Source organism: Dendrobates tinctorius, unplaced genomic scaffold (genome assembly GCF_039654945.1).
Source record: "Dendrobates tinctorius isolate UK_male_01 unplaced genomic scaffold, ASM3965494v1 ptg000245l, whole genome shotgun sequence".
NCBI lineage: Eukaryota > Metazoa > Chordata > Amphibia > Anura > Dendrobatidae > Dendrobates > Dendrobates tinctorius.
Window position 1 is genome coordinate 10115606 of NW_027361912.1, and position 144179 is coordinate 10259784.

Consider the following 144179-nt stretch of genomic DNA (forward strand, 5'->3'; position numbering starts at 1 on the left):
AAGTCACAGAAAAAGGGTGACATCAAAGTTGCAGAACTAGCTCTATTGTTCAGCGCAAATTCGGCCAAGGGCAAAAATGAGACCCAATCATCTTGATCAGCAGATATAAAACATCTTAAATAAGACTCCAGGGTCTGGTTTGTTCTCTCAGTCTGCCCATTGGTCTGGGGATGAAACGCGGAGGAGAAGGATAACTGAATTCCCAGATTGGAACAAAAAGCTTTCCAAAATCTGGAAACAAACTGGACCCCTCTATCGGACACAATGTTCTCAGGAATACCGTGTAACCGAACCACCTGTTGTAACAACAAGGGTACCAACTCAGCGTAAGATGGCAACTTTGGGAGTGGTACAAGATGGACCATCTTCGAAAATCTATCACAAATTACCCAGATAACAGTCATTCTCTGAGAGACAGGAAGATCAGAAATAAAATCCATTGAGATATGGGTCCATGGCCTCTTGGGTACCGGCAGGGGCATCAGCAACCCACTAGAACGAGAACAGGGTTTAGACCGAGAACATGTCCCACAGGACTGTACAAAATTCCTGACATCACGAGATAAGGCAGGCCACCAAAACAACCGACTCACCAAATCTCTGGTACCAAAAATACCTGGATGACCAGCCAATGCGGAGCAATGGACTTCAGACATCACTCTCTTTCTCCACTGGTCAGGAACATACAATCTTCCCATAGGGCAACGCTCAGGTTTATCCTCCTGAAATTCCTCCAGGGCGTGTCTCAAATCGGGCGAAATGGCAGAAAGAACTACCCCCTCACCTAGGATAGTAGTAGGCTCAGTCACATTAAGAGAATCAGCAAAGAAACTCCTAGAAAGGGTGTCTGCCTTAACATTCTTAGTGCCCGGAAGAAAAGAGACCACAAAAATAAAATGCGTGAAAAACAAGGCCCATCTAGCCCGTCTAGGATTCAAGCGTTTGGCCGACTCCAGATAAGTCAGATTCTTGTGATCGGTGAGGACCACAAATTGATGTCTAGCTCCCTCCAACCAATGTCTCTACTCCTCAAATGCCCATTTCATGGCCAACAATTCCCGATTCCCCACGTCATAGTTGCGTTCAGATGGGGAGAACTTTCGAGAAAAGAAGTCACAGGGATTCATCTTAGAAATCACAGGGTCTTTTTGGGACAAAACAGCTCCTGCACCAATCTCAGAAGCGTCTACCTCCACTTGAAATGGAAGTGAGACATCAGGTTGCCGTAAAACTGGAGCTGAAGTAAATCTCCGCTTAAGCTCCTGAAATGCTGAGACAGCCTCAGGAGACCAATTCAGCACATCAGCGCCCTTCTTGGTCAGATCAGTCAGTGGTTTGCCAATACTAGATAAATTACCTATAAATTTACGATAGAAATTAGCAAAACCCAAAAACTTCTGAAGAGCCTTCAAAGAAGTAGGCTGAACCCAATCATAAATGGCCTGTACCTTAGCCGGGTCCATTTCAATAGTCGATGGAGATAAGATAAATCCCAAAAATGAAATCCTCTGTACACCAAAGAGACATTTCGATCCCTTAACAAACAGGGAATTCTCCCTCAAAATGCGGAACACAGTCAGGACATGTTCCACATGGGAATCCCAATCACTAGAAAAGATCAAATTATCATCCAGATAGATGATCAAAAACTTATCCACAAAGTCTCGGAAAATATCATTCATAAAGGACTGGAAGGGGCATTAGAGAGCCCAAAAGGGATCACCAGGTACTCAAAATGTCCCTCCGGAGTATTAAACGGCGTCTTCCATTTGTTGATTCTGCTGCACTAGGGTGTGGCCCGTCTTAATTGTCTGTGGCCAAATTGGATCTTTGGTAGAGATTTTAAGTGCACGGAGAAAAGAATACACAAGACAAGGTGTATTGTGTCAGTATGATTCTTCTCTGTCTTTAATTCAGAGTACGCAGCTTTTATAACAGAAATTATGCTATCTCATTGTGTTACATCAACAGTGCATTTCCAAGGTACTGTTTACTGTTCCCATATCGGTACACAATCACTATGTACATCTCTAAGTTACCGTTTACTGTTCCCATGTGTTACACAAATCACCGTGTACATAAGTATTGTTCTTTAGCCCGATCCACCCTAGTCCACCCAGTATTGTGGTTTTACATGAAGCCTAGGTGGGTCATACACAGAAATAATTCAGCAGAGAATCAGAAGTATCTTAAAGCTACATGATCCTAATATTCAGCAAATCGTCTATATAGTGGTACAGTTTTGATTCTTGTATACAGTATATTCATGTGCCATATATTCTCCCCTTAACAGTCCCTCCTTTGGAGATATGCAAAATCAAAATCCTAATCTCGTCGAACCTATCGATCTGTCCTCCCGGCCTACCTATCTCAACAATGCCGTAACCTAGCTAACTAATCTTCACTGTATATTCGAGACGACCCATCTCTAGTAGATGGACCCCCTCCTAACAGACTTTGCACAGGAGGAAGTCAGATCCTGGACTTTCCCTCGTTGGTTTGCTTCAAGCAGGCATATTCTGGAGGTGGTGCTTGCATGTTTTCATTGGGACATCTTTCATACAGGGGATCTTCAAAATCGGCATGCATGGTCATCACTGTAGTTTCCATAGTTTTCATCATCATTTTCTTAAGGCATGGAGCTATGCAGCATAGAATTAAAGAAGATATGATCAAAGAACATAAAATAACTTTTGCAAACTTAATGGGTCAATAATTGCCTTTATGGCATCCCCAGTGTATTTTATAAACCATTGTTGATTATTGTATAAATAGTTTATCCGCTTTGCATTCTTATTTACGGTGATGGTACATTTAAACACAACTATTGTCTCGTTCTTGACTCTGAATTTGTCAAGTGCTCCCTGTGTGCCCCCACTGGTATCTATACTTCTTAGCCAAAATTTACCTTTTGTGTCACCATTTTCCCTCCCAAGTTTAGTACTTGAGCCTAGTACATATAACCCTTGCTCATTCTCTGAAGGGTTGTCAATAGTAAGGTACAGAACTATGCATCCCTCCTTGGGGCAGTGAGCAGCAGTGACGGGGAGTATTGAATCTGGAAGGCCACTCTGACCCTTAAAATGGGCTTTGGACAGGGTCATGCGACTTAATAGGCTTATTCCCCATTTGTCCCTTCGCTGCAGGGCCTGGACATTCTTATTGTGAGACAGTAGTCAAATTGATATGTTACTCTTGGGGTGGAGACATTATACCAGAAAGTCAGTATGCCCTTCTCATGAGTGACTACCCCTTGGTGACTGACTACCCCTTGAGCTAGGAAAAGGATAAGTGCCAGATGGATGAAGAGTGGCAGCCGCTACTGGACTCTGGATCCGGCATCTCCTTGCAGTGGGAAGCGAGGACCCATGGACTGCTGCGATAGTTGACAGGACTTGGAACAGGCTGTCATCTCTAGGTTCAAGGGTACGTCTGTTGAACCTCTTGGTGATGAGGACTCAGTCACCGGGCAGGATCTGGTGGGCTCCTATGTCCTCAGGATCTGGGATGGATGAAAAGACTCGAAAATGCATTTTAGTCACATGTTTTTAAACTTAGTCTACATATAGGCAATTATACTTGTGCGTGTATGTGACCCAAGGGAAAGACTAAACTCTTATGCTATGACTTCCCTGTTTCCTGTATAGCATCAAGTATGTAGAGTTTTGTTCGAGGCCTTAAATTTTCCTTGTTCATCCTTAGGCGTATTTCATCCTGTATAACTTCATCTTAGGTCCATTTCTTCTTCTCTTCCTTGGATACTTGTTTCTGGAGTGTTATTCCTTTTCCTCTGTTTCCGTGTCAACCGGTATTATTGCTGCTTCTTTTGCTGTTACTTCAGCTAGCCTGTTGCCCACTGCTTCCCTTGAAGTGTCTCCAGTGTGTGTGCTTTTACTTTTACCACCGCAACTCTTCCTGGCATCAACAAGGACTCCATTAATTCTTGTATGGCTTTGTGGTGTCTGACCGGCGTTCTGTTAGCCGTGATGAAGTCTCTTTCCCTCCAGATTGATCTTGATAGCTTCATGTTGAGTGGACCTCTCGTATGCTTCTGTCAAGGCCCGCAGTCCTGCCTTTGGATGTAGGCAGTGGTTTTGCTGGCAGCAAGTTACTTCTGTGGCTACTGCTATACCAGTGTGCGAACGGCCTTCTTGGTCTGCATACCTTGGTCTATCCACAAAGAGCATCAGGTCAGGATCTTCCAGGTGTTCTCTTGCCTCATGACAGCAAGACAATCGCGTTCAGCCATTTCAGAGTCGACTACCTCTTCCACTAATGTGTCAGAGATGTGGTTTCCATCCTCCATCTTCCTCCCCCCTTTGGCAGAGGTAGAAGAGTAGCTGGATTATGGACAGCACATCTGGAGATGGTGACGTTGTCCGGGAGCAGAGTAGGGCATTGCAGACAGGTGCTTTGGGCCAGGATCTTCAACTGGTGACCCATAAAAATATCAGAAGCTTTGTCCAGCACAGGTGGGTTGCAAACACGGTTCTCATGCAGGTTTGGACTTCACGAGTCACTTGGTCAAGTCTTGGAGAGGAGAAGCCAGGAGGGCATTGTCTTCCTCCGTGAAGCTGTGTTAGGACTCCATTTACATGGTCAGGCATCTTCATGACAAACAGACAAAACAGTTCGGTATAGCCTGGCAGTCCTAGTGCTGTGAAAATGTGATTGCAATTTAGCATATAAAACGCATTGATGCCTTCTTTGGTTAACCTTAAAATAGTTATAAAAAGGTTGCATGTGTAGAAGAACAGTATTGTCTTGGCTGTCATCAGTCAGGGTCAGAGGTCATCCATATGTATTGTAAAACGAAGTGGCTGTGGGATGTATCCTCTTCCAGGGCTCCAGGACCGTGGTCATGGCTCGGGTGAACATAGAGAGGCTATACTGTGCCCCTTGAGGCATCATAGTCCAAATATATTGCTGGCCCTCGTGTGAAAACAAACAGGTACTGGCTTGCAGCATGTAGAAATAAACTGAAGAAAGCATTGGCCAGGTCAATCACCGTAAACCATAGAAACATAAATAGAATTGATTAAAAAAAAAACATAGTGTGTGGGTTTGGTACCATAGATGTGTTCAGTACTATAACTTCATTGACAGCACACAAATCATGTATCATCCATAACTTCATAGAAATAATTGCAGATTGTGAAATGGAGGGTGAATATTGCAATTTCCTTGGTAGCAGGGCTACTGGCTTTGGCCCCACCTTTACAAACTGGATTTTCAGCCTGCCAATATTGAGTCTGGGATCAGTGCCATTAGTTCAACGCCCACATGATCTACAGATGTGTCCTGTAAAAAAGAAAAGACTACATACTTCTTCAGCAAGTAGATCAATATCCCTGATTACTCTTCTGATTGCATCGGGACCCACCAGGAATTTGAGAGGAGTATCCTCAACCTCTGTCTGCGTGAGAGATGTTGTTTCTCTATTGTATTTTTGTGGGGGGGGGGGCAACTGTTAAGAGTATATGTACTTTCATGGGTTGTGGAATCAGTATGCCAATACCCTATTAAAATCTGGAGCTCGATGTTGGTGGGTGTCAAGCTTCTTCCAACAGGGAACTAATTTGCATTTCAAATCTGAGATCCAGAAACTTTTTGTTACATCGGTGGAAGAAATTATCCACAGGTTCTCCTTTTCCCTGCATGACATCCTGGAGAATGGGGGTCTGGCAAGCTGCTTACTAGAGTATCTGTCTCCTGGTATTTCCAGGAGTCCTTGCGTGGAGTAGATTGTGTACAAAAGTATGAGCTTTGAGGCTTAAAAGATGATGATGATAATTATGTCCCCTCACCATATAACGATAAATACTGTAGATTATCAGTCTGAGCTATTTATTTCCTGTCTCTTCCTGTTCTGTTTAATTATATACCTCCATGTCATATTCATCTTTTTCTTCATTATTCTTTTCATAAACTACATTAATTAATAAAACTATAATGGATGCTGGACAGGATGTAGCACAAGGCGTGCCGTCTATATAAATAGTTGGACAGAGGATAAGACTACTTGGATTGGTCATCTGACAGTCAGAACAAGTTTCACGATATTCTGCATTCTGTGTTTGACGGCTGGCACACGTCCAGTCATCGGGAATGTATATAGAAGTATAAATGAATGTAATGCAGATATTGCAACTGACATCTTCCTGTGTAAATATTTGCACAAAATTCAGCAATCTTGTTATATTCCTCTCCTCATCCCTTTTTTCCTAACTTCCTCTGCCATCTTATAAAATGCTTCAGGGTCCTGTAACACCTCATAATACCTGAGGCTGGGACGCTGCTCTCCACTCATTAACACATTCTTCCATCCCTTCTTATCTAATGCTCCTCCCCTCGTGATCGGAGGGTTTCTTAACGTACATTTTCTTCCTCACTCCACTATGGGTCATATCTGTCTTATAGATATTGACTGACTGCTCCCACCCATTCTATCATCTGAATTCTGAGTATATCTGAAAAACATATGTATGTGTGCGTCTTGAAACAAATTCTCACGGGGTTATGAACAGTGGGATATGTGACTGTAAAAGCTGTATGTACTCCTTATGTCCGAGTAAAGGGGTCTTCAGTGAACATAGTGATGTCTAGCTATCTTGAACACAGTAATATAGGGAATTAACCAACAACTAACACCAGAGTATTTCACAAATCTCGTGTATCCAGAAACTGCGTAGTATAAAAATACCTTATAAATTGTTAAAATTTCTGTTTCCTCAAAACTTTCGCTCTAAAACATTGCAAAGAAAACCATCACACAGAGAAATGTAGTGACCTCAGTAAACAATAACTAAAAAGTAACAATAGACCTCGGATCTCACAGAGATATCTGTACAAATCAAGCAATTACCATTCAAGTAATTCTCTTTCTACCTGAAACAACTAACCTTATAATTATAGTATGCAGAACAAAACCAGTTTATCCAATTATCTAATTTCACAACATATATATATGTATACACACATAGAATGCATTCAAAAATTTTAACCACATGCTAGTACGCCTCCTGCCGGCAAATCATACACACTACAAAAGACAAAAGGCAATGAATTTAAAACTGGTACTGACATCAAATACTGCGAATCCTTGACACCAAAACAATTCGCAATTTACCTATCCATATGCCAGCCTGATTTGTAGAGGTGAAAAATCTACACCTGGGCAAACCATACTTTTCAGGGAGAGAGCAATCACTCAGTCACATCAACACGGTAATTGAAATTACCCTTCCACCCATATAACTTATGAACCTATGCTGCAGCTAAAGCACCATCACCTTAGCCAGGTGATGTCCGGTGGGAACCCCGCAAGAAGTCATCAACCACTTAGAGGTTGGAAAATCACTCAGAGTAATCAAGCACCTACTCCCACTTGCCCACTGGGAGAGACACAGTTCAGACTTCTGCGATCATCGGTCAAGCCGAGAGCAGGACCGGAACCAGAGTGACAGTGAATTTGCTCAGTACGTCTCCCTATCTATATTTTTTCCTTTTCAGGCTGGCTGAGGTAACAATCACGTATGCAAACAACCAAAACAGCAAAGCAGAGAGGCAAAGCAGATAAGGCAGACAATTAAGGAAATCGTGACCAGGGTGGGTTTTTGGTGCCAGGACTTGTAGTAAATAGTGGTAATCACCTCTAAATAGGTGGTTGATATTTCAGCAGAGGGGGAAAAATAGTAATCACCTCTTTCCTTAAAAATATATATATATGCCGTGTCATTCACGTCACCGGACCCAGTTTATACCGTGGGCGTATGGCCGGACGTGAGCACCTATATGTGTATATATATAATATATATATATAACTTCTTCGACCGTCTAAGGTCGGAACCAGGGTGATAACCCAGTGGAAACATCCCCTTTGTACTCTGCTCTGTATGCTTCTAGTAGCCCTAGTGCAGTATGAAATAGTTTTTAACAGATACTTGACAGATTCTAGATACACCCTCTGAATTGGTTAGACCGGACAATACACACAGACAATTAAGGAATTATATACCTGACCGGGTCCGTAGGCTCAGGACTTTCAAACGTGGTCAGTTTAAGGGTTCAGAGAAGACAGCCAACTATCTCCTCCCAGCCGGACGTGAATACAGAAGGGTAGGTAAGATGATATATTTTCTCACCTGGTCTCGAGCTGCAGCCTCGTCCTGCTGGAAAGACGTCCGTCCTGGGGGAGATTTTGTTGCGGCTGTGATCGTCTGGTATCGTCCTGAGCCCCACTGTTTGAGCGCCAACTGTTGATTCTGCCGCACTAGGGTGTAGCCCGTCTTAATTGTCTGTGGCCAAATTGGATCTTCTCATTGTGTTACATCAACAGTGCATTTCCAAGGTACTGTTTACTGTTCCCATATCGGTACACAATCACTATGTACATCTCTAAGTTACCGTTTACTGTTCCCATGTGTTACACAATCACCGTGTACATAAGTATTGTTCTTTAGCCCGATCCACCCTAGTCCACCCAGTATTGCGGTTTTACATGAAGCCTAGGTGGGTCATACACAGAAATAATTCAGCAGAGAATCAGAAGTATCTTAAAGCAACATGATCCTAATATTCAGCAAATCGTCTATATAGTGGTACAGTTTTGATTCTTGTATATATTCATGTGCCATATATTCTCCCCTTAACACATTCATCTCTGATGCGAATAAGATTATACGCCCCCCTGAGGTCAAGTTTAGTAAACCAGCAGGCACTCTTAACTCTGGAGAATAAATCAGACATCAGAGGTAACGGGTACTGATATTTAACCATCATCTTGTTAAGGGAATGATAATCAATACACGGTCTTAATGAACCATCTTTCTTGGCCTCAAAAAAAAAAACAGCACCTAAAGGTGACGAGTAGAGTTGAGCAAAACGGGTCGAAAAATTGAAAAGTCGCCGACTTTCGCCAAAGTCAGGTTTCATGAAAGGAAACCCGACATAAGCGTGAGGTCGGCCACGAGGTCGGCGACTTTAGCGTCCAAGTTGCGTTTCAAAAGATGCTTGAGCGCCCTTTTTGCAGCTAATCAGGAAGAACGGACACTGTGGGCAACGTGATGACATAGGTAGCGGTCACCACCATCTTGGAGAAGGGCATGCAAGTGATTTGCTTGCTTTGTGGGGCGTCACAGAATCTCAGAATAGGGAGAGCTGCTGCTGACTCTGTAGGGAGTGTGTTAGGCAGGGAAGAAGATACCAAAAACTGATTCTGCTGCTAGCGATTTTGCCTGTACAACACACCAGTCACTGTGCAGTGCAAGGGGAGGCTATAGTTTGGTGCATCTGCTCTGTTGGTTATTAGGCTGCCTTTTAAGGCTACCTGGTAGCTGCATTGCTGTGTGCCCACTGCTGAGCAAACTGCTTTTTTCAAAGCAATCCAGATTTTATTGTTTTGTCCTTGTGAGATACTGAGCGTTCATTTTTCACACACCGTGCAGTGGTGTATGCTCCTCTCTCAGTACCGTGTAATGGCTGTTATCACGGCCACAGTGAAGCTGTGTGTGACTCTGTAAGGATAAGTCGAGGAGTTGTTCCGTTCTTACAGACCTCCACCTTATAGTTTTGTCTGGTTTTCAAACAGTTTAGTATATTTGCTGTTTGATTACATTCAAAACTATAGAGAGACAGCGTGTGTCAGTCTTTATACTAAAACACGGAGCTTGACAATTTTACATACACTGGACAGCAGTGTTCATGCACGCTCCTCTCTCAGTACCGTGTAACGGCTGTTATCACGGTCAAAGTGAAGCTATCTGTGTGTGACTCTGTAAGGATAAGTCGAGGAGTTGTTCCATTCTTACAGACCTCCACCTTATAGTTTTGTCTGGTTTTCAAACAGTTTAGTATATTTGCTGTTTGATTACATTCAAAACTATAGAGAGACAGCGTGTGTCAGTCCGTATACTAAAACATGGAGCTTGACAATTTTACATACACTGGACAGCGGTGTACGTGCACGCTCCTCTCTCAGTACCGTGTAATGGCTGTTATCACGGCCACAGTGAAGCTATCTGTGTGTGACTCTGTAAGGATAAGTCGAGGAGTTTTTCCGTTCTTACAGACCTACACTGTAAGGAGATTCCAATTCTGTCCAATTCTATATACACCTTGTAGTTTGTCATACACTAGGCAATTTCTGCCGGTCACATTGCGGTGTTAAATAAACAGGGCCTGACTGAATCCCACAGTGTCCTGAAGTGTAGAGACATTCCTATTCTCCACAGTCCTCTATACACCCTTCTAACAACATAGAGAATCTGCCTGTCATATTACGGTGTTAAATAAACAGGGCCTGACTGAATCCTATAGTGTCCTGAAGTGTAGAGACATTCCAATTCTCCACAGTCCTCTATACACCCTTGTAACAGCATAGAGAATCTGCCTGTCATATTGCGGTGTTAAATTATCAGGGCCTGACTGAATCCCACAGTGTCCTGAAGTGTAGAGACATTCCAATTCTACACAGTCCTCTATATACCCTTCTAACAGCATAGAGAATCTGCCTGTCATATTGCGGTGTTAAATAAACAGGGCCTTCTGAATCCCACAGTGTCCTGAAGTGTAGAGACATTCCAATTCTACACAGTCCTCTATACACCCTTCTAACAGCATAGAGAATCTGCCTGTCATATTGCGGTGTTAAATAAACAGGGCCTGACTGAATCCCACAGTGTCCTGAAGTGTAGAGACATTCCAATTCTGCACAGTCCTCTATACACCCTTCTAACAGCATAGAGAATCTGCCTGTCATATTGCGGTGTTAAATAAACAGGGCCTGACTGAATCCCACAGTGTCCTGAAGTGTAGAGACATTCCATTTCTCCACAGTCCTCTATACACCCTTCTAACAGCATAGACAATCTGCCTGTCATACTGCGGTGTTAAATAAACAGGGCCTGACTGAATCCCACAGTGTCCTGAAGTGTAGAGACATTCCAATTCTACACAGTCCTCTATACACCCTTCTAACAGCATAGAGAATCTGCCTGTCATATTGCGGTGTTAAATAAACAGGGCCTGACTGAATCCCACAGTGTCCTGAAGAGTAAAGACATTCCAATTCTCCCCAGTACTATATACACCTTGTACCTTGTTTTACAGTACCAGAGAGTTGGTGTACATTTGGGTAAATTTTCATAAAAAATGTGGAAGTTGGTGGAAGAGTCCGTGGAAGTGGGCGGGGGTTGGCAGCAGGTAATGATGGTGTTGGTGTTGGTGGTGGATCTGCTGATAGTGGCAAAAGCAAAATAGCACCTAATACTGGAGGTGTTGAGGCTGCGTCATCGTCTGGCTCCACAAGGCCTCGAAGGCTCCCTTTTCTGGGAGTAGGTAAACCGCTTCTAAAGCCGGAGCTTCAAGAATAAGTTTTGGCTTACATTGCTGACTCAGACTCCAGCTCTATCGCCTCCTCCTCTGAAGTTTTAAAAAATAAAAGCACTGAGTCGTCATTGGAGGCTCATGGTCATGAAACACACCTTTCCTTGTGTCCTTCACCCCTACCAAAATTGAAGGATGCGGTAGGCCACACTACAGATTACTCCATGGAGCTGTTTTCACATACCATGCCTGAGTTATCAAATCAAATTGTGAATTACCCAGGCCAAGATGAATCTGACATGGAGTGCACTGATGCACAGCCACTGCTAGATTTATCTGCTGGTACATTCACTCAGAGCACTACATTGTCCTCGCAGTTTACTGAGCCAGAATCTGACCCTGATGAAACTCAGTTGCCCCCTACCGCATACTATACCACCATACACGGTGACACAGAGGAAGGTGCACATGACATTGAAGAGGAGGTGATGGATGACCCAGTTGTTGACCCAGATTGGCATCCATTGGGGGTAGAGTGTGCCGCTGCCAATAGCTCAGAAGAGGAGGAGGAGCATCCGCAGCAGGCATCGACATTCGATCTGTTCTATCTCTCTCATGCAATCTGTTGTCTCCAGTCTATGTCTCTTTCTCCTTCTCTTCCTTCCCTGAGGAGCTCGTTCCACTAAGACCAGTCCTCAGCCTCTCTTTACTGACTGCCTTCCTCCGCCTTGAGCTCCTCTCAGGCTGACTTGCTGTGCTGTCAGCCTGCTCTCTTCTCTGGGTCTCTCCCCCAGACTGACCTTCTGTCAGACTGACCTCTTCTGTGTCTCCCCCCAGACTGACTTGAAATTCTACACTTTCCCTCTCTTTTGTATCATCTCACTCCACCCGCCTCCCAGCACATCTCGTGTTACGAAGCAGGGTTCCATGAAGGGTGCTCTACTAACCCCCAGCCTGAAGATGTTAGGTGGCCCCACTGAACTCTCCTGTGTGTGGAATGCAGGTGTGGAGCATGGTCAGGAGTTCCCACCTTACCTGGATGGAGGGGCACTACACCTTAGGAGAAGGTGCAGTACCTCTGTGGCGACTGAAGCCTCAGGGGCACCACATACCCCCCGTTAAACACAGCACGTCCGCAGGCTGCAAGACAACAAAAGGTACAATACAGGAACACACAAAAAAAGTATTTAATGCTATTTAACAATACTTATCTAATCTTCCTAGTATAGGAGGCACATTTCTTAAACGTTACAAACAGGCTAACTTCCTATCTTAATATCAAAAAGTTACTTAAGTGCAATTCTCAATTCAAAGTGCTATACTCAACACATTCTCTTTATTACATTTTCTATCAATTATTCTCTTTTTCTTTCTCTCTACTACTACTGCTACTTCTGGACGCAAGACACTGACCATCTACTCTTGGCCTGTCACTTGCAATTCTTCAATCTTTATTCAACTCTCACATTCTATCTCAAAACTTCCTAAGTCTCTGTATCAAAATATTCTATAAAAGACATTTACTTTTCATAAGGCATAACATTATCAAATATGTTATCAATAAAACATTCAAAATTCTTGTAAGGTGCTGAACACTGCTCCCAGCCAGGATTTCTTGCAGTGTCCCTTGAGGTAGACATCATTCCTTATCTTCGCAAAGAGTCTTTGTGTAACCATTATCTTCACAAAGAGGCTGCATATGTAAAACCAAGAAAGGGGCACCTAAAGAGGTGCAAACTATTTACAAGTACAGTTCTGGATCATACAGCGTTCATGATCTCTACAGTTCTATTTTAAAAACAATGCTGCCAATTAAAAACAGGGCAACAAAAGTGCTACCGAAAAAACATGATAGCAAAATAGAAAGGCACAACTGGTGTGAACAAGACCCTCCTGGGTAACAAGAAATTTTGTAAATTGTTCTTTAGTGCTGATCCCCTCCTGGGGTTCGGGTAGCTGCACTGGAATTGTTACCTGATGTGGTATCCTCCTCAATAGGTGGTTCCACTGTTCTGGTACGCGGTCTAGCTCCTAGGGCCTCTGCAGTGTGCTGGTGCTGATGAGCAACTGCCTGGGGATTTAGCAGTGAAGGGATCCCAAAACGATCCAGATCCCCTTCTGGTCTGTAGCTGTCGGATCGGGCGCGCCGGCTCCAACCGTACCCCCACCAGCAGGGTCCTTCGCTTCATCAATCCATTAGGAAGGCCGGAATATATACCCGGGAGTTCCCAGGGGTGCAACCTCTGCTCCGGTGTAGACATGGTGGTGGCGGGTGACGGCAGTGTAGTCCATGACAACTCCGGTTCCACGGGAGTCGCCGGCGAGACCAGCGCAGCCATGCCAGGTCCGGAAAGGAGCTCCCCTTCTTCTGCTTCGGCTCCCTCGGCTGCATACAACTCCTCTGGTTTCAGCGGCAAAGAAGGGATAGTATACACTGCCGGTAGAGTTGAGCGAAACGGGTCGAAAAAATTCAAAAGTCGCCGACTTTTGGCAAAGTCGGGTTTCATGAAACGAAACCCGACCCTAGGATGAGGTCGGCCACGAGGTCGGCGACTTACGCGCCAAAGTCGCATTTCAAAAGTTTGTTTTGCGCTCTTTTTCAGCCAATCAGGATCCACGGACACTGTGGGCAACGTGATGACCTAGGCACGGGTCACCACCATCTTTCAGAAGGGCATGCAAGTGATTGGCTTGCTTTGGTGGGCGTCACAGGGGGTATAAAAGGGCGTGCACGCCGACCGCCATCTTACTTCTGCCGATCTTAGCATAGGGAGAGGTTGCTGCTGATTCTGTAGGGAGAGCGTTAGGCAGGGAAGAAGACAAAAAAACTGCTTCTGCTGCTAGCGATTTCGCCTGCACAACAAACAAGTCACTGTGTGTGCAGTGCAAGGGGAGGCTATATTGTGGTGTATCAGTGGTGGTGGTTGTTGGGCTGCCTTTTAAGACTTCCTGACACGCTGGCATTGCTGTTTACCCACTGCTCCGCAAACTGCTTTTTTAAAAGCAATCCAATCTCCCTTATCCTCTCGTCACTTTGGTCACAGGCAGCTGTGCCATCGAGCGTGTCACATAGCGCTCAGATATCAGTGGGCCGCACACAATCCACAAGTGTCCACTGTCCACAAGTGTACGCAGAGATTCAAAATCTCCATTATCCTCTTGTCACTTTGGTCACAGGCAGCTGTGCCATCGAGCGTGTCACATAGCGCTCAGATATCAGTGGGCCGCACACAATCCACAAGTGTCCACTGTCCACAAGTGTACGCAGAGATTCAAAATCTCCATTATCCTCTCGTCACTTTGGTCACAGGCAGCTGTGCCATCGAGCGTGTCACATAGCGCTCAGATATCAGTGGGCGCACACAATCCACAAGTGTCCACTGTCCACAAGTGTACGCAGAGATTCAAAATCTCCATTATCCTCTCGTCACTTTGGTCACAGGCAGCTGTGCCATCGAGCGTGTCACATAGCGCTCAGATATCAGTGGGCCGCACACAATCCACAAGTGTCCACTGTCCACAAGTGTACGCAGAGATTCAAAATCTCCATTATCCTCTCGTCACTTTGGTCACAGGCAGCTGTGCCATCGAGCGTGTCACATAGCGCTCAGATATCAGTGGGCCGCACACAATCCACAAGTGTCCAGTGTCCAAAAGTGTACGCAGAGATTCAAAATCTCCATTATCCTCTCGTCACTTTGGTCACAGGCAGCTGTGCCATCGAGCGTGTCACATAGCGCTCAGATATCAGTAGGCCGCACACAATCCACAAGTGTCCACTGTCCACAAGTGTACGCAGAGATTCAAAATCTCCATTATCCTCTCGTCACTTTGGTCACAGGCAGCTGTGCCATCGAGCGTGTCACATAGCGCTCAGATATCAGTGAGCCGCACACAATCCACAAGTGTCCACTGTCCAAAAGTGTACGCAGAGATTCAAAATCTCCATTATCCTCTCGTCACTTTGGTCACAGGCAGCTGTGCCATCGAGCGTGTCACATAGCGCTCAGATATCAGTGGGCCGCACACAATCCACAAGTGTCCAGTGTCCAAAAGTGTACGCAGAGATTCAAAATCTCCATTATCCTCTCGTCACTTTGGTCACAGGCAGCTGTGCCATCGAGCGTGTCACATAGCGCTCAGATATCAGTAGGCCGCACACAATCCACAAGTGTCCACTGTCCACAAGTGTACGCAGAGATTCAAAATCTCCATTATCCTCTCGTCACTTTGGTCACAGGCAGCTGTGCCATCGAGCGTGTCACATAGCGCTCAGATATCAGTGGGCCGCACACAATCCACAAGTGTCCAGTGTCCACAAGTGTACGCAGAGATTCAAAATCTCCATTATCCTCTCGTCACTTTGGTCACAGGCAGCTGTGCCATCGAGCGTGTCACATAGCGCTCAGATATCAGTGGGCCGCACACAATCCACAAGTGTCCAGTGTCCAAAAGTGTACGCAGAGATTCAAAATCTCCCTTATCCTCTCGTCACTTTGGTCACAGGCAGCTGTGCCATCGAACGTGTCACATAGCGCTCAGATATCAGTAGGCCGCACACAATCCACAAGTGTCCACTGTCCACAAGTGTACGCAGAGATTCAAAATCTCCATTATCCTCTCGTCACTTTGGTCACAGGCAGCTGTGCCATCGAGCGTGTCACATAGCGCTCAGATATCAGTGAGCCGCACACAATCCACAAGTGTCCACTGTCCAAAAGTGTACGCAGAGATTCAAAATCTCCATTATCCTCTCGTCACTTTGGTCACAGGCAGCTGTGCCATCGAGCGTGTCACATAGCGCTCAGATATCAGTGGGCCGCACACAATCCACAAGTGTCCAGTGTCCAAAAGTGTACGCAGAGATTACAAATCTCCATTATCCTCTCGTCACTTTGGTCACAGGCAGCTGTGCCATCGAGCGTGTCACATAGTGCTCAGATATCAGTAGGCCGCACACAATCCACAAGTGTCCACTGTCCACAAGTGTACGCAGAGATTCAAAATCTCCATTATCCTCTCGTCACTTTGGTCACAGGCAGCTGTGCCATCGAGCGTGTCACATAGCGCTCAGATATCAGTGGGCCGCACACAATCCACAAGTGTCCAGTGTCCAAAAGTGTACGCAGAGATTCAAAATCTCCATTATCCTCTCGTCACTTTGGTCACAGGCAGCTGTGCCATCGAGCGTGTCACATAGCGCTCAGATATCAGTGGGCCGCACACAATCCACAAGTGTCCAGTGTCCAAAAGTGTACGCAGAGATTCAAAATCTCCATTATCCTCTCGTCACTTTGGTCACAGGCAGCTGTGCCATCGAGCGTGTCACATAGCGCTCAGATATCAGTAGGCCGCACACAATCCACAAGTGTCCACTGTCCACAAGTGTACGCAGAGATTCAAAATCTCCATTATCCTCTCGTCACTTTGGTCACAGGCAGCTGTGCCATTGAACGTGTCACATAGCGCTCAGATATCAGTGAGCCGCACACAATCCACAAGTGTCCACTGCCCAAAAGTGTACGCAGAGATTCAAAATCTCCATTATCCTCTCGTCACTTTGGTCACAGGCAGCTGTGCCATCGAGCGTGTCACATAGCGCTCAGATATCAGTGGGCCGCACACAATCCACAAGTGTCCAGTGTCCAAAAGTGTACGCAGAGATTCAAAATCTCCATTATCCTCTCGTCACTTTGGTCACAGGCAGCTGTGCCATCGAGCGTGTCACATAGCGCTCAGATATCAGTAGGCCGCACACAATCCACAAGTGTCCACTGTCCACAAGTGTACGCAGAGATTCAAAATCTCCATTATCCTCTCGTCACTTTGGTCACAGGCAGCTGTGCCATCGAGCGTGTCACATAGCGCTCAGATATCAGTGGGCCGCACACAATCCACAAGTGTCCAGTGTCCACAAGTGTACGCAGAGATTCAAAATCTCCATTATCCTCTCGTCACTTTGGTCACAGGCAGCTGTGCCATCGAGCATGTCACATAGCGCTCAGATATCAGTGGGCCGCACACAATCCACAAGTGTCCAGTGTCCAAAAGTGTACGCAGAGATTCAAAATCTCCCTTATCCTCTCGTCACTTTGGTCACAGGCAGCTGTGCCATCGAACGTGTCACATAGCGCTCAGATATCAGTAGGCCGCACACAATCCACAAGTGTCCACTGTCCACAAGTGTACGCAGAGATTCAAAATCTCCATTATCCTCTCGTCACTTTGGTCACAGGCAGCTGTGCCATCGAGCGTGTCACATAGCGCTCAGATATCAGTGAGCCGCACACAATCCACAAGTGTCCACTGTCCAAAAGTGTACGCAGAGATTCAAAATCTCCATTATCCTCTCGTCACTTTGGTCACAGGCAGCTGTGCCATCGAGCGTGTCAAATAGCGCTCAGATATCAGTGGGCCGCACACAATCCACAAGTGTCCAGTGTCCAAAAGTGTACGCAGAGATTACAAATCTCCATTATCCTCTCGTCACTTTGGTCACAGGCAGCTGTGCCATCGAGCGTGTCACATAGCGCTCAGATATCAGTAGGCCGCACACAATCCACAAGTGTCCACTGTCCACAAGTGTACGCAGAGATTCAAAATCTCCATTATCCTCTCGTCACTTTGGTCACAGGCAGCTGTGCCATCGAGCGTGTCACATAGCGCTCAGATATCAGTGGACCGCACACAATCCACAAGTGTCCAGTGTCCAAAAGTGTACGCAGAGATTCAAAATCTCCATTATCCTCTCGTCACTTTGGTCACAGGCAGCTGTGCCATCGAGCGTGTCACATAGCGCTCAGATATCAGTGGGCCGCACACAATCCACAAGTGTCCAGTGTCCAAAAGTGTACGCAGAGATTCAAAATCTCCATTATCCTCTCGTCACTTTGGTCACAGGCAGCTGTGCCATCGAGCGTGTCACATAGCGCTCAGATATCAGTAGGCCACACACAATCCACAAGTGTCCACTGTCCACAAGTGTACGCAGAGATTCAAAATCTCCATTATCCTCTCGTCACTTTGGTCACAGGCAGCTGTGCCATCGAGCGTGTCACATAGCGCTCAGATATCAGTGGGCCGCACACAATCCACAAGTGTCCAGTGTCCACAAGTGTACGCAGAGATTCAAAATCTCCATTATCCTCTCGTCACTTTGGTCACAGGCAGCTGTGCCATCGAGCGTGTCACATAGCGCTCATATATCAGTGGGCCGCACACAATCCACAAGTGTCCAGTGTCCAAAAGTGTACGCAGAGATTCAAAATCTCCCTTATCCTCTCGTCACTTTGGTCACAGGCAGCTGTGCCATCGAACGTGTCACATAGCGCTCAGATATCAGTAGGCCGCACACAATCCACAAGTGTCCACTGTCCACAAGTGTACGCAGAGATTCAAAATCTCCATTATCCTCTCGTCACTTTGGTCACAGGCAGCTGTGCCATCGAGCGTGTCACATAGCGCTCAGATATCAGTGAGCCGCACACAATCCACAAGTGTCCACTGTCCAAAAGTGTACGCAGAGATTCAAAATCTCCATTATCCTCTCGTCACTTTGGTCACAGGCAGCTGTGCCATCGAGCGTGTCACATAGCGCTCAGATATCAGTGGGCCGCACACAATCCACAAGTGTCCAGTGTCCAAAAGTGTACGCAGAGATTACAAATCTCCATTATCCTCTCGTCACTTTGGTCACAGGCAGCTGTGCCATCGAGCGTGTCACATAGCGCTCAGATATCAGTAGGCCGCACACAATCCACAAGTGTCCACTGTCCACAAGTGTACGCAGAGATTCAAAATCTCCATTATCCTCTCGTCACTTTGGTCACAGGCAGCTGTGCCATCGAGCGTGTCACATAGCGCTCAGATATCAGTGGGCCGCACACAATCCACAAGTGTCCAGTGTCCAAAAGTGTACGCAGAGATTCAAAATCTCCATTATCCTCTCGTCACTTTGGTCACAGGCAGCTGTGCCATCGAGCGTGTCACATAGCGCTCAGATATCAGTGGGCCGCACACAATCCACAAGTGTCCAGTGTCCAAAAGTGTACGCAGAGATTCAAAATCTCCATTATCCTCTCGTCACTTTGGTCACAGGCAGCTGTGCCATCGAGCGTGTCACATAGCGCTCAGATATCAGTAGGCCGCACACAATCCACAAGTGTCCACTGTCCACAAGTGTACGCAGAGATTCAAAATCTCCATTATCCTCTCGTCACTTTGGTCACAGGCAGCTGTGCCATTGAACGTGTCACATAGCGCTCAGATATCAGTGAGCCGCACACAATCCACAAGTGTCCACTGCCCAAAAGTGTACGCAGAGATTCAAAATCTCCATTATCCTCTCGTCACTTTGGTCACAGGCAGCTGTGCCATCGAGCGTGTCACATAGCGCTCAGATATCAGTGGGCCGCACACAATCCACAAGTGTCCACTGTCCACAAGTGTACGCAGAGATTCAAAATCTCCATTATCCTCTCGTCACTTTGGTCACAGGCAGCTGTGCCATCGAGCGTGTCACATAGCGCTCAGATATCAGTAGGCCGCACACAATCCACAAGTGTCCACTGTCCACAAGTGTACGCAGAGATTCAAAATCTCCATTATCCTCTCGTCACTTTGGTCACAGGCAGCTGTGCCATCGAGCGTGTCACATAGCGCTCAGATATCAGTAGGCCGCACACAATCTACAAGTGTCCACTGTCCACAAGTGTACGCAGAGATTCAAAATCTCCATTATCCTCTCGTCACTTTGGTCACAGGCAGCTGTGCCATCGAGCGTGTCACATAGCGCTCAGATATCAGTGGGCCGCACACAATCCACAAGTGTCCAGTGTCCAAAAGTGTACGCAGAGATTTAAAATCTCCATTATCCTCTCGTCACTTTGGTCACAGGCAGCTGGGCAATCGAGCGCGTCACATAGCGCTCAGATATCAGTGGGCCGCACACAATCCACAAGTGTCCAGTGTCCAAAAGTGTACGCAGAGATTCAAAATCTCCATTATCCTCTCGTCACTTTGGTCACAGGCAGCTGTGCCATCGAGCGTGTCACATAGCACTCAGATATCAGTAGGCCGCACACAATCCACAAGTGTCCACTGTCCACAAGTGTACGCAGAGATTCAAAATCTCCATTATCCTCTCGTCACTTTGGTCACAGGCAGCTGTGCCATCGAGCGTGTCACATAGCGCTCAGATATCAGTGAGCCGCACACAATCCACAAGTGTCCACTGTCCAAAAGTGTACGCAGAGATTCAAAATCTCCATTATCATCTCGTCTCTTTGGTCACAGGCAGCTGTGCCATCGAGCGTGTCACATAGCGCTCAGATATCAGAGGGCCGCACACAATCCACAAGTGTCCAGTGTCCAAAAGTGTACGCAGAGATTCAAAATCTCCATTATCCTCTTGTCTCTTTGGTCACAGGCAGCTGTGCCATCGAGCGTGTCACATAGCGCTCAGATATCAGTAGGCCGCACACAATCCACAAGTGTCCACTGTCCACAAGTGTACGCAGAGATTCAAAATCTCCATTATCCTCTCGTCACTTTGGTCACAGGCAGCTGTGCCATCGAGCGTGTCACATAGCGCTCAGATATCAGTGGGCCGCACACAATCCACAAGTGTCCAGTGTCCAAAAGTGTACGCAGAGATTCAAAATCTCCATTATCCTCTCGTCACTTTGGTCACAGGCAGCTGTGCCATCGAGCGTGTCACATAGCGCTCAGATATCAGTAGGCCGCACACAATCCACAAGTGTCCACTGTCCACAAGTGTACGCAGAGATTCAAAATCTCCATTATCCTCTCGTCACTTTGGTCACAGGCAGCTGTGCCATCGAGCGTGTCACATAGCGCTCAGATATCAGTGAGCCGCACACAATCCACAAGTGTCCACTGTCCAAAAGTGTACGCAGAGATTCAAAATCTCCATTATCCTCTCGTCACTTTGGTCACAGGCAGCTGTGCCATCGAGCGTGTCACATAGCGCTCAGATATCAGTGGGCCGCACACAATCCACAAGTGTCCAGTGTCCAAAAGTGTACGCAGAGATTCAAAATCTCCATTATCCTCTCGTCACTTTGGTCACAGGCAACTGTGCCATCGAGCGTGTCACATAGCGCTCAGATATCAGTGGGCCACACACAATCCACAAGTGTCCACTGTCCACAAGTGTACGCAGAGATTCAAAATCTCCATTATCCTCTCGTCACTTTGGTCACAGGCAGCTGTGCCATCGAGCGTGTCACATAGCGCTCAGATATCAGTAGGCCGCACACAATCTACAAGTGTCCACTGTCCACAAGTGTACGCAGAGATTCAAAATCTCCATTATCCTCTCGTCACTTTGGTCACAGGCAGCTGTGCCATCGAGCGTGTCACATAGCGCTCAGATATCAGTGGGCCGCACACAATCCACAAGTGTCCAGTGTCCAAAAGTGTACGCAGAGATTTAAAATCTCCATTATCCTCTCGTCACTTTGGTCACAGGCAGCTGTGCCATCGAGCGTGTCACATAGCGCTCAGATATCAGTGGGCCGCACACAATCCACAAGAGTCCAGTGTCCAAAAGTGTACGCAGAGATTCAAAATCTCCATTATCCTCTCGTCACTTTGGTCACAGGCAGCTGTGCCATCGAGCGTGTCACATAGGACTCAGATATCAGTAGGCCGCACACAATCCACAAGTGTCCACTGTCCACAAGTGTACGCAGAGATTCAAAATCTCCATTATCCTCTCGTCACTTTGGTCACAGGCAGCTGTGCCATCGAGCGTGTCACATAGCGCTCAGATATCAGTGAGCCGCACACAATCCACAAGTGTCCACTGTCCAAAAGTGTACGCAGAGATTCAAAATCTCCATTATCATCTCGTCACTTTGGTCACAGGCAGCTGTGCCATCGAGCGTGTCACATAGCGCTCAGATATCAGAGGGCCGCACACAATCCACAAGTGTCCAGTGTCCAAAAGTGTACGCAGAGATTCAAAATCTCCATTATCCTCTTGTCTCTTTGGTCACAGGCAGCTGTGCCATCGAGCGTGTCACATAGCGCTCAGATATCAGTGGGCCACACACAATCCACAAGTGTCCAGTGTCCAAAAGTGTACGCAGAGATTCAAAATCTCCATTATCCTCTCGTCACTTTGGTCACAGGCAGCTGTGCCATCGAGCGTGTCACATAGCGCTCAGATATCAGAGGGCCGCACACAATCCACAAGTGTCCAGTGTCCAAAAGTGTACGCAGAGATTCAAAATCTCCATTATCCTCTTGTCTCTTTGGTCACAGGCAGCTGTGCCATCGAGCGTGTCACATAGCGCTCAGATATCAGTGGGCCGCACACAATCCACAAGTGTCCACTGTCCACAAGTGTACGCAGAGATTCAAAATCTCCATTATCCTCTCGTCACTTTGGTCACAGGCAGCTGTGCCATCGAGCGTGTCACATAGCGCTCAGATATCAGTGGGCCGCACACAATCCACAAGTGTCCAGTGTCCAAAAGTGTACGCAGAGATTCAAAATCTCCATTATCCTCTCGTCACTTTGGTCACAGGCAGCTGTGCCATCGAGCGTGTCACATAGCGCTCAGATATCAGTAGGCCGCACACAATCCACAAGTGTCCACTGTCCACAAGTGTACGCAGAGATTCAAAATCTCCATTATCCTCTCGTCACTTTGGTCACAGGCAGCTGTGCCATCGAGCGTGTCACATAGCGCTCAGATATCAGTGGGCCGCACACAATCCACAAGTGTCCAGTGTCCAAAAGTGTACGCAGAGATTCAAAATCTCCATAATCCTCTCGTCACTTTGGTCACAGGAAACTGTGCCATCGAGCGTGTCACATAGCGCTCAGATATCAGTGGGCCGCACACAATCCACAAGTGTCCACTGTCCACAAGTGTACTCAGAGATTCAAAATCTCCATTATCCTCTCGTCACTTTGGTCACAGGCAGCTGTGCCATCGAGCGTGTCACATAGCGCTCAGATATCAGTAGGCCGCACACAATCCACAAGTGTCCACTGTCCACAAGTGTACGCAGAGATTCAAAATCTCCATTATCCTCTCGTCACTTTGGTCACAGGCAGCTGTGCCATCGAGCGTGTCACATAGCGCTCAGATATCAGTGGGCCGCACACAATCCACAAGTGTCCAGTGTCCAAAAGTGTACGCAGAGATTCAAAATCTCCATTATCCTCTCGTCACTTTGGTCACAGGAAACTGTGCCATCGAGCGTGTCACATAGCGCTCAGATATCAGTGGGCCGCACACAATCCACAAGTGTCCACTGTCCACAAGTGTACGCAGAGATTCAAAATCTCCATTATCCTCTCGTCACTTTGGTCACAGGCAGCTGTGCCATCGAGCGTGTCACATAGTGCTCAGATATCAGAAGGCCGCACACAATCCACAAGTGTCCACTGTCCCCAAGTGTACGCAGAGATTCAAAATCTCCATTATCCTCTCGTCACTTTGGTCACAGGCAGCTGTGCCATCGAGCGTGTCACATAGCGCTCAGATATCAGTGGGCCGCACACAATCCACAAGTGTCCAGTGTCCAAAAGTGTACGCAGAGATTCAAAATCTCCATTATCCTCTCGTCACTTTGGTCACAGGCAGCTGTGCCATCGAGCGTGTCACATAGCGCTCAGATATCAGTAGGCCGCACACAATCCACAAGTGTCCACTGTCCACAAGTGTACGCAGAGATTCAAAATCTCCATTATCCTCTCGTCACTTTGGTCACAGGCAGCTGTGCCATCGAGCGTGTCACATAGCGCTCAGATATCAGTGAGCCGCACACAATCCACAAGTGTCCACTGTCCAAAAGTGTACGCAGAGATTCAAAATCTCCCTTATCCTCTCGTCACTTTGGTCACAGGCAGCTGTGCCATCGAACGTGTCACATAGCGCTCAGATATCAGTAGGCCGCACACAATCCACAAGTGTCCACTGTCCACAAGTGTACGCAGAGATTCAAAATCTCCATTATCCTCTCGTCACTTTGGTCACAGGCAGCTGTGCCATCGAGCGTGTCACATAGCGCTCAGATATCAGTGAGCCGCACACAATCCACAAGTGTCCACTGTCCAAAAGTGTACGCAGAGATTCAAAATCTCCATTATCCTCTCGTCACTTTGGTCACAGGCAGCTGTGCCATCGAGCGTGTCAAATAGCGCTCAGATATCAGTGGGCCGCACACAATCCACAAGTGTCCAGTGTCCAAAAGTGTACGCAGAGATTACAAATCTCCATTATCCTCTCGTCACTTTGGTCACAGGCAGCTGTGCCATCGAGCGTGTCACATAGCGCTCAGATATCAGTAGGCCGCACACAATCCACAAGTGTCCACTGTCCACAAGTGTACGCAGAGATTCAAAATCTCCATTATCCTCTCGTCACTTTGGTCACAGGCAGCTGTGCCATCGAGCGTGTCACATAGCGCTCAGATATCAGTGGACCGCACACAATCCACAAGTGTCCAGTGTCCAAAAGTGTACGCAGAGATTCAAAATCTCCATTATCCTCTCGTCACTTTGGTCACAGGCAGCTGTGCCATCGAGCGTGTCACATAGCGCTCAGATATCAGTGGGCCGCACACAATCCACAAGTGTCCAGTGTCCAAAAGTGTACGCAGAGATTCAAAATCTCCATTATCCTCTCGTCACTTTGGTCACAGGCAGCTGTGCCATCGAGCGTGTCACATAGCGCTCAGATATCAGTAGGCCACACACAATCCACAAGTGTCCACTGTCCACAAGTGTACGCAGAGATTCAAAATCTCCATTATCCTCTCGTCACTTTGGTCACAGGCAGCTGTGCCATCGAGCGTGTCACATAGCGCTCAGATATCAGTGGGCCGCACACAATCCACAAGTGTCCAGTGTACACAAGTGTACGCAGAGATTCAAAATCTCCATTATCCTCTCGTCACTTTGGTCACAGGCAGCTGTGCCATCGAGCGTGTCACATAGCGCTCATATATCAGTGGGCCGCACACAATCCACAAGTGTCCAGTGTCCAAAAGTGTACGCAGAGATTCAAAATCTCCCTTATCCTCTCGTCACTTTGGTCACAGGCAGCTGTGCCATCGAACGTGTCACATAGCGCTCAGATATCAGTAGGCCGCACACAATCCACAAGTGTCCACTGTCCACAAGTGTACGCAGAGATTCAAAATCTCCATTATCCTCTCGTCACTTTGGTCACAGGCAGCTGTGCCATCGAGCGTGTCACATAGCGCTCAGATATCAGTGAGCCGCACACAATCCACAAGTGTCCACTGTCCAAAAGTGTACGCAGAGATTCAAAATCTCCATTATCCTCTCGTCACTTTGGTCACAGGCAGCTGTGCCATCGAGCGTGTCACATAGCGCTCAGATATCAGTGGGCCGCACACAATCCACAAGTGTCCAGTGTCCAAAAGTGTACGCAGAGATTACAAATCTCCATTATCCTCTCGTCACTTTGGTCACAGGCAGCTGTGCCATCGAGCGTGTCACATAGCGCTCAGATATCAGTAGGCCGCACACAATCCACAAGTGTCCACTGTCCACAAGTGTACGCAGAGATTCAAAATCTCCATTATCCTCTCGTCACTTTGGTCACAGGCAGCTGTGCCATCGAGCGTGTCACATAGCGCTCAGATATCAGTGGGCCGCACACAATCCACAAGTGTCCAGTGTCCAAAAGTGTACGCAGAGATTCAAAATCTCCATTATCCTCTCGTCACTTTGGTCACAGGCAGCTGTGCCATCGAGCGTGTCACATAGCGCTCAGATATCAGTGGGCCGCACACAATCCACAAGTGTCCAGTGTCCAAAAGTGTACGCAGAGATTCAAAATCTCCATTATCCTCTCGTCACTTTGGTCACAGGCAGCTGTGCCATCGAGCGTGTCACATAGCGCTCAGATATCAGTAGGCCGCACACAATCCACAAGTGTCCACTGTCCACAAGTGTACGCAGAGATTCAAAATCTCCATTATCCTCTCGTCACTTTGGTCACAGGCAGCTGTGCCATTGAACGTGTCACATAGCGCTCAGATATCAGTGAGCCGCACACAATCCACAAGTGTCCACTGCCCAAAAGTGTACGCAGAGATTCAAAATCTCCATTATCCTCTCGTCACTTTGGTCACAGGCAGCTGTGCCATCGAGCGTGTCACATAGCGCTCAGATATCAGTGGGCCGCACACAATCCACAAGTGTCCACTGTCCACAAGTGTACGCAGAGATTCAAAATCTCCATTATCCTCTCGTCACTTTGGTCACAGGCAGCTGTGCCATCGAGCGTGTCACATAGCGCTCAGATATCAGTAGGCCGCACACAATCCACAAGTGTCCACTGTCCACAAGTGTACGCAGAGATTCAAAATCTCCATTATCCTCTCGTCACTTTGGTCACAGGCAGCTGTGCCATCGAGCGTGTCACATAGCGCTCAGATATCAGTAGGCCGCACACAATCTACAAGTGTCCACTGTCCACAAGTGTACGCAGAGATTCAAAATCTCCATTATCCTCTCGTCACTTTGGTCACAGGCAGCTGTGCCATCGAGCGTGTCACATAGCGCTCAGATATCAGTGGGCCGCACACAATCCACAAGTGTCCAGTGTCCAAAAGTGTACGCAGAGATTTAAAATCTCCATTATCCTCTCGTCACTTTGGTCACAGGCAGCTGGGCAATCGAGCGTGTCACATAGCGCTCAGATATCAGTGGGCCGCACACAATCCACAAGTGTCCAGTGTCCAAAAGTGTACGCAGAGATTCAAAATCTCCATTATCCTCTCGTCACTTTGGTCACAGGCAGCTGTGCCATCGAGCGTGTCACATAGCACTCAGATATCAGTAGGCCGCACACAATCCACAAGTGTCCACTGTCCACAAGTGTACGCAGAGATTCAAAATCTCCATTATCCTCTCGTCACTTTGGTCACAGGCAGCTGTGCCATCGAGCGTGTCACATAGCGCTCAGATATCAGTGAGCCGCACACAATCCACAAGTGTCCACTGTCCAAAAGTGTACGCAGAGATTCAAAATCTCCATTATCATCTCGTCTCTTTGGTCACAGGCAGCTGTGCCATCGAGCGTGTCACATAGCGCTCAGATATCAGAGGGCCGCACACAATCCACAAGTGTCCAGTGTCCAAAAGTGTACGCAGAGATTCAAAATCTCCATTATCCTCTTGTCTCTTTGGTCACAGGCAGCTGTGCCATCGAGCGTGTCACATAGCGCTCAGATATCAGTAGGCCGCACACAATCCACAAGTGTCCACTGTCCACAAGTGTACGCAGAGATTCAAAATCTCCATTATCCTCTCGTCACTTTGGTCACAGGCAGCTGTGCCATCGAGCGTGTCACATAGCGCTCAGATATCAGTGGGCCGCACACAATCCACAAGTGTCCAGTGTCCAAAAGTGTACGCAGAGATTCAAAATCTCCATTATCCTCTCGTCACTTTGGTCACAGGCAGCTGTGCCATCGAGCGTGTCACATAGCGCTCAGATATCAGTAGGCCGCACACAATCCACAAGTGTCCACTGTCCACAAGTGTACGCAGAGATTCAAAATCTCCATTATCCTCTCGTCACTTTGGTCACAGGCAGCTGTGCCATCGAGCGTGTCACATAGCGCTCAGATATCAGTGAGCCGCACACAATCCACAAGTGTCCACTGTCCAAAAGTGTACGCAGAGATTCAAAATCTCCATTATCCTCTCGTCACTTTGGTCACAGGCAGCTGTGCCATCGAGCGTGTCACATAGCGCTCAGATATCAGTGGGCCGCACACAATCCACAAGTGTCCAGTGTCCAAAAGTGTACGCAGAGATTCAAAATCTCCATTATCCTCTCGTCACTTTGGTCACAGGCAACTGTGCCATCGAGCGTGTCACATAGCGCTCAGATATCAGTGGGCCACACACAATCCACAAGTGTCCACTGTCCACAAGTGTACGCAGAGATTCAAAATCTCCATTATCCTCTCGTCACTTTGGTCACAGGCAGCTGTGCCATCGAGCGTGTCACATAGCGCTCAGATATCAGTAGGCCGCACACAATCTACAAGTGTCCACTGTCCACAAGTGTACGCAGAGATTCAAAATCTCCATTATCCTCTCGTCACTTTGGTCACAGGCAGCTGTGCCATCGAGCGTGTCACATAGCGCTCAGATATCAGTGGGCCGCACACAATCCACAAGTGTCCAGTGTCCAAAAGTGTACGCAGAGATTTAAAATCTCCATTATCCTCTCGTCACTTTGGTCACAGGCAGCTGTGCCATCGAGCGTGTCACATAGCGCTCAGATATCAGTGGGCCGCACACAATCCACAAGAGTCCAGTGTCCAAAAGTGTACGCAGAGATTCAAAATCTCCATTATCCTCTCGTCACTTTGGTCACAGGCAGCTGTGCCATCGAGCGTGTCACATAGGACTCAGATATCAGTAGGCCGCACACAATCCACAAGTGTCCACTGTCCACAAGTGTACGCAGAGATTCAAAATCTCCATTATCCTCTCGTCACTTTGGTCACAGGCAGCTGTGCCATCGAGCGTGTCACATAGCGCTCAGATATCAGTGAGCCGCACACAATCCACAAGTGTCCACTGTCCAAAAGTGTACGCAGAGATTCAAAATCTCCATTATCATCTCGTCACTTTGGTCACAGGCAGCTGTGCCATCGAGCGTGTCACATAGCGCTCAGATATCAGAGGGCCGCACACAATCCACAAGTGTCCAGTGTCCAAAAGTGTACGCAGAGATTCAAAATCTCCATTATCCTCTTGTCTCTTTGGTCACAGGCAGCTGTGCCATCGAGCGTGTCACATAGCGCTCAGATATCAGTGGGCCACACACAATCCACAAGTGTCCAGTGTCCAAAAGTGTACGCAGAGATTCAAAATCTCCATTATCCTCTCGTCACTTTGGTCACAGGCAGCTGTGCCATCGAGCGTGTCACATAGCGCTCAGATATCAGAGGGCCGCACACAATCCACAAGTGTCCAGTGTCCAAAAGTGTACGCAGAGATTCAAAATCTCCATTATCCTCTTGTCTCTTTGGTCACAGGCAGCTGTGCCATCGAGCGTGTCACATAGCGCTCAGATATCAGTGGGCCGCACACAATCCACAAGTGTCCACTGTCCACAAGTGTACGCAGAGATTCAAAATCTCCATTATCCTCTCGTCACTTTGGTCACAGGCAGCTGTGCCATCGAGCGTGTCACATAGCGCTCAGATATCAGTGGGCCGCACACAATCCACAAGTGTCCAGTGTCCAAAAGTGTACGCAGAGATTCAAAATCTCCATTATCCTCTCGTCACTTTGGTCACAGGCAGCTGTGCCATCGAGCGTGTCACATAGCGCTCAGATATCAGTAGGCCGCACACAATCCACAAGTGTCCACTGTCCACAAGTGTACGCAGAGATTCAAAATCTCCATTATCCTCTCGTCACTTTGGTCACAGGCAGCTGTGCCATCGAGCGTGTCACATAGCGCTCAGATATCAGTGGGCCGCACACAATCCACAAGTGTCCAGTGTCCAAAAGTGTACGCAGAGATTCAAAATCTCCATAATCCTCTCGTCACTTTGGTCACAGGAAACTGTGCCATCGAGCGTGTCACATAGCGCTCAGATATCAGTGGGCCGCACACAATCCACAAGTGTCCACTGTCCACAAGTGTACTCAGAGATTCAAAATCTCCATTATCCTCTCGTCACTTTGGTCACAGGCAGCTGTGCCATCGAGCGTGTCACATAGCGCTCAGATATCAGTAGGCCGCACACAATCCACAAGTGTCCACTGTCCACAAGTGTACGCAGAGATTCAAAATCTCCATTATCCTCTCGTCACTTTGGTCACAGGCAGCTGTGCCATCGAGCGTGTCACATAGCGCTCAGATATCAGTGGGCCGCACACAATCCACAAGTGTCCAGTGTCCAAAAGTGTACGCAGAGATTCAAAATCTCCATTATCCTCTCGTCACTTTGGTCACAGGAAACTGTGCCATCGAGCGTGTCACATAGCGCTCAGATATCAGTGGGCCGCACACAATCCACAAGTGTCCACTGTCCACAAGTGTACGCAGAGATTCAAAATCTCCATTATCCTCTCGTCACTTTGGTCACAGGCAGCTGTGCCATCGAGCGTGTCACATAGTGCTCAGATATCAGAAGGCCGCACACAATCCACAAGTGTCCACTGTCCCCAAGTGTACGCAGAGATTCAAAATCTCCATTATCCTCTCGTCACTTTGGTCACAGGCAGCTGTGCCATCGAGCGTGTCACATAGCGCTCAGATATCAGTGGGCCGCACACAATCCACAAGTGTCCAGTGTCCAAAAGTGTACGCAGAGATTCAAAATCTCCATTATCCTCTCGTCACTTTGGTCACAGGCAGCTGTGCCATCGAGCGTGTCACATAGCGCTCAGATATCAGTAGGCCGCACACAATCCACAAGTGTCCACTGTCCACAAGTGTACGCAGAGATTCAAAATCTCCATTATCCTCTCGTCACTTTGGTCACAGGCAGCTGTGCCATCGAGCGTGTCACATAGCGCTCAGATATCAGTGAGCCGCACACAATCCACAAGTGTCCACTGTCCAAAAGTGTACGCAGAGATTCAAAATCTCCATTACCCTCTCGTCACTTTGGTCACAGGCAGCTGTGCCATCGAGCGTGTCACATAGCGCTCAGATATCAGTGGGCCGCACACAATCCACAAGTGTCCAGTGTCCAAAAGTGTACGCAGAGATTCAAAATCTCCATTATCCTCTCGTCACTTTGGTCACAGGCAACTGTGCCATCGAGCGTGTCACATAGCGCTCAGATATCAGTGGGCCGCACACAATCCACAAGTGTCCACTGTCCACAAGTGTACGCAGAGATTCAAAATCTCCATTATCCTCTCGTCACTTTGGTCACAGGCAGCTGTGCCATCGAGCGTGTCACATAGCGCTCAGATATCAGTAGGCCGCACACAATCTACAAGTGTCCACTGTCCACAAGTGTACGCAGAGATTCAAAATCTCCATTATCCTCTCGTCACTTTGGTCACAGGCAGCTGTGCCATCGAGCGTGTCACATAGCGCTCAGATATCAGTGGGCCGCACACAATCCACAAGTGTCCAGTGTCCAAAAGTGTACGCAGAGATTTAAAATCTCCATTATCCTCTCGTCACTTTGGTCACAGGCAGCTGTGCCATCGAGCGTGTCACATAGCGCTCAGATATCAGTGGGCCGCACACAATCCACAAGAGTCCAGTGTCCAAAAGTGTACGCAGAGATTCAAAATCTCCATTATCCTCTCGTCACTTTGGTCACAGGCAGCTGTGCCATCGAGCGTGTCACATAGCACTCAGATATCAGTAGGCCGCACACAATCCACAAGTGTCCACTGTCCACAAGTGTACGCAGAGATTCAAAATCTCCATTATCCTCTCGTCACTTTGGTCACAGGCAGCTGTGCCATCGAGCGTGTCACATAGCGCTCAGATATCAGTGAGCCGCACACAATCCACAAGTGTCCACTGTCCAAAAGTGTACGCAGAGATTCAAAATCTCCATTATCATCTCGTCACTTTGGTCACAGGCAGCTGTGCCATCGAGCATGTCACATAGCGCTCAGATATCAGAGGGCCGCACACAATCCACAAGTGTCCAGTGTCCAAAAGTGTACGCAGAGATTCAAAATCTCCATTATCCTCTTGTCTCTTTGGTCACAGGCAGCTGTGCCATCGAGCGTGTCACATAGCGCTCAGATATCAGTGGGCCACACACAATCCACAAGTGTCCAGTGTCCAAAAGTGTACGCAGAGATTCAAAATCTCCATTATCCTCTCGTCACTTTGGTCACAGGCAGCTGTGCCATCGAGCGTGTCACATAGCGCTCAGATATCAGAGGGCCGCACACAATCCACAAGTGTCCAGTGTCCAAAAGTGTACGCAGAGATTCAAAATCTCCATTATCCTCTTGTCTCTTTGGTCACAGGCAGCTGTGCCATCGAGCGTGTCACATAGCGCTCAGATATCAGTGGGCCGCACACAATCCACAAGTGTCCACTGTCCACAAGTGTACGCAGAGATTCAAAATCTCCATTATCCTCTCGTCACTTTGGTCACAGGCAGCTGTGCCATCGAGCGTGTCACATAGCGCTCAGATATCAGTGGGCCGCACACAATCCACAAGTGTCCAGTGTCCAAAAGTGTACGCAGAGATTCAAAATCTCCATTATCCTCTCGTCACTTTGGTCACAGGCAGCTGTGCCATCGAGCGTGTCACATAGCGCTCAGATATCAGTAGGCCGCACACAATCCACAAGTGTCCACTGTCCACAAGTGTACGCAGAGATTCAAAATCTCCATTATCCTCTCGTCACTTTGGTCACAGGCAGCTGTGCCATCGAGCGTGTCACATAGCGCTCAGATATCAGTGGGCCGCACACAATCCACAAGTGTCCAGTGTCCAAAAGTGTACGCAGAGATTCAAAATCTCCATTATCCTCTCGTCACTTTGGTCACAGGAAACTGTGCCATCGAGCGTGTCACATAGCGCTCAGATATCAGTGGGCCGCACACAATCCACAAGTGTCCACTGTCCACAAGTGTACTCAGAGATTCAAAATCTCCATTATCCTCTCGTCACTTTGGTCACAGGCAGCTGTGCCATCGAGCGTGTCACATAGCGCTCAGATATCAGTAGGCCGCACACAATCCACAAGTGTCCACTGTCCACAAGTGTACGCAGAGATTCAAAATCTCCATTATCCTCTCGTCACTTTGGTCACAGGCAGCTGTGCCATCGAGCGTGTCACATAGCGCTCAGATATCAGTGGGCCGCACACAATCCACAAGTGTCCAGTGTCCAAAAGTGTACGCAGAGATTCAAAATCTCCATTATCCTCTCGTCACTTTGGTCACAGGAAACTGTGCCATCGAGCGTGTCACATAGCGCTCAGATATCAGTGGGCCGCACACAATCCACAAGTGTCCACTGTCCACAAGTGTACTCAGAGATTCAAAATCTCCATTATCCTCTCGTCACTTTGGTCACAGGCAGCTGTGCCATCGAGCGTGTCACATAGCGCTCAGATATCAGTAGGCCGCACACAATCCACAAGTGTCCACTGTCCACAAGTGTACGCAGAGATTCAAAATCTCCATTATCCTCTCGTCACTTTGGTCACAGGCAGCTGTGCCATCGAGCGTGTCACATAGCGCTCAGATATCAGTGGGCCGCACACAATCCACAAGTGTCCAGTGTCCAAAAGTGTACGCAGAGATTCAAAATCTCCATTATCCTCTCGTCACTTTGGTCACAGGAAACTGTGCCATCGAGCGTGTCACATAGCGCTCAGATATCAGTGGGCCGCACACAATCCACAAGTGTCCACTGTCCACAAGTGTACGCAGAGATTCAAAATCTCCATTATCCTCTCGTCACTTTGGTCACAGGCAGCTGTGCCATCGAGCGTGTCACATAGTGCTCAGATATCAGAAGGCCGCACACAATCCACAAGTGTCCACTGTCCCCAAGTGTACGCAGAGATTCAAAATCTCCATTATCCTCTCGTCACTTTGGTCACAGGCAGCTGTGCCATCGAGCGTGTCACATAGCGCTCAGATATCAGTGGGCCGCACACAATCCACAAGTGTCCACTGTCCACAAGTGTACGCAGAGATTCAAAATCTCCATTATCCTCTCGTCACTTTGGTCACAGGCAGCTGTGCCATCGAGCGTGTCACATAGCGCTCAGACATCAGTGGGCCGCACACAATCCACAAGTGTTCAGTGTCCAAAAGTGTACGCAAAGATTCAAAATCTCCATTATCCTCTCGTCACTTTGGTCACAGGCAGCTGTGCCATCGAGCGTGTCACATAGCGCTCAGATATCAGTAGGCCGCACACAATCCACAAGTGTCCACTGTCCACAAGTGTACTCAGAGATTCAAAATCTCCATTATCCTCTCGTCACTTTGGTCACAGGCAGCTGTGCCATCGAGCGTGTCACATAGCGCTCAGATATCAGTGAGCCGCACACAATCCACAAGTGTCCACTGTCCACAAGTGTACGCAGAGATTCAAAATCTCCATTATCCTCTCTTCACTTTGGTCACAGGCAGCTGTGCCATCGAGCGTGTCACATAGCGCTCAGATATCAGTGGGCCGCACACAATCCACAAGTGTCCAGTGTCCAAAAGTGTACGCAGAGATTCAAAATCTCCATTATCCTCTCGTCACTTTGGTCACAGGCAGCTGTGCCATCGAGCGTGTCACATAGCGCTCAGACATCAGTGGGCCGCACACAATCCACAAGTGTTCAGTGTCCAAAAGTGTACGCAGAGATTCAAAATCTCCATTATCCTCTCGTCACTTTGGTCACAGGCAGCTGTGCCATCGAGCGTGTCACATAGCGCTCAGATATCAGTAGGCCGCACACAATCCACATTTGTCCACTGTCCACAAGTGTACGCAGAGATTCAAAATCTCCATTATCCTCTCGTCACTTTGGTCACAGGCAGCTGTGCCATCGAGCGTGTCACATAGCGCTCAGATATCAGTGAGCCGCACACAATCCACAAGTGTCCACTGTCCACAAGTGTACGCAGAGATTCAAAATCTCCATTATCCTCTCGTCACTTTGGTCACAGGCAGCTGTGCCATCGAGCGTGTCACATAGCGCTCAGATATCAGTAGGCCGCACACAATCCACAAGTGTCCACTGTCCACAAGTGTACGCAGAGATTCAAAATCTCCATTATCCTCTCGTCACTTTGGTCACAGGCAGCTGTGCCATCGAGCGTGTCACATAGCGCTCAGATATCAGTAGGCCGCACACAATCCACAAGTGTCCACTGTCCACCAGTGTACGCAGAGATTCAAAATCTCCATTATCCTCTCGTCACTTTGGTCACAGGCAGCTGTGCCATCGAGCGTGTCACATAACGCTCAGATATCAGTGGGCCTCACACAATCCAAAAGTGTCCACTGTCCACAAGTGTGTGCAGAAATTCTAAAACTCCCCTGTCCTATAGACACCTTGTACCTTGTTTTACATTACTATATAGTTTGTTGGATTTTGTCTACATTTCTACCAAAAATGAGGAAGGCTGGTGGAAGAGGCCGTGGAATTGGGCGGGGGTTGGCAGCTGGTAATGATGTTGTTGATGGTGGATCTGATGGTAGTGGCAAGAGCAAAATAGGACCGAATGGAGGAGGTGCTGACCCTGCGTCATCGTCTGGCTACATAAGGCCTCGAACGCTTAGTTTTCTAGGAGTTGGCAAACCGCTTTTAAAGGCAGAGCATCAGGAAAAAGTTTTGTCTTACATTGCTGACTCAGCCTCCAGCTCTATCGCCTCCTCTTCTTCAGTTGTAAAAAGTAAAAGCACTGAGTCGTCATTGGAGGCTCATGTTCATGAACCACACCTTTCCTTGTGTCCTTCATCCCAACTAAGATTGAAGGATGACGCAGGCCATACTACTGATTACTCCATGGAGCTGTTTTCACATACCATGCCTGGATTATCAAGTCAAATGGTGAATTACCCTGGCCAATATGAATCTGACATGGAGTGCACTGATGCACAGCCGCTGATGGATGATTCTGCTGGTACATTCACTCAGAGCACTACATTGTCCTCGCAGTGTACAGAGCCAGATTTTGACCCTGATGAGACTCAGGTGCCCCTTCCCGCACACTATACCACCATACACGGTGACACAGAGAAAGGTGCACATGACATAGAAGAGGAGGTGATGGATGACCCAGTTGTTGACCCAGATTGGCATCCATTGGGGGAAGAGGGTGCTGCTTCCAATAGCTCAGATGAGGAGCATCCACAGCAGACATCGACATCGCAACAGCTGTTATCTGGCAGGCCCGGAGCACTCCAAAGACAGGTTCCAAACATCAAAAGAGTTGCTGGACAGCTTGTCCAGAGGGTCAAAAGATCACAGCGTGCTAGGCCGCAAAATGTCTGCCAAAGTAGGAAGAGTGCAGTGTGGCACTTTTTTGAACAAAATCCTCATGATCAGGCCAAGGTTATCTGTAAGAAGTGCGCAAAGACCTTTAGCCGAGGGAAAAATCTGAAAAATTTGAATACCAGTTGCATGCTTAGACATTTAACCAGCATGCACTTGCAAGCGTGGACACAACACCAAACCTCAAGTGCCACATGTGCAACTGATCACAACGAAGGTAGTCAGCAACGCTACATTGTTTCCCCCACTGTAAGCCCACCGGTTAGCACAGCAGCAAATGTTGAGGTGTCGTTGCAAGGCCACAGCAGTCAGGCAATCCCACTGTTATATCAACGAAAGACTGATTCTAGGCCATCAGAAAGAACACCAACTCCATCACCATCATCAACCCTCTCTCAGTTCGCCCTGTCCACCGCTACTTCCACCATATGCAGCTCTCAAGTCCAGCTCACCCTCCCAGACACTATGAGTAGGTCAAGAAAGTACTCAGTCTCTTATCCGCGTACACTGGGTTTGAACGCCCACATTGCCAAACTAATCTCGTTTGAGATGATGCCCTTTCGGTTGGTGGAAAGCACAGCTTTCCGCAAACTCATGGCCTATGCAGTACCACGCTATGACCTACCCAGTCGCCACTTCTTCTCTCGCAAAGCCATCCCAGCCCTCCACCATCATGTGAAAGACCGCATTGTCCATGCACTCAAGCAGTCAGTGAGCGGAAAGGTGCACCTCACAACTGATGCATGGTCCAGTCGGCATGGCCAGGGCCGTTACGTGTCCATCACTGCGCACTGGGTTAATGTGGTGGATGCAGGGTCCACAGGGGACAGCGGTGGTGGGAGAGTGCTGCCTAGCCCACGGTATAGGAAACAGTTGGCTGTAGGCGTTCGACCCTCCTCCTCCTCCTCCTCCATAAGCGAAAGCTCGTCCACAGAGCGCAGTCGTACGAGCACTCCATCTGCAGCTGCCACAGTTGCACACGATGTGTCCCCCTATCGAGCAGCTAGTGGAAAGCGTCAGCAGGCTGTGTTGCAGATGATGTGTTTGGGCGACAGACACACCGCCGAGGTGCTGGCCGAGTACTTGAAGCGACAAACTGAGTCATGGCTGGGCAGTGTACATCTTGAGGCAGGCAAGGTAGTTAGTGATAACGGCCGTAATTTTGTGGCAGCCATAGCCCTTTCAAAACTCAGCCACATACCTTGCTTGGCTCACACCTTGAACCTGGTGGTGCAGTGCTTCCTCAAAAATTATCCGGAGTTAACAGCCCTGCTCCAGAAGGTGCGAAGACTGTGCGCGCACATCCGCCGGTCGCCTGTACACTCCGTTCGTATGCAGAAGCTGCAGCGATTGCTCCACCTTCCCAACCACCGCCTCATTATCGACATTGCAACAAGGTGGAACTCCACCCTGCACATGGTGGAGCGGCTGTGCGAGCAGAGGCAGGCCATAATGCATTTGTGGGAGGATACACGGCCAGGCACTTTGAGAGCAGACATGGAGTTGACAGGCGTGCAGTGGTCGAAGCTGAAAGACCTTTGTAAAGTCCTTCAGTGTTTTGAGGAATGCACACGGCTGGTAAGCGCAGACGACGCCATCCTAAGCATGAGCATCCCACTTATGCGTCTGCTCATGCAAACTTTGACGCACCTTAAGGAGCAGGCGTCTGCAGCCAATGTTGATGAGGAGGAAGAGGAGGAGGGAATCCTTGATGACATTCAGCCATTGTCTGCTCAGGGACCTCTCCTGGACGAGGTGGAGGAAGAAGAGGAGGAGGAGGAGGATGATGGGGATGATTACTTAGGGGAGGAGGATGCATCTCGTGGGGCAAGTCAAAATGTTGGCGTGCCAAGGTCTGGTACAGGGTTTGTGCGTGACTGGAGGGATGTGGATTTGCCAGAAAATGCTCCTCCACCCAGCACTCGCAGTGCATCATTGACACCGGGAACATTGGCCCACATGTCAGATTATGCCGTGCGGATCCTAAAAAGGGACCCTCGCATTGCCAAAATGATGAACGATGACGACTACTGGTTGGCCAGCATCCTGGATCCACGCTATAAAGGCAAGTTACAAAACATCATGCCACAGGAGAACCTTGACCTAATATTGGCTAATAAACAAGCAACTCTGGTAAATCGGTTGCTTGAGGCATTCCCAGCACACAGCAGCGGTGATGGTTCTCACACGAGGCGTACGGGCCGGGGGCAGCTTGGCAGAGGTGTTCGTGGTGCACACAGCAGAAGTGGCGTTGGAGACAGGGGTTTCATGACAATGTTGTGGACTGATTTTTCAAATACCGCTCACACAACTGGTAATACTGCATCGATGGAAAGTGACAGGAGACAGCAGTTGTCAACTATGGTTACAAACTACTTTTCCTCCCATATCGATGTTCTCCCACACAGGTCATTCCCCTTTGACTATTGGGCCGCTAAACTGGACACCTGGCCTGAATTGGCCCAATATGCCTTACAGGAGCTCGCTTGCCCAGCTGCAAGTGTGCTATCGGAAAGAGTCTTCAGTGCAGCTGGATCAATCCTGACAGAAAAAAGGACCCGTCTGTCAACCCAAAATGTGGATGATCTAACCTTCATTAAAATGAACCACGCATGGGTTTCCAAGGATTTTGTCCAACCTTCCCCTGGTGACACATAGGGTGACAGAAAAATGGCTTGCTTTGGTCCACCTCTTCCTGGTACTTCACCTATTTCGGCTTTTGCATCAGCTGAATGTCCAACATCAACATATGCCACTTTCTAAAACTCCCTAACTGTGCTGCCTCCCCCTCCATGGCCGGGGTCACCACCTACCGCACGACACCGTGCGAGTGCTGTTGCCCTGGACAGGTGGGTAGGCCGACTCTTGGGCGCGGGCACTGGCACAGGGTCCCTCATAGTGCAATCAAGTGTCTCTGACGGCGGTGGTGCACACCCGCCGTCAGACACACCGCTGTACTATGAGGGGCCCAGTGCGAGTACCGACGCCCACGAGTGGGCCCCCCTTGCTTGGCCAGGGCCCCAGCATTTGCAATCTTTACCTCTCCCTGCTCCTCCGCTGTGTAATCTGGGCCGTCAAATCCATACTGTGCCTGACACCGTCTGAGCCTGCCTCCTGAGACATATATTTTGAATGTGTACGCTATCCATACATGTTATCCGGGGATACGGTACCCTTTCTAACCTTTGTGCAATGACGTGAAATCCATACTGGGCCTAACACCGTCTGAGCCTGCCTCATGCTGTATAGACATATATTTTGAATGTGTACGCTATCCATACATGTTATCCGGGGATACGGTACCCCTTCTAACCTTTGTGCAATGACTTGCAATCCATACTGGGCCTAACACGTCTGAGCCTGCCTCATGCTGTATAGACATACTGTATATTTTGAATGTGTACGCTATCCATACATGTTATCCGGGGATACGGTACCCCTTCTAACCTTTGTGCAATGACTTGCAATCCATACTGGGCCTAACACCGTCTGAGCCTGCCTCATGCTGTATAGACATACTGTATATTTTGAATGTGTACGCTATCCATACATGTTATCCGGAGATACGGTACCCCTTCTAACCTTTGTGCAATGACGTGCAATCCATTCTGGGCCTAACACCGTCTGAGCCTGCCTCATGCTGTATAGACATACTGTATATTTTGAATGTGTACGCTATCCATACATGTTATCCGGGGATACGGTACCCCTTCTAACCTTTGTGCAATGACTTGCAATCCATACTGGGCCTAACACCGTCTGAGCCTGCCTCATGCTGTATAGACATACTGTATATTTTGAATGTGTACGCTATCCATACATGTTATCCGGGGATACGGTACCCCTTCTAACCTTTGTGCAATGATGTGCAATCCATACTGGGCCTAACACCGTCTGAGCCTGCCTCATGCTGTATAGACATACTGTATATTTTGAATGTGTACGCTATCCATACATGTTATCCAGGGATACGGTACCCTTTCTAACCTTTGTGCAATCACGTGCAATCCATACTGGGTGTGAGAACGGCTGGCAAGCTGTTAAGCAAGCTACAGCACCTGTCCAGACAAGTACAGGGATTCCCTAGCGAGGAGACTTATTTGATTGTTTTCAATGTTGGGACAGCAATTTTTGGGGAGCACTATACTCTGGAGAATGATAGATGGGGCCCACCATACACTGGAACATTCCAAAGGTGGACATCAGACACTGGAGCAGCATTTACAGGGCCCATTATACACTAGAGCATTAGAAATGGGGCCCATTATGTTTGGAGCATTATTTGGGCCCATAAGACAGTGGAGCTTCATCCATGGGGACCAACATATACTGTAGTATTATGTGGAGCTCATCATATACTGTTTCAAACATTATATGGGACCAATGATTTTGTATGGAGAAATAGATGGGCCTCGTCATGAAATGTAAAAAGTGAGGTATTTTTCATTGTACTATACCGCTATTTCTCTGCCGTATCGGAGCATGATGAGTTGTGGTATGTGTTAAAGGGGCGCTCTTTCGCCCAGGGCACATGAAAACCTGCAGCCAGCCCTCCCCCCCCAAAACTTTAGCCAAATAACCCCCATTTTTCAGTGCGTAACTTGTATTATGAAGTTAATTAAGGTTGACAAGCTTAAGTAAGAAGAATTGATGCTTTTGGCATTCAAATGGGCACTGTAGGTGTGTTTCCTGTCCTCCTCTCACTGCCGACTTTTATTCCCCATTGACTTACATTGGGTTTCGTGTTTCGAGACGACCCCGACTTTTCCCTATAATCGGACGATCTTGCTCGACCCGACTTTTGGAAAAGTCGGGTTTCACGAAACGAAACGCGACCCTAAAAAACCAAAAGTCGCTCAACTCTAACTGCCGGTGGCATGGTAGCAGCTCCAAGCTTCGCAAGGTCTGCCAGGAAAAGATCCGGTGCAGCAGCGGTGGGTACCGGTGTCTCGGGTACCGCAGGTGTAAGCCCCTCCTGGGTGCGCTGTCGGCTCAGTCTTCCCAAGGCCTCCTGCCTCAGCCGCAGCCGGGTGGTCAGCGTGACTATTTCTTCGGCTATTTCAGCTTCTAGTTACTGGCGGTTCATGCCAGAGTTCGGGTTGGAGCCGTCAGCCATGGCGCCGGGGGGTTGCTCTTCGCCACGCTCCGCAGGCCTCCTTCCCTTACTCTCCAAAATGGCGTTCTGGCGTTCTTCTCCTTGCTCCGCCCTTCTGCTCACCACTGGCTTTTTCTGCTCCTCCTTCCGGGGGCGGCGTCTTCCTCCTGCGCCTCCATACCAAGCCAGTATACGAACCCCTCGGGGGGTGGGCCATGCGTCTGTCACATAGTAAATCAGGCAGGGATGGCCCAAGACTCTTTGCGGTCTTTTCTTAGGACCTCCCATCTCTTCACGCCCTTCTCCTCCGCGCCAGCGGCCATTTCTAATGTCCATTTTACAGTCTATTAAATTTGGTCTTCTGCACATTTTCAAAAATTGTAAATGCAAGGCACACAGAACCCGATGGCATCGGGCTTCGTCATCCTGTTCGTGATTCCAGAAATTGGGTCACCCCGCGGCTCGCCCAGGGCAGGGGGGTACTCGGTACCGGACCGGTGCACGGGGGATGGTGTGTCACAGCAGCGGTGACCCGCTCCATGGCCCTGGGCCCCAATATCAATGGCGGTGGTGTTAATGGTGTTTAGAGTTTATTAGAATATTTTGTGACGCCACCCGTGGTATTTGGCAAGTATGGTGTTAGGCCAACGCTGTATACAGATCCACTGGGACTGATTGTGTGGTGCAGCAGAGATGGTATAGCTCCCCACAGGTTGAGCTGTGGTCCCAGGGCAGTGTAGGTGCAATGGATGAGGAGAGGCACAGGATGGTGTAGACGTTGTTACCCAGGTATAGCGGTGCGGGAATAACTGGAGGACACCAGAGTATGCAGTTCCAAAGCTTTACTCACTGTTTGCAGTTCACACAACTGCCTGCCTCCGTACTGTGTTCTCCAGGTCAGGGCTCCAGCCAACCTCCAGGCAGGATAGACTCTCCTTTCCACACTCCGCCAATATGTACCTTTCACTGAACGACTCCTCAAATGCGCCTTTAGGTGCGAAGCACTCCAGTACTTAGTTACCCTGGAATTCCTCTCTCTAAGTGTTCCTAGTCTCTACTTGTATGACAGACAGCTGTAGACTACTTCGGGGACTCCTCTCCTGAGTCCCAGCTCTCTATCCGTTTCGCTGTTGTGCCCCAAGTCTATGGTGGGAGCAAGGCGTTAGCGGCTCACTACTCCTCTGGTGTCCGTTGCCAGATATAAAGATCCAATCAACCTCTGGGACAGGGCCCCGACCTTTGCGCGCTGTGGACTGGAAGGGTTCTCTCTCTTTCTCAACCAGCTTCCCACCGTCCTTCTCTTCTCCTTCGTTCCGATCTGTTCTATCTCTCTCATGGAATCTGTAGTCTCTAGTCTACGTCTCTTTCTCCTTCTCTTCCTTCCCTGAGGAGCTCGTTCCACTAAGACCAGTCCTCAGCCTCTCCTGATTGACTGCCTTCCTCTGCCTTGAGCTCCTCTCAGGCTGATCTGCTGTCAGCCTGCTCTCTTCTCTGGGTCTCTCCCCCAGACTGACCTTCTGTCAGACTGACATCTTCTGGGTCTCCCCCCAGACTGACTTGAAATGCTACACTTTCCCTCTCTTTAGTATCATCTCACACCACCCGCCTCCCAGCACATCTCGTGTTACGAAGCAGGGTTCCACAAGGGGTGCTCTACTAACCCCCAGCCTGAAGCGGTTAGGTGGCCCCACTGAACTATCCTGTGTGTGGAATGCAGGTGTGGAGCGTGGTCAGGAGTTCCCACCTTACTTGGATGGTGGGGCACTACACCTTAGGAGAAGGTGCAGTACCTCTTTGGCGACTGAAGCCTCAGGGGCACCACACCCCCATTGCTAAAATGATGAACGATGATGACTACTGGTTGCCCAGCATCCTGGATCCACGCTATAAAGGCAAATTCCAAAACATCATTGCACAGGAGAACCTTGACCTAATATTGGCTAACAAACAAGCTACTCTGGTAAACCGGTTGGTTGAGGCATTCCCAGCACACAGCGGTGTTGGTCCTCACACAAGCCGTAGGGGCCGGGGGCAACTTGGAAGCGGTGTTGGTGGTGGACACATCAGAAGTGTCATTGGAGACAGGGGTTTCGTGACAATGTTGTGGACTGATTTTTCAAGTCCCGCTCACACGACTGGTAATACTGCATAGATTGAAACTGACAGGAGACAGCACTTGTCAAGTATGGTTACAAACTACTTTTCCTCCCATATCGATGTTCTCCCTCACAGGTCATTCCCATTTGACTATTGGGCAGCTAAACTGGACACCTGGCCTGAATTGGCACAATACGCCTTACAGGAGCTCGCATGCCCAGCTGCAAGTGTGCTATCGGAAAGAGTCTTCAGTGCTGCTGGATCAATACTGACAGAAAAAAGGACCCGTCTGTCGACCCAAAATGTGGATGATCTAACCTTCATTAAAATGAACCATGCGTGGGTTTCCAAAGATTTTGTCCCACCTTACCCTGATGACACATAGGTTGCCAGAAAAATTGTTTTCTTTGGTCCACCTGTTCCTGGGACTTGACCAATTTCGCCTTTAGCAGCAGGTGAATGTCCCACATCAACATATAGCATTTTGTAAACCTCCCTATCTGGGCAGCCTCCTCCTCCCAATGGCCGGGGTCACCACCGATTGCACGCAACCGTGCCAGAGCCATTGGTCATGGCTCGGGTGAACATAGAGAGGCTATACTTTGCCCCTTGAGGCATCATAGTCCAAATATATTGCTGGCCCTCGTGTGAAAACAAACAGGTACTGGCTTGCAGCATGTAGAAATAAACTGAAGAAAGCATTGGCCAGGTCAATCACCGTAAACCATAGAAAAATAAATAGAATTGATTAAAAAAAAAACATAGTGTGTGGGTTTGGTACCATAGATGTGTTCAGTACTATAACTTCATTGACAGCACACAAATCATGTATCATCCATAACTTCATAGAAATAATTGCAGATTGTGAAATGGAGGGTGAATATTGCAATTTCCTTGGTAGCAGGGCTACTGGCTTCGGCCCCACCTTTACAAACTGGATTTTCAGCCTGCCAATATTGAGTCTGGGATCAGTGCCATTAGTTCAACGCCCACATGATCTACAGATGTGTCCTGTAAAAAAGAAAAGACTACATACTTCTTCAGCAAGTAGATCAATATCCCTGATTACTCTTCTGATTGCATCGGGACCCACCAGGAATTTGAGAGGAGTATCCTCAACCTCTGTCTGGGTGAGAGATGTTGTTTCTCTATTGTATTTTTGTGGGGGGGCAACTGTTAAGAGTATATGTACTTTCATGGGTTGTGGAATCAGTATGCCAATACCCTATTAAAATCTGGAGCTCGATGTTGGTGGGTGTCAAGCTTCTTCCAACTGGGAACTAATTTGCATTTCAAATCTGAGATCCAGAAACGTTTTGTTACATCGGTGGAAGAAATTATCCACAGGTTCTCCTTTTCCCTGCATGACATCCTGGAGAATGGGGGTCTGGCAAGCTGCTTACTAGAGTATCTGTCTCCTGGTATTTCCAGGAGTCCTTGCGTGGAGTAGATTGTGTACAAAAGTATAAGCTTTGAGGCTTAAAAGATGATGATGATAATTATGTCCCCCCACCATATAACGATAAATACTGTAGATTATCAGTCTGAGCTATTTATTTCCTGTCTCTTCCTGTTCTGTTTAATTATTTACCTCCATGTCATATTCATCTTTTTCTTCATTATTCTTTTCATAAACTACATTAATTAATAAAACTATAATGGATGCTGGACAGGATGTAGCACAAGACGTGCCGTCTATATAAATAGTTGGACAGAGGATAAGACTACTTGGATTGGTCATCTGACAGTCAGAACAAGTTTCACGATATTCTGCATTCTGTGTTTGACGGCTGGCACACGTCCAGTCATCGGGAATGTATATAGAAGTATAAATGAATGTAATGCAGATATTGCAACTGACATCTTCCTGTGTAAATATTTGTTTTGCACAAAATTCAGCAATCTTGTTATATTCCTTTCCTCTTCCCTTTTTTCCTAACTTCCTCTGCCATCTTATAAAATGCTTCAGGGTCCTGTAACACCTCATAATACCTGAGGCTGGGACGCTGCTCTCCACTCATTAACACATTCTTCCATCCCTTCTTATCTAATGCTCCTCCCCTCGTGATCGGAGGGTTTCTTAACGTACATTTTCTTCCTCACTCCACTATGGGTCATATCTGTCTTATAGATATCGACTGACTGCTCCCACCCATTCTATCATCTGAATTCTGAGTATATCTGAAAAACATATGTATGTGTGCGTTTTGAAACAAATTCTCACGGGGTTATGAACAGTGGGATATGTGACTGTAAAAGCTGTATGTACTCCTTATGTCCGAGTAAAGGGGTCTTCAGTGAACATAGTGATGTCTAGCTATCTTGAACACAGTAATATAGGGAATTAACCAACAACTAACACCAGAGTATTTCACAAATCTCGTGTATCCAGAAACTGCGTAGTATAAAAATACCTTATAAATTGTTAAAATTTCTGTTTCCTCAAAACTTTCGCTCTAAAACATTGCAAAGAAAACATCTCACAGAGAAATGTAGTGACCTTAGTAAACAATAACTAGAAAGTAACAATAGACCTCGGATCTCACAGAGATATCTGTACAAATCAAGCAATTACCATTCAAGTAATTCTCTTTCTACCTGAAACAACTAACCTTATAATTATAGTATGCAGAACAAAACCAGTTTATCCAATTATCTAATTTCACAACATATATATATGTATACACACATAGAATGCATTCAAAAATTTTAACCACATGCTAGTACGCCTCCTGCCGGCAAATCATACACACTACAAAAGACAATGAATTTAAAACTGGTACTGACATAAAATACTGCGAATCCTTGACACCAAAACAATTCGCAATTTACCTATCCATATGCCAGCCTGATTTGTAGAGGTGAAAAATCTACACCTGGGCAAACCATACTTTTCAGGGAGAGAGCAATCACTCAGTCACATCAACACGGTAATTGAAATTACCCTTCCACCCATATAACTTATGAACCTATGCTGCAGCTAAAGCACCATCACCTTAGCCAGGTGATGTCCGGTGGGAACCCCGCAAGAAGTCATCAACCACTTAGAGGTTGGAAAATCACTCAGAGTAATCAAGCACCTACTCCCACTTGCCCACTGGGAGAGACACAGTTCAGACTTCTGCGATCATCGGTCAAGCCGAGAGCAGGACCGGAACCAGAGTGACAGTGAATTTGCTCAGTACGTCTCCCTATCTATATTTTTTCCTTTTCAGGCTGGCTGAGGTAACAATCACGTATGCAAACAACCAAAACAGCAAAGCAGAGAGGCAAAGCAGATAAGGCAGACAATTAAGGAAATCGTGACCAGGGTGGGTTTTTGGTGCTAGGACTTGTAGTAAATAGTGGTAATCACCTCTAGATAGGTGGTTGATATTTCAGCAGAGGGGGAAAAATAGTAATCACCTCTTTCCTTAAAAATATATATATATGCCGTGTCATTCACGTCACCGGGCCCAGTTTATACCGTGGGCGTATGGCCGGACGTGAGCACCTATATGTGTATATATATAATATATATAACTTCTTCGACCGTCTAAAGTCGGAACCAGGGTGATAACCCAATGGAAACATCCCCTTTGTACTCTGCTCTGTATGCTTCTAGTAGCCCTAGTGCAGTACGAAATAGTTTTTAACAGATACTTGACAGATTCTAGATACACCCTCTGAATTGGTTAGACCGGACAATACACACAGACAATTAAGGAATTATATATCTGACCGGGTCCATAGGCTCAGGACTTTCAAACGTGGTCAGTTTAAGGGTTCAGAGAAGACAGCCAACTGTCTCCTCCCAGCCGGACGTGAATACAGAAGGGTAGGTAAGATGATATATTTTCTCACCTGGTCTCGAGCTGCAGCCTCGTCCTGCTGGAAAGACATCCGTCCTGGGGGAGATTTTGTTGCGGCTGTGATCGTCTGGTATCGTCCTGAGCCCCACTGTTTGAGCGCCAACTGTTGATTCTGCCGCACTAGGGTGTAGCCCGTCTTAATTGTCTGTGGCCAAATTGGATCTTTGGTAGAGATTTTCCGTGCACGGAGAAAAGAATACACAAGACAAGGTGTATCGTGTCAGTATGATTCTTCTCTGTCTTTAATTCAGAGTGCGCAGCTTTTATAACAGAAATTATGCTATCTCATTGTGTTACATCAACAGTGCATTTCCAAGGTACTGTTTACTGTTCCCATATCGGTACACAATCACTATGTACATCTCTAAGTTACCGTTTACTGTTCCCATGTGTTACACAATCACCGTGTACATAAGTATTGTTCTTTAGCCCGATCCACCCTAGTCCACCCAGTATTGCGGTTTTACATGAAGCCTAGGTGGGTCATACACAGAAATAATTCAGCAGAGAATCAGAAGTATCTTAAAGCAACATGATCCTAATATTCAGCAAATCGTCTATATAGTGGTACAGTTTTGATTCTTGTATATATTCATGTGCCATTTATTCTCCCCTTAACACATTCATCTCTGATGCGAATAAGATTATACGCCCCCCTGAGGTCAAGTTTAGTAAACCAGCAGGCACTCTTAACTCTGGAGAATAAATCAGACATCAGAGGTAACGGGTACTGATATTTAACCATCATCTTGTTAAGGGAATGATAATCAATACACGGTCTTAATGAACCATCTTTCTTGGCCTCAAAAAAAAAAACAGCACCTAAAGGTGACGAGTAGAGTTGAGCAAAACGGGTCGAAAAATTGAAAAGTCGCCGACTTTCGCCAAAGTCGGGTTTCATGAAACGAAACCCGACATAAGCGTGAGGTCGGCCACGAGGTCGGCGATTTTATCGTCCAAGTTGCGTTTCAAAAGATGCTTGAGCGCCCTTTTTGCAGCTAATCAGGAAGAACGGACACTGTGGGCAACGTGATGACATAGGTAGCGGTCACCACCATCGTGGAGAAGGGCATGCAAGTGATTTGCTTGCTTTGTGGGGCGTCACAGGGGGTATAAAAGGGTGGGGACGCCGACCGCCATGTTACTCATGCTGATCTCAGAATAGGGAGAGCTGCTGCTGACTCTGTAGGGAGTGTGTTAGGCAGGGAAGAAGATACCAAAAACTGATTCTGCTGCTAGCGATTTTGCCTGTACAACACACCAGTCACTGTGCAGTGCAAGGGGAGGCTATAGTTTGGTGCATCAGCTCTGTTGGTTATTAGGCTGCCTTTTAAGGCTATCTGGTAGCTGCATTGCTGTGTGCCCACTGCTGAGCAAACTGCTTTTTTCAAAGCAATCCAGATTTTATTGTTTTGTCCTTGTGAGATACTGAGCGTTCATTTTTCACACACCGTGCAGTGGTGTACGCTCCTCTCTCAGTACTGTGTAATGGCTGTTATCACGGCCACAGTGAAGCTGTGTGTGACTCTGTAAGGATAAGTCGAGGAGTTGTTCCGTTCTTACAGACCTCCACCTTATAGTTTTGTCTGGTTTTCAAACAGTTTAGTATATTTGCTGTTTGATTACATTCAAAACTATAGAGAGACAGCGTGTGTCAGTCTGTATACTAAAACACGGAGCTTGACAATTTTACATACACTGGACAGCAGTGTACATGCACGCTCCTCTCTCAGTACCGTGTAACGGCTGTTATCACGGTCAAAGTGAAGCTATCTGTGTGTGACTCTGTAAGGATAAGTCGAGGAGTTGATCCGTTCTTACAGACCTTCACCTTATAGTTTTGTCTGGTTTTCAAACAGTTTAGTATATTTGCTGTTTGATTACATTCAAAGCTATAGAGAGACAGCGTGTGTCAGTCCGTATACTAAAACATGGAGCTTGACAATTTTACATACACTGGACAGCGGTGTACGTGCACGCTCCTCTCTCAGTACCGTGTAACAGCTGTTATCACGGCCACAGTGAAGCTATCTGTTTGTGACTCTGTAAGGATAAGTCGAGGAGTTGTTCCGTTCTTACAGACCTCTACCTTATAGTTTTGTCTGGTTTTCAAACAGTTTAGTATATTTGCAGTTTGATTACATTCAAAACTATAGAGAGACAGCGTGTGTCAGTCCGTATACTAAAACACAGAGCTTGACAATTTTACATACACTGGACAGCGGTGTACGTGCACGCGCCTCTCTCAGTACCGTGTAACGGCTGTTATCACGGCCACAGTGAAGCTGTGTGTGACTCTGTAAGGATAAGTCGAGGAGTTGTTCCGTTCTTACAGACCTCCACCCTATAGTTTTGTCTGGTTTTCAAACAGTTTAGTATATTTGCTGTCTGATTACATTCAAAACCATAGAGAGACAGCGTGTGTCAGTCTGTATACTAAAACACTGAGCTTGACAATTTTACATACACTGGACAGCAGTGTACATGCACGCTCCTCTCTCAGTACCGTGTAACGGCTGTTATCACGGTCAAAGTGAAGCTGTGTGTGACTCTGTAAGCATAAGTCGAGGAGTTGTTCCATTCTTACAGACCTCCACCTTATAGTTTTGTCTGGTTTTCAAACAGTTTAGTATATTTGCTGTTTGATTACATTCAAAACTATAGAGAGACAGCGTGTGTCAGTCCGTATAATAAAACATGGAGCTTGACAATTTTACATACACTGGACAGCGGTGTACGTGCACGCTCCTCTCTCAGTACCGTGTAACAGCTGTTATCACAGCCACAGTGAAGCTATCTGTGTGTGACTCTGTAAGGATAAGTCGAGGAGTTGTTCCGTTCTTACAGACCTCTACCTTATAGTTTTGTCTGGTTTTCAAACAGTTTAGTATATTTGCAGTTTGATTACATTCAAAACTATAGAGAGACAGCGTGTGTCAGTCCGTATACTAAAACACAGAGCTTGACAATTTTACATACACTGGAAAGCGGTGTACGTGCACGCTCCTCTCTCAGTACCGTGTAACGGCTGTTATCACGGCCACAGTGAAGCTGTGTGTGACTCTGTAAGGATAAGTCGAGGAGTTTTTCCGTTCTTACAGACCTACACTGTAAGGAGATTCCAATTCTGTCCAATTCTATATACACCTTGTAGTTTGTCATACACTAGGCAATTTCTGCCGGTCACATTGTGGTGTTAAATAAACAGGGCATGACTGAATCCCACAGTGTCCTGAAGTGTAGAGACATTCCTATTCTCCACAGTCTTCTATACACCTTTCTAACAGCATAGAGAATCTGCCTGTCATATTGCGGTGTTAAATAAACAGGGCCTGACTGAATCCAACAGTGTCCTGAGGTGTAGAGACATTCCAATTCTACACAGTCCTCTATACACCCTTCTAACAACATAGAGAATCTGCCTGTCATATTACGATGTTAAATAAACAGGGCCTGACTGAATCCTATAGTGTCCTGAAGTGTAGAGACATTCCAATTCTCCACAGTCCTCTATACACCCTTGTAACAGCATAGAGAATCTGCCTGTCATATTGCGGTGTTAAATTATCAGGGCCTGACTGAATCCCACAGTGTCCTGAAGTGTAGAGACATTCCAATTCTACACAGTCCTCTATATACCCTTCTAACAGCATAGAGAATCTGCCTGTCATATTGCGGTGTTAAATAAACAGGGCCTTCTGAATCCCACAGTGTCCTGAAGTGTAGAGACATCCCAATTCTACACAGTCCTCTATACACCCTTCTAACAGCATAGAGAATCTGCCTGTCATATTGCGGTGTTAAATAAACAGGGCCTGACTGAATCCCACAGTGTCCTGAAGTGTAGAGACATTCCAATTCTGCACAGTCCTCTATACACCCTTCTAACAGCATAGAGAATCTGCCTGTCATATTGCGGTGTTAAATAAACAGGGCCTGACTGAATCCCACAGTGTCCTGAAGTGTAGAGACATTCCATTTCTCCACAGTCCTCTATACACCCTTCTAACAGCATAGACAATCTGCCTGTCATACTGCGGTGTTAAATAAACAGGGCGTGACTGAATCCCACAGTGCCCTGAAGTGTAGAGACATTCCAATTCTACACAGTCCTCTATACACCCTTCTAACAGCATAGAGAATCTGCCTGTCATATTGCGGTGTTAAATAAACAGGGCCTGACTGAATCCCACAGTGTCCTGAAGAGTAAAGACATTCCAATTCTCCCCAGTACTATATACACCTTGTACCTTGTTTTACAGTACCAGAGAGTTGGTGTACATTTGGGTAAATTTTCATAAAAAATGTGGAAGTTGGTGGAAGAGTCCGTGGAAGTGGGCGGGGGTTGACAGCAGGTAATGATGGTGTTGGTGTTGGTGGTGGATCTGCTGATAGTGGCAAAAGCAAAATAGCACCTAATACTGGAGGTGTTGAGGCTGCGTCATCGTCTGGCTCCACAAGGCCTCGAAGGCTCCCTTTTCTGGGAGTAGGTAAACCGCTTCTAAAGCCGGAGCTTCAAGAACAAGTTTTGGCTTACATTGCTGACTCAGCCTCCAGCTCTATCGCCTCCTCCTCTGAAGTTTTAAAAAATAAAAGCACTGAGTCGTCATTGGAGGCTCATGGTCATGAAACACACCTTTCCTTGTGTCCTTCACCCCTACCAAAATTGAAGGATGCGGTAGGCCACACTACAGATTACTCCATGGAGCTGTTTTCACATACCATGCCTGGGTTATCAAATCAAATCGTGAATTACCCAGGCCAAGATGAATCTGACATGGAGTGCACTGATGCACAGCCACTGCTAGATTTATCTGCTCGCACATTCACTCAGAGCACTACATTGTCCTCGCAGTTTACTGAGCCAGAATCTGACCCTGATGAAACTCAGTTGCCCCCTCCCGCATACTATACCACCATACACGGTGACACAGAGGAAGGTGCACATGACATTGAAGAGGAGGTGATGGATGACCCAGTTGTTGACCCAGATTGGCATCCATTGGGGGTAGAGTGTGCCGCTGCCAATAGGTCAGAAGAGGAGGAGGAGCATCCGCAGCAGGCATCGACATCCGATCTGTTCTATCTCTCTCATGCAATCTGTTGTCTCCAGTCTACGTCTCTTTCTCCTTCTCTTCCTTCCCTGAGGAGCTCGTTCCACTAAGACCAGTCCTCAGCCTCTCTTTACTGACTGCCTTCCTCCGCCTTGAGCTCCTCTCAGGCTGACTTGCTGTGCTGTCAGCCTGCTCTCTTCTCTGGGTCTCTCCCCCAGACTGACCTTCTGTCAGACTGACCTCTTCTATGTCTCCCCCCAGACTGACTTAAAATCCTACACTTTCCCTCTCTTTTGTATCATCTCACTCCACCCGCCTCCCAGCACATCTCGTGTTACGAAGCAGGGTTCCATGAAGGGTGCTCTACTAACCCCCAGCCTGAAGCTGTTAGGTGGCCCCACTGAACTCTCCTGTGTGTGGAATGCAGGTGTGGAGCATGGTCAGGAGTTCCCACCTTACCTGGATGGTGGGGCACTACACCTTAGGAGAAGGTGCAGTACCTCTGTGGCGACTGAAGCCTCAGGGGCGCCACATACCCCCCGTTAAACACAGCACGTCCGCGGGCTGCAAGACAACAAAAGGTACAATACAGGAACACACAAAAAACGAACAAGACCCTCCTGGGTAACAAGAAATTTTGTAAATTGTTCTTTAGTGCTGATCCCCTCCTGGGGTTCGGGTAGCTGCACTGGAATTGTTACCTGATGTGGTATCCTCCTCAATAGGTGGTTCCACTGTTCTGGTACGCGGTCTAGCTCCTAGGGCCTCTGCAGTGTGCTGGTGCTGATAAGCAACTGCCTGGGGATTTAGCAGTGAAGGGATCCCAAAACGATCCAGATCCCCTTCTGGTCTGTAGCTGTCGGATCGGGCGCGCCGGCTCCAACCGTACCCCCACCAGCAGGGTCCTTCGCTTCATCAATCCATTAGGAAGGCCGGAATATATACCCGGGAGTTCCCAGGGGTGCGACCTCTGCTCCGGTGTAGACATGGTGGTGGCGGGTGACGGCAGTGTAGTCCATGACAACTCCGGTTCCACGGGAGTCGCCGGCGAGACCAGCGCAGCCGCGCCAGGTCCGGACAGGAGCTCCCCTTCTTCTGCTTCGGCTCCCTCGGCTGCATACAACTCCTCTGGTATCAGCGGCAAAGAAGGGATAGTATACACTGCCGGTGGCATGGTAGCAGCTCCAAGCTTTGCAAGGTCTGCAAGGAAAAGATCCGGTGCAGCAGCGGTGGGTACCGGTGTCTCGGGTACCGCAGGTGTAAGCCCCTCCTGGGTGCGCTGTCGGCTCAGTCTTCCCAAGGCCTCCTGCCTCAGCCGCAGCCGGGTGGTCAGCGTGACTATTTCTTCGGCTATTTCAGCTTCTAGTTGCTGGCGGTTCATGCCAGAGTTCGGGTTGGAGCCGTCAGCCATGGCGCCGGGGCGTTGCTCTTCGCCACGCTCCGCAGGCCTCCTTCCCTTACTCTCCAAAATGGCGTTCTGGCGTTCTTCTCCTTGCTCCGCCCTTCTGCTCACCACTGGCTTTCTCTGCTCCTCCTTCTGGGGGCGGCGTCTTCCTCCTGCGCCTCCATACCAAGCCAGTATACGAACCCCTCGGGGGGTGGGCCATGCGTCTGTCACATAGTAATTCAGGCAGGGATGGCCCAAGACTCTTTGCGGTCTTTTCTTAGGACCTCCCATCTCTTCACGCCCTTCTCCTCCGCGCCAGCGGCCATTTCTAATGTCCATTTTACAGTCTATTAAATTTGGTCTTCTGCACATTTTCAAAAATTGTAAATGCAAGGCACACAGAACCCGATGGCATCGGGCTTCATCATCCTGTTCGTGATTCCAGAAATTGGGTCACCCCGCGGCTCGCCCAGGGCAGTGGGGTACTCAGTACCGGACCGGTGCACGGGGGATGGTGTGTCACAGCAGCGGTGACCCGGTCCATGGCCCTGGGCCCCAATATCAATGGCGGTGGTGTTAATGGTGTTTAGATTTTATTAGAATATTTTGTGACGCCACCCGTGGTATTTGGCAAGTATGGTGTTAGGCCAACGCTGCATACAGATCCACTGGGACTGATGGTGTGGTGCAGCAGAGATGGTATAGCTCCCCACAGGTTGAGCTGTGGTCCCAGGGCAGTGTAGGTGCAATGGATGAGGAGAGGCACAGGATGGTGTAGACGTTGTTACCCAGGTATAGCGGTGCGGGAATAACTGGAGGACACCAGAGTATGCAGTTCCAAAGCTTTACTCACTGTTTGCAGTTCACACAACTGCCTGCCTCCGTACTGTGTTCTCCAGGTCAGGGCTCCAGCCAACCTCCAGGCAGGATAGACTCTCCTTTCCACACTCCGCCAATATGTACCTTTCACTGAACGACTCCTCAAATGCGCCTTTAGGTGCGAAGCACTCCAGTACTTAGTTACCCTGGAATTCCTCTCTCTAAGTGTTCCTAGTCTCTACTTGTATGACAGACAGCTGTAGACTACTTCGGGGACTCCTCTCCTGAGTCCCAGCTCTCTATCCGTTTCGCTGTTGTGCCCCAAGTCTATGGTGGGAGCAAGGCGTTAGCAGCTCACTACTCCTCCGGTGTCGGTTGCCAGATATAAAGATCCTATCAACCTCGGGGACAGGGCCACGACCTTTGCGCGCTGTGGACTGGAAGGGTTCTCTCTCTTTTTCAACCAGCTTCCCACCGTCCTTCTCTTCTCCTTCGTTCCGATCTGTTCTATCTCTCTCATGGAATCTGTAGTCTCTAGTCTACGTCTCTTTCTCCTTCTCTTCCTTCCCTGAGGAGCTCGTTCCACTAAGACCAGTCCTCAGCCTCTCCTGATTGACTGCCTTCCTCTGCCTTGAGCTCCTCTCAGGCTGACCTGCTGTCAGCCTGCTCTCTTCTCTGGGTCTCTCCCCCAGACTGACCTTCTGTCAGACTGACCTCTTCTGGGTCTCCCCCCAGACTGACTTGAAATGCTACACTTTCCCTCTCTTTTGTATCATCTCACTCCACCCGCCTCCCAGCACATCTCGTGTTACGAAGCAGGGTTCCACAAGGGGTGCTCTACTAACCCCCAGCCTGAAGCTGTTAGGTGGCACCACTGAACTATCCTGTGTGTGGAATGCAGGTGTGGAGCGTGGTCAGGAGTTCCCACCTTACTTGGATGGTGGGGCACTACACCTTAGGAGAAGGTGCAGTACCTCTTTGGCGACTGAAGCCTCAGGGGCACCACACCCCCATTGCTAAAATGATGAACGATGATGACTACTGGTTGCCCAGCATCCTGGATCCACGCTATAAAGGCAAATTCCAAAACATCATTGCACAGGAGAACCTTGACCTAATATTGGCTAACAAACAAGCTACTCTGGTAAACCGGTTGGTTGAGGCATTCCCAGCACACAGCGGTGTTGGTTCTCACACAAGCCGTAGGGGCCAGGGGCAACTTGGAAGCAGTGTTGGTGGTGGACACATCAGAGGTGTCATTGGAGACAGGGGTTTCATGACCATGTTGTGGACTGATTTTTCAAGTCCCGCTCACACGACTGGTAATACTGCATAGATTGAAACTGACAGGAGACAGCACTTGTCAAGTATGGTTACAAACTACTTTTCCTCCCATATCGATGTTCTCCCTCACAGGTCATTCCCATTTGACTATTGGGCAGCTAAACTGGACACCTGGCCTGAATTGGCACAATATGCCTTACAGGAGCTCTCATGCCCAGCTGCAAGTGTGCTATCGGAAAGAGTCTTCAGTGCTGCTGGATCAATACTGACAGAAAAAAGGACCCGTCTGTCGACCCAAAATGTGGATGATCTAACCTTCATTAACCCTCCGTCAGGCGCAATAGATCTGACAGGCACACAGTAATTAGTTTCACTTCTCTCTCCTTGCCCACTTATCAGAAAACCCCACCCCTCCTAGTTATCTCCTGACTCTACAGGCTCTGTGAAACCTGATATCACAGTGACTCAGCAGACCTTCTAGTGAGCAGATATCAACACTTTGGCTTCTCAGGCACATTGCGCCTGATTTCAACACAAATTGAAAGGTTAGTATTTTCTTTTTTTACTCATCACGATTGTGTATTTAGCTTGATTTATGAAGGATTAATGCTAAGTTAGTGTACATAAGTACTGTTTTCTTAGACAAAAGGAGGGTGGCTTCTAAGGCACATTGCGCCCTAACACATACTCTTTCTCTCTTGCTTCAGATTTTCTGCTGCAATGGCCAGAAAACAGTATGATTCATCTAAACCCCTTCATTTAGAAGAAATGAAGATTTTTTTGTTAGAAGATGATGAGGAAGAACCAGCAGTAACTGAGGATTTAGAGGAATCTAGTGACATTTCATCTGAAGATGAGGTAGCAGAATGTAACACTGATTCTGGAACAGAGCAGGATGGTGATGACACTGATACAGAGGAAACAGACACAGATCTAGCTTATTATTTGGGCAAAGATAAAAATACAAAGGACGTCCCAAGGACGTTCCAGAACAAACACCGACTCTACCACCTTCTAAAAGACGCAGTTGTACTACCTGCTCATTTGTATCTGGTTTCAGAAGGCTTTCTAAATATGACTGCAAAATATGTAAAGAATCAATCTGCCTTTCCCATGCAACTTTCGTCTGCCAGCCTTGCTTTTCTAAGTGTACCTGTGCTGCTTCTGCTGCAATTGAAACCACTGAAGATGAGTAGAAAATAATTAAGTAACATCTAAGTGCAATATCCTTTAAGTTTTTTTCCATAATTTTATATTTAAGCAATAGTTAAGTAAAGATAACTGGAGCCTATTTGGCGGTACTACCGAAAAGTGGTACTTTTAGTTTTAATAAGTTTATGGTTAATAAATGTTTTTTTTTGCATCTGATTTGGTGTAATCTCTTTTAATACATTCCTATGAAGGTCACTGACTACTTCTATAGTCCTGAAATTGAAATATGTAGCTACTATAGGTGGTTTTCTGACCTGTGCCTGTCAGGCACATTGCACATGAACTGAGGAGAATCTATATTGCGCCTGACGGAGGGTTAAAATGAACCATGCGTGGGTTTCCAAAGATTTTGTCCCACCTTACCCTGATGACACATAGGTTGCCAGAAAAATTGTTTTCTTGGGTCCACCTGTTCCTGGGACTTGACCAATTTCGCCTTTAGCAGCAGGTGAATGTCCCACATCAACATATAGCATTTTGTAAACCTCCCTATCTGGGCAGCCTCCTCCCCCCAATGGCCGGGTTCACCACCGAGCGCACGCAACCGTGCGAATGCCATTGCCCTGGACAGGTGGGTGGGCCAACTCGTGGGCGCGGGCACTGGCACAGGGTCCCTCATAGTGCAATCAAGTGTCTCTGACGGTGGTGGTGTACACCCTCCGTCAGACACACCGCCGTACTATGAGGGGCCCAGTGCCGACGCCCACGAGTGGGCCCCCTTTGCTTGGGCAGGGCCCCAGCATTTGCAATGTTTACCTCTCCCTGCTCCTCCACTGTGTAGTCTGGGCTGGCAAATCCATCACTGGGACTGGCACTTCAAATTTGGTGAACTGATAGCAGATGATGGTTAGGACGTAGCTATGCCCTGTCCTGCTGGCCAGGATCCAGCTTCAGATGATCAATGGCTTCCATTTCTTATGGACGTCGACTCACAATGAGATGCAGTGGTGGTTTCTCATCAGCTTTAGCAGTTTTCCTACCCACGGACGTGTGACATTCCAGCGCACATTTTTAAATGTGCCCTCCCTCTCATGCCAATCCAATTGAATCGCCTACGGCCTGTGGCTTCTGTGTTTTGCACTCCAAAGTTACGTGACAGATCATGATAGCAGTGAGCACCATGTTTATATCTCTCCCTGTGATCAAAATTGGATGGATATGAGTAACGGCGATGGGATCAACGGTACTGCGATACAGCAACACTTTCTTCACAAAGAAAGGTTTTTGCTGTGTCCACACACTAATTAATTGAGGGTCAGCATCGCCTCAGAGACTTGTGATGGAAGTTGTTCCCGTGAATAGTAATTCGTAGATTTCTGCAATCACTAGACTTTAGGTAAATAATTGTATGCATCTAATTTCCTATTGCAGAGAGTCTGGGCTGTCTTACTGAGACAGAAATATAAATGAAGATTTAAAAATACCACCAAAAGTGTATCATGGTGTACGCTTGAAATACATTTCCTTTTTTCTAGCTTTTAGATTGTTGTGTAATCCTTGCAGAGAACACGGAGATTTTAGATGTTTAAACTATGCTCTATATACCTGCTATCCAGTGATAATGTACCCTATCTCAACTTTGTACAATCTGGACTAATCCATACTGGGCCTGAGACCGTCTGAGCCTGCCTCCTGATCGATACACATAGGTTTTTAATGTGTAAACTATGCAACATATATACGTGTTATCCGGTGAAACTGTACCCTTTATCAACTTTCTCGAATCTTGTAGAATCCATACTGGGCCTGAGAACGGCTGCAGAGCTGTTAAGCAAGCTACAGCACCTGTGGTTTGGACACATAATGTTCTGCATTTTTTCTGTAATGGCGGTTAGGCCGAAATCAGGAATTGCTGTTGACCTGCAATTACTGGGAAATCATCGTTCACGGCGAATTATTGGAATCCCAGATCCCCATCACTAACGGTGTTCAGCGTGTTATCTGCACCTGTAAGTGACAAAAGATGGTCCTTTCAGTGTAGTGCGCATGTAGCCCCGGACATGGAAGGCCATGATAGCCCTGTTATTGCTCGATCGCGCGTGCCAGAGCCTCGCGTATCCCTCTAGTAAGCTGTACGCGTACCGCAGGGGCATGCCGGAGTCTCGTTTGTTAACAGAATAAAGATGACAAATCTCTAGCACAACTACAAATGGACATACCACACCACACACACACAATCGACAAAGCTTTCAATATGTGCATCTTTTTTTGAGGTGGCATGGTTGTGGTTTCCCGGGTGGAGTCCAATTAAGCCGCAGGCTCCACTCCTGGTGGTGCCCTTTTGGACATTCCTTTAATGTTCAGCTTTGCAATCATACTGCCCCTAGAAAGCAAACACTTTGGCTTCATGGACGCTGTTTGGAGGTTCATGGGAATAACGCCGCCCTATCGCCAGTTGCCATAACTTATTGGTCGGAAGTACGACGGTATATGATCGTGTTCTTTTTCAGATTTTGTTTTTTTGGGTTTGGTTTTTACATTTTTAGACCAGACTTTCTTGACTTCATAAGGGCATGACAAGCCTAGATCTGTGTCTCCTCCACCTCCTCCTTTTACTCCTTCACCTCTTTTGTAAATGTAGTTGCCCTTTTCCATATGTTATTTTTGGCTTCTGAGCATTTTGTCGGCTTTGGGACACCTTTTAATGTGTTTTGTAATTGTTTTCTATGTGTTAGTATGTGTTTGTGTTTGCCTGACATTGTTTTCAGTGTGGTTCAACGAACATTCGACGAACTTGCCTCCTGTGCGACAAACCAAAACACTAGCGGGGTGGCTCAACACTACTCATGACATATAGGTGTACATTGTTAATGTTTAAACTATGCTATATATACCTGCTATCTGATGATACTGAACACTTTTTCTACTTTTTATATTCTTGTCTAATCCATACTGAGCCTGGGAGTGTCTCTGTGTGACTGATAGAATAAATATGGAGATTGACACTTATCCTTTGACAGAATAGAGCTGTACGCTTCTGATACAGTACCATATATGTGATGTTATTTTGTGTCTATTTTGTGCTAAATTTGGAAGTTTGGTGGAAGAGGCCGCGGACGTGGGCGTGGGGGGGCCAGCTGGTGCTGATGGTGGTGGTGCATCTGCTGGTAGTGGCAAAAGCACAATAGCAGCTAAGGCAGGAGGTGTTGAGCCTGCATCATGGTCTGTCTACGGAACGCCTGGAAGGCTACCTTTTCTGGGAGTAGGTTAACCGTTTTTAAAGCCGGAGCATGAGGAACTGGTTTGGGCTTACATTGCCGAAACAGACTCCAGCAAATATGCCCTCCTCTTCTGAAGTTTCAAAAATGCAAGCACTGAGTCGTCAAGTGCTGGCTCCTGGTCAGGAAGAACCACTTTCCTTGTCTTCTGCACCCCCACCCAAAGTGAATGATGCAGCAGGCCACACTTCACATTAGTCCATGTAGCTCTTTCTATCATACCATGCATGGGTTATCAAGTCAAATTGTGAATTCCCCAATCCAAGATGAATCTGACATGGAGTGTGGGTGGCCAGGCAGGGCAGTGGGGTTAATCGGTACCGGAACGTTGTCTCCCTGGGATGTGTCACAGTGGTGGTGACCCGTTCCGTGGCCCTGGGCGTCCATGCAAAGGGGTGAATTACGTTTATAGGTGAATGATACGTGACGCCACCTGTGGTTTCTGAGTAGATTGACCAGCGCTGCAGTGGCACTTCTCTGGGACAGAAGTTGTGGTGCAGCTAAGATGTAGAAGCCCTGCATAGGTATGGCCATTGTCACAGGGCACATGAAAGAGTTGATAGATGGTGTGCAGTGCAGAATGTAGCAGCGCCATGCGCCAGGCGCAGGAGAAAGAGGAGAGACACAGTCATGCAGTTCCTTTACCTGTACTTGGTAAGTGCCGTCCAGGACCCAGAGTCCAGATGGAGAAGGAGTTGGTCAGCCTGGAAGCCAATTTGGAATTCTCTCTATGCAGATAGGTAGTGTGGCCTCCATTCTAGCGCTTATCTGAGGTACACGCAGTGCTGAGTTCAATGAAGTTCCCCCTGTTGACTCTCTCTTGGAACTTTCTCGTATGGCAGGCAGCCGTAGCCTTGGCTCCCACACGTCGCTGCTAGGGACTCCGATCCTTAGTTGGGTACAGAACATTTACAGCTGCTACTTCCTCCGGTTTCTGCTGCAGGAACATCAGTGTCCCTACAAACTCGGAGACCGGAATCCGGACCATGCGCTCAAGCTAGGACTGAGCCTTAACTCTGCTCATCCTCCAGCTCCCCTTCTCACGTCCACACACTTCCCTTTCCCTTCACAGACTGCCCTAACTTACCTCCTCCCGACCACAGACAGCAGCTCCTCAGCAGTCAGGTTCAGAGGTCTCCCTGCTGGCCTGGAGTGGGAAATGTGTTGTGTGTTGGTTTAACTGCTAGAGAGATCCTTCGTTGCTCCCAAGCATGACATCACACTCCCTAAGAGGAAGGTAATGCCACTGTGGCGACCATACTCCTGGGGGGGCAACAAGTGCACTGAGGCCCAGCCACTGCTAGATGATTCTGCTAGTACATTGACCCAGACCACTACATTCCCCTCGCACTCTACACAGCCTGTATGTGACCCAGATGAAACTCAGGTTACCCTTCCCATATACTGTACCACCTTACATGGTGACAAAAAGGAAGGTGCAGCTGAAAGTGCAGGTTCGGCCCACCCGCCGTCAGACACACCACCGTACTGAGGGGCCCTGTGCCAGTGCCGTCGCCAAAAGAGTGGGCCCCCCTGCTTGCTCTGGATCACAGCACTTGCAAAGTTAAAATACTTACCTCTCCCTGCTCCACCGCCATGACGCCTTCCGCATTTCCTGACAGTGATATTCTGATCAGAGAGCGCAATGACATCACGTCTGTACGCCCAGACTAGTACAGGGATTCCCTAGCGAGGAGACTTATTTGAGGAGACTTATTTAAGTGTTTTCAATGTTGGGACAGTAATTTTTGGGGAGCACTATACTCTGGAGAATGATATATGGGACCCACCATACACTGGAACATTCCAAAGGTGGACATCAGACACTGGAGCAGCATTTACAGGGCCCATTATACACTAGAGCAATAGAAATGGGGCCCATTATATATAGAGCATTATTTGGGCCCATAAGACAGTGCAGCTTCATCCATAGAGACCAACATATACTGTAGCATTATGTGGAGCTCATCATATCCTGTTTCAAACATTGTATGGGACCAATGATTCTGTATGGTGAAATATATGGGCCTCATTACTCTGTATAGCGCACTATGCGGTGGCCATAATACTGTATGGAGTAAGATACTGTCCGTTTTTGGAGCTATTGGAGAATTTAAAATGGATATCAGTCATGAGATGTAAAAAGTGACGCATTTTTTATGGTACTATGACGCTATTTCTCTGCCGTATCGGAGCATCATGAGTTGTGGTATGTGTTAAAGGGGCGCTCTTTGGTAATGGAACTGGATGCACAGGTAGTTTTTTCTTCTATCCTTCCAGCAGACGGGCATGGCATCAGGAGATGGAACAGGATCCTTGATGCAAACAACTGGCTAAGACGATGGTGCAGACAACAAGGATTCAGATTCCTGGACCATAGTGTGAATTACCTGTACAATGGACTCCTCACCAGAGACGGACTACACCTCAACAAACCTGGGAAACACACATTCGTCAGAAGACTCGCTACACTCATCAGTTAAACTAGAAGAAGAGGGGATGGGAAGAAAAGCATCAGACATGAACTTGAAACCAGATATTATACTGATGAATGATATGAGGTGCGGCAAAGATCCAAGACAACATACTCAGAAGGGAGGTAAGAAAATTTCTAAAACAATCAACAGGGAGGAGATTAGAACAAAGCAAAATTCTCTAAAATGCATGCTCGCTAACGCCAGAAGCCTGACAAACAAGATGAAAGAACTAGAAGCAGAAATATCTACAGGTAACTATGACATAGTGGGAATAACCGAGACATGGTTAGATGAAAGCTATGACTGGGCAGTTACCTTACAGGGTCACAGTCTGTTTAGAAAGGTTGACAAAAATCGGAGAGGAGGAGGGGTTTGTCTTTATATAAAGTCTTGTCTAAAGTCCACTTTAAGGGAAGATATTAGCGAAGGGAATGAGGATGTGGAGTCCATATGGGTCGAAATACATGGAGGGAAAAATAGTAACAAAATTCTCTTTGGCGTCTGTTACAAACCCCCAAATATAACAGAAATCATGGAAAGTTTACTAATAAGACAGATAGATGAAGCTGCAACCCATAATGAGGTCCTTGTTATGGGGGACTTTAACTACCCGGATATTAACTGGGAAACAGAGACCTGCGAAACCCATAAAGGCAACAGGTTTCTGCTAATAGCCAAGAATAATTATCTTTCACAATTGGTGCAGAATCCAACCAGAGAAGCAGCACTTTTAGACCTAATACTATCTAACAGACCTGACAGAATAACAAATCTGCAGGTTGTTAGGCATCTAGGAAATAATGACCACAATATTGTATAGTTTCACTTGTCTTTCGCTAGGGGGACATGTCAGGGAGTCACAAAACACTGGACTTTAGGAAGGCAAAGTTTGAGCAGCTTAGAGATGCCCTTAATCTGGTTGACTGGGACAATGTCCTCAGAAATAAGAATACAGAAAATAAATGGGAAATGTTTAAGAACATCCTTAATAGGCACTGTTTATACCTTGTGGGAATCATAGAATCATAGAATTGTAGAGTTGGAAGGGACCTCCTGGGCCATCTGGTCCAACCCCCTGCTCAAAGCAGGATTCGCTAAATCATCCCAGACAGATGTCTGTCCAGCCTCTGTTTGAAGACTTCCATTGAAGGAGAACTCACCACTTCTCGTGGCAGCTTGTTCCACTCATTGATCACTCTAACTGTCAAAAAGTTTTTTCTAATATCTAATCTGTGTCTCCTCCCATTCAGTTTCATCCCATTGCTTCTAGTCTTTCCTTGTGCAAATGAGAATAAAGTTGATCCTTCTACAATGTGACAGCCCTTTAGATATTTGTAGACAGCTATTAAGTCTCCTCTCAGTCTACTCTTTTGCAAACTAAACATTCCCAAATCCTGCAACCTTTCCTCATAAGACAGGGTTTGCAGACCGGTCACCATTCTGGTCGCTCTTTTCTGAACTTGCTCCAGTTTGTTGATGTCTTTTTTAAAATGTGGTGCCCAAAACTGGACACAATATTCCAGATGAGGTCTGACCAAAGAGGAGTAGAGGGAAATAATGACTTCACGTGATCTAGACTGTATGCTTCTGTTAATACATCCTAGAATTGCATTTGCCTTTTTTGCTGCTGCATCACACTGTTGACTCATATTCAGTCTGTGATCTATTAGTATACCCAAGTCTTTTTCACATGTGCTGTCACTTAGCCCTATTCCTCCCATTCTGTATATGCTTTTTTCATTTTTATTGCCCAGATGTAGTACTTTGAATTTCTCCCTGTTAAAAATTATTTTGTTAGTTGCTGCCCACTTCTCCGGTTTATTTATATCTTTTTGAATCCTCTCTCTCTCTTCTCTAGTATTAGCTATCCCTCCTAGCTTTGTGTCATCAGCAAATTTAATCAGTTTACCCTCAATTCCTTCATCTAAATCGTTGATAAAGATGTTGAACAATACAGGGCCCAGGACAGAGCCCTGTGGTACCCCACTTGAGACATTCTTCCAACTGGATGTGCAGCCATTTACGACCACTCTTTGGGTCCGATCACTACGCCAGTTATGAATCCACCTAACAGTTGCCTTGTCCATTCCATACTTAGTCATTTTTTCAATAAGGATTGTGTGAGAGACTTTGTCAAATGCTTTGCTGAAGTCAAGATATACTATATCTACAGCATTTCCCTGATCCACCCAATCAGTGATTCCGTCATAGAAGGAAATTAAGTTAGTCTGACATGACTTATTAGTTACAAACCCATGCTGAATCACTTCATTCTTATCCAGGTACTGACATACATGTTGTTTAATAATTTGTTCAAAGATCTTTCCTGGTATAGAAGTCAGACTCACCGGCCTGGGTCCACCTTCTTCCCCTTTTTAAAGATAGGAACAACATTTGCTCTTCTCCAGTCTTCTGGCACTTCTCCTGTTCTCCAAGAATTTTCAAAGATTATGGAGAGGGGTTCAAAAATTTCTTCTGCTATCTCCTTCAGTACTCTGGGGTGTAATTCATCTGGACCTGGAGACTTGAATTCATTTAGGTTAGCTAAGTGTTTCCTCACTATCTTTCTGTTTATAGATATCCTGGATTCTTCTATTCCCTTAATAGGACAGTGAAGAACAGTTGATGTTACATTTCCTTTCTGAGAGAAAACAGATGCAAAATAGGAATTTAAAAGTTCAGCCTTCTCAACATCCTGTCTTACCATTTCTTCATTTTCATCCTGTAAAAATCCTACAGCATCTTTGACTTTTCTTTTACTTTTGACATATCTCCAAAATCCTTTATTATTGCTTTTGACATCTCTTGCAAGCCTCAATTCATTTTCAGCTTTAGCTAATCTGATTTGTGCCCTGCAGGTTCTGCAGACAGCATTATATTCTTCTTTAGATATGCCTCCCTCTTTCCATTTTATAAACATTTTTTTCTTCCTTTTTAGCATGTGCTTAAGTTCTGTGTTCATCCATCCTGGTTTCCTTAAATGCTTCCTATTCTTCCCTCTTTTCGGAATTGTTAACAACTGTGCTTTGAGAATTTCATTTTTCAAGATTTCCCATCCTTCCTGGACATTGTTGTCTTTAAGGATATCCAGCCATTGGATCCCTCCAATTCTCTTTCTGAATCCCTTAAAGGACAAGAAATAGGAAAAACCCAATGTGGCTAAACAAAGACGTAAGAGGGGCAATTAACAGTAAAAAGAAAGCATTTAAACTACTAAAGCAGGATGGCACCGTTGAAGCTCTAAAAAACTATAAGGAGAAAAATTCTTTATCTAAAAAAATAATTAAAGCTGCCAAAAGGAAACAGAGAAGCACATTGCTAAGGAGAGTAAAACTAATCCCAAGCTGTTCTTCAACTATATCAATAGTAAAAAGAATCAAAAGTTAAAGTGTAGGCCCATTAAAAAATTGTGAGGAAAGTATGGTTGTAGATGATGTGGAAAAAACTAATATATTAAACACCTTCTTCTCCACGGTATTCACGGTGGAAAATGAAATGCTAGGTGAAATGTCGAGAGACAAAGAAAACCCTATATTAAGGGTCACCAATCTAACCCAAGAAGAGGTGCAAAACTGGCTAAATAAGATTAAAATAGATAAATCTCCAGGTCCGGATGGCATACACCCACTAGTACTAAGAGAACTAAGTGATGTAATAGACAAACCATTATTTCTTATATTTAGAGACTCTATAGCGACGGGGTCTGTTCCACAGGATTAGCGCATAGCAAATGTGGTACTAATATTCAAAAAGGGCTCTAAAAGGGAACCTGGAAATTATAGGCCAGTAAGTCTACCTCTATTGTTGGTAAAATATTTGAAGTGTTTCTGAGGGATGTTATTCTGGATTATCTCAATGAGAATAACTGTTTAACGCCATATCAGCATGGGTTTATGAGGAATCGCTCCTGTCAAACCAATCTAATCAGCTTTTATGAAGAGGTAAGCTATAGACTGGACCAAGGTGAGTCATTAGATGTGGTATATCTTGATTTTTCCAAAGAGTTTGATACCTGTGCCACACAAGAGGTTGGTACACAAAATGAGAATGCTGGGTCTGGGGGAAAATGTGTGTAAATGGGTAAGTAACTGGCTTAGTGATAGAAAGCAGAGGGTGGTTATAAATGGTATATTCTCTAACTGGGTCGCTGTGACCAGTGGGGGACCGCAGGGGTCGGTGTTGGGACCTATTCTCTTCAACTTATTTATTAACGATCTGGTAGAAGGTTTGCACAGTAAAATATCGATATTTGCAGATGATACAAAACTATGTAAAGCAGTCAATACAAGAGAAGATAGTATTCTGCTACAGATGGATCTGGATAAGTTGGGAACTTGGGCCGAAAGGTGGCAGATGCAGTTTAACAATGATAAATGTAAGGTTATACACATGGGAAGAAGGAATCAATATCACCATTACACACTGAACGGGAAAACCCCGGGTTAATCTGACATGGAGAAGGACTTGGGGATCCTAGTTAATGATAAACTTACCTGGAGAAGCCAGTGCCAGGCAGCGGCTGCCAAGGCAAACAGGACCATGGGGTGCATTAAAACAGGTCTGGATACACATGATGAGAGCATTATACTGCCTCTGTACAAATCTCTGGTTAGACCGCACATGGAGTATTGTGTACAGTTTTGGGCACCGGTGCTCAGGAAGGATATAATGGAACTAGAGCGGGTACAAAGGAGGGCAACAAAATTAATAAAGGGGATGGGGGAACTACAATACCCAGAGAGATTAGCAAAATTAGGATTATTTAGCCTAGAAAAAAGACGACTGAGTGGCGATCTAATAACCATGTATAAGTATATAAGGGGACAATACAAAAATCGCTCCGAGGATCTGTTTATACCAAGGAAGGTGACGGTCACAAGGGGGCATTCTCTGCGTCTGGAGGAAAAAAGGTTTTTCCACCAACACAGAAGAGGATTCTTTACTGTTAGGGCAGTGAGAATCTGGAATTCCCTGCCTGAGGAGGTATTGATGGCGAACTCAGTTGAAGGGTTCAAGAGAGGCCTGGATGTCTTCTTGGAGAGTAACAATATTGTATCTTACAGTTATTGTTAGGTTCTTTAGCAGGACATAGATCTGGGGATTTATTCTGACAGAATTTTATAGGCTGAGCTGGATGGACTAATGTCTTTTTTCGGCCTTACTAACTATGTTACTATGTTATCCCTGGTTGCCTGGTTTATTTCCTACTATGGGAGTGACACTCCTTTGAAACTAGTACGCACATTCGAAAGCTGCCCCGTACCTTGTAGATGAAATCAGTTTAGGTAGGAACTATTCTTTGCTGCAAAAATGCTGACCACCACAGCGTTTGGATATTTATTTGCATAACATCACATTTGAGGTCAAATCTCAAACTATTCTTATCTCTCACTCTTAACTCCTAGGTTTTAAGGGACTCAGCAACCCTTTTTTCCCTGTCTGTCATTAGAGCTATCCACCTTGTTTCAACTGGTTATGTTTTGGTACTGAATGGGAAAAATCTGTGGCTCTCTAGCCAAGATGGAGACAGAATCGATTGAGAAAATGAGAGGCGAGTACCCCGTCTGAGGATCGAACGTTCAACATTCAGCTTATGAAACTGATTTGCTTACTACTGTGTTAACGAGGCAAGTTGAGCGAAATGAACTGCAGATGTTCTTTGTGCCAAGTAGAAAACTTATTTTTTTTCAGATTGTCACTGAAAAGGCTGTGCATTTTTTCACATATGGTCTAGTGGTTAGGATTCCTGGTTGTCACCCAGGCAGCCCGGGTTCGAATCCCGCTATGAGAATGCACCTTTTTCTGTACTGCCGCCAACATTCAAAGACTGACAGGTGTTTTTCAGACAAAAGTATTTCAGGTAGAATTTGCTCTTAGCTGTCAAAAATTCTGAACACCAGCTTTTGGTCCGTTCATTGTGATGACCTTTGGCAAAAGATTTAATTTGGTTTCATAGCTCAAATCAATCTCAACTACCCCCTTTTACAGCAAAAGTGTCAAGAGAATCAACAACCCATGTGTCCTGTCTGTCATTTGGGTTCGCAAATCCTTACTTATCAGAAACATTTTAGAACTGAAAGGGAAAGTTCTAAGTTGGTAAAAAAATCTCTTCAGAAAAGAGGAGACCACTGCCCCATGTGAGGATCGAACTCACGAACTTCAGAATATGAGACTGACGCACTACTGACAGGTGTCAGGGACTCTGTCATGTTACAGACCCCTAGAGAATTTGACACCTTCGGCAAGGTTCTGCAGATCCTAGAGGAGACTCATGGGGACCCGACTGATGTAGGGGAACCTAGGGGTCGCCTGTTCAGCCATATGCAGAGGGAGGATGAAAGAGTGACTCGATATATGAATGCTCTGCAAAAGCTACATACCGCCATTGTTAGGAAGGATTGTGTGGGAGTGGACCCCATAGATGTAACATTGCGATACCTCTGGCTGGACTGCGTGATACCCTGACAAAGCAGGCCCTGTGGGAGCGTGTATGGGTGAATCCTCGCCTGACATTTTCTGAAATAGGGAATAAGGCGCACAGGCAGAAGCAGGAGCAGGGGATGGCAGTCCCGGTGGTGAAGGCTCAGTGCACCGAAGCAACGGTGAGTGCAGTGGCCGAGCCCCAATAGGTTGAAGAGATGAGGAAAGAACTGCAGGACATAAAACGAGAGTTAGTGAAAGTTAAGAGAAAGGCTGAAGCTGGTGCAAATCACTCTGGAGCGTAGCCCCGTCGTGATCCCAGAATTCACTGTTATCAGTACACCCTCACCTGTTATGAGGAGCCAACCCCACCACCTGTTAAACTAGAGGGCTTTGAGCTGGGGGGAAGCCGCTTGGAGCTAGAACAGATATGGGGAAGTAGTGGAAGTCCCACAAATTTAGTCTCAATGTGCCCGTTGATCTGAGCAGAATTCGAGGGGTGTGCTGTGTGATGTTTGGTGGACAGAGGCTCCCAAGTGACTACTATGACTGAGGCCTATTAATAACAGAACTTCCCTGAAGCTATGAGATCCGAACCCCTTAAAAAAAAAATTGATGTCTGCCCCATGGCAAGTAGCAGCACCTGAAACACTACTTCCTGAAACTTCCAGTGAAGCACATGAAGGTGGAGTGCATTTTGGCTTGGAGAAAACTTTCTGGTGGTTGCAACGATTCATCTACCACCCTCGACTGCGGACAGAGGTTGAGGAAGCCTGCAGGAAATTTTGACAGTGTGAACTGGTAAAGCCACCTAAATAAAGAGCTCTCGTACAGACTATAACGAAAGTCGCTCCCCTGGAACTCCTGAAGATAGATTATCTCACCATCAGAGCAGCTCACCAGGGATATGAGCATTGGCTAGTGATGATTGACCACTTCACAAAGTTTGCCGTTGTGACTCCCACTCGAGATCAAGCTGCAGAGTCATCTGCAAGAATTTTATTCAAAACTACGGCTGTCCCAAGCAGATTCATTCGGATCAAGGTGCCTGCTTCATGGGGAAGGTAATGGAGGAGTTACATCGCCTGTATGGCATAGACAAGTCTCGGACTACTCCATACCACCCGCAGTTGAATGGAGCCTGTGAGAGATTCAATCGTACTATGATTCAAATGCTAAGAACCCTGGAGGAAGGCCCGTTGGCCTGAATATGTCTCCGAACTGGTTTGGCTGTACAATAATTGTGTGCATCGAGTTACTGGCTAAACCTCCTACTCGCTGCTGTTCGGTCATGAAGGAAAAGGGATCACTGAGCTGGAGTTTGATCCTGAAGAAAAATGTCCATGAGTGGAGGTCTCCTCTTGGGTCCGAGAACATCGGCACCGATTACTGACGCTGCATTGGCTGGTGTAGACAAGGCTACGGGAGCTAGAACCCTCAGAAAGGCCCCTTACTGGGCGGCTGAGCTTCAAGTAGTAAATCGAGTACTGATGAGAGAGAAACATCCTCAGAACTGGAACACCATTGGGAGAAGGAACCTTATTGGGTGAAGCGACAAGTCAGTTTTGAGGGACTTGTCTATGAAATACAGTCTGAGGAAAAAGGGAGTCGCATTACTCAGATTGTGCACTGAAATATGCTATGGCCCTGCTTATCTGAAGACCCATCATGACCAGAGCCAGGTCCCAAGACCCCAAAGCTGACTCCAGCAGTTCTAGAAGAAGAAGAGGAAGAAGAGAATGTCCTCGCACCAAGTAACAGCCCTCCAGAAGAGTACACCTCCGGATCCCCCACCATACAGCCAAATTCCACCTACCCAGAGAGCTTCACTATTCCACCCAGCTTACAACACTCCTAACCATCAACAGCTGGCAATCCCCAAAACATTATGGGCAAGACCGATTCGTATGGCAGAAGCAACTCCAGAAAAGGCAAAAGTTTTCTAACGCTCCCAGCAAATCCTAGCCCATGGAATGGCGAGCAAAATGAGTGGGAAAATGTGGGAGGGAGGACCGGAACAATAGAGGCAATGGTGTCTCTGGTCCGGAACCATTGGCACTGCCACTAGTGTTGCAGGGGGGACAGAGAATCTGACCAGGACAGATCTGGAACCCCTGCTGCCAAGTGCCAAGGGCGGGTCTGTTATAAAAAGGGCTGGGCGCATGAACCCGGGGCTTCTGGCAGGAAGACTGGAGGTGCGGCAGATGAAGGTTTGCTCCCTCCCTGACCGACTGCAGACTACGCTTGAGTGTGTAATCCTCAGCATCCAGCATCAGCTCCAGTGACCACTTACCTCTGCCCGACGCCAACCTTACGCAACCACAGGAAGGAAACGCTGACCACAATGCACAATGCTTGATGGCTGACAGCGTAGGGTGCACAGCCCATGTCAGAGACTTCAATTCCACAGCTGCAGCTGTGGCCTTGAGACCAGAACCCTCCTTCTCATTCGTTGAAACAACGGACACTGGTACCTGGACATAAAGCGGCCCATCAAAAGTTCCCAGGCTCTTCGCTGCCGCCCAGAGACAGTGCCTCCGGTACATCCAGGACCACTTCCTCAACTGTGGTTCCATCATGGGATCTTTCAACTACCTCCCTCCGGATGACAAGTCTGATAAGTTGAACTTTATTTTTTCCCATTTACCGCCGTTAGCTGCTCTGATTTTTTTACCAGTGTTGACAGATGAAGCCAGGCTGTCACCGCATTATACTGTGCTTTCACATATCTGCCCGTGCAACACTTTTGTGCATTTTGTCTTCATCAACTCCCTCAACTCCCTGCATGGGGAAAGCATTGTTATCTTTTTTCCTCTTGTTATATAAAAAAACACTTGTTAAAACTTGCTCTGCCTCCTGCTTGTCACTGCATCCTTACGCACCTGCTAGTAACCTACATAACCATTTATTTTACTGGCATCATAAACACCCTTGAAAACAGTAATGTGGCTGTTGCATGATGAAAGACGTTCAGACGTTCTAGCGGTGGTGTCCAAAGAGACGTGGAGGATGTGTGGTATCCCACAAAGTGGCCATTTCTATCGGATACCGGATATATAGTGTGTTGTCATATAAAGGCTGTGAATTTTTATGGGGACTGGGAATTTTATATACATTGTGAGACCTGTTGACAGGCAGCACAAAAACGGTTCATCGTCTCCTCCCAGACTTTATCTGGTGACCCAGCTCTCTTTTAACCCCTTTCTGACATCTGACGTACTATCCCATCCATGGGACCCGGGCCCTTATGCCCACGGACGGGATAGTACATCATAGCGATCAGCGGCGCTCACGGGGGCCCGGGAGTGATCGCGGCCTGGTGTCAGCTGATTATCATACCTGACACCCGGCACGTTAACCCCTGGCACACTGCGATCAAACATGATCGCAGTGAACTGGGGGTTTAGGGAAGCATCGGCAGGGAGGGGGCTCCCTCCGTGCTTCCCTGAGACCCCCGCAGCAGTGAGATGTGCAGCGCTGCTGCGGGGGCCTCCTTCCCTGCAGGTCCCCGGATCCAATATGGTGGTGTTGACCTTTGGGGGCCTGCAGGGAGCTGGCTTCCTCAGTGCCTGCAAAGCGCAGGCATGAGAAAGCCTTCTGCAGTGCCTGTGTCAGATCGCTGATCTGTGATGTGTCAGATCAGCGATCTCATACATGACAGTGATGTTCCCCTGGGACAGTATAATAAAGTAAAAAAAGAAAGTGTAAAAATAATTTATAAAAAATGGCTAAATAAATAAAAAAAAAATATTCCTTAATAAGTTCATTTTTTGGAAATTAAAAAAAAAAACAATAAAAGTACACATATTTAGTATCACCGTGTCCGTAATGACCCGCCCTATAAAACTGTCCCATTAGTTATCCCTTTTAGCGAACCCCTTAAAAAATAAAAAACAAAGCAAAAAATAATGCTTTATCATCACACCGCCGAACAAAAAGTGCTATAACGCGCGATCAAAAAGACGGATATAAATACCCATGGTACCGCTGAAAAGCGCCAAAACATAAAAAAAGACATAAATGAGGTATCGCTGTAACCATATTGACCTGAAGAATGAAACCACTTCATCAATTTTACTGCACGCAGAGCGGTGTAAACGCACCCCCCAAAAGAAATTCATGAAATGCTGGTTTTTGTTCATTCTGCGTCCCAAAAATCGGAATAAAAAGCAATCAAAAAATGTCACATGCCTGAAAATGGTACCAATAAAAAGGTCAACTCGTCCCGCAAAAAATAAGACCTCACATGACTCGATGGGTCAAAATATGGAAAAATTATAGCTCTCAAAATGTGGTGATGCAAAAACTATTTTTACAATAAAAAGCGTCTTTTAGTGTACGACAGCTGCCAAACATAAAAACCCGCCATAAATAGTAAATCAAACCCCCCATTATCACCCCCTTCGTTAGGGAAAAATAATAAAATTAAAAAATGTATTTATTTCCATTTTCCCATTAGGGTTAGGGTTAGGGCTAGAGTTAGGGCTAGGGTTTGGACTGAGATTAGGGTTAGGTGTGTGTTGGGGTTAGGGTTGGAGTTAGAATTGGGGGGGTTTCCACTGTTTGGGCACATCAGGTGCTCTCCAAATGCAACATGGCGTCTGAACTCAATTCCAGCCAATTCTGCGTTGAAAAAGTCAAGTGGTCCTCCTTGCCTTCCAAGCTTTGCCATGCACCCAAATAGTGTTTTAAACCCACATATGGGGTATCAGCCTACTCAGGACAAATTTCAAAACAACATTTGTGGTCCAATTTCTCCTGTTACCCTTAGGAAAATAAAAAAAATTGGGGACTAAAAGATCATGTTTGTGGAAAAAATATGATTTATTTATTTTCACCCCCGGGCGTTATAAACTTCTGTGAAGAACTGGGGGGGTTCAAAGTGCTAACCAAACATCCAGATAAGTTCCTTAGGGGGTCTAGTTTCCAAAATGGTGTCATTTGTGGGGAGTTTCCACTGTTTAGGTACATCAGGGGCTTTCCAAAGGCAACATGACACTCGCAGACCATTCCATCAAAGTCTGCATTCCAAAACGTCACTACTTCCCTTTCGAGCCCCGACGTGTGCCCATACAGTAGTTTTCTCCCACATATGGGGTATCAGCGTACTCAGGACAAATTGGACAACAACTTTTGGGGTCCAATTTCTCCTGTTACCCTTGAGAGAATAAAAAAAATTGGGGACTGAAAGATTATGTTTGTGATTTTTTTTTTCATTTTCACGCCCGGGCGTTATAAACTTCTGTGAAGCCCTTGGGGGTTTAAAGTGCTCACCACACAAGGGCTTCACAGATAACGTACAGCCATACAATTAAAAAATCATATTTTTTCCACAAAAATGATCTTTTCAACCCCAATTTTTTTTTTCCCAAGGGAAACAGGACCCTAAAAGTTATTGTGCAATTTGTCGTGAGTACGCTGATACCCCATATGTGGGTGTAAACGACTATTTGGGCACATGGCAGAGCTCGGAAGGGAAGGAGCGCCATTTGACTTTTTAGGCTGGAATTGAGATCCGACGCCATGTTGTGTTTGGAAAGCCCCTGATGTGCCAAAACAGTGGACACCCCCCACAAATGACACCATTTTGGAAACTAGACCCCCCATGGAAAATCATCTCAAAATCAATTGACAGAACCATACACTTCCGTTTCCTTCCCATGCAGTCTCCAATCAAATCCCTTAATAACAATAAGTTATCACTCATACTTCTCCCAGGCACAGTACACACTTGATCCTCATCCACAACACTACCAATCACCTCACGCATACGATTCGCCAACAATTTGCTATAGATTTTGTAATCTGCGTTCAGCAATGTTATAGGTCTCCAATTCGCTAAACACTTTCTCTCACCTTTCTTATGCACAAGCACAACCACCCCCTCTTTCATTGATTCACACAACTGACCACTCTCCCACATATACTTACATATCTCAGTCAAATCAGCTCCCAGAAAATCCCACGCCTTCACATAGAATTCTACAGGCAAGCCGTCTTTACCTGGAGTCTTATTCTTTTTAGCACTCTTCATCACATTTTGTACTTCTTCCATAATTACATCCTCATTCAAAATATCACATTCTCCACTATCCAACTTGTTCTCTAACCCATTCAGCACTTCTGAAACAAGACCAGAATCAATCCATTTTTTATCATATAACTTGCTATAGAACCTATTCACCTCCTTTATCACATTGTCACCTGACACACACAAACCATTCCTATCCAGGATTTTATCCATATCAGCCTTTCTCCCATTCATTTTCTTGAAAAAGAACCTCGTGCACTTTTCATCTTTCTCAAGATGTTCTATTTTGGTGCGATAGATGATTTCTTTCCCTTTTTCATCCATAACACTCTTTAATTCACTCTTTGTCTCAGCCAGCAGATCAGACACATCCATGCCAATTTCTCCACACTTCCTTAACCAGTCTAAGCGCCTGTTTAAATCATTAAATCTACTCCGATAAATAGCAGCTTTTTTATAGCCCCACTTTTTGAAGAATTTTTTGCAACACACCTTAACCCAGTCCCACCATTCCAGTACACACGCAAAATCCCTCTTACATACTCTCCACTCCTTATACTTTATTTTTAATTCATTCATCACATCCTCATCTTCTAACAATCTTACATTCAGCTTCCAAACCCCACCCCCATACACACGGTCATCAATCGCACTAAACACACCTCTCAAACACTCATGATCAGAAAAAGGTACAGCATTTTGTTCAAAATTCATACACAACATATTTTTGGAAAACAACATTTTATCTATCCTGGATGCAATACCACCCCTATCAGGATGGTACGTTGGCGGTGGTGGGATGCCAAATTTCAGAGCAGCAGCATCTAGAAGGGAAAAATCAGAAATAAGATCGGATAACTTTTTACCAGTTATGTCACAATTCCCTTCTGTGATGCAATTAAACTCTCCAACTAAAACTGTAGGCATTTTGCCCGGAAGAAACAAACTTAATTTTTCCAAAAGAGCCAGACGCTCCTTTTTCCTGTCGTGTCCTGATGGACAGTACACATTAATAATTCTAGCCCGCCACCCCCTATAGCTAACATGTGCAATTATACATCTACCTACCTCTACCACCGTGTAGCAATCTAAACTCCCTGTTACCCATTAATATCCCTACACCATCATTCCTATTAACACATGAGCCAGACCATACATGCTGTCCGTAAGGCCAGTCCTTATCGCTTGGCGCATCCACAATCCCACATTCCTGAAGACAAAAGATGTGAGCATTCATCTGTTTAATATAATCTAGAACGATTGCCCTCCTGAATTTAGATCTAATTTGCTTGACATTCAGGGACACAATGCCCCAACCAGCTTGGGGAGCCATAACATGACTGTGTTATTTACATGACGACAAACACGCCACTTCCTCTTCAGCCGTTTTCGTCTTCCATTTGGAACTGCAAAGCCTCGAATCTGTTTACGTCTGCGGGAATGCCTAAAAATGCATTGGTGTCTGGAGAGAAGGCATTCTGAGGGTAACTACGTTCACTTACCGGACTTAAACCAACTTCACTGGGGTCTGCCCAATCCGTTCTGGGCTTCTTACAGGAAGTTCCAGACTCCTCGTCCTCAGAAGACCTCGCAAGAGTGAAGTCACCTTGATCTCCACAACTGGCCAACTCCTCCTCAGTAGCAAACCAAGATACACTGGGGGTATTGCCAAGAGTACTCTCCAACTCCCCCTCCCCACAGACATCAGACTGATGAGGGAGCTCACACATTCAACATCAGTAGCTTCCAAAACTGCCACCTCTGGGCTGGGAGACTCCGTTTGGGGCAGGGCCTCCTCATGTGCATCCATTATTTCAGGTTCCTCAATAACTTCCAGGTCTGAAACCTGTGGAATGTCAACAACAGCAGCAGAGGGTGTAGCTGCCCCACCTGAGACCTCAGCGTAAGACCTAGGACTGATCCTGGCCTTACAGTCCCGATACTTATGGCCCTCCTCACCACAAGCATTACACATAACAGGATTTGTGCAGTCTTTTGCCATATGGCCAGAAGCATTGCAATTCCTGCAAGTTGGCATCTCCTTGCAACTATCCTGGGTATGCCCGAAATTTTTACACCTCCTGCAATACATCGGGGCATCTGGAAAGAACAAAAAAACAGTATTTATCCCAATTGAAAAATTAAGAGGGGGGTAATGGATGCCTCCCGGGCCTTGGGGATCCATCCCAAATCTCACAAAAAATTTGTACTTCCCAGTCCAGAGCCCTTCTCCATTCAGGACCCTGTGGGAGTACTGAACATAAATGCAATGTCTTTTCAAAAATAAAGCAATGTCCTCCAGAGAAACAAAAGGGTTGTGCATGAAAACTACAAGGGAGATCTCCCTTAGAGTACAGCACAGTAAAGGCAAGACCTTCCAGCAAAGGATTTGCCACTCCATTTTTCAGGGCAGTAAACAAATTCTGGCAAGCCGCCATAGAAGATAGCACCAGTACATACCTGCCTTCTCTCCTAAACTCCTGCAGGCATATAATATCAGACTTCTGAATCTTCAGGATGTCATAAAACACCATGTTGACCAAATATCTCAAGGAAAAATGCAACTTCTTATCTTCAGCGATGTCAATCCTGAATCCATTATTGACCCGGCTATAACCGGTCCCAGAGAATTGAAGTCGGACTCACATCATCCACAACTCCAAGGATTTCCTCCCCGAAACTTCCTGGCTGTCTCCCAAAAGCAGCGACCGGCTTAAGCCACTGAAGTGGCGATGCCGGAAGGCCAAGAGACAACACTCAAGGTATTCAGGAAACCCCACACCTCATCAGTGTGGAGTAGGAAACTGGCTAGCAGGAGCAATGCCTAGTAAAAGACTGTGTAAAATGAGGATGAATGATCTCATGGAGATCAACATCCAACACTGCGGAGACACCATCACATGTTTCTCAACGCAGTGATTCTAGAGCAATGCTCCCATCCCTTATGGGAAATATGCAAAAACATGCAAAACACAAGCCGGGGTAAAGGGGTTAATATGTAGAAGTTTCTTGAAAAATGCCTCAGGGCACTCAGCCAATGACAGCAGCTCTAGCATAACATAGAAGGGGGATGAGCCAAGTCCTGGGAGTGAGTTTTAAAATTTGAAGTGGCCTTTGGTGGTCAGACATTTTGATAAGACGAGGCCATTTTGTAGGTGAAGGAATTACCTATTTGCTCCCTTCCGGCTTTGCTTAAAATGTGTACTGGCATGAAAAGGGAGTTAAAAGTCTTCATATGAGGAAGACTACCATTGCACCTCTAGGAGGAAGAATTACCTCAGGGAAGAAACAGAGCACAGTGCTGAAGATGAGATATTCAGACTTAATTAAAACCAGAGGTTACTAACATCTGCCTGTCTGCTGATACACAAACGTGAGTGTAATCCCATACATCAGTTTACTGCTGTTTGTAAATAATAATTTGCCCTATTACTTTCAGTAAAACGACTTCTGTTTCAAATTCTTAAGGCTGCTTCATGACTGGGACTCAAACACACCAACTACTACAACCATCATCATCTTCTCCAAGTTGTGTTGATGTCATCAAAGCTTAATCTTAAATGCAGGTGGTTTGATGACTGCTGATGTCCCTGAGGATTTAAAGAGTGCTTTTAAGATAGTATCAGGATCAATGTCAGCTGGAGGATTTTAAGCAACACTGGAGGAGGAAGTTGTATTTAATCTAGATTCACCTTCCTTATTTGATGGGGTGTCACTTAATCTTAGAAGTATGGGCTGGTCTGATGTTATCATACTACCATTCAAAGGAAGATTGCATTTCATTAGTTGTCCATCTAGGTATTTGTTGTATTTTTTGTAGGTATCAACTGCACCTAACTTTCTTACAAACACAACCTCTGCAACTCCAGAATTCAACAAGCAGGTGCACTTCAAGGCACCGCTCCACGATATCTTCCTCTGTGACTCTTGGATGCAAGTTATTAATGGTCATTTTTTTTGCCTTCTAAAGGGCTAAATACAGACTTCTTTGGAGTTGGTCCCACTGATGAACAGGCCTCCTTTGTGACAAGTGTCTGTGCCATGTTGGTCAGAGCCTTTATGTGCAATAAAGTTGTCGAAATCTCATGCTGCATAGACATGTGAGCTGTATATGCATCATTCTGTACCACTTTAGTAAAACATAAAGTTTGACCAAGAGAAAATAAATTTCCAGACATTCACAGACTTTTTTGCACATTGTTGGCACCTGTGATCTTCATCTTCTTGGTGGAGATGTGGGAAAGTTTCAAGTCATCATCAATACCATCATCATCCATATCTTGTAAAGAGGAAATCTGTTGTTTCCGGGGGTCTTGGTTAACAATTTTTATTGGCATTCCTTTAGCAGTGTTCGTTACACCAGAACAAATAGTTTTCGGCTGTGAAATATGGATATTCTTGGTAATATGTATGGGTGAAGATGGAGAACCTTGTGCCACGGGTGTGTTGATAGTTACGGCCAGTGCACTCCTCTTAAACCTTAGTTTTTCATGAGCATCCATCAGTTTGTTTGGTTTTCCTCCAACACTGATCTGCAGCTTTCTAGAATTAAGCATCTCACGAGCATCTTGCGCTTTACCCATTATACAGACACATGCGGCATCTTTGGCAACTTATTTCTCACTGTGGTATTTTATGCCAAGCTTCTTTAGATGTGGATGTTACATCTATCTTCTTACAGGCATCAAACGCATTCTGGTAATTGGTGGTGGGTAAACGACTAATCATTGTAGGCTTGATCCTGGATCTCATACCTCCTATAGCCCCCCTGTTATTAACCCTGTACATTCCCATTCCTGCCATCACCATGCCCCTTTTCCTGATCACTTCATCCAATGACTTGTCCGCCATATTTATGCTAAAAACCTGCACCTTCCCAACAGCAATTGTGTGGGAAACCACATTATTGTTTTCAAGGGTGTTTATGATGCCTGTAAACAAAAAAGTTTACACACTATGTAGATGTGTACCCCCAGGGGGAAACGTTTGTCAGACCATACTAAAGTGTATGGGCATTACAAGTATAGGTGACCTGCTCCTTTTTAATGGGAATTTTTGTTTATGAGGCCCTCCTCCATGTTATTGGGGTGTGTGTAACTTTAGAGGAGGGCAGACCTTGCATTCACTTCATGGGCAAACTTTATGAGAGTACAAAATTCATAATAATGTGAACTTTGGTTTCATGCGGCCATCCAGGACGTCTGTTACAAGTGTTAATGGGGTGTGCGTAACTTTGTTGCAGGGAAGCCTTGCAATCAATGCATAGCCTAATATTATGGCAGTACAAAATGAAAATAATGGCAACTTTGGTTTCATGTGGCCATCCAGAGCATCTGTTACAAGTGTTTTTGGGGTGCGTGTAACTTTGGGGCAAGGCAGGCCTTGTATTCAATGCATACGCTAACAGTATGGCAGTACGAAATGAAAAAAATGGCCACTTTGTTTTCATGCGGCCATCCAGAATGTCTGTTCCAAATTATATTGGGGTGCGTGCAACTTTGGGGCAGGGCAGACCTTGCATTCATTTCATAGGCAAACTTTATGGGAGTACAAAAATCATAATAATGAGAACTTTGGTTTCATGTGGCCATCTAGTACGTCAATTCAAAGCGTTATTGAGGTGCGTGCGTTACAAGTGTTAATGGGGTGTGTGTAACTTTGTTGCAGGGCAGGCCTTGCAATGAGTGCATAGGCTAACATTATGGCAGTACAAAATGAAAAAACAGGCAACTTTGGTTTCATGTGGCCATCCAGAACGTCTGTTACAAGTGTTATTGGGGTGCGTGAAACTTTGGGGCAGGGCAGACTGTTGTGAACACTTGTGACCTGACTTCTGAGTTTGGGCTCCCTCTGGTGGTTGCTGCTGATAATGGAGCTGGTCGGGTTGACAGAAGTCAATCACCTGAAGAGGATGATTGGAGGTCAGATGTTACAGACTGGGAAGATTTAAGTCAGCAAGCTTCCCTCAGTTGTTGCTGGTGATTTGGTTTTCTTCCCTGCATTTTGAAGTCCGCTTGCCCCCTGCTTGGTCCTGCATCATTCAGATAAGTTATTTGTTTGCTGGAATCTTTTTGCATTTGATCAAGTTTTTTTCCTTTCTCTGCTTTGCTGTGTGGGTTCAGCATTGTTCCCTGCTGGGACCAGTGCTGGACCCAATTCCATATGTCACAGCTTATGTCAGTCTGTTCAGTATTGCGAGTCCCCTGTTATATCAGTATCTTTTGTTTTGCTTCCAGTTCACACCAGAATGCTGATCTAGTGGGAGAGAGGTCATGTGGCCTCAGTATTTTTGCATATCAGATGTGTTGGATTTTTCTTAGGGTTTTTTGCATGATTGCAGACAGTATCTTTCCTGTCCTGTTCTATCTAGACAGTTTGGGCCTCATCATTTGCTTACTCTATTTTCTGCCTGTGTTTGTGCCTTATCTTGTCTCACCGGCAATATATGTTTGGGGGCTATATATTCCTTTGGAGTTCTACTCCGGGGCAGTTTAGCTTTCCCCTTTCTTGCTTTAGGCTTAGTTCACTCTTTGGCTGTGCCGAGGCGTCTAGGGCATCGTAGGTACGTCCCACGCCTAATTCTAGTTGTGTTGTTAGTTTTATGGGTTTGCAATCTGCTTAGTTACCAACCTTTCTAGTTTTCTGGTTGCCTAGCTTCTTCTGCCGGCTATCCTCCTCGGTGACGTAATCATAACAGCAAACCTTGCATTCATTTCATAGGCAAACTTTATGGGAGTACAAAAATCATAATAAAGAGAACTTTGGTTTCATGTGGCCATCCAGTACGTTGGGTCAAAGAGTTACTGGGGTGTGTGTAACTTTGGTGCAAGGCAGGTCTTGCATTAAATGCATAAGCTAACAGTATGGCAGTACCAAATGAAAAATAATAAGAACTTTGGTTTCATGTGGACATCCAGGACATCTGTTCCAAGTGTTATTGGGGTGCATGCAACTTTAGAGGAGGGCAGGCCTTGCATTCACTTCATTGGCAAACTTTATGGGAGTAAAAAAATCATAATAATGGGAACTTTGGTTTCATGTGGCCATCCAGGACGTCTGTTACAAGTGTTATTGGGGTGCGTGTAAGTTTGGGGCAGGGCAGGCCTTGCATTCAATGCATAGTCTAATAGTATGGCAGTACCAAATGAAGAAAATGGCAACTTTGGTTTCATGTGGCCATCCAGAACATCTGTTACAAGTATTATTGGGGTGCTTGTAACTTTGGGGCAAGGCAGCCATTACATTCAATGCATAGGCTAACAGTATGGCAGTACCAAATAAAAAAATGGCAACTTTGGTTTTATGTGGCCATCCAGAACGTCTGTTAAAAGTCTTATTGGAGTGCATGTAACTTTGGCGCAAGGCAGGCCTTGCATTAAATACATAAACAAACACTATGGGAGACCCATTTTCTTATAATAGGAATATTTTTTCATGAGGCCTTCCTGTTGTTCTCGTCAAAGAGGTATTGGGGTCCGTCCTAATTTGTCAGCCCAGACAGTCACTGCATAGGCAATAACAGTATAGGAGACCCACTGTTTAATAATGGGAACAACAAAGCATAGCCAGCTGATGCCCCTTTAAGAATATTAATGACGCCTGATGCACTACAAAAATAAGATTTGTGACTTTCAGAGTCCCTCGTTCATAAATGAAACAGGATGTGTCTGATGATGTGTCACACACCTTATGGCCAGCTAAGGTTGTTAAATGTTAAAATGATATTTCCCAGTGAATGCATTTGAATTGGTTGAAAGCAATGCTACTGTTGAAAAATGCATAAAAAACGCTACATGTGAACATAGCCCAAGTGGTGGACGTACATTTTTTTTGTTATTTATTTTGCTTTACATGCAAATCATTACCCTGGAAAGGATGTTCCTTAACGTATTTCCCAGAAAAACCCATTTTGGCTTTGTTTTTGTATATTTCAGTGTGCGCCTGTAAAAGCGGCATAACACTCTGACATTGTTCACAGCTGTGAGCTGGGAGTCAGACCTTTTTAGACACTAAAATGACCCCCTCGGGTCAGGGCAAAAATTCTCGGTTTTCCCATAGACTTACATTGGGCTCATTGCTGAGGTCGAGCAAACGAGCATTCCAATTTGCTCGACACTAGCAACGAGCACCCGAGCATTTTAGTGCTTCCTCATCGCTAATACTTACTGGCTGCTGTCTCCTGTTTTTCCCAATCCACACTGGCCCCGATCGGATCATGTGTCATTTTTAATAGAATAGTCTTTTTTTTCTGACAGAGGACCTTTGTGAGCTCTCACATGACAATTGCTACCTCTGCATCCTCTATAACAATGCTCCCTTCTAGAATGATAGGCATTGAGTGCTGGGTTGCCAACCGTCCAGAGATTCCAGGACAGCCCATAAAAATAGGACCATTTTTTTCCCCGACCATAAAAAAAATTAACATGTCCTTGATTTTTCTACAGCTGGATGAACTTATACAGATTTTTATGACTGTATTTATCGCCCTTTTACAGTTTACAGTGATTGCAGCTCATGTCTTTATATAGTCTAAGTGTCAGTCTAGGGTGCCAGGGGCCCACCAGTAACCAACTCCAAGGCCTACCTTTTCAGCTACAACCAAATGTGATATTATCCTCAATCACAAATATATATATATATATATATAATGAATGAACTGAGCAGATTGATACATGAATAAGATGTCTCCTTTGTCTGTTCATAGTGATTCAAGCATATTAGCATATTGTGCCAAGTGCTGCTCATATTAGAGGGTGGTAGCTCATTCCTGCAGAGGAGACCACCGGAGGATTCTCTTGTTCTCCTGTGGGCCAGTCCAGGCCTATTAGTATTTATTGGTCTGTAGACATTCAGTATATCACTTATGTTAATGATTTATTATGATCATCAAATGTATCCACAAATAAAGCAGTCTGCTCAAGATTTTTTAAGAAGTGTCCAGAAAAAAGGAAAAAATAAAGTTGGCAACCCTGATTGTGTGTTTTGCCTGCTGCCTTTTTCCAGTTCCAGTGTTGGTATTGGCAGCAAGAACAGGAGCCATCATGTCTTGGATAGCTTTGTTTCTCAAGGTGTGCCTTGATAGCTCACCCTCTCCAAACTTTTTGTAGTCAAACCAAACCAGCCTTCGAATACAAATATGATCATATTTGCCCTCAATTTTTTGTTCTTTTGATAGTTTCATTTCTTAGATTACTATGGTATTGTTTGAATTATCATAAAAGAGTTTTTGTTCTTTTACATAGAGCACAATGAGGTCTATTTATCCCTCTAGATACATTTTATTTTGAGCTCCTGTTGGATTGAGATATCATTTGTAATAAGATATGATAATTTTATTGACCTGCAAACCCAACATGTTCTAAATATTATCACTAATTGTAATCCCGAGCAAAAGTGTAAGGCAAATATTAAGCATGAAGCAAAAGGCTTGTTGGATCCTACATAACAATGCTTTTAAAGAATATACAACATTTACCTGTTTATAGATATTACTACATGTGTGATAATACTTGGCACAAGCGGGTGAGCAAATATTGTCATTTTATGCAACCACCAAGATAACGTCACCTTCCACATGCATATAAGCAAAGCTTCTTCCGTTATAGGTTCACTCACGAAAATCCTGTCGGACAGTAAGTATTACAGACTTTAAATTTCTTCGGACATAGCTTCTTTGTTAAGATTTTAACACTTTCACAGGCTTTACATGTGACTTTACTTTTTACTTTTTTTGTATTAGAATATTTTAGCATGTATTGCAGACACCCATAACTCCTTACCTTGCTCTTAACCTGAGTTACAGGATTTATCAAAATCCAAAGTTGCGTTAATAATTCTGGAAGCTTCGGAGCTGATATCTCCTAGAATGTTTAGGCTACTTTAACATATCTAGTAAACATCTATTAAAATTGATCCAGCAGCAATCCATTGAAAAAAAAACCACAACAGACACAACATTTTTGTCGATAAATCAAATAGACAGCATCTAAAATCAGATGAAAAAATCCCAAAAATGTATTTTATTCTGCCATAGATGCAACCTTTCGACCTGCTATAAGTCTTTTTCGAGCATCTGGTCTTGCCTAAGTCCTTTACAAGTATGCTTGAAAAAGACCTATGGCAGGCTGAAACATCACATCTAGGGCAGAATAAAATAAGTTTGGGGGATTTTTTCACCTGATTTTGGACACTGTCTATCTGCATTATTGATGTATTTTGCCAAGTGGCCTCCTTGGGACTTCTCTGAGGGTGCATCTACACTTGGGGTTAGGTGCCCAGTATAAGTCTCCATATTGGAGTGCTGCGTGCAATTTTCTACTAATGCAACAATTTTGTCAGTCTAAAAAAAATTATTTAAATTGGATCCATTTTATTTTAATTGAAGTCTATGGAAAACCGTTTCATAATGCGTTATTTAGCCATCTCTATTACTTTCATTTGATCCAATAAGTGAAAAAGCAAATCCTTTTCAAAGGAAAGAAATATGAATTACTGTTTATTGGATTCCTTTTCAATAGACTTCAATGTTAAAAAAACAGATCCAGTTGAAATCATTTTTTTGACGGAAAAAAAAGTTGCATCTGAGCAGCTTTCTTGTCAATGGATTGCTGCTGGATCCATTCTAACTGATGATTACTGGACATGTTGACATATCCTTAGCTGATCTATAGCGTTTACTCGTTATTTTGCAAAGTGCCATCATTACATCCGGCAACAGACAGTAATCCTGAGTTCAACCATTGATGTATAGTGACACATGTAATCCCTCTTTCTCTGAATTATAGAGCAGTCGATATAATTTCTCCCCTAGAAGATGCAATATGGAATGTTTTGAAACATGTCATTTTTTTTCCAGCACATTTTCCCGTAGAATAAATCTACGTGTTCTTATAGAATCATAAAATGATAGAGTTGGTAGGGACCTCCAGGACCATCTGGTCCAACCCCCTGCTCAAAGCAGGATTCGCTAAATCATCCCAGTCAGATGTCTGTCCAGCCTCTGTTTGAAGACTTCCATTGAAGGAGAACTCACCACTTCTCGTGGCAGCTTGTTCCACTCATTGATCACTCTAACTGTCAAAAAGTTTTTTCTAATTTCTAATCTGTGTCTCCTCCCATTCAGTTTCATCCCATTGCTTCTAGTCTTTCCATGTGCAAATGAGAATAAAGTTGATCCTTCTACAATGTGACAGCCCTTTAGATATTTGTAGACAGCTATTAAGTCTCCTCTCAGTCTTCTCTTTTGCAATCTAAACATTCCCAAATCCTGCAACCTTTCCTCATAAGACAGGGTTTGCAGACCGGTCACCATTCTGGTCACTCTTTTCTGAACTTGCTCCAGTTTGTTGATGTCTTTTTTAAAATGTGGTGCCCAAAACTGGACACAATATTCCAGATGAGGTCTGACCAAAGAGGAGTAGAGGGAAATAATGACTTCACGTGATCTAGACTGTATGCTTCTGTTAATACATCCTAGAATTGCATTTGCCTTTTTTGCTGCTGCATCACACTGTTGACTCATATTCAGTCTGTGATCTATTAGTATACCCAAGTCTTTTTCACATGTGCTGTCACTTAGCCCTATTCCTCCCATTCTGTATATGCTTTTATCATTTTTATTGCCCAGATGTAGTACTTTGCATTTTTCCTTATTAAAAACCATTCTGTTAGTTGCTGCCCACTGCTCCAGTTGATTTATATCTTTTTGAATCCTCTCTCTCTCTCTTCTCTAGTATTAGCTATCCCTCCTAGCTTAGTGTCATCAGCAAATTTAAGCAAGGAAGTATATAGCCATAAAATACACATTGCTTTATTAAAGTTCATACAAAAGAAATGGATATTCAATTTAGATACCACACGTACATATGCCTACATGCAGTGTTCAAAAGTACATAAGGGGATACAATCATGTGTTTTCAATACATCTGAAAAGTCAAAGTAAAATGCAACTTGTATAAATTGAAGGGGGCACCAAACATGTGACCTGTACAAAATCTACACTGCAGACAGATACCACCAAATTAAATATCACCAGTAAAAAGATGAAAAAACTCTCTGCAAGTTATATGTACCTATTACTAAATTGTATCTGTGCAAATAAATTTAGGATTACAAACAGAGAGCTTATAGTGTAGTACTTGGCAACGGTGCCATGCCAATTTAATCAAATGACACCGGAGGTATATGACAGTGTGTAACAGGGATTAAATGTAACTAGTGCCAAGACACAAAGCATTGAAATACCAGCTTAAGTGCTCACATGATATTAGTCACCTTATCCCAAATGTGTGGCAACAACCCCTAGGAAGTAAGGTAGCAAGCATATGACCTGTAATATCGCAATCTCCGATGCGCGTTTCGCCTTAGCTTAGTCCTGGAGAAGTAAGTGAATGAGGCTACAAGATAAGCATGGACATATATAATGACATAATCACACAGATCTCTTACATGTGTGAAACTGTAATCGCACAGCGCCCGACGTGTGACGTCATCATGGAGCGCGTCTCCTGGCCATCCAGCCACTCCCACATCAGACTCGTCATGATGAGGAGGCGGCAGGGTCAGGCCAGGAAAGGCGCGTCACCAAGGCAACGCACCACGCTGCGGGATGACGTCGTGGATGGCCAAGCCACTCTTCCGCCCGACGTGTCAGGGCAGAGAGGCGGTCCCGGCCCATCCAACGAACGTATCTACGCAGAGTGTGCACAGATCGCTACTTTGCTAGGGGAAGGGGGAAACATTCAAAGGAATCAGTATTATTATGTCATTTACACCAATAATAAACACATTGCATGTGCAAATATATAAGGCACATTAGTCACATAACCATGATATATGAGAGATCAGTACTCAGTATATTAAAAGGTCCCACGGCTCATATAATATAGCATGGTGAGGAAACCAACCCCTCCAAGGTTTACATGTGTAATGTACATGATATAATCCCACAAAAATTAAATGAACTTAATATTATTATATCGATTGTACCAATAATCAGGGGTCCCTCTTGCATAAACATACTGCGTGTACGTATGCATAGAACACGTAGATCGCATAACCATGATATATGAGAGATCAGTGCAACCAAGGGTATCCACCGATCCTCAGAAATTCTACAGATCATATCCTAAAACATGGTAGGGGACCAACCACTCCAAGGTTCATTTGTACAAAATACATGTTAAAAAATATACACATGCAAATATATAAAAATTCCCAACAGGAAAGTTTCTACATTTATGCTTGTCCAGATCCAACACAACTGCAGATCATTCAGGTTTCCTATCAATTCCAAATAGATATAGGTTGATTCCTTTGGAATGCTGTCCAGTGTCTGTTGACCCGTAACAATTTCCCAATCCGCTTGCTTGAGTCTGTAATGCCTCAACTAATTCATCCATGCATCGTGAAAAAATCACAGGATATTAGAAAGGACGATACACTAAAATAAAACTGAGAATTAAAAACATTAAAAACACGTAGACCAAAACAAACACTTACAAGAAAGGGGCAAAGCTCAAAACCTCATTGAGTCCGTTTGGTTGTACTGTTCCCAGCCTGTATATCCACTCAACTTCTATTTGAGCCAGTTTTTTCCTCCAATTTCCACCACGCTGGTCAATATAGACTTTGTCAATACCACAGACCTTGAGCAATTTAGGATTACTATCATTGAATAACTTAAAATGTCTCGGGACTGGTTTGAGAGTAGTGTTGTCCTCAATCTCAAGGGCATTTTTAATATCCCTATAGTGTTCCCTTACTCTAGTTTTTAGAGGTCTAGAGGTCATGCCAACATATATTTTCTCACATGGGCACACGGCATAGTACACTATACCAAAGGAATTAGAGGTGATGTGCTGGGTGATGTTATATGTTTTGCAACCATCACTGGACAAGAAGGAAGATGCCTGTATCATATTGGGACATGCAATGCATTCTCTGCAGGGAAAAAATCCCCATTTAGGACCCTTTGACCCGAATATTTTCTCAGGTTTTTGGCCACCATGATAACTATGAACTAATTTATCCCGGAGGTTGCTCCATCTCCTATATGTAATGGAGGGATGTCTGGGGATAAATTTTAAGAAATTAAAATGATTTTGGAACAAGCCTTTCTGGATGGATTGATCAGTCGAGAACTTAAGGACAACCTCGTACCTGAATTCCCTAAGGTGGCGTGCATATACTTTATACCCAAGATTCATAAAAATCGCACTACTCCACCAGGGCGACCGATTTGCACAGATACAATTTAGTAATTGGTACATATAACTTGCAGAGAGTTTTTTCATCTTTTTACTGGTGATATTTAATTTGGTGGTATTTGTCTGCAGTGTAGATTTTGTACAGGCCACATGTTTGGTGCCCCCTTCAATTTATACAAGTTGCATTTTACTATGACTTTTCAAATGTATTGAACACACATGATTGTATCCCCTTATGTACTTTTGAACACTGCATGTAGGCATATGTACGTGTGGTATCTAAATTGAATATCCATCTCTTTTTAGAATTGTCTGTGTCTTTTGTATGAACTTTAATAAAGCAATGTGTATTTTATGGCTATATGCTTCCTTTTCAAAGATTTTGGAGAGTGGTTCAAAAATTTCTTCTGCTATCCCCTTCAGTACTCTGGGGTGTAATTCATCTGGACCTGGAGACTTGAATTCATTTAGGTTAGCTAAGTGTTTCCTCACTATCTTTATGTTTATAGATATCCCTTAATCGGAGAGTGAAGATGAGTCGATATTACATTTCCTTTCTGAGAGAAAATAGATGCAAAATAGGAATTTAAAAGTTCAGCCTTCTCAACATCCTTTCTTACCGTTTCATCATTTTCTTCCTGTAAAAATCCTATAGCATCTTTGACTTTTATTTTGACATATACCCAAAATCCCTTTTTATTGCGTTTGACATCTCTTGGATGCCTTAATTAATTGTCAGCTTTAGATAATCTGATTCATGCCCTGCAGCTTCTGCAGACAGCATTATATTCTTCTTTAGATATGTCTCCCTCTTTCCATTTGATAAACATTTCTTTCTTCCTTTTTAGCATGCGTTTAAGTTCTGTGTTCATCCATCCTGGTTTCCTTAAATGCTTCCTATTCTTCCCTCTTTTCGGAATTGTTAACAACTGTGCTTTGAGAATTTCATTTTTCAAGATTTCCCATCCTTCCTGGACATTTTTGTCCATAAGGATATCCAGCCATTGGATCCCTCCATTTCTCTTTCTGAGTCCCTTAAAATCTGCCTTTCTGAAATCTAACCATGACGCCTTCACAGGTCTTCCTCCTCTAGTTATCCAAAATTCTAAAATAGCATGGTCGCTACCTCCTAGGGTCCCAGCCACTTTTACCTCCTCAACCATTTCCTCCCTATTTATAAGGATTAGATCCAAGGTAGTAGTTCCCCTTGTTTTCTCCCCTACCTTTTGGAAGATAAAGTTGTCAGCAAGAGAGGATAAGAATTTCCTTGACCTGTTAGTTTTGCCTGAGAGAGATTCCCAACAAATGTCTGGATAGTTGAAATCTCCCATGACAACTATGTCATATTTTTTGGAGAACTTGGCCATTTGATGCATAAAGAGTTCATCCATAACTTCAGCTTGCACAGGCGGCCTGTAGTAAATGCCTACAATGGTGTCCTTTCCATTGTTCTGTCCTTGTATTTTTACCCAAACAGTTTCCACAGAACTCCGAGTCTCTGAAGCTTGGATCTCTGTGCAGATATACATGTTTCTAACATACAATGTGACACCCCCTCCTCGTTTATCAAGTCTGTTTCTTGCAAATAAGTTGTATCCTTCTAGCTTTGTATTCCAATCATGTGTATTGTCCCACCAGGTTTCAGTGATTCCAATGACATCATATTTCTTTTCCTGCGTTAGTAGTTCCAATTCTCCTTGTTTGTTGCCCATGCTTTGTGCATAGAAACATTTTAGTTTGTGACTGGTTTCTCTTTCTCCAATATTTTTATTATTTAGATTATACAACAGTCTTCTCATGATGGTGGATACAAGCTTTACAATTTTATCCTATATTATGTGTTCATTATTCTACACAATATCAAGCTAATAATATAAATAATAATAATGGTGTCTATAAGTTTCAAGTTACACCATTGCTCCTTTATGTAATGATCCTAGGAAAATGCAGTAAAGCTGAAAAGTAAGGCTTCTGTTCTGAATATAGATGCATAGAAGCCTTATAGTCTGGCAGTAATTAGTGTATAAAAATTCAATCATTTTTTCTACTCTTTAATATTTTAACAGAAAGTATCTGGATCCTTGACAACTTGCTAAGCAAATATGAAGGTCTTTCTCTGCCTCGGTTTCCTTCTGTGCATGTATCTCAGCTCAGAAGCGAAAGTCTATTCCCGTTGCGAGTTATTCAGAATTTTTCAGCAAACTGGTCTGGCTGGATATCGTGGCTACAGCGCTGCAAACTGTATGTATAAAATAACCTGAACAGAACACTGCAATGTGAAGTATCATCTATCACTTGTACTAACCTAACATTTTTTTAGAGACACTTGAAGTCTAGTATTGGTTCTGTAAGCTGCACCCTCTGCAAGCAGATGTAACAATATGCAGATGCAATGCCAATGTATGACCATCTGCGCAGGGACATATCTAGAGGTGCGCATGAAGAAGTTGCATCCATGGTACCTGATGGGAGATCTAGGGTGCCTCTGACATATTAATTGACTGAAATCAGTATTATCATTGGCACATGGCAGGCACAGATTTTGCATTGCTTTAAATTAAACTACAGTTTCCACCTTCATTGAATAAAGGTAAGAAAACCCCAACAGGAGCAAAAGGTCTTGTTAGATTCCTACAGCTACAGAAACCCAACATTACCATTTTTACATGCACCTGTGAAATGGGAGGACAAAAAGTGCCGTTACCTGGCTGTTAAGCTCACTTACCACTATTGCTGTTGGCAAAAGAGAACATTTAGGTCCCTCACCCTTTCCCGCCATAGCTACTGTTCTGCTACCTCTGCTTGTTTGATTTGGGTCTACAGAAGCCCTTATTCTGTTTCAGACCAAATTGCTAGGATAGTTTATGAAAAATCTGGGTGGCTGTCAACTATGGTAGACCTCCAGTACAACCTGGAGACACATTTGATACTTTAAATATGTAAGTCATGTGCTAGAGTTTAGCAAAATGAGTTAAAGGACCCTGGTCCAGTGTCCATGTCTGCACTCCATGGCAGCCAGACAAGAGCATTGTGAACTTCCAAACAAATCCCAGCATCCTGGGAGTCTGTCCTGATTATGAAGAGTGCCAGGTCATGATGTTGTTGTTACATTGCGGAGGTCATGCTAATTAGAAGTGATGCACAGGATAATGGCAGGTTGTAGGAGGTTCACAGCGCTTTGGTCTCGCTGCCATGGAGCATTAGTGCATGGGATAACTGGAGAACAAAAGAAGCGCAATTGGGTCTTATTCGATAAAAGAGGAAGTGTAAGAACAGGGAAACTGCTCACTTAGGCTGGTTTCACACGTGCGTTTTTTAGCACTGCGCCTCATGCGCTTTCGTGCGCATGCGCATTGCTCCCCTATATTTAACATGGGTGCGCATGGTCTAGCACATGCACGCGTTAGTATGCATTTTCGTGTGCATGCGGTTTTTTGTAGTGTGCGCCTAGGCGCGCCGGACGCAACCTGTTGCATTTTTGGTCCATCCGACCTGTCTCAAAAAAACGCATGCGCAAAAAAACAGCATTACAGTGTATGGGAATGCACGCGTGCGCTAGGACATGCGCACGTATGCGTTTAAAATCGCATGCATTTTTTGAGTTAACATGGTGACAAACTCGTTAAATCGCACGCGCAAAAAACAGCAAATGCATGCAAAATGCATGATGCGTTTTGTGCATGCGTTTGGTATGCGCATGAGGCGCTGCGCAAAAAAACGCTAGTGTGAAACTAGTTAGCACAGTTATGTGTCAATCAACAAATTAAAGAGCACGGATAAATCAGCTGCTGCAGATCCACGGGTAAGCGAAAAGAAGTACTGATAATATGTGGTTCCACTGCGTGGCTGAAGAAGATCTAAAGTAAAATTCCACAAGACACAATGAAACCTGATGAGGTTTTATTATCAATGAGTTTCCAAGTCATCTGACTTCTTCATCAGGTTTTAACCACACTGAACTCTGGAAATATCCTGATGACAACGTCAGATGACTTTGAAAAACATTGGATGTTGATCCTAATGGCACAGGTGGGGTGACACACCATTTATTACAAAAAAGCGGCACAGATCAAAAAGGGAGCAAGCTTTATATTTTACTTCTTTTTTTCACCTCTTTGAGCTATTAATAATGGCTTGTCCAAAAGTGGACAACCCATAAGCTCACCACCAGCAGAGGGATGCACACATGCCTGAACTGTTTCTAGCTGAGTTAGGCTGGGTTCACATTGCGTTTGTGGGCAGCGTTTAACGCATCCGTTACATAACGGCATTAACGCTATGTAACGGATGCGTTAGCGCACCCATAGACTGCAATAAACGAGCACATCGCCAACACATGCCATAATCGGCATGTGTTCGCGATGTACCGTCATTCTGTGACAGACCCTCGGACGCGGTCTGCAGCGTTCGGGGGTCCGTCACCGCTAGCACAGATAGGGAAGCTGCGCTAGACGTGATCACAATATGACAGCAGCGTTAATGCAATCTGTCAATGCTATGCGTTGAACGGACTGCATTAACACAATGTGAACCTAGCCTTAACCCAACTATTTACATATGCAAACTAAGGATTTGCCAGAACAATGTGTGATTGGAAGATCCTCCTGAGTTTAAAATCCAAGAAAATCCTTGCTCATCATATCTGTTTTTCTGTCTATGCTCAAATAAAATGTGCAACCCACAAAATTATTAGAGATTGGATGACGGTATGAGTATGCTGAAATATTATTGTATTCCTTCACAGGGATATGCCTTGCCTTCTATGAGAGTAACTATAACACAGCCGCTGTAAACAACAACGGTCCAAGCCGTGACTATGGAATATTTCAGATCAACAGCAAATGGTGGTGCAATGATGGAAGAACTGCAGGAGCAGTAAATGCTTGTCACATCAGTTGCCAAAGTAAGTATAGTCATGGTGGCTCAGACTAGCAGTGCTGGGATCCTAGATTCAAATCCCACCTAGGATAATATTTGCCAACAGTTTAAATGTTATCCTCATGTTTGTGTGGGTTTTCTCCCATATTGCAGATACATACAGGGTGGGAAATTTATATGGATACACCTGAATAAAATGGGAATGGTTGGTGATATCAACTTCCTGTTTGTGGCTTATTAGTATATGGGAGGGGGGAAACTATTCAAGATGGGTGGTGACCATGGCGGCCATTTTGAAGTTGACCATTTTGGATCCAACTTAATTTTTTCCAATGGGAAGAGGGTCATGTGCCACATCAAACTTATCAAGAATTTCACAAGAAAAACAATGGTGTGCTTGGTTTTAACATAACTTTATTCTTTCATGAGTTATTTACAAGTTTATGACCACTTTTAAAAATGATGCCCATTGTGTTGGATTGTCAATGCAACCCTCTTCTCCCACTCTTGACACACTGATAGCAACACCGCAGAAGAAATGCTAGTCTAAGGGAAGTTACGTTAAAACCAAGCACACTATTATTTTTCTTGTGAAATTCTCAATAAGTTTGATGTGGCACATGACCTTCTTCCTATTGGAAAAAATTAAGTTGGATCCAAAATGGCCAACTTCAAAATGGCCGCCATGGTCACTTCCCATCTTGAAAAGTTTACCCCTCCCATATACTAATGTGCCACAAACAGGAAGCTGATATCACCAACCATTCCCATTTTATTTAGGTGTATCCATATAAATGGCCCTCCCTGTACTTATTTTATGCATACCAATCTTCTTCAGTGCTGTGTTTTCACATATGTAGTTTCTTCAGTATTTTGGGTTTTTTTTCCTCCCTATCCATATAGCTATGCATGAAGCTGTGATATCCTCTCACTATTAGGGATGAGCGAGTATATTCACAAGTATTTGGTACTCGGCGAGTAATGAGGTACTCGGAACATAGCGAGTATTTCACTACTCGCCTCACAATATTCGGATCTCCCGCCTAACATGTTAGCCCATCACAGTAATGCCGCAGCCATCTTGCTTGTGACATTACTAAGATTGGCTGGCCACACAGCGTCATAAATCAGTCACAGCCTATGACTCATAGGGTCTATATAAGCCCTGCAGCTGCCATTTTATGCACATTGCATCCAGAACACAGCTAGTGCTAGCATAGGGAAAGTGTGAACAGCTGCTAGGCAGAGTTGTGCTTTTGTAAATTGTCCATAAATCATGTCAAAAACACAAAAGCTCTTGTGAGAGCTACCTGGAGTATTTTAGTAGTAGGTGACTGTAGTGCAGGGAGACAGGCAGGAGCGTTAAAATACATACGTAGTACCTCAATATCTCATCTCTTCTAAGAGCTGAAAGTACTGTATAAGGTCGGGGAGCAGTGACAGTTTTCCCATCTATTTTTGGGGTCACATTTACCCCTGCAGGCCAATTTTCTTGCCCTTGTGGTGCTGTTAGCACACCGAATAGCACACACAGTACTGCACAACTGAGACGCAGCCAGCACTGCTGGATTCTGTGGTGACTGTCAAGCTAAATCTTCGACTTTAATCTCTGGCCAATTTTTTTGCCCTTGCGGTGCTGTTTGTAAAACACAAAGCAGTACTAGGCTGTAGTGCTACCTTCCACAAAGCACGAACTGCTCCTTGTTCCCCAATATCTGCATATAAACATCTGCATATATGTCACATAAATTCCCAAAAAGCCTGTTGTGAAGGGATGGAGACATGGATGTGTACGTGAGCATGGGGTTTTCAGTGGTGCCCAACATGGCACTGAGTCTGGGAGACAGAAGAAGGTTGATGCATCTATGCTCCTGGTGAAAATTCCAGGTCTGTAATGTAAATGTGTCTGAAAGCCAGAAAAGCAAGAGCAGATACTGTCTTGGATGGCAGATAAGGGCTCAACGAAATTTTCTAGCAGCACCCAATCTTCCACGACCACACAGTCTACTGTGGATACACAGAACGCTGGGTCAACCAATCCTCAACCTGTTCCTACTTCCTCCCCCCTCAGCAGTCACAGGAAACATTTGACCCCAAGCTGGGTCACTCCAATGATCTGTTTGGTGCATATGATCCTTTAGTTGCCTCTGGCCTTTCAACATGCAACATTGAAGAGGAACGTCAGGAGGTATCATCTGTTCATGGTCAAATATTTGAAAACCCACGGCCAGAAGAAAGCCACTTTCAGCCACGTGATATATCGGCTCATGAGGTGGAGGCAGATGTTGATGAGACACAGTTGCCATCAGGCCAGCCGACAATATCAACATTGAAGAAGGATGACATGGACGACGAGGTGGTCAATGATGAGTCCACTGATCTGACCTGTTGGTACGCATAGCCAGCACAGCAGCACAAAGGAAGAAGGTTAGAAGAAGGTTAATATGTAGCACCAACAAAGGCACCAAGGGTAACTGGTTTGAGCAGAGTGCGAAGTGTGCCAAGACTGTTGCCAAGAGCCATCCCTCTGTGCCCCATGTCAAGTCAAGGGGGCGTTCATCCTCTGTCTGGAAAATTTTTTCGGATAGTCCTTCTGAACCAAACATTGTCATCTGTAGGATCTGCCATACGAAGCTGAGCAGAGGCCAGGGCAAAGGCAACCAGAGCACCACCAGTATGTGGAAACACATGGCAGCCAAGCACCCTAGTCGGTGGGCGGAACAACAGGGTACCATATAAGTGTCTGAGGGTCAAACCACTGCCATGTCGCCTGTGATCTGTCCTTCCCAATCTGCTGGCCAGGAAGCAGGTGCCCATACCTTCTCACAAGCTGAGGTTGCAGAGACACAGGACACAACAATCCCATTCACTTGTTTGTCCCAGCCAAGCATCCAGTTGTCCGTGCCCCAGATCTTTGAAAGGAAGCGTAAATAACAACCCACGCACCCACAAGCACAAATACTAAATGCGCACATTGCCATGTCGCTAGCCATGGAGATGTTGCCGTTTAGGCTTGTGGGGATACAGTTTTTCAGTGATCTCTTGGCTGTGGCTGCCCCACGATACTCTGTTCCCAGCCGGCACTATTTTTCCAGTTGAGCTGTCCCCGCATTACACCAGCACGTCTTAAACAATCTCAAGCGTGCTCTCACCAACACCTTAACCGGGAAGGTCCACCCAACAACAGACACATGGACACATAGTTGTGGACAGGGATGAAACATTTCTGTCACTGCACACTGGCTGATCCTGGTTGAGGGTGGGAAAAAGTTGCAAACTGGAACATCACATATCCTACCCACGCCACAAATAGCGGGCCCAACCTCAATCATAGTTTCCCCCTCATCATATACATCCTATCTCCCCTTTTCCTCCTCCTCCTCCACCTCCTCATCCTATGATAAATTACCCTCCACATCACTCCAAAGTTGGAAGCTGTGCAGCAGCGCATTGGCAAAGCGGCAAAACACTCTGCTGAAGCTGATCTGCTTAGGTAAAACACCACACACTGCAGTAGAGCTGTGGCAAAGAATAAAACAACAGACCGATCAGTGGCTCTCCCCACTGCAACTCGAACCCGGTCTGGATGTCTGTGATAATAGGCATAACCTGGTGGCGGCTTTAAAGCTCGGGAAGCTGGTACAGGAGCCATGCATGGCGCACGTGCTGAACCTAGTGTTTCAGAAATTTATCAAAACATAGCCTGATTTGCCGTACCGACTTGAGAAGATGTGTCGTATTTGCGCCTAATTCCGCCATTCCTCTACCACTGTTGCCAATCTTGCAGCGCTTCAAAAACAATTTCATTTGCCAAATCACCGACTCATTTGTGATCTGCCCACATGGTGGAACTCAACAGATCATATGTTGGCAAGGATTAGTGAGCAGCAGAGGGCACTTGCTGAATACCAGCATAAACATGCCCGTCAGATGGCAACTCAGCCAAGACTCATAACAACTGCCGAGTGGGTGTGGATCGCTGACATTTGTGAGGTGCTTGATAACTTTAAGTACTGCACCAACCTCGTGAGTGGTGATCAGGCTATTATCAGCGTATCCAACCCTATGCTATGTACGTTGAAATAATCGCTGCATAATCTAAACATGGAATCTTTGAGTGCCCATCAGATGTGTTTGGAGCAAGATTTCACAGTGGGTGATCCTACTCAGGCCAGCCAATATCATGAGGCAAGATTGGGTGATGAAGATGAGGAGGAAGACAAGGAGGGAGAGGACTTCTTTTTCTGTGGTACCGAGGGGACCCCTGATGCTACAGAGGGGACTCCCAACCCCAGCTTCATGTCTGTCCAGCATGGATGGGCTGGAGAGGAGGAGGTGGAGGAGGAGTGTCAGTGTGAGGAGAGGGTGGGTTTTCTTCCTCCTTCTGGGGCCACAGAACATTGCCTCTTTGCAGCTTGGCACACATGGCACAGTTCATGTCTGTCTGTCCCAAGACCCTCGTGTGATCCACATTTTCAACAGCAACCTATACTGGTTGGCCACCTTTCTCAAGCCACGGAACAAGGACAAATTTCCTTTGCTACTGTTGCAGTCACCAAGGGGTTTCATAATTGAATCCTTTAAGAGGGCCATTGTTGATCATTTGATGACATCACACTCAGACACCGCTGGGAGCAGAGCTACCAGCTCTTTGCAACAGCATTCATTAATAGGGAGAGACACGACAGCAGGTCCAAAAGTGGTGGGGGGGGAAATGTCCTCAAACTGGGCCATCTTCAATAAACTGGCTCATCAGCAAGGGCTAGCTGGACCGATAATGTCAAGGAGGCAGAAGTTGAACAACATGATCAACGAGTATCTAAGTGACCATACCTGCGTCCTTCCTGATGCTTCTGTTCTGTTTAATTACTGGGTATCCAAGTTGCACAGTTGGCCAGACCTCTCCTTATATGCCTTGAAGGCGTTGGCCTGCCCTGCTGCTAGTGTGATGTCAGAGCGTGTTTTCAGTGCCGCTGGGGCAATCATCACAGTAACATGCACAGAGCTGACTAAAGAGAATGCAGACAGGCTGACTCTGATAAAATTTAACTAGGACTGGATTTTGCCACAGTATTTAAGCCCTCCAGATGACAGCATACCAACCTAAAGTCACCCAAAACGTTATTTTATGCTACTAGTGATCACGTCCAACCCTTCCCATACAAAACCCTTTCCTTCTTCTTACATGTTTATCCTACTCCTGCTTCTGCTACATGTACCTCATGGTCAACAAGCTAGAAACAATGTTCCATTCATTAATACTTCCCATCGTAGACACTTGTGGCGACACCTCCTTCCTGTGTCAACCATGATACAGCCCTTTGGAAACACTATGTCTATACCTGCACATTGGGCACTGGAACTACTGTGCTAGTAGACCTAGCTTCATAATTGTCTGGCCCTTGAGGCTTCCTTCCTGCATCAACCATGATACAGCCCCTTGGGCTGACTTTTTGGAGACACTATGCCTGCACATTGTGCAGTGGCAGTGGAGCAAGAAGGACAGTAGTCCAACCTTTATAATTGTGAAGCCCTTGTGATGATGATGGGTGGCTTCTGTCACGCTCGCGCCTTGGCTGAATGGCGCGAGCTGGGGGATTTGTGATCCCACTGTGACACAAACCAGACTACCCTGAAAGGGGCGTAACTACGACAGCTACCTCGGTCTTCACTGGAGCCTCTGATGGTGAGGTCAGGCTTGTGCGGCAGATAGTTGTCGAGTGCCACTCCAGGGTGACGTCTGGCTATGGCTGCTGGTCCCACTTGGGGACAAGTCACCTTGACAGAAGCTATAGACTGGCAGGTAGACACAACAGGCACGGCTGAAACACTGGGCAAGCAGGCATGGCTTGGAGACACAGAGCAAGCGGGTACGGCTTGGAGACACAGGGCAAGCGGGCATGGCTTGGAGACACAGGGCAAGCAGGCACGGCTTGGAGACACAGGGTAGGCAGGCACGGCTTGAGACACAGGACAGGCAGGCATGGTTTGAGACACAGGACAGACTGGCGTGGTATGAGAAGGGACAGGTAGGGACCTGTTCACCCAGCAGGTGCAGGTGTAGGCAGGAGGGAGTGGTGTATGTTGGAACAGGATTTGGACCTGTTCACACAGGAGGTGCAGGTATGGTTATAGGCAGGAGTGCGGAGTAGGCAGAGCTGCAGGAGTGCGGAGTAGGCGGAGCCGCAGGAGTGTGGAGTAGAGCTGAACCACAAGGTCTGTGGAGAAACTGCAGCAAGAAGTTCTGCAGCAGAGAAGACAGAGCGGCAAGGGTGCAGATGCACAGACAGGGTGGCAAGGGTGCAGATGCACAGACAGAGCGGCAAGGGTGCAGATGCACAGACAGAGCGGCAAGGGTGCAGATGCACAGACAGAGCGGCAAGGGTGCAGATGCACAGACAGAGCGGCAAGGGTGCAGATGCACAGACAGAGCGGCAAGGGTGTAGATGCACAGACAGAGCGGCAAGGGTGCAGGTGCAGACAGAGCGGCAAGGGTGCAGATGGACAGACAGAGCGGCAAGGTTGCAGAAGCACAGACAGCTGCAAGGGTGCAGTTGCACAGACAGAGCTGCAAGGGTGCAGATGCACAGACGGAGCAGAAAGGGTGCAGATGCACAGACGGAGCGGCAAGGGTGCAGATGCACAGACGGAGCGGCAAGGGTGCAGATGCACAGACGGAGCGGCAAGGGTGCAGATGCACAGACGGAGCGGCAAGGGTGCAGATGCACAGACAGGGAGGACACAAGGAAAGACACAGCAAGGAAGGAAGCCACAGACAAGAAGAAAGGGAGTCTAAGGTAGGATAGAGTAAAGACAAGGTACTGGGACCAAGACTCAAGGGCCAGGATATTCAGCCTCCTGGCAGGCAGACAAGGTACAAAGCAAGACAAGTATTCTTCCAGAGAAGGAGGAAATACACAGGACAGGGCCTGGCTTCCTCAGCAGCAAGATAATAACTGAGATTCGACATTGCACAGGCCATGTTTCAGTGGGTGTGGTGGAACCAAATAGTCAAGGGCTCTAGGTGATAGGTCAGGGACAGATTAGACAGGTGCACCCTCACTGCATAAGAACCAGAGAGTTCTGGCACTGCCCCCCTATACACACAGTCAGGAAACATGGAGAGCAGAAGCACGGAGCACAGGACTGGCAACAGACAGATTTCATAGCATGGCTTGAAGCAGAAAGTAAGTTGGTGTGCGGGGGATGGGAGGCCATGCAGTGATGCCAGCAGGGTTGTTACAGCTTCTTCCTGCATTAACCAACACACAGCTTTCTACCGCCTGCTTTTAAACAATCATGCACCCATTTCAGCCTTTTCCTCAGGCCCCCAGACCGCTTTGTAGTGTCCAGGAGAAAATTACTCGCATTTCCCATTGACTTGCATTGGACTCGCTACTCGTTACGAATACCCGATTATTAGGACCTACTTGTTGCAAGTATAGCGAGACGGAATATTTGACTACTCGCTCATCCCTATTCACTATCTAAATTCATGCTAAAAGTACTGCTGCGTTGCCTGATTTTGCTTTTATACATGCTGCAATAGTTTCTCCTGATTGGCCTTGATTTACCATGTAGTGTGATAGCTGCAAGGCATTATAGGGAACCCTTCTGGCCTTGCCCAAGATTCTGTGATCTTTCTCTGGCCATTTTAGGTGATTTTTGCTAAAGAATCATAAATTGTTCACATTCACCGGGAAAGTCCCATTCCTAAAAATTTGACATAAATTCAGTTTGCATCATACCAATTCACTCACCTCTACTGCTTAATAAACATTTTACCCTGATAACCCAATTTCAGCATAATTAAATTAAAAGCTTTCATGGTAATTTACATATATCTATTTTTTAGGTCTGTTGAATGATAACATTTATGATGACATCGAGTGTGCTAAACGAGTTGTCAGAGACCCCAATGGCATCTCAGCTTGGTAAGAAACTCATATATATTCTAAGAGATTTTCTCTGTAAAGTTAAAGGGTTTCTCTGTGTCTTTAGAGGAGACCTGAATCTCTATCAAACAATTCAATGAAATGAGTGTAACAAGATAACTAAAAATCAAAGAAAAAATATTTATGCTTCCTTGTGAATTGTTCAACTTTTGGAGGCAGAATTGCTGTTTCTCACACTCATTTTGGAGGCAGGTTTCTGGTTTCTCACACTCATTATGGAGGCAGTATTGCTGTTTCTCACACTCATTTTGGAGGCAGTATTACTGTATCACACACATTTTGGAGGCAGAATTGCTGTTTTTCACACTCATTTTGGAGGCAGAATTGCTGTTTTTCGCACTCATTTTGGAGGCAGTATTACTGTTTCTCGCACTCATTTTGGAGGCAGGTTTGCTGTTTCTCACACTCATTTTGGAGGCAGTATTGCTGTTTCTCACACTCATTTTGGAGGCAGTATTACTGTTTCACACACTCATTTTCGAGGCAGAATTGATGTTTTTCACACTCATTTTGGAGGCAGAATTGCTGTTTTTCACACTCATTTTGGAGGCAGAATTGCTGTTTTTCACACTCTACCCATAAAAATTACATCACAATGAAAAATTGAAAAACAAAATCCTGACAAATTAAGTTGTCAAAAGGACTCTAGATCTCACTTCCTAATAACTTGAGTGTCAGAGGGCTTAGCCACTTGCTTCTTTGCAGTGAGACAGCGCATGCATGAATGCACCATACTCAAGGCACTGTGCGCCCACCCGTCAGTGGAGGAGCAGCTCTACTCTAACTGTGCTGCTAGGATGTGTAATAGAAAAAGCAGAGCAAGAGCAGGGGTATCAGCGACTTAACCATGCAGGGATTTCTCATTTAAAGCGTGAATATTTTTGTCCATATTTGTTATAATTGACGCCTCCTATCTATAAACATAATATAAATATAACCGGGCCTTTATCTGTACTGTCTAATAAGAGAAACTGTTTATGCTGCTGGCAGCAACCAACCAGAAGTCAACTTTAATTTCAGAAACAGCTCTGGAAAAATGAAAGCTGCACTGTGATTGATTGCTATGGAAACAAAGACAGGTTTTGGAGAAAGGACAGGACATATAGTAGGAAAATATTTAATATACTCCAGGTTAGGGCAGTGGCGATAAGAAAGAATTACCGTATTTTTCAAGATAATATGATGCACCTTACCATAAGATGCAATCCGTGATTAGACAGCATAAAATAGGAAAACATTTTTAATACTAATTTAAACTTCCCTTTTGGTGTAAATTGGAGAGGTCATTCTATTTCATTTTAATACACTAAGGTAGAATAGGGAGGCAATAGATCAATTGCTAGTGCTTCTCTTCAGCATGTGCGTCACACATACACAGCTCAGCTACATGAATAATTTATCAACACATAGACACAAAGCTCTGCCACATTCAAATTTATATGCACAATTCAATTATAGATACACATAGCTCTACTTCATGCACATTTATAGATACAGAGCTCTGCTGCAGGCATATACCATACCAGCAACCCCAACACGCGTTTCATGTAGGCTTCCTTGGGGGTTTGTGACATACTGTATTGTGTGTCAGGCCTATATAGTACCACTAAAGGTGTATAGTAGTCCAGCATGATTTGCGGAGCATGCGTTGGTGTCACAAGCGCCAGAACTTACATCACTTCCTGACTGCCCATGTGATGCAGCGGCTCACTGGGAAATCCCCTTTGACCGCGTCACACAACAGGCGGCGTCGGCGATGCCCTGAAGCACACTGCATCACAGGCATGCACACAAGTCAGACCACATAGTAGTCATGGGCACAGAGAAGGGGAACAATGCAGGATATATAGAACTGCATGTAATACGTTGTATAATATAGAGACAAATCACTTAATAATGATCCATATGATCATAAAACTAAAGTGATATATGTAATACAAGTGATAAGAGTGTGCAGCATAACAACAACAACACATATTGAGTCCAGTTCCAATAATAGGAATGCAAAAGGAGAATAATAAATTGAAAAACATACATAAGCGAAATAACACAAAAAACATATTATTATGTGTAATAAGCAAATATCAGTAGCACATATAATACTACTGCCAATAAAGAGACAAGTGCAAAAATGTGTATAAAAAAATCTAATATTGCAAAGATCACATCAATACAGAATAAAACAAGTTGGTATAAAGCTATAACTCTAGATGAATATAGAGTATACTAGATGGAGGCCCGATGCTATCGCATGGGGAGGGCAGTAATGTCAAGATGGGGGCAGGCTTTGCAGTATTGAGGATCTCTCCCCCCATGTGCTCACCCACCTATCCACTCTCTCTTTCCACATGTGTTGACTTCTCCCGTCTGTGCTCTCTTCTTTCACCTGTCTATACTACTTCTCCTGGGCAGGTGAGGAAGCAAAAGACAATACTGACATCACAGCAGGAGATTGCAGAGGATACATTTTGTGAGTTAAAATATTGTTAGAAAAAAAGTCAGTGAAATATTTTACCTCACAAAATGAATCCTCTGTGATCCCCTGCTGTAATGTCGGTATTGTCTTTTGCTTCCTCCCCTGCCCAGGAGATGTGGTATTCTCCGTACACGATCATAGTCTGAACTTTGGTTAGCAGGAAAACCCCTTTAATGTGACCGGCTTCCTCTGCCTGTAGACACGTCGCTCATCTGCCATCGGGATCAGCTGAATGATTCACTGCACCTGCACATAATTCATGCAGTCGCAGTAAATCAGACCACCGCCTTCTTTGTGCAGACAGATAGTGGCGGTCACATTAAGACTGCGCATGTGTGAGAATGGTGCGTATGGAGTATAGAGTGTGTGTGTGGTGCGGTGCGACGGTGTTCCGCTGGTGGTACTGCGTAATAGGTTGGTACCAGCAGCAGTTTCCATATTGAGACACCCATCACTTGGGTGTCCTAATATGGCGATCGGTGAACTTCCTCCGCTTGGAATTCTGGGATATGGTGACATCTGGACAGAACAGGAAATGAAAACATTACAAGGCAATTACCGTATATACTTGCGTATAAGCCGAGATTTTCAGCCCATTTTTTTTGGCTGAAAGTCCCCCTCTTGCCTTATACACGAGTCATATACCGGGGGTCGGCCGGGGAGGGGGAGCGGGGGGTGTTGGAGATCATACTCACCTCTCCTGGCATGTTTCTGCAGCCCCCCGTGCTTGTTCCATGTTCGGCGCGCTGTTCTTCCTGCCTTCAGCGGTCACGTGGTGCCAATCATTAAAATCATGAATATGCGCATATTCATGATTTTAATGAGCGGTACGACTTGACCGCTGAAGGCAGGAAGAACAGCGCGCCGAACATGGAACAAGCACGGGGGGCTGCAGAAACATGCCAGGAGAGGTGAGTATGACAGGAGGGAGCTATATTCACCTATCCCCCATTCCACCACTGCGTGTCGCTCTGCTGACTTGCGTCTTCTGGCAGTGACGTTCAGGTCAGAGGGCGCCATGACGTAGTTAACTAGCGCCCTCTGCCTGAACATTCATTGCAGAGCAGCGGCTGCAGCGACGAGGTGAGTATATTGTTTTTTTTGTTTTTTTTTAATTGAGGCAGAGGCAGCGGCAGCAGCATAATAAGGGGCCACTCATCACTGTGCAGCATTACCTGGGGCCACTCATCACTGTGCAGCATTATAAGGGGCTGCTCACTGTGCAGCATTATAAGGGGCCATTCATCACTGTGCAGCATTATAAGGGGCCACTCACTGTGCAGCATTACCTGGGGCCACTCATCACTGTGCAGCATTTTAAGGGGCTGCTCACTGTGCAGCATTATAAGGGCCACTCATCACTGTGCAGCATTATAAGGGGCCACTCATCACTGTGCAGCATTATCTGGGGCCACTCATAACTGTGCAGCATTATAAGGGGCCACTCATCACTGTGCAGCATTATAAGGGGCCGCTCATCACTGTGCAGCATTATAAGGGGCCGCTCATCACTGTGCAGCATTATAAGGGGCCGCTCACTGTGCAGCATTATAAGGGCCACTCATCACTGTGCAGCATTATCTGGGGCTACTCATCACTGTGCAGCATTATAAGGGCCCACTCATCACTGTGCAGCATTATAAGGGGCCACTCATCACTGTGCAGCATTATCTGGGGCCACTCATCACTGTGCAGCATTATAAGGGGCCACTCATCACTGTGCAGCATTATAAGGGCCACTCATCACTGTGCAGCATTATCTGGGGCCACTCATCACTGTGCAGCATTATAAGGGGCCACTCATCACTGTGCAGCATTATTCATATCTATTTTTATTTTTGAAGTTTACCAGTAGCTTTGGCATTTTCCGCCCTAGGCTTATACGCGAGTCAATAAGTTTTTCCAGTTTTTTGTGACAAAATTAGGGGGGTCGGCTTATATACGCGTCGGCTTATACACGAGTATATACGGTAATTAAATAGATACGATTATATCTATATACACTACCGTTCAAAAGTTTGGGGTCACCCAGACAATTTTGCGTTTTCCATGAAAACTCATACTTTTATTAATCAAATGAGTTGCTAAATGAATTTAAAATCTAGTCCAGACATTGACAAGGTTTGGAAAAAAAGATTTTTAATAGAAATAATAATTTTATCCTTCAAACTTTGCTTTTGTCAAAGAATGCTCCCTTTACAGCAATTCCAGTATTGCAGACCTTTGGCATTCTAGCAGTTAATTTGCTGCGGTAATTTGGAGAAATTTCACATCATGCTTCCAGAAGCCCCTCCCACAAGTTGGTTTGGCTTGATGGGCACTTTTTGCGTACCATACGGTCAAACTGCTCCCACAACAGCTCAATGGGGTTGAGATCTGGTGACTGCGCTGGCCACTCCATTACAGATAGAATACCAGCTGCCTGCTTCTTCCCTAAATAGTACTTTCATAATTTGGAGGTGTGCTTTGGGTCGTTGTCCTGTTGCAGGATGAAATTGGCTCCAATCAAGCGCTGTCCACAGGGTATGGCATGGCGTTGCAAAATGGAGTGATAGCCTTCCTTATTCAAAATCCCTTTTACCTTGTACAAATCTCCCACTTTAGCAGCACCAACGCAACCCCAGACCATCACATTACCTCCACCATGCTTGACAGATGGTGTCAGGCACTCTTCCAGCATCTTTTGAGTTGTTCTGCATCTCACAAATGTTCTTCTGTGTTATCCAAACACCTCACACTTGGATTTGTCTGTCCATAACACTTTTTTTCCAATCTTCCTCTCTCCAATGTCTGTGTTCTTTTGCCCATAATAATCTTTTCCTTTTATTAGCCAGTCTCAGATATGGCTTTTTCTTTGCCACTCTGCCCTGAAGGCCAGCATCCCGGAGTCGGCTCTTCACTGTAGAAGTTGACACTGGCGTTTTGCATGTACTATTTAATGAAGCTGCCAGTTGAGGACCTGTGAGGCATCGATTTTTCAAACTACAGACTCTAATGTACTTGTCTTGTGTTGCTCAGTTGTGCAGCTGAGCCTCCCACTTCTCTTTCTACTCTGGTTACAGCCTGTTTGTGCTCTCCTCTGAAGGGAGTAGTACACAACGTTGCAGGAAATCTTCAGTTTCTTGCCAATTTCTCACATGGAATAGCCTTCATTTCTAAGAAAAAGGATAGGCTGTCGAAGTTTCACATGAAAGTTCTTTTTTTCTGGCCATTTTGAGAGTTTAATGGAACCAACAAATATAATGCTCCAGATTCTCAACTAGCTCAAAGGAAGGTCAGGTTCATAGCTTCTCTAATCAGCCAAACTGTTTTCAGCTGTGCTAGCATACTTACACAAGGGTTTTCAAGGGTATTCTAACCATTCATTAGCCTTCTTACAGTTAGCAAACACAAAGTGCCATAAGAACACTGGAGTAATGGTTGTTGGAAATGGGCCTCTACACCTATGAAGATATTGCATTACAGACCAGACTTTTGCAGCTAGAACAGTCATTTACCACATTAACAATGTATAGAGTGCATTTCTGAATCATTTAATTTTAGCTTCATTGGAAAAAACTGTGCTTTTCTTTCAAAAATAAGGAAATTTCTAAGTGACCCTAAACTTTTGAACGGTAGTGTATATGCCACACAGTGATAGATAAAACCAGACAGAAAAAAACACAATGTACACTTGCATCAGAGACTACATTAAAAGAAGAGCCCAGCAGGTCACAAGCCCAGAATTCTTTTCCAAAAATCTTAAGGAATCCATCAGCATGGAAGGATCCTATTTGTCTGTGGTCATTCATGTTTGGAAAAGAAATCAACATCGTCAGTGGTAAAGCATCATCAGTAGATTATTAAAAAGATATAATAATGAAGACACACAAATTAAAAATCAAACCCAGGAAACCAAAATTATAAAAAAGGAATGAAACTCAAATGTTCATTCAAACCATCTGGTCCCATTGTGCCTAATACAGCAATCCACCTTTTTGGGCTAATAGACATTTACGGTCTACTCCCCTTATGCCAACATGTATCCTGTCAATACCCCAAACTTTTAAATCATTAGGGTTACAATTGTGAGATACCTTAAAATGCCTTGAAATTGTCTTTGAATCGCTCACATTTTCTACATCACCGGTGGCCATAATAACCCTCACATGTTCAAGTCTTCTGAAGCATAGTTCCCGGGATGTGAGGCCAACATAAATAGCCATGCATTTACTGAGGTCTCCTTCCTGTATATGTCCATGTGAATAGACCCATCAGCTTGCACCTTCAGCCTGATATCTAGAAATTTGATGTCTTGGTGAAGGTAAGTATATGTGAGACTAATGTTGGAGTCGTTGAGGTTTAACATAGGCATATAGGTCTGTAAGTCACTGGCAGAGCCCTGTCAAATGAAAAGAAAGTGCAAATATAATGAAACCATCCAAGGATCTGATCTGGGAAGCGACATGTGCATCATTGGGGAAGATAGTCCTCACTCAAAATCCCAGAAACAGATTAGCATAAGATGGTGCATATGCTGCCCCAATTACTATTCCATGTCTTATCCAAATTACTCGACTCAAGAAAAAAGTGAGCTGCCTCCAAACCATCTTCATGATGAATACAGGTATAGAGTGACTTTTTAATGCCCATTGTGATGTTTTGGCTTTTTTTTCTCTTTGAGCTGTGCCATCATCTTTAGTTTGTTGCTAAATCTTCCCCCTTTAAGCCAATCATCCCATTAACCACTTCACTACATGCGCCTTACATGTACTGCCCATGTCGTGTCTCTCCGTCTCTCCGTTTGATGTGGGCTCTGGCGCCGAGCCCACATCTTTCCCGGCTGATTTGAACAGCTGACATGTGCCCCTAACAGCTGTGGGTGGAATTGCGATCCACCTTTGGCTGTTAACCTGTTAAATGCTGCTGTCAATCTCTGACAGCGCTATTTAATGTGAGCATGCCAAAAGCGCATCACAAATCCCGCCCAGGGTTGGCATGACAACTCTGAGTCTGCAGCAGAACCCTATGGTTGTCAATGCTGGATTGCCTTGAGCGCTGAAGTCCTGCTCTATGTAGCCCAAGGTATGGGATGATCGCAGCTTCTAGTCACCCATGGAGAAACCTATGATCTGCAATGCTTGAACATAAGGAAATAAGACATAGTGAATCAGAAAAACTATACTACATTTCTAATTAGAGGTATTTGCTAATATTATTATAACTAGATTATGGCCCGATGCTATCGCATCGGGAGGATGCGATAGCAACATCCCTCTTGCCATGTTAACCCTCAACACACACACTCCTCTCACCTTTCACCATCTCCACTCACTCTTTCACTCCACATACGACCCCTTCTCTCACTCCATCTCTCATACTCACGCCGCCATCGCCGCTGCTCCACGATCCCCGACATCTTCTTCCGCCGGCGCCATCCTGGATCCAGACGTTGTCCACGCCGGCGACATGTTCTTGCGGCGACGCCATCTTGAGTATCGTGAAATCCCGCGATACTCAAGATGGCGTCACTGGAAGAACATGTCGCCAGCGTGGACGACGTCAGAATCCAAAATGGCGTCGGCGAAATCTCGCGAGTTTTCGCCGACGCCATTTTGGATCCCGACGTCGTCCTCGCCGGCGACATGTTCTTGCGGCGACGCCATCTTGAGTATCGCGGGATTTCGCCGATCCAAAATAGCGTCACCGCAGGAACATGTCGCCGGCGTGGATGCCGTCGGGATCCAGGATGGCGCCGGCGGAAGATGTCGGGGATCGTGGATCAGCAGCGATGACGGCGTGAGTATGAGAGACGAAGTGAGAGAAAGGGTCGTATGTGGAGTGAAAGAGTGAGTGGAGATGGTGAAAGGTGAGAGGAGTGTGTGTGTTGAGGGTTAACATGGAAAGAGGTGTGCGGTGACATCACCGGTTACAACTGGACGGAAGTTGTTACAACCGGAAGTTGCTTAGGGCATTTATTATTATAGATTACACCTACTACATAGTGAGATACGATTTTAGAGATGTGAATACCCCTTTAGTAGCTGCTGAATCAAAATAAAGGATTGCGCACAGACAGTAAACGGATGACATGTGAGAAAAAAATTTTCAATTTCATGGGTGAGAATGGGACTGATTATTTATACACAAGTGTGAAAGAATCCTTATAGACATACACACAGCTCTGCTACATACACATTTATATACATGCACACTTCTTTGCTACATGCACGTTTATAAACATAAGCACACATAGTACCATATTATGTGGTTCCTTCCAAGCATGTGATTCATCATATGACCTGAAAGGTCCTGGAACTAGTGAAAGGTCCATCAGCTGCTCCGGATATGCAGCCTTTTTGTAGAATCCAGTAGAATCCTCTCTTACGCTGCACTGACCAGATAGATCAGTATGGAGCTGGAGGAGAGAGAACAGCGCTCTCAGTGCTCAGGGTGGTTGATGCGTCGGTGATCTCTTCTCTCACGGGAAGCTGTCTCCTGACTATGAGACACAATATTTAGTAGGATTTTTTGTTTGTAGTAATAGCCCTAATAATAGCCCGAAACATACTATACATTTATTGACATATTGGATATTATGCACAGAACCATGGTCTTGTCAGCTCTACCCAGGGGGCCATTAGCAGACCATAGAGCAGTTACAGGAGCACCTACAATTATTATCTGTGCATAAAAGAGAGCAGGAAGCAGGGGCTTGGGGAAATGTAGTAACACATTGCATTAAAATTCACAATTATGGAGATGTGGAATCAGAAAATTATGTAAAATATAGTCTACTGATGAGTATGTAGCTACATGCATCACACTTACATATCTGATCCCTTATAAAGGGATTTTAAAAAATTGCTAGATTAGTGCTTTAAATCAAATAGAATGTATTTCTTTTGTCAGTAGAAAGGTCTTATAGGTATTTGTTAACATTTAACTCTTTTTACTCACAGGGTTGCTTGGAAGAATCACTGCAAAGGAAAGAATCTGAGCCGGTTTACAGCAGGATGCTAAATAGTTCATCATATTTCATTACCCATCATTACCATGACTTGTCTGTGCTTGGGTATTACACAATAAATACTGAACGGCAAAAAATTTGTAAAGGATCCTATTTATCTGTTGTCATTAGTGATGAGCAAACACTAAAATGCTCGGGTGCTCGTTGCTTGGGTCGAGCATATTGGAATGCTTGGGTGCTCGACCCGAGCAACGAGGCAAATGTAAGTCTATGGGAAACTCGAGCATTTTTCTGGCGCCACCCCCCCGGTCATTAGAGGGTCTAGAAATTGTGGAAATCGATGGGAACAGTGCTGAAATGACATGGGAACAGCATGGGGACGACCCCTGGAAGCATTTCTGACTTCAAGGTCACTGCTGTGAACAATAGAGTTGAGCGACTTTTGTTTTTTTAGGGTCGAGTTTCGTTTTGTGAAACCCGACTTTTCCAAAAGTCGGGTCGAGCAAGATCGTCCGATTATAGGGAAAAGTCGGGGTCGTCCGAAACCCAATGTAAGTCAATGGGGAATAAAAGTCGGCAGTGAGAGGAGGACAGGAAACACACCTACAGTGCCCATTTGAATGCCAAAAGCATCAATTCTTCTTACTTAAGCTTGTCAACCTTAATTAACTTCATAATACAAGTTACGCACTAAAAAATGGGGGTTATTTGGCTAAAGTTGTGGGGGGGAGGGCTGGCTCCAGGTTTTCATGTGCCCTGGGCGAAAGAGCGCCCCTTTAACACATACCACAACTCATCATGCTCCGATACGGCAGAGAAATAGCGGTATAGTACAATGAAAAATACTTCACTTTTTACATCTCATGACGAGGCCCATCTATTTCTCCATACAGAATCATTGGTCCCATATAATGTTTGAAACAGTATATGATGAGCTCCACATAATGCTACAGTATATGTTGGTCCCCATGGATGAAGCTCCACTGTCTTATGGGCCCAAATAATGCTCCAAACATAATGGGCCCCATTTCTAATGCTCTAGTGTATAATGGGCCCTGTAAATGCTGCTCCAGTGTCTGATGTCCACCTTTGGAATGTTCCAGTGTATGGTGGGCCCCATATATCATTCTCCAGAGTATAGTGCTCCCCAAAAATTGCTGTCCCAACATTGAAAACAATCAAATAAGTCTCCTCGCTAGGGAATCCCTGTACTAGTCTGGACTCCTCGTCGTCCCCATCTTCCATCTCACTGCACAGTATTTCAACCTTGCAAGTGCTGTGATCCTGAGCAAGCAGGGGAGGCCCACTCGTTGGCGACGGCACTGGCACAGGGTCCCTGATAGTACGGTGGTGTGTCTGATGGCGGGTGGGCCGAACCTGCACTTTCATCTGCAGCTTCCTCTTTGTCACCGTGTAAGATGGAACTGTATATGGGAAGGGTAACCTGAGTTTCATCAGGGTCAGATTCAGGCTGTGTAGAGTGCGAGGGGAATGTAGTGGTCTGGGTCAATGTACCAGCAGATTCATCAAGCAGTGGCTGGGCATCAGTGCACTTGTGTCGCACCCAGGAGTACGGTCGCCACAGTGGCATTACCTTCCTCCTAGGGAGTGTGATGTCATGCTTGGGAGCAACGAACGATCTCTCTAGCAGGTTAACTGATTGGGCGGCGTTATTCCCACGAGTCATGACCCTCCAAACAGCGTTCATGAAGGCAAAGTGTTTGTTTTACGTGGGCAGTATGGTTGCAAAGCTGAACCTTAAAGGAATGTCCAGAAGGGCACCTCCATGAGTGGAGCCTACGGTTTAATTCGACTCCACCTGGGAAACCTCAACCATGCAAGCTACAGAAAAGATGCACAGATTGCAAGCTTAATTCCGTTAACGAACGAGAATCCGTCATGCCCCGCGGTCCGAGTCCGGCTTACTAGAGGGACAAGTGAGGCTCTGGCACATGAGATTGGCCAATAACTGGTGTGTCATGCCCTTACATGTCCGTGGCTGCATGTGCGCTACACTGAAAAGGCCAGCGTTTGTCGCTTACAGGTGAAGATAACCCGCTGAACAACGTTAGTGATGGGGATCTGTGATTACAATTATTACCCGCGAACGATGATTTACCAGTAAGTGCAGGTCAACCGCAGTTCCTGAATTAGGCCTAACCGTCATTCCTGAAAAAATGAAAAACTTATGTGTGCAAACCACAGGTGCTGTAGCTTGCTTAACAGCACGCCAGCCGTTCTCAGGCCCAGTATGGATTACACGTGATTGCACAAAGGTGAGAAAGGGTACCGTATCCCCGGATAACATGTATGGATAGCGTACACATTCAAAATATATGTCTATACATCAGGAGGCAGGCTCAGACGGTGTTAGGCCCAGTATGGCTTGCAGGTGATTGCACAAAGGTGAGAAAGGGTACCGTATCCCCGGATAACATGTATGGATAGCGTACACATTCAAAATATATGTCTATACATCAGGAGGCAGGCTCAGATGGTGTTAGGCCCAGTATGGCTTGCAGGTGATTGCACAAAGGTGAGAAAGGGTACCGTATCCCCGGATAACATGTATGGATAGCGTACATATTCAAAATATATGTCTATACATCAGGAGGCAGGCTCAGACGGTGTTAGGCCCAGTATGGCTTGCAGGTGATTGCACAAAGGTGAGAAAGGGTACCGTATCCCCGGATAACATGTATGGATAGCGTACACATTCAAAATATATGTCTATACATCAGGAGGCAGGCTCAGACGGTGTTAGGCCCAGTATGGCTTGCAGGTGATTGCACAAAGGTGAGAAAGGGTACCATATCCCCGGATAACATGTATGGAGAGCGTACACATTCAAAATATATGTCTATACATCAGGAGACAGGCTCAGACGGTGTTAGGCCCAGTATGGCTTGCAGGTGATTGCACAAAGGTGAGAAAGGGTACCGTATCCCCGGATAACATGTATGGATAGCGTACACATTCAAAATATATGTCTATACATCAGGAGGCAGGCTCAGACAGTGTTAGGCCCAGTACGGCTTGCAGGTGATTGCACAAAGGTGAGAAAGGGTACCGTATCCCCGGATAACATGTATGGATAGCGTACACATTCAAAATATATGTCTATACATCAGGAGGCAGGCTCAGATGGTGTCAGGCACAGTATGGATTTGACGGCCCAGATTACACAGCGGAGGAGCAGGGAGAGGTAAAGATTGCAAATGCTGGGGCCCTGCCCAAGCAAGGGGGGCCCACTCGTGGGCGTCGGTACTGGCACTGGGCCCCTCATAGTACAGCGGTGTGTCTGACGGCAGGTGTGCACCACCACCGTCAGAGACACTTGATTGCACTATGAGGGACCCTGTGCCAGTGCCCGCACCCAAGAGTCGGCCTACCCACCTGTCCAGGGCAACGGCACTCGCACGGTGTCGTGCGCTAGGTGGTGACCCCGGCCATGGGGGGGGAGGCAGCACAGTTAGGGAGTTTTAGAAAGTGGCATATGTTGATGTTGGACATTCAGCTGATGCAAAAGGCGAAATAGGTGAAGTCCCAGGAAGAGGTGGACCAAAGCAAGCCATTTTTCTGTCACCCTATGTGTCATCAGGGGAAGGTGGGACAAAATCCTTGGAAACCCATGCATGGTTCATTTTAATGAAGGTTAGATCATCCACATTTTGGGTTGACAGACGGGTCCTTTTTTCTGTCAGGATTGATCCAGCTGCACTGAAGACTCTTTCCGATAGCACACTTGCAGCTGGGCAAGCGAGCTCCTGCAAGGCACATTGTGCCAATTCAGGCCAGGTGTCCAGTTTAGCGGCCCAATAGTCAAAGGGGAATGACCTGTGTGGGAGAACATCGATATGGGAGGAAAAGTAGTTTGTAATCATAGTTGACAACTGCTGTCTCCTGTCACTTTCCATCGATGCAGTATTACCAGTTGTGTGAGCGGTATTTGAAAAATCAGTCCACAACATTGTCATGAAACCCCTGTCTCCAACGCCACTTCTGCTGTGTGCACCACGAACACCTCTGCCAAGCTGCCCCCGGCCCGTACGGCTCGTGTGAGAACCATCACCGCTGCTGTGTGCTGGGAATGCCTCAAGCAACCGATTTACCAGAGTTGCTTGTTTATTAGCCAATATTAGGTCAAGGTTCTCCTGTGGCATGATGTTTTGTAATTTGCCTTTATAGCGTGGATCCAGGATGCTGGCCAACCAGTAGTCGTCATCGTTCATCATTTTGGCAATGCGTGGGTCCCTTTTTAGGATCTGCAAGGCATAATCTGACATGTGGGCCAATGTTCCCGGTGTCAATGATGCACTGCGAGTGCTGGTTGGAGGAGCACTTTCTGGCAAATCCACATCCCTCCAGTCACGAACAAACCCTGTACCAGACCTTGCCACGCCAACATTTTCACTTGCCCCACGAGATGCATCCTCCTCCCCTAAGTAATCATCCCCATCATCCTCCTCCTCCTCTTCTTCCTCCACCTCGTCCAGGAGAGGTCCCTGAGCAGACAATGGCTGAATGTCATCAAGGATTCCATCCTCCTCATCAACATTGGCTGCAGACGCCTGCTCCTTAAGGTGCGTCAAAGTTTGCATGAGCAGACGCATAAGTGGGATGCTCATGCTTAGGATGGCGTCGTCTGCGCTTACCAGCTGTGTGCATTCCTCAAAACACTGAAGGACTTTACAGAGGTCTTTCAGCTTCGACCACTGCACACCTGTCAACTCCATGTCTGCTCTCAAAGTGCCTGGCCGTGTATCCTCCCACAAATGCATTATGGCCTGCCTCTGCTCGCACAGCCGCTCCACCATGTGCAGGGTGGAGTTCCACCTTGTTGCAATGTCGATAATGAGGCGGTGGTTGGGAAGGTGGAGCAATCGCTGCAGCTTCTTCATACGAACGTAGTGTACAGGCGACCGGCGGATGTGCGCGCACAGTCTTCGCACCTTCTGGAGCAGGGCTGTTAACTCCGGATAATTTTTGAGGAAGCACTGCACCACCAGGTTCAAGGTGTGAGCCAAGCAAGGTATATGGCTGAGTTTTGAAAGGGCTATGGCTGCCACAAAATTACGTCCGTTATCACTAACTACCTTGCCTGCCTCAAGATGTACACTGCCCAGCCATGACTCAGTTTGTCGCTTCAAGTACTCGGCCAGCACCTCGGCGGTGTGTCTGTTGCCCAAACACATCATCTGCAACACAGCCTGCTGACGCTTTCCACTAGCTGCTCGATAGGGGGACACATCGTGTGCAACAGTGGCAGCTGCAGATGGAGTGCTCGTACGACTGCACTCTGTGGACGAGCTTTCGCTTCTGGAGGAGGAGGAGGAGGAGGAGGAGGAGGGTCAAACGCCTACAGCCAACTGTTTCCTATACCGTGGGCTAGGCAGCACTGTCCCACCACCGCTGTCCCCTGTGGACCCTGCATCCACCACATTAACCCAGTGCGCAGTGATGGACACGTAACGGCCCTGGCCATGCCGACTGGACCATGCATCAGTTGTGAGGTGCACCTTTCCGCTCACTGACTGCTTGAGTGCATGGACAATGCGGTCTTTCACATGATGGTGGAGGGCTTGGATGGCTTTGCAAGAGAAGTGGCGACTGGGTAGGTCATAGCGTGGTACTGCATAGGCCATGAGTTCGCGGAATGCTGTGCTTTCCACCAACCGAAAGGGCATCATCTCAAACGAGATTAGTTTGGCAATGTGGGCGTTCAAACCCAGTGTACGCGGATGAGAGACTGAGTACTTTCTTGACCTACTCATAGTGTCTGGGAGGGTGAGCTGGACTTGAGAGCTGCATATGGTGGAAGTAGCGGTGGACAGGGCGGACTGAGAGAGGGTTGATGATGGTGATGGAGTTGTTGTTCTTTCTGATGGCCTAGAATCAGTCTTTCGTTGATATAACAGTGGGATTCCCTGACTGCTGTGGCCTTGCAATGACACCTCAACATTTGCTGCTGTGCTAACCGGTGGGCTTACAGTGGGGGAAACAATGTAGCGTTGCTGACTACCTTCGTTGTGATCAGTTGCAAATGTGGCACTTGAGGTTTGGTGTTGTGTCCACGCTTGCAAGTGCATGCTGGTTAAATGTCTAAGCATGCAACTGGTATTCAAATTTTTCAGATTTTTCCCTCGGCTAAAGGTCTTTGCGCACTTCTTACAGATAACCTTGGCCTGATCATGAGGATTTTGTTCAAAAAAGTGCCACACTGCACTCTTCCTACTTTGGCAGACATTTTGCGGCCTAGCACGCTGTGATCTTTTGACCCTCTGGACAAGCTGTCCAGCAACTCTTTTGATGTTTGGAACCTGTCTTTGGAGTGCTCCGGGCCTGCCAGATAACAGCTGTTGCGATGTCGATGTCTGCTGTGGATGCTCCTCATCTGAGCTATTGGAAGCAGCACCCTCTTCCCCTAATGGATGCCAATCTGGGTCAACAACTGGGTCATCCATCACCTCCTCTTCTATGTCATGTGCACCTTCCTCTGTGTCACCGTGTATGGTGGTATAGTGTGCGGGAAGGGGCACCTGAGTCTCATCAGGGTCAGAATCTGGCTCTGTACACTGCGAGGACAATGTAGTGCTCTGAGTGAATGTACCAGCAGAATCATCCATCAGCGGCTGTGCATCAGTGCACTCCATGTCAGATTCATCTTGGCCTGGGTAATTCACCATTTCACTTGATAATCCAGGCATGGTATGTGAAAACAGCTCCATGGAGTAATCAGTAGTATGGCCTGCGTCATCCTTCAATCTTGGTTGGGGTGAAGGACACAAGGAAAGGTGTGGTTCATGAACATGAGCCTCCAATGACGACTCAGTGCTTTTACTTTTTACAACTGAAGAAGAGGAGGCGATAGAGCTGGAGGCTGAGTCAGCAATGTAAGACAAAACTTTTTCCTGATGCTCTGGCTTTAAAAGCGGTTTGCCAACTCCTAGAAAATTAAGCGTTTGAGGCCTTATGTAGCCAGACGATGACGCAGGCTCAACACTTCCTGCATTGGGTCCTATTTTGCTCTTGCCACTACCATCAGATCCACCACCAACACCATCATTACCAGCTGCCAACCCCCGCCCAATTCCACGGCCTCTTCCACCAGCCTCCTCATTTTTGGTAGAAATGTAGACAAAATCCAACAAACTATATAGTAATGTAAAACAAGGTACAAGGTGTCTATAGGACAGGGGAGATTTTGAATTTCTGCAGACACTTGTGGACACTGGACACTTTTGGATTGTGTGAGGCCCACTGAATATCTGAGCGCTCTGTCACAGGCTCGATGCCACAGCTGTGACCAAAGTGACTAGAGGATAAGGGAGATTTTGAATTTCTGCACACACTTGTGGACACTGGACACTTTTGGATTGTGTGAGGCCCACTGAATATCTGAGCGCTCTGTCACAGGCTCGATGGCACAGCTGTGACCAAAGTGACTAGAGGATAAGGGAGATTTTGAATTTCTGCAGACACTTGTGGAGACTGGACACTTTTGGATTGTGTGAGGCCCACTGAATATCTGAGCGCTCTGTCACTGGCTTGATGGCACAGCTGTGACCAAAGTGACTAGAGGATAAGGGAGATTTTGAATTTCTGCACACACTTGTGGACACTGGACACTTTCGGATTGTGTGAGGCCCACTGAATATCTGAGCGCTCTGTCACAGGCTCGATGGCACAGCTGTGACCAAAGTGACTAGAGGATAAGGGAGATTTTGAATTTCTGCAGACACTTGTGGACACTGGACACTTTTGGATTGTGTGAGGCCCACTGAATATCTGAGCGCTCTGTCACAGGCTCGATGGCACAGCTGTGACCAAAGTGACTAGAGGATAAGGGAGATTTTGAATTTCTGCACACACTTGTGGACACTGGACACTTTTGGATTGTGTGAGGCCCACTGAATATCTGAGCGCTCTGTCACAGGCTCGATGGCACAGCTGTGACCAAAATGACTAGAGGATAAGGGAGATTTTGAATTTCTGCACACACTTGTGGACACTGGACACTTTTGGATTGTGTGAGGCCCACTGAATATCTGAGCGCTCTGTCACAGGCTCGATGGCACAGCTGTGACCAAAGTGACTAGAGGATAAGGGAGATTTTGAATTTCTGCACACACTTGTGGACACTGGACACTTTTGGATTGTGTGAGGCCCACTGAATATCTGAGCGCTCTGTCACAGGCTCGATGGCACAGCTCTGACCAAAGTGACTAGAGGATAAGGGAGATTTTGAATTTCTGCACACACTTGTGGACACTGGACACTTTTGGATTGTGTGAGGCCCACTGAATATCTGAGCGCTCTGTCACAGGCTCGATGGCACAGCTGTGACCAAAGTGACTAGAGGATAAGGGAGATTTTGAATTTCTGCACACACTTGTGGACACTGGACACTTTCGGATTGTGTGAGGCCCACTGAATATCTGAGCGCTCTGTCACAGGCTCGATGGCACAGCTCTGACCAAAGTGACTAGAGGATAAGGGAGATTTTGAATTTCTGCACACACTTGTGGACACTGGACACTTATGGATTGTGTGAGGCCCACTGAATATCTGAGCGCTCTGTCACTGGCTCGATGGCACAGCTGTGACCAAAGTGACTAGAGGGTAATGGAGATTTTGAATTTCTGCACACACTTGTGGACACTGGACACTTTTGGATTGTGTGAGGCCCACTGAATATCTGAGCGCTCTGTCACAGGCTCGATGGCACAGCTGTGACCAAAGTGACTAGAGGATAAGGGAGATTTTGAATTTCTGCACACACTTGTGGACACTGGACACTTTCGGATTGTGTGAGGCCCACTGAATATCTGAGCGCTCTGTCACAGGCTCAATGGCACAGCTGTGACCAAAATGACTAGAGGATAAGGGAGATTTTGAATTTCTGCACACACTTGTGGACACTGGACACTTTTGGATTGTGTGAGGCCCACTGAATATCTGAGCGCTCTGTCACAGGCTCGATGGCACAGCTGTGACCAAAATGACTAGAGGATAAGGGAGATTTTGAATTTCTGCACACACTTGTGGACACTGGACACTTATGGATTGTGTGAGGCCCACTGAATATCTGAGCGCTCTGTCACAGGCTCGATGGCACAGCTCTGACCAAAGTGACTAGAGGATAAGGGAGATTTTGAATTTCTGCACACACTTGTGGACACTGGACACTTTTGGATTGTGTGAGGCCCACTGAATATCTGAGCGCTCTGTCACAGGCTCGATGTCACAGCTGTGACCAAAGTGACTAGAGGATAAGGGAGATTTTGAATTTCTGCACACACTTGTGGACACTGGACACTTTTGGATTGTGTGAGGCCCACTGAATATCTGAGCGCTCTGTCACAGGCTCGATGGCACAGCTGTGACCAAAATGACTAGAGGATAAGGGAGATTTTGAATTTCTGCACACACTTGTGGACACTGGACACTTTTGGATTGTGTGAGGCCCACTGAATATCTGAGCGCTCTGTCACAGGCTCGATGGCACAGCTGTGACCAAAGTGACTAGAGGATAAGGGAGATTTTGAATTTCTGCACACACTTGTGGACACTGGACACTTTTGGATTGTGTGAGGCCCACTGAATATCTGAGCGCTCTGTCACAGGCTCAATGGCACAGCTGTGACCAAAGTGACTAGAGGATAAGGGAGATTTTGAATTTCTGCACACACTTGTGGACACTGGACACTTATGGATTGTGTGAGGCCCACTGAATATCTGAGCGCTCTGTCACAGGCTCGATGGCACAGCTCTGACCAAAGTTACTAGAGGATAAGGGAGATTTTGAATTTCTGCACACACTTGTGGACACTGGACACTTATGGATTGTGTGAGGCCCACTGAATATCTGAGCGCTCTGTCACAGGCTCGATGGCACAGCTGTGACCAAAGTGACTAGAGGATAAGGGAGATTTTGAATTTCTGCACAAACTTGTGGACACTGGACACTTATGGATTGTGTGAGGCCCACTGAATATCACAGCGCTATGTCAAAGGCAGAAATTGGCTAGTGTATCACAAACTACAAGGTGTATGTAGAATTGGGCAGAATAGGAATCTCCCTAGAGTGCAGGTCTGTAAGAACGGAACATGTCCTCGTTTTATTCTCACAGAGTGACGCACTGATAGCTTCACTGTGGCTGTGATAACAGCCGTTACACGGTACTGTGTGAGGAGCGTACACCGCTGTATGGTGTGAAAAAATGCACGCTCTGTACCTCAGCAGGACAAAAAAAAAAAATTGGGATTGATTTTAAAAAAGCAGTTTGCGGAGCAGTGGGTAAACAGCAATGCAGGAATGTCAGGAAGCCTTAGAAGGCAGCCCAACAACCAACACCACTGATACACCACTATATAGCCTCCCCTTGCACTGCACACACAGTGACTGGTGTGTTGTACAGGCAAAATCGCTAGCAGCAGAAGCAGTTTTTTTTTCTTCTCAGCAGGACAAAAAAAAAAAAAATTGGGATTGCTTTTAAAAAAGCAGTTTGCGGAGCAGTGGGTAAACAGCAATGCAGGAATGTCAGGAAGCCTTAGAAGGCAGCCCAACAACCAACACCACTGATACACCACTATATAGCCTCCCCTTGCACTGCACACACAGTGACTGGTGTGTTGTACAGGCAAAATCGCTAGCAGCAGAAGCAGTTTTTTTTTCTTCTCAGCAGGACAAAAAAAAAATTGGGATTGCTTTAAAAAAAGCAGTTTGCGGAGCAGTGGGTAAACAGCAATGCAGGAATGTCAGGAAGCCTTAGAAGGCAGCCCAACAACCAACACCACTGATACACCACTATATAGCCTACCCTTGCACTGCACACACAGTGACTGGTGTGTTGTACAGGCAAAATCGCTAGCAGCAGAAGCAGTTTTTGGTGTCTTCTTCCCTGCCTAACGCTCTCCCTACAAAATCAGCAGCAGCAGCAGCTCTCTCTATTCTGAGATCAGCATGAGTAACAAGGCGGTCGGCATGCACGCCCTTTTATACCCCCTGTGACGCCCCCCAAAGCAAGCCAATCACTTGCATGCCCTTCTGAAAGATGGTGTTGACCCGTGCCTATGTCATCACGTTGCCCACAGTGTCCGTGGATCCTGATTGGCTGAAAAAGAGCGCAAAACAAACTTTTGAAACGCGACTTTGGCGCGTAAGTCGCCGACCTCGTGGCTGACCACATCCTAGGGTCGGGTTTCGTTTCATGAAACCCGACTTTGCCAAAAGTCGGCGACTTTTGAAATTTTTCGACCCGTTTCGCTCAACTCTAGTGAACAATGTTGTCAGAATCTTACGCCACTTTTACAGACTCACAATAAAACATACAAAATCAAAACCAAAATGGATTTTCCTGGGAAATATGTAAAGGAACTTCCCTTCTAGGGTAATGACTTGCATATAAGGCAAAATAAATAACCAAAAACAAAAATGATCCTACACACCTTGGGCTATGTTCAGACGCAGCGTTTTTGATGCATTTTTGAACTTTAGCATTGCTTTCAACCAAGACAAATCCATTCACTGGGAAATGTCATTTTAACATTGTACAACCTTATCTGGCCATGTGGCACATCATCAGACACATCCTGTTTCATTTATAAAGGAGGGACTCTGAATGTCACAAAGCCTATTTTTATAGGACCATCAGGCAGCCTTTACTATTCATCCATCAGCCGGCTATGCTTTGTTGTTCGCATTATTAACCCCTTCACGACCAAGGGTGGTTTGCACGTTAACTCCCGGGCCAATTTTTCCAATTCTGACCACTGTCCCTTTGTGAGGTAATAACTCTGAAACGCTTCCATGGATCCCGGTGATTCTGACACTGTTTTCTCATGATATATTGTACTTCATGTTAGTGGTAAAATTTCACTCATATAACTTGCGTTTATCTATGAAAAAAACGGAAATTTGGCGAAAATTTTGAAAATTTCGCAATTTTCCAAATTTGAATTTTTATGCCCTTAAATCACAGAGATACGGCACACAGAAAACTTAATAAGTAACATTTCCCACATGTTTACTTTACATCAGCACAATTTTGGAACCAACATTTTTTGTTTGTTAGGAAGTTATAAGGGTTAAAAGTTGACCAGTGATTTCTCATTTTTACAACACCATTTTATTTTAACGGACCACATCACATTTGAAGCCACTTTGAGGGGTCTATATGATTGAAAATTCCCAAAAGTGACACCATCCTAAAAACTGTACCCCTCAAGGTGCTCAAAACCACATTCAAGAAGTTAATTAACCCTTCAGGTGCTTCACAGGAATTTTTTGAATATTTAAAAAAAAAAATGAACATTTAACTTTTTTTCACAAAAAAAATATTTCAGGTTCAATTTTTTTTATTTTACCAAGGATAAAAGGAGAAATTGGACTGGAAAAGTTATTGTGCAATTTGTCCTGAGTACGCTGATACCTGATATGTGGGGGGCAACCACTGTTTCGGCTCATGGCAGAGGTCAGAAGGGAAGAAGCGTCATTTGACTTTTTCAATGCAAAATTGGCTGGAATTCTGATCGGACACCATGTCACGTTTGGAGAGTCCCTGATGTACCTAAACAGTGGAAACCCCCCCACAAGTGACCCCATTTTGGAAACTAGACCCCCCAAGGAACTTATCTAGATATGTGGTGAGAACATAGGGCTTCACAGAAGTTTATAAGGTACAGCCGTACAATTGTAAAATCATATTTTTTCCACAAATATGATCTTTTCACCCTCAATTCTTACTTTCCCAAGGGTAACAGGACCCTAAAAGTTATTGTGCAATTTGTCCTGAGTACGCTGATACCCCATGTGGGTGTAAATGACTATTTGGGAGCATGGCAGAGCTCGGAAGGGAAGCAGCGCCATTTGACTTTTTTGGCTGGAATTGAGATCGGACACCATGTCGTGTTTGGAAAGCCCTTGATGTACCAAAACAGTGGAAACCCCACACAAATGACACCATTTTGGAAACTAGACCCCCCAAGGAACTTATCTAGATGTTTGGTGAGAACTTTGAACCCCCAAGGGCTTCACAGAAGTTTATAACGTACAGCCATACAATTACAAAAACAGATTTTTTCCACAAAAATTATCTTTTCACCCTCAATTCTTAGTTTCCCAAGGGTAACAGGACCCTAAAAGTTATTGTGCAATTTGTCCTGAGTACGCTGATACCCCACATGTGGGTGTAAACCACTATTTGTGTGCATGGTAGAAAGTCGGAAGGGAAGCAGCGCCATTTGACTTTTTTGGCTGGAATTGAGATCGGACACCATGTCGTGTTTAGAAAGCCCCTGATGTACCTAAACAGTGGAATCCCCCCACAAGTGACCCCATTTTGGAAGCTAGACCCCGTAAGGAATTTATCTAGATGTGTGTTGAGCACTTTGAACTCTCCCAGTGCTTCACAGAAGTTTATAACGCCCGGGCGTGAAAATAAAAAAATCGTATTTTTTCCACAAACATGATCATTTAGTCCCCTTTTTTATATTTTCCCAAGGGTACCAGGAGAATATGGACCCCAAAAGTTGTTGTCCAATTTATACTGAATACCCTGACACCTCATATGTGGGAGAAAACTACTGCATAGGCCCACGTCGGGGCTCGGAAGGGAAGTAGTGATGTTTTGGAATGCAGACTTTGATGGAATGGTCTGCGGGTGTCATGTTGCCTTCGGAGAGCCCCTAACGTACCTAAAGAGTGGAAACTCCCCACAAATGACCCCATTTTGGAAACTAGACCCCCTCAGGAACTTATCTAGGTGTGTGGTGAGCACTTTGGACTCCTCGAGTGCTTCACAGAAGTTTATAACGCCCGTTCGTGAAAATAAAAAAATCGTATTTTTTCCACAAACATGATCATTTAGTCCCCATTTTTTTATTTTTTCAAGGGTACCAGGAGAAAATGGACCCCAAAAGTTGTTGACCAATTTGCCCTGAGTACACTGATACCCCATATGTGGGAGAAAACTACTGTATGGGCACACGTCGGGACTCGGAAGGGAAGTAGTGATGTTTTGGAATGCAGACTTTGATGGAATGGCCTGCGGGTGTCATGTTGCCTTTGGAGAGCCCCTGATGTACCTAAACAGTGGAATCCCCCCACAAATGACACCATTTTGGAAACTAGACCCCCTAAGGAACTTATCTAGATGTGTGGTGAGCACTTTGAACCCCCAAGGGCTTCACAGACGTTTATAACGCCCGGGCGTGAAAATAGAAAAATCATATTTTTTTCCCACAAAAATGATTTTTTCCCCCAGTTTTTTATTTTCCTAAGGGTAACAGGAGAAATTGGACCCCAAAAGTTGTTTTGCAATTTGTCCTGAGTAGGCTTATACCCCCTATGTGGGGGTAAACTGTTATGATTGAGTCACCGTAGGAGGCAGACACAAAAATAGAAGCTACGTCCAGAAAACCAGAGAAGTTGGCAACTATCAGATTGCAGACCCCTGAACCTATCAACACAACTAGCACTAGCCGTGGGGGGTTCCTACGATGCCCTAGACCCCTCGATCACAGCCGGAGCGCTAAATAGCCTAAAGACAGAAAAGGAAATCTAACTGCCCCAGAGCAGACCCCAAAGTAAAAGGCAGCCCCCAACATATAATGACGGTGAAGCAAGATGAAAAAACACTCACACAGATAGAAAGATAGGCTGAGCAAACGATGGGGCCCAAGCTAGCTAAACAGAACAGGAAAGGAAGGTTGCTGTCTGCAATCTGCCAAAACCCTATCAAAGACATAAGCCAACAAGCTGATATGAAAAAGACCCTGAAACAGCTAGGCTTCAAAAACTAAATCAGCACTCAGGTATTTTCAGAAGACAGAGCTAAAGGAATTCAGCACACCCCAGCAGGGAATGGCAGAAATCCAGAAAAACAAAGCAAAACAAAGTCTAAGCACAAATGCTAAAAGCCGAGCAGAAAACTTAGCTTTAGAGGAGCAGGAATTCAGATTGGTCTCCAAGGATCCCACAGAGAAATCACCCGCAGGGCAGAAGGGCATCGGCAGCCTTATATCCAGTCAGTAACTCCACTCAGCTAGTCATCATCATCAGACTCAGGTGTTTGATAATCAGGCTCACTACCTTTCTTTACCAGAAGAGGGAGTTCCTCGGGCCTCAGTAGTGAAGGGGAAAATGAACTCACAACAGTACCTCCCCCTTGAGGAGGGGTCACCGAACCCTCAACCACGCCACCAGGGCGATCAGGGTGAGTCCGATGAAAGGCACGCACCAATCTTTTGGCATGAATATCAGAGGCAGAGACCCAGGAATTATCCTCCTGACCATAACCCTTCCACTTAACCAAATACTGGAGTCTCCGTCTAGCCAGACGGGAATCCAGTACTTTCTCTACCTCATATTCCATGTTACCTTCAACCAATACAGGGTCTGGAGGTGCCACCCCCGGAACAACAGGTTCAACAAACCTCTTCAACAAAGATTTATGGAACACATTATGGATTTTAAATGTGACAGGAAGAGCCAAACGAAAAGAGACCGGATTAATAATCTCCAAAATCTTGTAAGGTCCAATAAATCTAGGCTTAAACTTAGGAGAAGCCACCTTCATAGCAATATTTTTTGATGATAACCACACCATATCACCAACCTTAAACTGGGGACCAATGGTCCTATGTCGGTTGGAAAACCGCTGGGCCTTTTCCTGGGAGAGAGATAACTTATCCACCACTTGGTCCCAGATCTGGTGCATTCTCTCCACCACAGTGTCAACACCTGTGCAGGCAGAGGGCTCCACCTGCCCTGAAGAAAATCGAGGATGAAACCCAAAGTTACAAAAAAAAGGTGACATCAAAGTGGCAGAACTAGCTCTATTATTTAAAGCAAATTCGGCCAAGGGCAAAAATGAAACCCAATCATCCTGATCAGCAGAAATAAAACATCTCAAATATGACTCCAAGGTCTGGTTTGTTCTCTCTGTCTGCCCATTGGTCTGAGGGTGAAAAGCAGAGGAGAAGGACAACTGAATTCCCAGCTTGGAACAGAAAGTTCTTCAAAATCTAGACACAAACTGGACTCCTCTGTCAGATACAGTGTTCTCAGGAATCCCGTGCAAGCGAACCACCTGTTGTAAAAACAGGGGCACCAACTCAGAGGAAGACGGCAACTTAGGGAGTGGTACAAGATGAACCATCTTAGAGAACCTATCACAAATCACCCAAATAACAGTCATCCTTTGAGAGACAGTCATATCAGAGATGAAATCCATTGAAATATGGGTCCATGGCCTCTTGGGGACAGGCAAAGGCATCAACAACCCACTAGAGCGAGAACACGATTTAGACCGGGAGCACGTCCCACAGGACTGCACAAAATTCCTGACATCACGAGACAAGGAGGGCCACCAAAAAGACCGACTCACCAGATCTCTAGTACCAAAAATACCTGGATGACCAGCCAAAGCAGAGCAATGAACTTCAGACATCACTCTCTTCTTCCACTGGTCAGGAACATACAACTTTCCACTGGGACAACGCTCAGGTTTGTCCTCCTGGAACTCTTCCAGAGTACGTCTCAAATCGGGCAAGATGGCAGAAAGAACTACCCCTTTGCCTAAGATGGTAGCAGGCTTGGTCACCACAGGAGAATCAGCAAAGAAGCTCCTAGAGAGGGCGTCTGCCTTGACATTCTTAGTTCCAGGAAGAAAAGAAACCACAAAATCAAAGCGTGTAAAAAAACAAGGCCCACCTAGCCTGTCTAGGGTTCAAGTGCTTAGCCGACTCTAGGTAAATCAAATTCTTGTGGTCAGTGAGGATCACGACTTGATGCTTAGCTCCCTCCAACCAATGTCTCCACTCCTCAAATGCCCATTTCATGGCCAACAGTTCCCGATTCCCCACATCATAGTTACGTTCAGATGGAGAGAACTTTCGGGAAAAGAAAGCACAGGGATTCATTCTAGATGTTACAGGATCCTTTTGGGACAAAACAGCTCCTGCACCAATCTCAGAAGCATCCACCTCTACCTGGAACGGAAGTGAGACATCAGGTTGCCGCAAAACCGGGGCGGAGGTGAATCTTCGCTTCAGCTCCTGAAAGGAAGAAACAGCCTCCGGAGACCAATTTAACACATCAGCACCCTTCTTAGTCAAATCAGTCAATGGCTTGACAATACTAGAAAATTTTGCTATAAATTTCCGATAAAAATTAGCAAAACCCAAAAACTTCTGGAGGGCCTTCAAAGAAGTGGGCTGAACCCAATCGTAAATGGCCTGTACCTTGGCCGGGTCCATTTCAATAGTTGACGGGGGCAAAATAAATCCCAAAAAAGAAATCCTCTGTACTTAGGGGGTGATAACGGGGGGTTTGATTTACAATTTATGGCGGGTTTTTATTTTTGGCAGCTGTCACACGCTAAAAGATGCTTTTTATTGTAAAAATAGTTTTTGCATCACTACATATTGAGAGCTATAATTTTTCTGTATTTTGACCCACTTGAGTCATTTGAGGTCTTATTTTTTGTGGGACGAGTTGACCTTTTTATTGGTATGATGTTCGGGCACGTGACATTTTTTGATCGCTTTTTATTCCGATTTTTGGGAAGCAGAATGAACAAAAACCAGCGATTCATGAATTTCTTTTGGGGGGTGCGTTTACACCATTCCGCGTGCGGTAAAATTGATAAAGCGCTTTTATTCTTCGGGTCAGTACAGTTACAGCGATACCTCATTTATGTCGTTTTTTTATGTTTTGGCGCTTTTATGCAATAAAAACAATTTTATATAAAAAATAATTATTTTTGCATCGCTTTATTCTGCGAGCTATAACTTTTTTATTTTTTCGCTGATGATGCTGTGTGGCAGCTCGTTTTTTGCGGGACAAGATGACATTTTCAGCGGTACCATGGATATTTATATGCGTCTTTTTGATCGTGCGTTATTTCACTTTTTGTTCGGCAGTATGATAATAAATCATTTTTTGCTTCGTTTTTTAATTTTAATTTTTAAGGGGTTCGCTAAAGGGGTTAACTAATGGGACAGTTTTATAGGGCGGGTCGTTACGGACGCGGCGATACCAAATATGTGTACTTTTATTGTTTTTTTATTATTATTTAAAAAAAATGAATTTATTAGGGAATATTTTTTTTTAATTTATTTAGCGATTTTTAAAATTATTTTTACACTTTTTTTTTTTTTTAACTTTATTACATTGTCCCAGGGGGGACATCACTGTCCTGTGACAGATCGCTTATCTGTCACATCACAGATCACTGTGACAGATCAGCGATCTGTCACAGGCATAGACGCAGACTTACTCATGCCTGCGCTTTGCAGGCACTGAGGAAGTCAGCTCCCTACAGTCCCCCGAAGGTCCCCGTCGCCATCTTGGATCCGGGGACCTGTAGGGAAAGAGACCCCCGCAGCAGCGCAGCACACTGCGCTGCGGTGGGGTGCTCAGGGAAGCACGGAGGGAGCCCCCTCCCTGCCGATGCTTCCCTTTAACCCCCGGTACATCGCGATTGTGTTTGATCGCGGTGTGCAAGGGGTTAACATGTGACCACTCCTGAAACATTGTGCCGGGTGTCAGCTGTGATAATCAGCTGATCGCGCTAGACGTAATATTCCGTCCATGGTACTTAGGGCCCAGGTCACATGGACGGAATATTACGTCCAATGAAGGAAAGAGGTTAAACAGTGGGTCTCCTACACTGTTATTGCCTATGCAGTGAGTGGCAGGGCTAACAGAAGTTAGGACGCACCCCAATGACCCTTTGAAGAGACGTACAGGAGGGCCTCCTGAAAGCAATGTTCCCATCATTAGAAAGTTGGTACTCCCATACTGTTTGCCTACGCAGTGAATGCAACACCCGCCCCAAATTTGGACGCACCCCAATAACACTTTGAGGAGATGTACAGGAGGGCCATCTGAAAGCAATGTTCCCATTATTAAGAAATTGCTACTCCCATACTGTTTGCCTGGGCAGTGAATGCAACACCTGCCCCAAATTTGGACGCACCCCAATAACCCTTTGAAGAGACGTACAGTAGGGCCTCCTGAAAACAATGTTCCCATTATTAGGAAGTGGTTCTCCCATACTGTTTGCCTATGCAGTGAATGGAAGGCCTGGCCAAAATTTAGATGCACCCCAATAACCCTTTGAAGAGAGGTACAGGAGGGGCAACTGAAATCAATATTCCCATTATTAGGAAGCTGGTACTCCCATACTGTTTGCCTATGCAGTGAAAGCATGCAGCGTATGGATGAAATTTAACTTTTAATTAATTATATTAAAAACTGACAATTACACAAAGAAACTCAAGAGCAAACTAGGGGACCCTAAACCACATACAAAAACGTGAAATACAATGTTAAAAACATATACTCCCAGGTGATTAAACCTGCTGTAATGAGTATAAAGCCTCTTGTAAGGACAGTACTTGATGCTGATCGGCAACAAGGTGCAATGTTTTACACACTTGACAATCTGTGACAATCCACCAATATCAATTCACTGTCCTAGAATATTACTTCGATCCTACAACATGGATCCAAAATCAAAGAGTATTCCAGTTGGTGTAATACAATGTAGACCATGAAGACTGCCATTAGTCAGCAATATATAGCAGCACACATTAAAAATCACCCTTTAGAGGCCATGAAGTAAACAATAGAAATACAATGACAGCAATGACAAAATGACAAAAGCAATGTCAAAAGCAACAGTCATGAAAATCCTCATCACACATATCATCACAGAATAGGAATCATGCTTCTCCATCTAAAGATGAGCATTCACTGTGCACATTATGATGCAAAACGTTCTTAATAGCTTAATTCAACACATGTAAATTAATTCTCAAAATACAGCCAGCATTGTTAGATCTCACCAGGCACAAGAGGAATCTCGCGTAGTACAGCGCCACAGAGAGCCTCCAGCCTCAGCTGTCATACTGATACTTAATCACTAACCTCAGGGGGTTAATCAGTTTACAGGTGGAGCGCTGCTAACACAGCCGTTCCGACTGTAAACTACTGTAGAATGAATGGAAGTAGACCCAGACTCAGTGATGAGCGGTGACGTGACGTGACGGTGATGATTCTACAGTAATTTACAGTCGGAACGGCTGTGTTAGCAGCGCTCCGCCTTTAAAATAATTAACCCCCCCGAGATGGATTACGCCGTGGGACGTGACTGAGCACCGGACAGGTAATGTATGTTTGGTTTATTATTTTAACCTTTTTTTACAGGAGAACAAGGGCGTCGCTATGGAATTAGGAGTGTAATAAATAATTAAACAATGTGTGTAGTGTATTATTTCATTAAAATACTTTGTTCTAACTGCGTGTGTTTTTTAACCCTTTAATTACTGAAGGATTAGTAATGGATAGGTGTCTCATTGACACCTCTCCATTACTAACTCGGGCTTAACGTCACCTTACAATAGAAAGATGGCATTAACCCCTTATTACCCCACTTGCCACAGCTACAGGGCAAGTGGGAAGAACTGGGCAAAGCACCAGAATAGGCACATCTAACAGATCAACAGATGCTGTTTTTAGGCTGGGAGGACCAAGATCAATGGCCCCTCACCTGCCTGAGAATATCAGCCCTCAACTGTCAGCTTTAGTCAGGTTGGTTGTCAAAAATAAGGAGGACCCCATGCCTTTTTTTTTAAATTATTTACTTAAATAATTTAAAAAACAGCGTGGGGACCCCTCTATTATTGATAACCAACCTTGCTGAAGCCGCCAGCTGTAAGTTTCATTTGGTTGGTTCATAAAATGAGGGGGACCCCACGTCGGGTTTTCATTCATTCTTCTCTCCTGCTCACTGTTGCCGGCAGAGCAGGAGAGAATGACAGAAACGTTCAGCACCAGCCACAGGGGAACAGCGCTTACTGTAGTGTTATGAATGGGAAACCGAGGAGGAAAAACAAGACAACAAGCTAAGCCTCAGGAAACCAGAGAAGTTGGTACCTACGCAGATTGCAGATCCCTGATCTTAACCGCACAACTAGCAGCAGTCATGGAGCGTTCCTACGTTGGTTCTAGAAGCCTCGTCACAACCGGAGAACTACATAAGCCTAAAGCAGGAAAAGAGGAAAACTAACTGCCCCAGAGCAGACCCCAAAGGAAAGACAGCCCCCCACATGTATTGACAGTGAAACAAGATGAAAATACAAACAAAGGCAGGAAAATAGGCTGAGCAAACGATGGGGCCCGGCTAACTAAAAAGGACAGAAAAGGAAGACACTGTCTGCAATCTGCCAAAAACAACCTACAAAAATATTGTCCAACACTTCTGATAGCAAAATTAACCCTGAAGTCACTAGACTTCTAAACCTATATCAGCAGTCTGAAATATTCTGAGACAGAGCAAAAAAGAGGCCAATCTAATAAGGGACAAAAAGCAGATTGGCAAATACTGATTAAAAGGAGTGGAATTTCAGCATAGCCCCAGCAGGGGCAGGCTGATTACACAACAAACTGAATTGACCAACAAGCGCAAGTGTGAACATTAGCAAAAAACAAACTTAACTTGAGAAGACTGGAAGAGAGCTGAAGTCCAGGACCTGAGAAGCAGACTGACTCACCAGCACCCGGATAGAATCATAGAATCATAGAATCGTAGAGTTGGAAGGGACCTCCTGGGCCATCTGGTCCAACCCCCTGCTCAAAGCAGGATTCGCTAAATCATCCCAGTCAGATGTCTGTCCAGCCTCTGAAGCCTTCCATTGAAGGAGAACTCACCACTTCTCGTGGCAGCCTGTTCCACTCATTGATCACTCTAACTGTCAAAAAGTTTTTTCTAATATCTAATCTGTGTCTCTTCCCATTCAGTTTCATCCCATTGCTTCTAGTCTTTCCTTGTGCAAATGAGAATAAAGTTGATCCTTCTACAATGTGACAGCCCTTTAGATATTTGTAGACAGCTATTAAGTCTCCTCTCAGTCTTCTCTTTTGCAAACTAAACATTCCCAAATCCTGCAACCTTTCCTCATAAGACAGGGTTTGCAGACCGGTCACCATTCTGGTCGCTCTTTTCTGAACTTGCTCCAGTTTGTTGATGTCTTTTTTAAAATGTGGTGCCCAAAACTGGACACAATATTCCAGATGAGGTCTGACCAAAGAGGAGTAGAGGGAAATAATGACTTCACGTGATCTAGACTGTATGCTTCTGTTAATACATCCTAGAATTGCATTTGCCTTTTTTGCTGCTGCCTCACACTGTTGACTCATATTCAGTCTGTGATCTATTAGTATACCCAAGTCTTTTTCACATGTGCTGTCACATAGCCCTATTCCTCCCATTCTATATATGCTTTTTTCATTTTTACTGCCCAGATGTAGCACTTTGCATTTCTCCCTGTTAAAAACCATTCTGTTAGTTGCTGCCCACTTCTCCAGTTTATTTAAATCGTTTTGAATCCTCTCTCTCTCTTCTCTAGTATTAGCTATCCCTCCTAGCTTTGTGTCATCAGCAAATTTAATAAGTTTACCCTCAATTCCTTCATCTAAATCGTTGATAAAGATGTTGAACAGTACAGGGCCCAGGACAGAGCCCTGTGGTACCCCACTTGAGACATTCTTCCAACTGGATGTGCAGCCATTTACGACCACTCTTTGGGTCCGATCACTAAGCCAGTTATGAATCCACCTAACAGTTGCCTTGTCCATTCCATACTTAGTCATTTTTTCAATAAGGATTGTATGAGAGTTTGTCAAATGCTTTGCTGAAGTCAAGATATACTATATCTACAGCATTTCCTTGATCCACCCAATCAGTGATACCGTCATAGAAGGAAATTAAGTTAGTCTGACATGACTTATTAGTTACAAACCCATGCTGACTCTGTTTAATCACTTCATTCTTATCCAGTTATTGACATACATGTTGTTTAATAATTTGTTCAAAGATCTTTCCTGGTATAGAAGTCAGACTCACCGGCCTATAGTTGCCTGGGTCCACCTTCTTCCCCTTTTTGAAGATAGGAACAACATTTGCTCTTCTCCAGTCTTCTGGCACTTCTCCTGTCCTCCAAGAATTTTCAAAGATTATTGAGAGGGGTTCAAAAATTTCTTCTGCTATCTCCTTCAGTATTCTGGGGTGTAATTCATCTGGACCTGGAGACTTGAATTCATTTAGGTTAGCTAAGTGTTTCCTCACTATCTTTCTGTTTATAGATATCCTGGATTCTTCTATTCCCTTAATAGGACAGTGAATAACAGTTGATGTTACATTTCCTTTCTGAGAGAAAACAGATGCAAAATAGGAATTTAAAAGTTCAGCCTTCTCAACATCCTGTCTTACCATTTCATCATTTTCATCCTGTAAAAATCCTATAGCATCTTTGACTTTTCTTTTACTTTTGACATATCCCCAAAATCCTTTATTATTGCTTTTGACATCTCTTGCAAGCCTCAATTCATTTTCAGCTTTAGCTAATCTGATTTGTGCCCTGCAGGTTCTGCAGACAGCATTATATTCTTCTTTAGATATGCCTCCCTCTTTCCATTTTATAAACATTTTTTTCTTCCTTTTTAGCATGTGCTTAAGTTCTGTGTTCATCCATCCTGGTTTCCTTAAATGCTTCCTATTCTTCCCTCTTTTCGGAATTGATAACAACTGTGCTTTGAGAATTTCATTTTTCAAGATTTCCCATCCTTCCTGGACATTTTTGTCTTTAAGGATATCCAGCCATTGGATCCCTCCAATTCTCTTTCTGAATCCCTTAAAATCTGCCTTTCTGAAATCTAACCTTGACGTCTGAGTCTTCACAGGTCTTCCGCCTCTAGTTATCCAAAATTCTAAAATAGCATGGTCGCTACCTCCTAGGGTCCCAGCCACTTTTACCTCCTCAACCATTTCCTCCCTGTTTATAAGGATTAGATCCAAGGTAGCAGTTCCCCTTGTTTTCTCCTTTACCTTTTGGAAGATAAAGTTGTCAGCAAGAGAGGATAAGAATTTCCTTGACCTGTTAGTTTTGCCTGAGAGAGATTCCCAACAAATGTCTGGATAGTTGAAATCTCCCATGACAACTATGTCATATTTTTTGGAGAACTTGGCCATTTGATGCATAAAGAGTTCATCCATATCTTCAGCTTGCACAGGCGGCCTGTAGTAAATGCCTACAATGGTGTCCTTTCCATTGTTCTGTCCTTGTATTCTTACCCAAACAGTTTCCACAGAACTCCCAGTCTCTGAAGCTTCAATCTCTGTGCAGATATACGCGTTTCTAACATACAATGCGACACCCCCTCCTCGTTTATCAAGTCTGTTTCTTGCAAATAAGTTGTATCCTTCTATCCTTGTATTCCAATCATGTGTATTGTCCCACCAAGTTTCAGTGATTCCAATGACATCATATTTCTTTTCCTGTGTTAGTAGTTCCAATTCTCCTTGTTTGTTGCCCATGCTTTGTGCATTAGTATAGAAACATTTTAGTTTGTGATTGGTTTCTCTTTCTCCAATATTTTTATTAATTAGATTCTTTCGTCTTTGTTCTTCCTTTCCACTTCTAATAGCAGAGTTCTCAATAGCATTTGTCAGGTGTATGGCTTTTTCTGGTCTTTTGCTTCCCTTCCCATGTTGTTCTAGTTTAAAGCTCTCCTTACAAGTGTAGCAAGGCGACTTCCAAATACATGCTTTCCAGTCTTCGTAAGGTGCACCACATCTCTAGCAAGTAGTCCATCGTATAAGTAGTTTACTCCGTGATCCAGAAATCCAAATCGTTGCTGACGGCACCATCGATGTAGCCAGTTGTTCACCTGCAGAATCTTATTCCGCCTCCTTGTTCCATGGCCATCCACTGGGAAGATGGAAGAGAAGACCACCTGCGCTCCCAGTTCTTTCACTTTCTTGCCTAAGTCTTCAAAGTCTCTGCAGATGGTTTCCAGGTCGTTTCTTGCGGTGTCATTTGTCCCCACATGTAGTAGCAATGATAGGGCGTCGGCTGTCTTATATCCAGTCTGATACTCCAGAGATCCAATCGTTATCTTCCTCATCAGGTGGCAGATCACTACCACTTAAACCAACTGCACTACCTCCTGTCACCACCAGAGGGAGAACGGAAGGGGAACTCTCAACTGGTGGAGCAGAAAATGAGTTCATGACACTGTAGTGCTTCGTTCCGGCAGTCATCTGTGTGGTCCTGATGCGGCACACATGCAGCACACGGTTGCCACACGTGGACCACACAGAGGTACCACATGTCCACACAGACATGGATAGCTCCGGTACCGTATTCTCCTGTACCGGAATTATCTGGACGTGTGAGACTGGCGTTAATCTGAGAAATTAAGTAATCAAATTTCCTCTTCAAAGAGAGAGATCTTGAACTCTAGTGCCACATATTTTAAATTGCAATCCTAAAATTCCACATCAATTCTCTATTGAGTCTTGCACAAATACTCAGAATAAAAACCAAACCAGAAAATACATTTGCAAAAAGGAGGAACGCATCAGCACTCTGTAGAGACCAATATATATGAAAACACAAAATCTATCATAATTGCTGAGTAAACTGTAATAAAAAGTAAAAAAAAATGAAATTACTTAAAAAAGTGAAAGTTCTTAGTGCATAAATTGGCCAATTCATGTGAGCTCATCAACCGTGACAAGGCGACACTTCTCTGATGGGTCTTATCATTTAAAACATGCCTCTCTTGATTGTGTTTGCATATATATTGGTCTCTACAGAGTGCTGCTGTGTTGCTCCTTTTTGAAAGTTATGTACTCTTTGCAGCAGGGACCTGTTCACACTATATGGAGGAGCTGATCAGATTTTCTTGTTCTATGCAGAAAACAAATTTGCAGAAAGGTGTTTTGTTGTGTTGCGCAATCTCACTGCAAAGCATGAAATCTGAAATACCTGTAGGAGAGGTTTCTGGCTGGGGTCTAAGGTGTTGTGACATAATGCATTGCACTGTTTAAATGTGATTTTAGCTGTTTGATAATTTGCATGCAATAATTGGGGGACAGATAGAGTTACTAATTGGGACTAGCCTAGAACTTGTGGGGCTATGTGGGAAAACATAACAGGATTTAATGATAGTATGTCAGATAGAGCCCAGCATTCATCATAGAAAGAGCTAAGGACTGACATGTAATAGTGTGTTGTGTGCAAAGAGGCAGGAAATTGGATAATAATCCTATGAGCCAAACTTAACAAGACATTTGACAGATTGGAACCCTGGCCAAGGAAGCCACTTAAATGGAACTTAATCAAAGGGGAAGTAGAAGTCCTACTTAACCCCTTCCCGACATATGATGCACTATCCCGTCCATGTGTCCTGGGCCTTAATGCCCATGGACGGAATAGTACGTCATCTCGATCAGCTGCGTTCATGGGGGGAGCTCAGCTGATCGCCGCCAGGTGTCAGCTGATTATCACAGCTGACACCCGACACTATGTGCCAGGAATGGTCACGGATTGCTCCCAGCACATTAACCCCCGGCACACAGCGATCAAGCATGATCGCAGTGTATCAGGGGCATAGGGAAGAATCACACAGGGAGGGGGCTCCCTGTGTGCTTCCCTGAGATCCTCGGAACAACGCGATGTGCTTGCGTTGTTCCGAGAGCCTCCTCCCTGCAGGCCCCCAGATCCAAGAAGGCCGCGGGGGCCTTCCGGGTCCTGCAGGGAGGTGGCTTCTCGGTGCCTGCTTAGAGCAGGCGCTGAGAAGCCTCCTGCACTGCCTGTCAGATCGCTGATCTGACACAGTGCACTGAAAAGTGTAAGATCAGCGATCATCATCTGACACTACATAGTGTGGGACAGTGTAATAAAGTAAAAAAAAGTGTAAAAATAATTTTTTAAAAATTCCTAAATAAAGGAAAAAAATATATTCCCCATTATTTTTTTGTAAGTAAAAAAACAATAAAAGTACACATATTTAGTATTGCCGCATCCGTAATGACCCGCCCCTTAAAACTGTCCCACTAGTTAACCCCTTTAGTGAACCACTTAAAAAAAAAAAAACAAGGCAAAATCCTTTATCATTATACTGTCAAACAAAAAGTGCAATAACACGTGATCAAAAAGACATATATAAATAAATATGGTACCACTGAAAACGTCATCTTGTCCCGCAAAAAAGGAGCTGCCACACAGCGCCATCAGCTAAAAAAATAAAAAAGTTATAGCTCGCAGAATAAAGCAATGCAAAAATAATTATTTTTTATATAAAATTGTTTTTATTGAATAAAAGCGCGAAAAACATAAAAAACGACATAAATGAGGTATCACTGTAATCGTACGGACCCGAGAATAAAACAACTTCATTAATTTTACCACACGCGCAATGGTGTAAACTTCCCCCCAAAAGATAATCATGAATTGGTGGTTTTTGTTCATTCTGCGTCTCAAAAATCGGAATAAAAGCGATCAAAAAAATGTCACGTGCCTGAAAATGGAACTAATGAAAGTGTCAACTCATCCCGCAAAAAATAAGATCTCACATGACTCGGTGGGTCAAAATATGGAAAAAATTATAGCTCTCAAAATGTGGTGATGCAAAAACTATTTTTTTGCAATAAAAAGTGTCTTTTAGCGTGTGACAGCTGCCAAACATAAAAACCCGCTATAAATAGTAAATCAAACCCCCCCCGTTAACACCCCCTTAGTAAGGGAAAAATAATAAAATGTAAAAAAAAATGTATTTATTTCCATTTTCCAATTAGGGTTAGGGCTAGGGTTAGCGTTGGGATTAGGGTTAGGGGTGTATTGGGGTTAGGCTTGGAGTTAGAATTGGGGAGTTTCCACTATTCAGGCACATCAGGGACTTTCCAAATGGCGTCTGATCTCAATTCCAGCCAATTCTGCACTGAATAAGTCAAACGGTGCTCCTTCCCTTCCAAGCTCTACCATGCGTACAACCAGATGTTTACCCCCACAAATGGGGTATCAGCCTACTCAGGACAAATCCCACAACTTTTGGGGTCCAATTTCTCCTGTTACCCTTGGGAAATAAAAAAAATGGGGGCAAAAAGATCATTTTTGTGGAAAAAAATGATTTTTTTATTTTTATGGCTCTACGTTGTAAACTTCTGTGAAGCACTTTGGGGTTCAAAGTGCTCACCACTAGAGTTGAGCGAAATGGGTCGGTCATATTCAAAAGTCAGAGACTTTCGCTGAAGTTGGGTTTCATGAAACGAAACCCGACCATAGCGTAAGGTCGGCCACGAGGTCGGCGACCAAAGCGCCAAAGTCGCGTTTCAAAAGATGCTTCCAGCGCCCTTTTTCAGCCAATAATGGAGGACGCACACTGTGGGCAACGCGATGACATAGGCATCGGTCACTATGATCGTTGAGAAGGACATGCAAGTGATTGGCTGGCTTTGTGTGGCGTCACAGGGGCTATAAAAGGGAGTGCACACCGAACGCCATATTACTTCTGCCGATCTTAGCATTAGGGAGAGGTTGCTGCTGCTGATTCAGAAGAAGGGAGAGCGTTAGGCAGGGAAGAAGAACCAAAAAACTGCTTCTGCTGTTAGCGATTTCCACTTACAACACAATACTTTGTGTGCAGTGACAGGGGAGGCTACATTTTTGTGCATCAGCTCTGTTGGTTATTAGGCTGCCTTATAAGGCTCCCTGATAGCTGCATTGCTGTGTGCACACTGCTGTGCAAACTACTTTTTTAAAAGCAAAAATACTTTTCTTCCTCTTTTCTGCACAGTTACCAAGCGTTCATTATTCCACCCTTTTGTGTGTGCAGCAGTCCTGCTTATTAGGCTGCCTGCGTCCATACTTGGACTGAGAGCATCATTGTCAGCCTCGTAAAATCTCTAGTGAAATCCAAATTCTCACCAATACTATAGACACCCTCCACCTTGTCATACACCATCCAATTTCAATAAATATATGTATATACCAATGGCGCTAAAGCGTACACCCACAGAACACAAAGCAGCAAGTAATAAGACAACACACCACTCAAGTTGTCTCCATAAAATAATAATAATAAATAAGCCTGATAGAAACTTGCGCTAATTAAATGTGTCTTGGTTAAATAAAGATATCTTATGAAGAAATCTATTACCTTTACTGAAGCTAAAAACTGGCGAGGCAGGGAAAAGGGTCATCAGAATGTAGGGTGGATTTCCAGGTCCTTTCCCAATAATACTCCCCAACACAGGTATATAAAAAGTTACTGGAGCTAAAGGGTGCTACCTCCTAGCATGCCGCCGTCCCGGCCGGTGACTGGCGCGCAGCTGGAGGTGTACATCGGCAGGCTGTAAGAGTACCAGCCGCCACTTGCAAAAGCAGGCCTGCAAGGTCCAAAAAAGCTGAAGGACCTTGCGTGACGTCACAGTCACGTGATAAATCACGTGACAGGCAAGAAAGCCCTATGGGGCGCTGATGGGGCCAGAAAGCAATGGCAAATCCTACGCGTTGCGGAATTCACTGATTCCTTCTTCAGGGATGGCCCCCTAGAGCATCTTTATTTAACCAAGACACATTTAATTAGCGCAAGTTTCTATCAGGTTTATTTATTACCATCCAATTTCAGCCTGTTACATTGAGGTGTAATCTCTCCTGGGCCTGAGACAATAGTTCAGCATCCTCAAATCTCTAGTGAGATTCAAATTCTCACCAATCCTATAGACACCCTCCACCTTGTCATACACCATCCAATTTCAGCCTGTTACACTGAGGTGTAATCTCTCCTGGGCCAGAGACAATAGTTCTGCGTCCTGAATAGTGTTGAGCATTCCGATACCGCAAGTATCGGGCGATATTCACTGTATCGGAATTCCGATACTTAGTTCCGATACTTTTTCCATATCGAATACCGGAATCGGAAGTTCCCATAATGCTATGAGCCCGTTCGATTTGATTCAGACAATGGGAATCTTCAGAAGTGTGGGCACATCCTGTTAGGCATGTAGGCATGTTAACTATTGGCATGGCTGTGATTGGCTGCTGAAATGATGTCATGATGCACTATAAAAGCGGCCGACATTTCTTTTCACTCTGCTGTGAATTCATTTAGGGACAGGCTGCTGTTGAAGACTGTGAGGGACAGTTAGAAATAGCGATTATCAAAAAAATATTGTGCTTTACCCAGGCTACATAAATCACCACTGTAGCTTTCTTTTGCCTAGCAGCAGTGTTCACAGCTGTCTGCAAGGGCTGTGTGAGTGCAGCTCACGCTGTGGAGTGGGTCCTTCAGCCACGTCTGGTTGTAGGCCGCCCAGCATGCGTCACTGCTGCCTCATACATATTTTTCTTTTATTGCTGCTTATTTTTCATAAATTCTATCTAGTGTGCTTCCATCCGTATCCATATACGTTGGTTGCAAACACTAGTAGTAGACAGCGGAGCCTTTCTGCAGCCTTTCAGTGCTAGTGCCCACTTATCTGCACTGTTCACGGCTGTCTGAGAGGTCTCTGACTGTGTAGGAGTGCAGCTCACGCTGAGTAGTGTGTCCTGCAGCTACGTCTTGTTGTAGGCCGCTCAGCGTGCGTCACTGCCTCACACACATGGTTCTTTTATAGCAGCTCATTTTTTATTCTCCTATTAGTGTGCATCCATCCGTATCCATATACGGTGGTTGCAAACACTATAGGAGTAGACAGCTGAGCCTTTCTGCAGCCTTTCAGTGCTAGTGCCCACTTATCTGCACTGTTCACGACTGTCTGAGAGGTCTCTGACTGTGTGGGAGTGCAGCTCACGCTGAGTAGTGTGTCCTGCAGCTACGTCTTGTTGTAGGCCGCTCAGCGTGCGTCACTGCCTCACACATATGGTTCTTTTATAGCAGCTCATTTTTTATTCTCCTATTAGTGTGCATCCATCCGTATCCATATACGGTGGTTGCAAACACTATAGGAGTAGACAGCTGAGCCTTTCTGCAGCCTTTCAGTGCTAGTGCCCACTTATTTGCACTGTTCACGGCTGTCTGAGAGGTCTCTGTGTGTGAGTGCAGCTCACGCTGAGTAGTGTGTCCTGCAGCTACGTCTAGTTGTAGGCCACTCAGCGTGCGTCACTGCCTCACACATATTTTTCTTTTATTGCAGCTCATTTTTTATTCTCCTATTAGTGTGCATCCATCCGTATCCATCTACATTGGTTGGTTGCAAACACTATATAGGAGTAGATAGAGAAGACTTTTTTCTGGCTTGTGCCCTTCAGCTGCAGCCAGATTAGTATTACCCAATTTTTTTGGAGCCTCATCTTTTGCATTGTAGGTTACCTGCCTGCATTGTAATAGTATCACAAACTTTTTGGAGCTATCACTTTCAAATCTTTGGTCACATCCTTTTAGTTTTTTTTCAAAAAACAAAACAAAATAAAGTTCACCAAACACTACATTTGACAGTTGTGTAGGCCACATTAGCTCCTATAAAAGTGTAGTCCACACACACACTTCATAAAATTAGTGTTTCTTATACCTGTTACCAGCTGTTCAGGAATAAGCACACTAAGCCCCCCTTTGTACTTTTCTGCCTATCTTTATCAGTCTAGCAAGATGAAGAAGGCAGGGAGTAAGGCACGTGGGTGTGGAGTTTCAGCAGGGAGAGGACGTGGGGATTCTGCTGGGAGAGGACGCGGGGATTCTGCAGGGAGAGGACGTGGGGATTCTGTGCCTGCTGCGGGCACCAGTGAGTCAGCATCCCCCAGTTTTAGCAGACAACAGTCCTTTATGCGCAGCTTTGTAGGACCTCGCCGTACCCCACTGCTGCGGGAGGAACAAATTGAAGCCGTTGTCGGTTGGATGACAGTTAATGCATCAACTTCAATGACTTCCACATCCTCTCAGGGCCCGAGCACCGAAGAGCAACCATCTGTCTCTTCACCACCTGCTAAAGTGCCTAGGCAGTCAGAGAGCCCTGGACAGGAGCCATCACAGTCTCTACTTCTGTTCTCTGAATTCGTTGGCTTGGAAAGAGGAGGCCGGCCAAGCAGCATTCAAGTATGTGAAGAAGAGGGAGTATGCAGTGATGCGCAACTTCTTTGTCCCTCGGAATCTGAAGAGGCGGGTGGGCCAGTGCCTATGGTCAGAACACCTCAGTACGCATCAGATGATGACGAGACTCAGGTGCCACTTTCTGGTGCGTACGGTGCTGGCGAGACAACCCAGGAGAAGCAGGTGTTTGAAGAGGGGAGTGTAGATGATGAGATCATTGACCCATCATGGCGTGAGGAACAGGAAGGTAGTGGGAGCAGCTCTGAGGAAGAGATTCCCCGAACGGCCAAAACAGGAGGGAGAGGGAGGGGGCAGACTTGGTTGCCTGTATCCTCCATTTCGGCACCCGTTAGGAGCATTCCTCTTTCAAAAGGCAAAACGGGCGCTCCCAAGACTTGCAGTGCGTGGTCCTTTTTTGACACAGTTGCAGATGACATTTGCTTTGTCAAATGCAAGCTGTGTCATCAGAAAGTCAAAAGAGGGAAAAATGTCAGCAACCTCAATACCACAAATATGTGGAAACATGTTTGGACCAAGCACGAGGTGGAGTTACACAGACACACTGAAGACGAA

The 144179-nt window shown here is 45.5% G+C and overlaps 1 protein-coding gene across 2 annotated transcripts; it reads left to right on the plus strand.

The window, feature by feature from the left end:
• The first annotated feature begins 44478 nt into the window (after positions 1–44478).
• On the plus strand, positions 44479–111809 carry LOC141060815 (lysozyme C-1-like). 2 transcript variants are annotated; one of them, XM_073557194.1, is made up of 6 exons: positions 44484–44636; positions 84865–84891; positions 91533–91707; positions 94211–94369; positions 102200–102278; positions 111717–111809. In XM_073557194.1, exons 3-6 carry the CDS (start codon positions 91569–91571, stop codon positions 111775–111777), a joined length of 438 nt encoding a protein of 145 aa, XP_073413295.1. In that variant the 5' UTR covers positions 44484–44636; positions 84865–84891; positions 91533–91568; the 3' UTR covers positions 111778–111809. The 2 variants fall into 2 exon arrangements, with proteins under 2 accessions (XP_073413294.1, XP_073413295.1); XM_073557193.1 differs by lacking the exon at positions 84865–84891 and having other exon boundaries at positions 44479–44636.
• Positions 111810–144179: the final 32370 nt, after the last annotated feature.

What these genes read in the sequence shown, in the direction of transcription:
- LOC141060815 (XM_073557193.1), top strand. Translation starts at nt 91,569, where the DNA reads ATGAAGGTCTTTCTCTGCCTCGGTTTCCTTCTGTGCATGTATCTCAGC. An exon ending in TTGTCACATCAGTTGCCAAA is followed by an intron (nt 94,370 to 102,199) that starts GTAAGTATAGTC and finishes TCTATTTTTTAG; the next exon opens with GTCTGTTGAATGATAACATT. An exon ending in CCCAATGGCATCTCAGCTTG is followed by an intron (nt 102,279 to 111,716) that starts GTAAGAAACTCA and finishes TTTTACTCACAG; the next exon opens with GGTTGCTTGGAAGAATCACT.